At 58.6% G+C, this 112,208-nt stretch overlaps 1 protein-coding gene across 1 annotated transcript; it reads left to right on the top strand.

The window, feature by feature from the left end:
- Window positions 1–1,824: 1,824 nt before the first annotated feature.
- LOC134338966 (uncharacterized) lies at window positions 1,825–103,529 on the top strand. The gene is made up of 10 exons (XM_063035186.1): window positions 1,825–1,925; window positions 6,380–6,512; window positions 39,221–39,275; window positions 40,385–40,593; window positions 40,772–40,847; window positions 42,661–42,778; window positions 43,875–44,007; window positions 45,133–45,267; window positions 101,704–101,809; window positions 102,996–103,529. Exons 1-9 carry the CDS (start codon window positions 1,825–1,827, stop codon window positions 101,794–101,796), a joined length of 1,053 nt encoding a protein of 350 aa, XP_062891256.1. The 3' UTR covers window positions 101,797–101,809; window positions 102,996–103,529.
- Window positions 103,530–112,208: the final 8,679 nt, after the last annotated feature.

Genomic DNA, 112,208 nt, shown 5'->3' with positions numbered 1-112,208 from the left:
GAACTGTTTGTCATGGGCAACCCTACCAAGGCCCAAAGCATAAAGCCCTGACCCCAGCTGGCATAGCTCTCCGGGTCAAGCAGGCACACGCGCCCCCAAACCCACTGACCAGGCTGCGGTCCTCTTGAAAGTTGCGTTTTGTGTGTTTGACCTTTTCCTTGAATGGGTTCCACGATGTTTCTCTGTTTCGTGGCTGTCGGTGGGAAGACGAATTCTCAGGCTTGGACACTGCAGGCATAGTTTGTTGATAAACGTAATTTGAAATTTAAAGCTAATCTAATCAAGACCGATCATTTGTCGAGGCAGGGCAAAGGGAAAGGTAATAACAGAAAGCAGAATAAAGTATTACAGTTACAGAGAGAGTGCAGTGCAGGCAGGGAATGAGGTGCAAGGGCCACAATGAGGTAGATTTGATGCCTGGTTTATTATGACCACATATACCGAGGTACTGTATTGTGCAAAAGGCAAAGGTGCCCTAGATTTTTAAATGTTTTCTTTTGTGTAGCTAATATTTCAATAATTTTCTTCTTGGGCCCTTAGCTCCCTGTGAGGAATAGGCCATTGATAACCTCCCATCTCCCTCGTCCAAAGTCGTGATTGGAGTTCATCAACGCTTCTGCGATCCATCGTATCCACTGTACGGGGAATTGGCCATAAACAGCTTCTCCTGTTCGCTGGCCGTACCCTTCCACCTCTCACGACGGGGACGGAGGGCTGGACTTTGAGAGGCAATATTGATAAATATTGAAAATATACGGCTTGATTAAGCTCTCCTTGTTCGTTTAAATAAATACATGAATTTTATGTGTCCTTACCCGTGATATGCGGGTAAGTACGAAGTTAGAGTCCCATTTCGGACTCCTGTGTCTCGCTTCCAATTAGTTTCATGTCTTGAAGTTGCGAAACGTAACAGGTATCCACAGGGCCCTGATCTCAACATCAGCGAGGCTGACTGGAGAGACAGACGCAAGCGAGACGCCCAAAGTCTACAGAGGAACTGTGACAGTCTTCTTATAAAACTGCATGTCAGTGCACATCAGGGAATTGAAGCAGTTTTAAAGGCTGGTCACACCAAATATTGAATTGATTTAGTTTTTTACCGTTCACTGCTCTTTACAGTAATATTTGTTTTGATATATGGAAACTTTTCAATTCTTTATTTTTGAAAGCACCTTCACTCCGCAGAACTTTTTAATGTCTAAGACTTTTGCACAGTACTGTACAGTAAAAATATTGTTTTTCATGCCAACCATACAGATTATTTCATCATAAGTGTATTTAAGTTTTAATTTGTAAATTTATTATCAGAGTCTCCATATACAAGCCTGAGGTTCATTTTCTTGCGGGCATTCACAGTAGAACAAAGAAATGCAATAGAATCAGTGAAAAACTACACGCAGAGCAGCACACACAAAATGCTGGAGGAACTCAGCAGGTCAGGCAGCATCTACGGAAATGAATGAACAGTCAAGGTTTCCGTCAGAGACCCTCCTTGGGGACCGGGAAGGAAGGGGGAAGATGCCGGAATAAAAAGGTGGGGGGCGGTGAAGGGGGAAGGAGGATCGCTGGAAGGTGATGGGTGAAGCCAGGTGGGTGGGAAAGGTAAAGGGCTGGAGAGGAAGGAATCTGATAGGAGAGGAGAGTGGGCCATCAGGAGAAAGGGAAGGAGGAGGGGCACCAGGGCGAGGACAGGTTAGAGGCCAGAGTGGGAAATAGAGGAAGAGGGGAGGGGGAGGGAACTTTTTTTACCGGATGGAGAAGTCAATCCAAGGTGTCACTCCCCCACCCTGGGGGTGGCTTCAGCTTGACACAACATGGATCGACATGTCGGAATGGGAATTAAAAAGTTTGGGCTCCGGGAAGTTTCCGTTTTTGGTGGATGGAGCGGAGGTTCTCGACGAAGCGGTTTCCCCGATATACGCCGGGTCTGACCGGTGTAGAGGAGGCTGCGTCGGGAGCACCGGACACCATAGACGACCCCAGCAGATTCACAGCTGAAGAGTTGCCTCACCTGGAGGGACCGTTTGGGACCCCCATTGGAGGTGAGGGAGGAGGTGAATGGGCAGGTGTAGCACTTTGGCCACTTACTGGGATAAGTGCCGGGAGGGACGAATGGACAAGGGAATTGCGGAGGAAATGATCCCTGGGGAAAGCGGAGAGGGGTGGGGAGGTTGAGATATGTTCAGTGGTGGGATCCTTTGGAGATGGAGGAATTACAAACACACACACACACACAAACACACACACACACACACACACACACACACACACACACACACACACACACAAATAACCAATTTGCAGAAGAGGTAAAACTGTGCAGGTTACAAAAATAAAGAACCGCTACGCTACCACGACAGGCTCCGAGGCAGTGTAGCAGTCAGCGCGACGCTATTACAGCTTGGGGCATCAGAGTTCAGAGTTGAATCCCAGCGTCCCCTGTAAGGAGTTTGTACGTTCTCCCCTGATCACGTGGGCTTCCTCCCAACGCTCCTGTTTCCTCCCACAATCCAAAGATGTACCGGTTAGGAGGTTAATTGGTCTTTGTAAATTGTCCCGTGAGAAGACTAGGGTACATTGGAGGGGTTGGTGGGTGACACGGCTCCAGGGCTGGATCTCAATTAATAAATAAACAAATGCAACGGATAAGTAAATAATCGTTCATTCATCATTTTGTGCCATGTCATGTGACGTGGGCATTCATGGTGACTCTGAGCGTTCTTGGCAAACTTTTCTACAGAAGTGGTTTGCCATTGCCTTCTTCTGGGCAGTGTCTTTACAGGACGGGTGACCCCAGCCATTATCAATACTCTTCAGAGATCGTCTACCTGGTGTCAGTGGTCGCATAACCAGGACTTGTGATATACACCGGTTGCTCATACGAACATTCACCACCTGCTCCCGCGGCTTCACGTGACCCTGATCGAGGGGCTAAGCAGGTGCTACACCTTGCCCAGGGTTGACCTGCAGGCTAGCGGAGGGAAGGAGCACCTCACACCTCCTTGGTAAAGTCGCACCTCCACCCTGTCACCCACATCAAACAAATAAAAAATAAATAAATAATACGGAGGACATGAGTCCTTCGGGGTGAGTCCATTGGGTGTGGGATCAGTTTGGTGCTGTTTAGCTAGTATGCTCGCCAAGTGGGACAGGGGGAAACAATAACAGAATGAAGAATGACGTGTTACTGTTACAGTAGGCAGACGATAAGGCACGCAGGCCACAGCCACGTAGATTATGAGGTCAAGAGCCTATCTTATCAGCCAACAGTCTTATCACAGCGGGGTAGAAGTTGTTCTTGAGTCCTTTCTTTTGTAGTCTTTTGATATCTTCTTCCTCATGGGAGGAGGGTCAGTCCTCATCGGAGAATCGGAGGTGGTCCATCCTGGGTAAAGCCCTCCCCACCATTGAGCACATCAACACAGAGGATTGTCACAGGAAAGCAGCCTCCATCATCAGGGACCCCCACCACCCAGGACATGCTCTCGTCTCACTCCTGCCATCAGGAAGGAATAGGAGCAGGAGTAGACCCTCTGGCCTATCGATTCAGGACTCAGGAGAAGCTACAGGAGCCCCAGGACTCACACCACCAGGTTCATTTTTTTTTTAATTAAGTGCAATGGTGAACAATAGCCAGATCAGAAATGCTGATCAAGTCAACTAGTTCCCAAAGAGCACTCTGATAGGCCAGTCAGATGGTTCACTGCTGCTCAGTGATAGAACACAAAAAAAATCATATGTACAATTAAGAAACATTAAAAAATAGTAGAAACACTGGAGTCATGATGATCATGATGAAGTATGCTGGAGACAGACATTTATATACATGCAAAACTGGAAGAAGCTGCAGAAGATCGTGAACACGCCACAGCACATCACACAAACCAATCTTCCGTCCGTGGACTCACTTTACCCCGCACGCTGTCAGAGCAGTGCTGCCAAGATAATCAAGGACACGACCCACCCAGCCAACACACTTTTCGTCCCTCTTCCCTCCGGGAGAAGGCTCAGGAGCTTGAAGACTCATACGGTCAGATTTGGGAACAGCTTCTTTCCAATTGTGATAAGACTGCTGAACAGATCCTGACCCGGATCTGGGCCGTACCCTCCAAATATCCGGACCTGCCTCTCGGTTTTTTTGCACTACCTTACTTTTCATTTTTCTATTTCCTATCTATGATTTATAATTTAACTGTTTAATATTTACTATCGATTTGTAATCTAGGGAGCTGAAAGCGCAGAATCAAATATCGCTGTGATGATTGTACGTTCTAATATCAACTGTTTGGCGACAATAAAGTTCAGCTCGTTGCTTCACAACGTTCACTCAGCTCTGCGCCAAACCGAGGCTGTGGTTTCGCGTCTCTGGATGGACGTGTCTAAAATAGGGGGAGGATTGGAGGAGGCGAGGACGAGGTTGTCCTGTTGGCATGGCAGGGAGGGGAATGTTGTGTGTTTAATATTTCAGTAGTGTTGGCACGTGGCCAAGAGGTTAAGGCATTCATCTAGTGATTTGAAGGTCGCTAGTTGGAGCTTTGGCTGAGGCAGCATGTTGTGTCCTTGAGCAAGGCACTTAACCACACATTGCTCTGCGACGACACCAGTGCCAATCTGTATGGGTCCTAATGCCCTTCCCTTGGACAACATCGGTGGCGTGGGGAGGGGAGACTTGCAGCATGGGCAACTGCTGTAACCTTGCCCAGGCCTGCGCCCTGGAAATCTTCCAAGGCGCAAATCTATGGTCTCATGAGACTAATGGATGCCTATATATAATACTTGAATAATATTTTAAATATGTTGATGATTAAATAATTAATTACAGGCTATATGTAAAAGTATGTAAATGGCAAACGTCATCATGCCACCACAGCATGCGTGTATGCACCTCGCTTACAGTAACAATAAATGTAGACGAGTTAACTCCCGGCCCCCCTTGTCTCCTTTGAATTACCTTTTATGTTTTGGAGTTACTAATCACAACAGGGAGATGGGGCAATGAGGAGGACACCCCTCAGAGGAATGGGGAAGGAGAAGATGGAGAAGGATAGCAGAGGGTGTGAGAGTAGGAGGGCAATCCATTGAGGGAAGGGAAGGTGGGTAGGAGGAGGAGGAGGGACATCTTGGTGAGGGATGTGGAGGGGGAGGGTGTGAAGAGGTAGGGGACGTCGACTGTGTTCATCATTGATACAAACAGCGCATCTCACTGCATGTTTCAATGTTTTGATGTATATGTGACAAATACATAAAGCTGACCTGTAATCTTATATTTACAAAGCATCTCTTGATCATCCCAGAACAGGGGTGTTGGCCACTCTCCAGGGTATTGTGTTTAATTTTGGTCACCCTGCTACAGGAAAGATGCCAGTAAGCTGGAAAGAGTAGAGGTGAGATTTATGAGGATGTTGCCAGAACTCGAATGGCTGAGTTACAGGGAGAGGTTGAACAGGTTGGGATTTTTTTGATTGGCGTATAGGAGATCGAGAGCTTTTTCTATAGAGGTATATAAAATCATGAGGGGCATAGATAGGGTGAAGGCACACAGTCCTTTCCCAAGGGGAATCAAGAACCAGAAGGCCACTGTGAGGGGGAAGAGATTTAATAGGAACCTTAGTAGCAACTTTTTCACCCATTAAGGGTCAGTCTTTTGGAATGAGCTACCAGAGGAAGTGGTGGAGGCGGGGTACACTAAAACATTTAAAAGGAACTTGGACGGGTGCATGGGAAGGTTTTGAGGGATATGGGCCAAATGTGGGCAAATGAGTCCAGCTTAGAATCTCGGATGACATGGATCACTTGGGCCAAAGGGCCTGTTTCCAAGCTGTATAAATCTAATAATTACTTAATCTTAATAAATCTAATGATGTGGAGGGGAAGAGGGGAGGGGGGAGGATGTGAACAGGAGGACGTCCCATTGAGGGATGATGTGAAGATGAGTGTGAAGATGTCCTGTAGATAGAGAGCAGGGAGGATTTGCGAAGGGTGAGGATATCCAGCAAAGAGAGGGGGAGTTTGTATGGAGTGAAAGGAGGGTGTGAGGAAGATATGTCCAATTGAGGAGGGGAGGACATCCGTTGAGGAAGAGGGCAACACACATCAAAGTTGCTGGTGAACGCAGCAGGACAGTCGATGTTTCAGGCCGAGACCCTTTCTCGGCCTGAAACATCAACTGTACCGCCTCCTAGAGATGCTGCCTGGCCTGCTGCGTTCACCAGCAACCTTAATGTGTGTTGCTTGAATTTCCAGCATCTGCAGAATTCCTCGTGTTTGCGAGGAAGAGGACCACTGCTTTGGTCACTGCCCCCACTGGGCCTCTGAACCTGAGGGCGGCGCTCGGGCTGCAGTTCACCCTCCGGGCCTGAGGGTGGCGCTCGGGCTGCAGTTCACCCTCCGAATCGGCGGTGGCGCCGCGGGCTGCAGTTCACCCTCCGGGTCTGATGGTGGCGCCGCGGCGCCAGGGAGCGGGACAGCTGCGGCGCTCTTACCCCAAGAGCCGAGGCTCCTGCTTCAGGCAGGTGTGTGATGGGGTTTGGATCTTGCCGTGCAGGGGAGGGGGAGGGGGAGGGGGAGGGGGAGGGGACGGGTGCGGTGGGGAAATATCGTCTAAATCCCTGATGGACGTGTCCTTTCTGACAGACACGTCCCTTTAAAGTTCATGACCTAAATAATTTTCCCCCTCCATCGGGTAGACTGTTTGTGAGAGGGGAGAGGAGAGAGGTGTGGGTTACCCACCCTTATCTCCACCCTTTCTCCCCCTCTCCCCTCCCCCCTCCCCCCTCTCCCCTCTCCCGCTCTCTTCCCCTCCCCCCTCTCCCCTCCCCCCCTCTCTTCCCCCCTCCCCCCTCTCCGCCTCTCCCCCCTCTCCCCCTCTCTTCCCCCCTCCCCCCTCTCCGCCTCTCCCCCCTCTCCCCCCTCTCCGCCTCTCTTCCCCCCTCTCCCCCTCTCCGCCTCTCCCCCCTCTCCCCTCTCTGCCTCTCTTCCCCCTCTCCCCTCTCCCCCTCTCTTCCCCCCTCCCCCCTCCCCCCTCCCCCCTCTCCCCCTCTCCGCCTCTCTTCCCCCTCTCCCCTCTCTTCCCCCCTCTCCGCCTCTCCCCCTCTCTCCCCCCTCTCCGCCTCTCCCCCTCTCTTCCCCCCTCTCCCCCTCTCTTCTCCCCTCCCCCCTCTCCCCCTCTCTTCCCCCCTCCCCCCTCTCCCCCTCTCTGCCTCTCTTCCCCCTCTCCCCTCTCCCCCTCTCTTCCCCCCTCCCCCCTCTCCCCCTCTCCGCCTCTCCGCCTCTCTTCCCCTCTCCGCCTCTCCCCCTCTCTCCCCCCTCTCCCCTCTCTGCCTCTCTTCCCCCCTCCCCCTCCCCCTCTCCCCTCTCCGCCTCTCCGCCTCTCCCCCTCTCCCCTCTCCCCTCTCTCCCCCCTCCCCTCTCTGCCTCTCTTCCCCCCTCCCCCTCCCCCTCTCCCCTCTCCGCCTCTCTTCCCCCCTCCCCCTCCCCCTCTCCCCTCTCCGTCTCTCTTCCCCCTCCCCCTCCCCCTCTCCCCTCTCCGCCTCTCTTACCCCCTCTCCCCCTCTCTTCTCCCCTCCCCCCTCTCCCCCTCTCTTCCCCCCTCCCCCCTCTCCCCCTCTCTGCCTCTCTTCCCCCTCTCCCCTCTCCCCCTCTCTTCCCCCCTCCCCCCTCTCCCCCTCTCCGCCTCTCCGCCTCTCTTCCCCTCTCCCCTCTCCGCCTCTCTTCCCCCCTCCCCCTCCCCCTCTCCCCTCTCCGCCTCTCTTCCCCCCTCCCCCTCCCCCTCTCCCCTCTCCGCCTCTCTTCCCCCCTCCCCCTCCCCCTCTCCCCTCTCCGCCTCTCTTCCCCCTCTCCGCTTCTCCGCCTCTCTTCCTCTCCCCCTCTCCGCCTCTCTCTCCCCCTCTCCCCCCTCTCTGCCTCTCCGCCTCTCTTCCTCTCCCCCTCTCCCCCCTCTCCGCCTCTCTCTCCCCCTCTCCCCCCTCTCCGCCTCTCTCTCCCCCTCTCTCCCCCTCTCTCCCCCCTCTCTTCCCCCTCTCCCCCTCTCTCCCCCTCTCCGCCTCTCTCCCCCCCTCTGCCTCTCTCCCCCTCTCCGCCTCTCTCTCCCCCTCTCTTCCCCCTCTCCCCCCTCTCCGCCCCTCTCCCCGCTCTCTGCCTCTCTCTCCCCCTCTCTTCTCCCTCCACCCTCTCCCCTCTCCCGCTCTCTTTCCCTCCCCCCTCTCCCCCTCTCTTCCCCCTCCCCCCTCTCCCCCTCTCTTCCCCCTGCCCCCTCTCCCCTCTCCCCCTCTCTTCCCCCCTCCCCCCTCTCCCCTCTCCGCCTCTCTTCCCCCTCTTCTCTCTCCCCCTCTCTTCCCCCCTCCCCCCTCTCCCCCTCTCCGCCTCTCTTCCCCCTCCCCCCTCTCCCCCTCTCCGCCTCTCTTCCCCCTCTCCCCTCTCCCCCTCTCTTCCACCCCTCCCCCTCTCTTCCCCCCTCCCCCCTCTCCCCCTCTCCGCCTCTCTTCCCCCTCTCCCCTCTCCCCCTCTCTTCCCCCCTCCCCCCTCTCCCCCTCTCCGCCTCTCCGCCTCTCTTCCCCTCTCCGCCTCTCCCCCTCTCTTCCCCCTCTCCCCTCTCCGCCTCTCTTCCCCCCTCCCCCTCCCCCTCTCCCCTCTCCGCCTCTCTTCCCCTCTCCGCCTCTCTTCCTCTCCCCCTCTCCGCCTCTCTCTCCCCCTCTCCCCACTCTCCGCCTCTCTTCCCCCCTCCCCCCTCTCCCCCTCTCCGCCTCTCTTCCCCCTCTCTGCCTCTCTCCCCCCTCTCCGCCTCTCTCTCCCCCTCTCTTCCCCCTCTCCCCCCTCTCTGCCTCTCTCTCCCCCTCTCTTCTCCCTCCACCCTCTCCCCTCTCCCGCTCTCTTTCCCTCCCCCCTCTCCCCCTCTCTTCCCCCTCCCCCCTCTCCCCCTCTCCGCCTCTCTTCCCCCTCTCCCCTCTCCCCCTCTCTTCCACCCCTCCCCCTCTCTTCCCCCCTCCCCCCTCTCCCCCTCTCCGCCTCTCTTCCCCCTCTCCCCTCTCCCCCTCTCTTCCCCCCTCCCCCCCTCTCCCCCTCTCCGCCTCTCTTCCCCTCTCCGCCTCTCCCCCTCTCTTCCCCCTCTCTTCCCCCTCTCCCCTCTCCGCCTCTCTTCCCCCCTCCCCCTCCCCCTCTCCCCTCTCCGCCTCTCTTCCCCTCTCCGCCTCTCCGCCTCTCTTCCTCTCCCCCTCTCCCCCCTCTCCGCCTCTCTCTCCCCCTCTCCCCACTCTCCGCCTCTCTCTCCCCCTCTCCCCCCTCTCCGCCTCTCTCTCTCCCCCTCTCCCCCCTCTCCGCCTCTCTCTCCCCCTCTCCCCCTCTCTCCCCCTCTCCGCCTCTCTCCCCCCTCTCTGCCTCTCTCCCCCCTCTCCGCCTCTCTCTCCCCCTCTCTTCCCCCTCTCCCCCCTCTCCGCCCTCTCTGCCTCTCTCTCCCCCTCTCTTCTCCCTCCACCCTCTCCCCTCTCCCGCTCTCTTCCCCTCCCCCCTCTCCCCCTCTCTTCCCCCCTCCCCCCTCTCCCCCTCTCCCCCTCTCTTCCCCCTCCCCCTCTCCCCTCTCCCCCTCTCTGCCCCCTCCCCCTTCTCCCCTCTCCGCCTCTCTTCCCCCTCTTCTCTCTCCCCCTCTCTTCCCCCCTCCCCCCTCTCCCCCTCTCCGCCTCTCTTCCCCCTCTCCCCTCTCCCCCTCTCTTCCCCCCTCCCCCCTCTCCCCCTCTCCGCCTCTCCGCCTCTCTTCCCCTCTCCGCCTCTCCGCCTCTCTCTCCCCCTCTCCCCCCTCTCTGCCTCTCTTTCCCCCTCTCTCCCCCCTCTCCCCCTCTCTTCCCCCCTCCCCCTCTCCCCCTCTCCGTTCTCTCTTCCCCTCTCCCCCTCTCTCCCCCTCTCCGCCTCTCTCCGCCCTCTCCGCCTCTCTCTCCCCCTCTCTTCCCCCTCCCCCCTCTCCCCTCTCCCCCTCTCTTCCCCCCTCCCCCTCTCCGCCTCTCCGCCTCTCTCCCACCTCTCCGCCTCTCTCTCCCCCTCTCTTCCCTCTCTCCCCCCTCCGCCTCTCTCTCCCCCTCTCTTCCCCCTCTCCCCCCTCTCCGCCTCTCTCTCCCCCTCTCTTCCCCTCTCTCCCCCGTCTCCGCCTCTCTCTCCCCCTCTCTTCCCCCTCTCTTCCCCCTCTCCCCCTCTCCACCTCTCTCTCCCCATCTTCCCCCTCTCCCCCCTCTCCACCTCTCTCTCCCCATCTCTTCCCCCTCTCCCCCTCTCCACCTCTCTCTCCCCATCTCTTCCCCCTCTCCCCCCTCACCGCCCCTCTCCCCCCTCTCCGCCTCTCTCTCCCCCTCTCTTCCCCCTCTCCCCCTCCCCTCTCCCCCTCTCTTCCCCCTCCCCCTCTCCCCTCTCCCCCTCTCCCCTCTCCCCCTCTCTTCCCCTCCCCCCTCTCCCCCTCTCCACCTCTCTTCCCCCTTCTCCCTTCTCCCCCTCTCTTCCCCCCTCCCCCTCTCCACCTCTCTTCCCCCTCTCCCCTCTCCCCCTCTCTTCCCCCCTCCCCCCTCTCCCCCTCTCCGCCTCTCTTCCCCCTCTCCCCTCTCCCCCTCTCCCCTCTCCCCCTCTCTTCCCCCCTCCCCCTCTCTTCCCCCCTCCCCCCTCTCCCCCTCTCTGCCTCTCTTCCCCCTCTCCCCTCTCCCCCTCTCTTCCCCCCTCCCCCCTCTCCCCCTCTCCGCCTCTCCGCCTCTCTTCCCCTCTCCGCCTCTCCGCCTCTCTCTCCCCCTCTCCCCCCTCTCCCCCTCTCTGCCTCTCTTCCCCCTCTCCCCTCTCCCCCTCTCTTCCCCCTCCCCCTCTCCCCTCTCCCCCTCTCTTCCCCCCTCCCCCCTCTCCCCTCTCCGCCTCTCTTCCCCCTCTTCTCTCTCCCCCTCTCTTCCCCCCTCCCCCTCTCCCCCTCTCCGCCTCTCTTCCCCCTCTCCCCTCTCCCCCTCTCTTCCCCCCTCCCCCCTCTCCCCCTCTCCGCCTCTCCGCCTCTCTTCCCCTCTCCGCCTCTCCGCCTCTCTCTCCCCCTCTCCCCCCTCTCTGCCTCTCTTTCCCCCTCTCTCCCACCTCTCCCCCTCTCTTCCCCCCTCCCCCTCTCCCCCTCTCCGTTCTCTCTTCCCCTCTCCCCCTCTCTCCCCCTCTCCGCCTCTCTCCCCCCTCTCCGCCTCTCTCTCCCCCTCTCTTCCCCCTCCCCCCTCTCCCCTCTCCCCCTCTCTTCCCCCCTCCCCCCTCTCCCCTCTCCGCCTCTCTTCCCCCTCTTCTCTCTCCCCCTCTCTTCCCCCCTCCCCCCTCTCCCCCTCTCCCCCTCTCTTCCCCCCTCCCCCCTCTCCCCCTCTCCGCCTCTCTCTCCCCCTCTCCCCCTCTCCGCCTCTCCGCCTCTCTTCCCCCTCTCCCCTCTCCCCCTCTCTTCCCCCCTCCCCCTCTCTTCCCCCCTCCCCCCTCTCCCCCTCTCCGCCTCTCTTCCCCCTCTCCCCTCTCCCCCTCTCTTCCCCCCTCCCCCCTCTCCGCCTCTCTGCCTCTCTTCCCCTCTCCGCCTCTCCCCTTCTCTTCCCCCTCTCCCCTCTCCGCCTCTCTTCCCCCCTCCCCATCCCCCTCTCCCCTCTCCGCCTCTCTTCCCCTCTCCGCCTCTCCGCCTCTCTTCCTCTCCCCCTCTCCCCCCTCTCCGCCTCTCTCTCCCCCTCTCCCCACTCTCCGCCTCTCTCTCCCCCTCTCCCCCCTCTCCGCCTCTCTCTCCCCTCTCTGCCTCTCTCCCCCCTCTCCGCCTCTCTCTCCCCCTCTCTTCCCCCTCTCCCCCCTCTCCGCCCTCTCTGCCTCTCTCTCCCCCTCTCTTCTCCCTCCACCCTCTCCCCTCTCCCGCTCTCTTCCCCTCCCCCCTCTCCCCCTCTCTTCCCCCCTCCCCCCTCTCCCCCTCTCCCCCTCTCTTCCCCCTCCCCCTCTCCCCTCTCCCCCTCTCTTCCCCCCTCCCCCTCTCCCCTCTCCGCCTCTCTTCCCCCTCTTCTCTCTCCCCCTCTCTTCCCCCCTCCCCCCTCTCCCCCTCTCCGCCTCTCTTCCCCCTCTCCCCTCTCCCCCTCTCTTCCCCCCTCCCCCCTCTCCCCCTCTCCGCCTCTCCGCCTCTCTTCCCCTCTCCGCCTCTCCGCCTCTCTCTCCCCCTCTCCCCCTCTCTGCCTCTCTTTCCCCCTCTCCCCCCTCTCCCCCTCTCTTCCCCCCTCCCCCTCTCCGTTCTCTCTTCCCCTCTCCCCCTCTCTCCCCCTCTCCGCCTCTCTCCCCCCTCTCCGCCTCTCTCTCCCCCTCTCTCCCCTCTCCCCCCTCTCCGCCTCTCTCTCCCCCTCTCTTCCCCCTCTCCCCCTCTCCGCCTCTCTTCCCCCTCTCCCCCTCTCCGACTCTCTTCCCCTCTCCGCCTCTCCCCCTCTCTCCCCTCTCTCCCCCTCTCCCCCTCTCCCCTCTCTCCCCCTCTCCCCCTCTCCCCTCTCTTCCCCCTCTCCCCCTCTCTTCCCCCCTCCCCCTCTCCCCCTCTCTTACCCCCTCCCCCTCTCCCCCTCTCCCCCTCTCTCCCCCTCTCCGCCTCTCTCCCCTCTCCGCCTCTCTCTCCCCCTCTCCCCTCTCTCTCCCTCTCCGCTCCCCTCTCTCGCCCCTCTCTGCCTCTCTCTCCCCCTCTCTTCCGCCTCTCCCCCTCTCTTCCCCCTCTCCCCCTCTCCCCCTCTCCGCCTCTCCGCCTCTCTTCCCCTCTCCGCCTCTCTCTCCCCCTCTCCCCCCTCTCTGCCTCTCTTTCCCCCTCTCTCCCCCTCTCTCCCCCCTCTCCGCCTCTCCCCCCTCTTCGCCCTCTCCCCCTCTCTTCCCCCTCCCCCCTCTCCGCCTCTCCACCTCTCTCTCCCCCTCACCCCCTCTCTGCCTCTCTTTCCCCCTCTCTCCCCCTCTCCCCCTGTCTGCCTCTCTCTCCCCCTCTCCCCCTCTCCGCCTCTCCCCCCTCTCTCCGCCTCTCTCTCCCTCTCTCCCTCTCTCCGCCTCTCTCTCCCCCTCTCCCTTCCCTCTCTCCCCCCTCTCCGCCTCTCTCTCCCCCTCTCTTCCCCCTCTCCCCCTCTCCGCCTCTCTCTCCCCCTCTCTCCCCCCTCTCTCCCCCTCTCCCCCCTCTCTCTCCCCCCTCTCCCCCCCTCTCTCCCCCTCTCCCCCTCTCCACCTCTCTCTCCCCATCTCCCCCTCTCCCCCTCTCCACCTCTCTCTCCCCATCTCTTCCCCCTCTCCCCCTCTCCACCTCTCTCTCCCCATCTCTTCCCCCTCTCCCCCCTCTCCGCCTCTCTCTCCCCCTCTCTTCCCCCTCTCCCCTCCCCCTCTCTTCCCCTCTCTCCTCTCCCTCTCCCCCCTCTCCCCTCTCTTCCCCCTCTCTCCCTCTCCCCTCTCCCCCCTCTCCCCTCTCCCCCTCTCTTCCCCTCTCTCCCCCTCTCCCCTCTCTCCCCCTCTCTCCCCTCTCCCCTCTCCCCCCTCTCCCCCCTCTCCCCCTCCCCCTCCCCTCTCCCCCCTCTCTTCCCCTCTCTCCCCCCCCTCTCTCTCTTCCTCCCCTCTCCCCTCCTCCTCTCCCCTCTCCCCTCTCCTCCCCTCTCTCTCCCCCTCTCTCCCCTCTCCCCCTCTCCCCTCTCTCTCCCCTCTCCCCTCCCCCTCTCTTCCCCCTCTCTCCCCCTCTCTCCCCCTCTCCCCCCCTCCCCTCCCCCTCTCCTCCTCTTCCCCTCCCCCCTCTCCCCCTCTCCCCTCTCCGCCTCTCTCCCTCCCCCTCTCTCCCCCTCTCTCCCCTCTCTCCCCTCTCTCCCCTCTCCCTCTCTCCCCCCTCCTCCCCTCTCTCTCCCCTCTCTCCTCCTCTCCCCCTCTCCCCCTCTCCCCTCTCTCTTCCCCCCTCCCCTCTCTCCCTCTCCCCTCCTCCCCCTCTCCGCCTCTCCGCCTCTCTTCCCCCCTCTCCGCCTCTCTTCCCCTCCCCCTCTCTCTCTCCCCTCTCCCCCCTCCCCCTCCTCTCCGCCTCTCTTCCCCTCTCCCCTCTCCCCCTCTCCCCCCTTCCCCTCTCCTCCCCTCTCCGCCTCTCTTCCCCTCCCCCCTCTCCGCCTCTCCCCCTCTCCCCTCTCCCCTCTCTTCCCCTCTCCCCCTCTCCGCCTCTCTTCCCCTCTCCCCTCTCCCCCTCTCTCCCCCCTCTCCCCCTCTCCCCCTCTCCTCCGCCTCTCCTCTCCCCCTCTCCCCCTCCCCTCCCCTCTCCCCTCCCCCCTCCGCCTCTCTTCCCCTCTCCGCCTCTCTCCCCCCTCTCCGCCTCTCTCCCCCCTCTCCGCCTCTCTCTCCCCCTCTCCCCCTTCTCCCCCTCTCCGCCCCTCTCCCCCTCTCCCCCTCTCTCCCCCTCTCTTCCGCCTCTCCCCCTCTCTTCCCCCCTCCCCCCTCTTCCCCTCTCCGCCTCTCTCCCCCTCTCTCTCCCCTCTCCCCCTCTCTTCCCCCCTCTCCCTCTCTTCCCCCCTCCCCCTCTCCCCCTCTCTTCCCCCTCCCCCTCTCCCCCTCCCTCTCCCCCCTCTCCCCCTCTCCCCCTCTCCCCCCTCTCTCCCCCTCTCTCTCCCCCCTCTCCCCCTCTCCCCCTCTCCCCCCTCTCTCCCCCTCTCCCCTCTCCCCTCTCTCTCCCCTCTCTCCCCCCTCTCTCCTCTCTCTCCCCCCTCTCCCCCTCTCCCCCTCTCGCCTCTCTCTCCCCCTCTCCCCCTCTCCCCCTCTCTCCCACCTCTCCGCCTCTCTCTCCCCCTCTCTTCCCTCTCTCCCCCCTCCGCCTCTCTCTCCCCCTCTCTCTCCCCTCTCCCCCCTCTCCCCCCCTCTCCGCCTCTCTCTCCCCCTCTCCCCCCTCTCCGCCTCTCTCTCCCCCTCTCTTCCCCCTCTCTTCCCCCTCTCCCCCCTCTCCACCTCTCTCTCCCCATCTTCCCCCTCTCCCCCCTCTCCACCTCTCTCTCCCCATCTCTTCCCCCTCTCCCCCCTCTCCACCTCTCTCTCCCCATCTCTTCCCCCTCTCCCCCTCACCGCCCCTCTCCCCCCTCTCCACCTCTCTCCCCCCTCTCCACCTCTCTTCCCCCTCTCCCCTCTCCCCCCTCTCTTCCCCCCTCCCCCTCCCCTCTCCCCTCTCTTCCCCCTCCCCCCTCTCCCCCTCTCTCCCCTCTCTTCCCCCCTCTCCCCCTCTCTCTCCCCTCTCCGCCTCTCTTCCCCTCTCCCCCCCTCTCTTCCCCCTCTCCCCTCTCCCCTCTCTCCCCCCCTCTCTCCCTCTCTCTCGCCTCTCTCCCCTCTCCGCCTCTCCGCCTCTCTCTCCCTCTCCGCCTCTCCCCCCTCTCTCTCCTCCCCCTCTCCCCCCTCTCCGCCTCTCTCTCCCCCTCTCTTCCCCCTCTCTCCCCCTCTCTCCCCCTCTCTCCCCCTCTCTTCCCTCTCTCCCCCCTCTCCCCTCTCTCTCCCCCTCTCCCCCCCTCTCCCCCTCTCCGCCTCTCTCTCCCTCTCTCTCCCCTCTCTCCCCCCTCCCCCCTCTCCCCCTCTCTCCCCTCTCTTCCCTCTCTCTCCCCTCTCCCCCCTCTCTCCCCTCTCCCCCTCTCCCCCTCTCTTCCCCCCTCCCCCCCCTCTCCCCCTCTCCCCCTCTCTCCCCCTCTCTCTCCCCTCTCTCCCCTCTCTCCCCCTCTCCTCCCCCTCTCCCTCTCTCCCCCCTCCCCCTCTCCCCTCTCCCCCTCTCTCCCCCTCTCTTCCCCCTCCCCCCTCCTCTCCCCCTCTCTCCCCCTCTCCGCCTCTCCGCCTCTCTCCCCCCTCTCCCCTCTCCCCTCTCTCTCCCCCTCTCCCCCTCTCTCCCCTCTCTCCCCCTCTCCCCCCTCTCCCCCTCTCCCCCTCTCCCCCTCTTCCCCCTCTCCCCCTCTCCCCTCTTCCCCCTCTCTTCCCCCTCTCTCCCCTCTCCCCCTCTCCCCCTCCCCCTCTCTTCCCCCTCTCTCCCCTCTCTCCCCCTCTCTCCCCCTCTCCGCCTCTCTTCCCCCTCTCCCCTCTCTCCCCCTCTCTCTCCCCTCTCTCCCCCTCTCCCCCTCTCCGCCTCTCTTCCCCTCTCCGCCTCTCCCCCTCTCTTCCCCCATCTCTCCCCCCCTCTCCCCCTCTCCCCCTCTCCCCCCTCTCCCCCTCCCGCCTCTCTTCCCCCTCTCTCTCCCTCTCCCCTCTCCCCTCTCTCCCCCCCCTCTCCCCCTCTCCGCCTCTCTCCCCCTCTCCCTCTCCCCTCTCTCCCCTCTCTCTCCCCCTCTCTTCCCCTCTCCGCCTCTCTCTCCCCCTCTCCGCCTCTCTCCCCTCTCCGCCTCTCTCCCCCTCCCCCTCTCCCCTCTTCCCCCTCTCCCCCTCTCCTTCCCCTCTCTCTCCTCTCCCCTCTCCCCCCTCCCCTCTCTCCCCCCTCTCCGCCTCTCTTCCCCTCTCCCCTCTCTCTCCCCCTCTCCCCTCTCCCCCTCTCTCCCCCTCTCCCCTCTCTCCCCTCTCCCCCTCTCCCCCCTCTCCCCCTCTCTCTCCCCTCTCCCCCTCTCCCCCTCTCCCCCTCTCCCTCTCTCCCCTCTCCCCCTCCCCTCTCCCCCCCTCTCTCTCCCCTCTCCCCCTCTCTCCCCCCTCTCTCCCCTCTCCCCTCCTCTCCCCTCTCTCCCCCTTCCCTCTCCCCTCCCCTCTCTCCCCCTCTCCCCTCTCCCCCCCCCTCTCTCTCCCCCTCTCCCTCTCCCCTCCCCCCTCTCCCCCTCTCCCCCCCCCCTCTCCCCCTCCCCCTCTCTTCCCCCTCCCCCCCTCCCCTCTCCCCCTCCCCCTCCCCCCCCTCCCCCTCTCCCCTCTCTCTCCCTCTCTTCCCCCTCTCCCCCTCTCCCCTCTCCCCTCTCTCTCCCCCTCTCCCCCTCTCCCCCCTCCCCCCTCTCCCCCTCTCCCCCTCTCTCCCCTCTCCCCCTCTCTCTCCCCCTCTCTCCCCCCCTCCCCCTCTCTCTCCCCCCTCTCTTCCCCCTCTCCCCCTCCCCCTCTCCCCCTCTCCCCTCTCCCCCTCTTCCCTCCCCCTCTCCCCTCTCTTCTCCCCTCTCTTCCCCCTCCCCTCCCCCTCTCCCTCTCTCTCCCTTCTCCTCCCTCTCTTCCCCCTCCCGCCTCTCTCCCCCTCTCTCCCCCCTCTCCCCCCTCCGCCTCTCCCCTCTCTCTCCCCCTCCCCCCTCTCCCCTCTCCCCCTCTCTCCCTCTCCCCTCTCTTCCCCCCTCTCCGCCTCTCTCTTTCCCTCTCCCCCTCTCTCTGCCTCTCTTCCCTCCCCCTCTCTCCCCCTCTCTCCCCCTCTCTCCCCCTCTCCCCCTCTCTTCCCCCTCTCCCCCTCTCTTCCCCCTCCCCCCTCTCCCCTCTCCCCCTCTCTCCCCCCTTCCCCTCCCCCTCTCTTCCCCCCTCCCCCCTCTCCCCCTCTCCCCCCTCTCCGCCTCTCCACCTCTCTCTCCCCCTCACCCACTCTCTGCCTCTCTTTCCCCCTCTCTTCCCCTCTCCCCCTCTCTGCCTCTCTCTCCCCCTCTCCCCCCTCTCCGCCTCTCCGCCTCTCTCCCACCTCTCCGCCTCTCTCTCCCCCTCTCTTCCCTCTCTCCCCCCTCCGCCTCTCTCTCCCCCTCTCTTCCCCCTCTCCCCCCTCTCCGCCTCTCTCTCCCCCTCTCTTCCCTCTCTCCCCCCTCCGCCTCTCTCTCCCCCTCTCTTCCCCCTCTCCCCCCTCTCCGCCTCTCTCTCCCCCTCTCTTCCCCCTCTCCCCCCTCTCCGCCTCTCTCTCCCCCTCTCTTCCCCCTCTCTTCCCCCTCTCCCCCCTCTCCACCTCTCTCTCCCCCTCCCCATCTTCCCCCTCTCCCCCCTCTCCACCTCTCTCTCCCCATCTCTTCCCCATCTCCCCCCTCTCCACCTCTCTCTCCCCATCTCTTCCCCCTCTCCCCCCTCACCGCCCCTCTCCCCCCTCTCCGCCTCTCTCTCCCCCTCTCTTCCCCCTCTCCCCCTCCCCTCTCCCCCTCTCTTCCCCCTCCCCCCTCTCCCCTCTCCCCCTCTCCCCTCTCCCCCTCTCTTCCCCTCCCCCCTCTCCCCCTCTCCACCTCTCTTCCCCCTTCTCCCCTCTCCCCCTCTCTTCCCCCCTCCCCCTCTCCACCTCTCTTCCCCCTCTCCCCTCTCCCCCTCTCTTCCCCCTCCCCCCTCTCCCCCTCTCCGCCTCTCTTCCCCCTCTCCCCTCTCCCCCTCTCTTCCCCCCTCCCCCTCTCTTCCCCCCTCCCCCCTCTCCCCCTCTCTGCCTCTCTTCCCCCTCTCCCCTCTCCCCCTCTCTTCCCCCCTCCCCCCTCTCCCCCTCTCCGCCTCTCTTCCCCTCTCCGCCTCTCCGCCTCTCTTCCCCCCTCCCCCTCCCCCTCTCCCCTCTCCGCCTCTCTTCCCCTCTCCGCCTCTCCGCCTCTCTTCCTCTCCCCCTCTCCCCCCTCTCCGCCTCTCTCTCCCCCTCTCCCCCCTCTCCGCCTCTCTCTCCCCCTCTCCCCCTCTCTTCCCCCTCTCCCCCCTCTCCGCCCCTCTCCCCCTCTCTGCCTCTCTCTCCCTCTCTCTTCTCCCTCCACCCTCTCCCCTCTCCCGCTCTCTTCCCCTCCCCCCTCTCCCCCTCTCTTCGCCCCTCCCCCCTCTCCCCCTCTCCCCCCTCTCCCCCTCTCCCCCTCTCTTCCCCCTCCCCCCTCTCCCCTCTCCCCCTCTCTTCCCCCTCCCCCCTCTCCCCTCTCCGCCTCTCTTCCCCCTCTTCTCTCTCCCACTCTCTTCCCCCCTCCCCCCTCTCCCCCTCTCCGCCTCTCTTCCCCCTCCCCCCTCTCCCCCTCTCCGCCTCTCTTCCCCCTCTCCCCCTCTCTTCCCCCCTCCCCCTCTCTTCCCCCCTCCCCCCTCTCCCCCTCTCTGCCTCTCTTCCCCCTCTCCCCTCTCCCCCTCTCTTCCCCCCTCCCCCCTCTCCCCTCTTCGCCTCTCTTCCCCCTCTCCCCTCTCCCCCTCTCTTCCCCCCTCCCCCCTCTCCCGCTCTCCCCCTCTCTTCCCCCCTCTCCCCCTCTCCCCCTCTCCGCCTCTCCGCCTCTCTTCCCCTCTCCGCCTCTCCCCCTCTCTTCCCCCTCTCCCCTCTCCGCCTCTCTTCCCCCCTCCCCCTCCCCCTCTCCCCCTCTCCGCCTCTCCGCCTCTCTTCCCCTCTCCGCCTCTCCCCCTCTCTTCCCCCCTCCCCCTCTCTTCCCCCCTCCCCCCTCTCCCCCTCTCTGCCTCTCTTCCCCTTCTCCCCTCTCCGCCTCTCTTCCCCCTCTCCCCTCTCTTCCCCCCTCTCCCCCTCTCCGCCTCTCTTCCCCCTCTCCGCCTCTCCCCCTCTCTTCCCCCCTCTCCCCCTCTCTTCCCCCCTCCCCCCTCTCCCCCTCTCTTCCCCCCTCCCCCCTCTCCCCCTCTCTTCCCCCCTCCCCCCTCTCCCCCTCTCCGCCTCTCTTCCCCTCTCCGCCTCTCTCTCCCCCTCTCTCCCCCTCTCCGCCTCTCTCCCCCTCTCTCTCCGCCCCTCTCCCCCCCTCTGCCTCTCTCTCCCCCTCTCTTCCGCCTCTCCCCCTCTCTTCCCCCCTCCCCCCTCTTCCCCTCTCCGCCTCTCCCCCTCTTTTCCCCCCTCCCCCCTCTCCCCCTCTCCGCCTCTCCGCCTCTCTTCCCCTCTCCGCCTCTCTCTCCCCCTCTCCCCCCTCTCTGCCTCTCTTTCCCCCTCTCTCCCCCTCTCTCCCCCCTCTCCGCCTCTCCCCCTCTCTTCCCCCTCTCCCCCTCTCTTCCCCCCTCCCCCCTCTCCCCCTCTCTTCCCCCCTCCCCCTCTCTTCCCCCCTCCCCCCTCTCCCCCTCTCCCCCCTCTCCGCCTCTCCACCTCTCTCTCCCCCTCACCCCCTCTCTGCCTCTCTTTCCCCCTCTCTTCCCCTCTCCCCCTCTCTGCCTCTCTCTCCCCCTCTCCCCCCTCTCCGCCTCTCTCCCACCTCTCCGCCTCTCTCTCCCCCTCTCTTCCCTCTCTCCCCCCTCCGCCTCTCTCTCCCCCTCTCTTCCCCCTCTCCCCCCTCTCCGCCTCTCTCTCCCCTCTCTTCCCTCTCTCCCCCCTCCGCCTCTCTCTCCCCCTCTCTTCCCCCTCTCCCCCCTCTCCGCCTCTCTCTCCCCCTCTCTTCCCCCTCTCCCCCCTCTCCGCCTCTCTCTCCCCCTCTCTTCCCCCTCTCTTCCCCCTCTACCCCCTCTCCACCTCTCTCTCCCCATCTTCCCCCTCTCCCCCCTCTCCACCTCTCTCTCCCCATCTCTTCCCCCTCTCCCCCCTCTCCACCTCTCTCTCCCCATCTCTTCCCCCTCTCCCCCCTCACCGCCCCTCTCCCCCCTCTCCGCCTCTCTCTCCCCATCTCTTCCCCCTCTCCCCCTCCCCTCTCCCCCTCTCTTCCCCCCTCCCCCTCTCCACCTCTCTTCCCCCTCTCCCCTCTCCCCCTCTCTTCCCCCCTCCCCCTCTCTTCCCCCCTCCCCCTCTCTTCCCCCCTCCCCCCTCTCCCCCTCTCTGCCTCTCTTCCCCCTCTCCCCTCTCCCCCTCTCTTCCCCCCTCCCCCCTCTCCCCCTCTCCGCCTCTCCGCCTCTCTTCCCCTCTCCGCCTCTCCCCCTCTCCGCCTCTCCGCCTCTCTTCCTCTCCCCCTCTCCCCCCTCTCCGCCTCTCTCTCCCCTCTCTTCCCTCTCTCCCCCCTCCGCCTCTCTCTCCCCCTCTCTTCCCCCTCTCCCCCCTCTCCGCCTCTCTCTCCCCCTCTCTTCCCCCTCTCCCCCCTCTCCGCCTCTCTCTCCCCCTCTCTTCCCCCTCTCTTCCCCCTCTACCCCCTCTCCACCTCTCTCTCCCCATCTTCCCCCTCTCCCCCCTCTCCACCTCTCTCTCCCCATCTCTTCCCCCTCTCCCCCCTCTCCACCTCTCTCTCCCCATCTCTTCCCCCTCTCCCCCCTCACCGCCCCTCTCCCCCCTCTCCGCCTCTCTCTCCCCCTCTCCCCTCTCCCCCTCTCTTCCCCCCTCCCCCTCTCTTCCCCCCTCCCCCCTCTCCCCCTCTCTGCCTCTCTTCCCCCTCCCCCCTCTCCCCCTCTCTCCCCCTCTCCCCTCTCCCCCTCTCTTCCCCCTCCCCCCTCTCCCCCTCTCTTCCCCCTCTCCCCTCTCCCTCTCCCCCTCTCTCCCCCTCTCCCCCTCTCTCTCCCCCCTCCCCCCTCTCCCCCTCTCCCCCTCTCCCCCCTCTCCGCCTCTCTCTCCCCCTCTCTCCCCCTCTCTCCCCCTCTCCCCCTCTCTCCCCCTCTCCGCCTCTCTCCCCCCTCTCTGCCTCTCTCCCCCCTCTCCGCCTCTCTCTCCCCCTCTCTTCCCCCCTCCCCCCTCTCCCCCTCTCCGCCTCTCCGCCTCTCTTCCCCTCTCCGCCTCTCCCCCTCTCCCCTCTCCCCCTCTCCCCCCTCTCCGCCTCTCTCCCCTCCCCCTCTCCCCCCTCTCCCCTCTCCGCCTCTCTCCCCCCTCTCTGCCCCTCTCCCCCCTCTCTGCCTCTCTCTCCCCCTCTCTTCTCCCTCCACCCTCTCCCCTCTCCCGCTCTCTTCCCCTCCCCCCTCTCCCCCTCTCTTCCCCCCTCCCCCCTCTCCCCCTCTCCCCCCTCTCCCCCTCTCCCCCTCTCTTCCCCCTCCCCCCTCTCCACTCTCCCCCTCTCTTCCCCCCTCCCCCCTCTCCCCTCTCCGCCTCTCTTCCCCCTCTCCCCTCTCCCCCTCTCTTCCCCCCTCCCCCCTCTCCCCCTCTCCGCCTCTCCGCCTCTCTTCCCCTCTCCGCCTCTCCCCCTCTCTTCCCCTCTCCGCCTCTCCCCCCTCTCCGCCTCTCTTCCCCCTCTCCCCTCTCCGCCTCTCTTCCCCCCTCCCCCTCCCCCTCTCCCCTCTCCGCCTCTCTTCCCCTCTCCGCCTCTCCGCCTCTCTTCCTCTCCCCCTCTCCCCCCTCTCCCCCTCTCTCTCCCCCTCTCCCCCCTCTCCGCCTCTCTCTCCCCCTCTCCCCCCTCTCCGCCTCTCTCTCCCCCTCTCCCCCCTCTCCGCCTCTCTCTCCCCCTCTCCCCCCTCTCCGCCTCTCCCCCCCTCTCCCCCTCTCCGCCTCTCTCTCCCCCTCTCCCCCTCTCTCCCCCTCTCTCCCCCTCTCTCCCCCTCTCTCCCCCTCTCCGCCTCTCTCCCCCTCTCTGCCTCTCTCCCCCCTCTCCGCCTCTCTCTCCCCCTCTCTTCCCCCTCTCCCCCCTCTCCGCCCTCTCTGCCTCTCTCTCCCCCTCTCTTCTCCCTCCACCCTCTCCCCTCTCCCGCTCTCTTCCCCTCCCCCCTCTCCCCCTCTCTTCCCCCCTCCCCCCTCTCCCCCTCTCCCCCTCTCTTCCCCCTCCCCCCTCTCCCCTCTCCCCCTCTCTTCCCCCCTCCCCCCTCTCCCCTCTCCGCCTCTCTTCCCCCTCTTCTCTCTCCCCCTCTCCCCCTCTCCGCCTCTCCGCCTCTCTTCCCCTCTCCGCCTCTCCGCCTCTCTCTCCCCCTCTCCCCCCTCTCTGCCTCTCTTTCCCCCTCTCTCCCCCCTCCCCCTCTGTTCCCCCCTCCCCCTCTCCCCCTCTCCGTTCTCTCTTCCCCTCTCCCCCTCTCTCCCCCTCTCCGCCTCTCTCCCCCCTCTCCGCCTCTCTCTCCCCCTCTCTTCCCCCTCTCCCCCCTCTCCGCCCCTCTCCCCCCCTCTCCCTCTCTCTCCCCCTCTCTTCCGCCTCTCCCCCTCTCTTCCCCCCTCCCCCCTCTCCCCCTCTCCGCCTCTCCGCCTCTCTTCCCCTCTCCGCCTCTCCGCCTCTCCGCCTCTCTCTCCCCCTCTCCCCCCTCTCCCCCTCTCTCCCCCCTCTCCGCCTCTCCCCCTCTCTTCCCCCCTCTCCCCCTCTCTTCCCCCCTCCCCCTCTCCCCCTCTCTTCCCCCCTCCCCCCTCTCCCCCTCTCCACCTCTCTTCCCCTCTCCGCCTCTCTCTCCCCCTCTCCACCTCTCCCCCCTCTCCGCCTCTCCACCTCTCTCTCCCCCTCACCCCCTCTCTGCCTCTCTTTCCCCCTCTGTTCCCCCTCTCCCCCCTCTCCGCCTCTCCGCCTCTCTCCCACCTCTCCGCCTCTCTCTCCCCCTCTCTTCCCTCTCTCCCCCCTCCGCCTCTCTCTCCCCCTCTCTTCCCCCTCTCCCCCCTCTCCACCTCTCTCTCCCCCTCTCTTCCCCCTCTCTTCCCCCTCTCCCCCTCTCCACCTCTCTCTCCCCATCTTCCCCCTCTCCCCCCTCTCCACCTCTCTCTCCCCATCTCTTCCCCCTCTCCCCCCTCTCCACCTCTCTCTCCCCATCTCTTCCCCCTCCCCCCTCTCCGCCCCTCTCCCCCCTCTCTGCCTCTCTCTCCCCCTCTCTTCCCTCTCTCCCCCTCTCTTCCCCCTCCCCCCTCTCCCCTCTCCCCCTCTCTTCCCCCTCCCCCTCTCCCCCTCCCCAACTCTCTTCCCCCTTCTCCCCTCTCCCCCTCTCTTCCCCCTCTCCCCCCTCTCCACCTCTCTCTCCCCATCTCTTCCCCCTCCCCCCTCTCCGCCCCTCTCCCCCCTCTCTGCCTCTCTCTCCCCCTCTCCCCTCTCCCCCTCTCTTCCCCCTCCCCCCTCTCCCCTCTCCCCCTCTCTTCCCCCTCCCCCTCTCCCCCTCCCCAACTCTCTTCCCCCTTCTCCCCTCTCCCCCTCTCTTCCCCCTCCCCCCTCTCCCCCTCTCCACCTCTCTTCCCCCTCTCCCCTCTCCCCTCTCTTCCCCCCTCCCCCCTCTCCCCCTCTCCGCCTCTCTTCCCCCTCTCCCCTCTCCCCCTCTCTTCCCCCTCCCCCTCTCTTCCCCCCTCCCCCCTCTCCCCCTCTCTGCCTCTCTTCCCCCTCTCCCCTCTCCCCCTCTCTTCCCCCCTCCCCCTCTCCCCTCTCCGCCTCTCTTTCCCCCTCTCTTCCCCCTCTCCCCCTCTCCCCCTCTCTGCCTCTCTCTCCCCCTCTCTTCCCCCTCTCCTCCCTCTCCGCCTCTCCGCCTGTCTCCCACCTCTCCGCCTCTCTCTCCCCCTCTCTTACCTCTCTCCCCCCTCTTCCCTCTCTCCCCCCCTCCGCCTCTCTCTCCCCCTCTCTTTGACTTCTCCCCCCTCTCCGCCTCTCTCTCCCCCCTCTTCCCCCTCTCCCCCTCTCTTCCCCCTCTCCCCCCTCTCCACCTCTCTCTCCCCATCTCTTCCCCCTCTCCCCCCTCTCCACCTCTCTCTCCCCATCTCTTCCCCTTCTCCCCCCTCTCCGCCTCTCTCTCCCCCTCTCTTCGTCCTCTCCCCCCTCTCCACCTCTCTCTCCCCATCTCTTCCCCCTCTCCCCCCTCTCCACCTCTCTCTCCCCATCTCTTCCCTCTCTCCCCCCTCTCCACCTCTCTCTCCCCATCTCTTCCCCCTCTCCCCCCTCTCTGCCTCTCTCCCCCCTCTCCGCCTCTCTCTCCCCCTCTCTCCCCCCTCTCCGCCCCTCTCCCCCCTCTCCGCCTCTCTCTCTCCCTCTCTCCCCCCTCTCCGCCTTTCTCCCACTCTCTTCCCCTCCCCCTCCCCTCTCTTCCCCCTCTCTCCACCCTCTCTTCCCCCCTCCCCCCTCCCTTCTCTTCCCCCTCCCACTCTCCCCCTTTCTCCCCCTCTCTCAACCCTCTCTTCCCCCCTCCCTCTCTCCCCGCTCTCTCCACTCTCTCTTCCCCCCTCCCCCCTCTCTTCCCCTCTCCCACTCTCCCCCTTTCTCCCCCTCTCTCTCCACCCTCTCTTCCCAACTCCCACTCTCCCCCCTCTCCCCCGCTCTCTCCACTCTCACTCCCCCTTTCTCCCTGATCATTATTACTTCTCCTTATCCCCAATCACTCTCCTCTCCCTCTGTCACTCTCCTCTCTCTCTGTCACTTTCCCCCTCTCTCTCTCTGTCACTCTCCCCCCCTCTCTCTCTATGTCACTCTCCCCTCTCTCTGTCACTCCCCCCTCTTTCCCTCTGTCACTCTCCTCTCTCTCTGTCACTCTCCCCTCTCTCTGTCACCCCCCCCTCTCTTTGTCACTCTCCTCTCTGTCACTCCCCCCTCTCTCTCTGTCACTCCCCCCTCTCTCTGTCACTCTCCCCCTCTCTCTCTGTCACTCTCCCCTCTCTCTGTCACTCTCCCCCTCTCTCTCTGTCACTCCCCCCTCTCTCTGTCACTCTCCCCCCCTCTCTCTCTGTCACTCTCGCCTCTCTCTGTCACTCTCCCCCCTCTCTCTCTCACTCCCCCCTCTCTCTGTCACTCTCCCCTTCTCTCTCTCTATGTCACTCTCCCCTCTCTCTGTCACTCCCCCTCTCTTTGTCACTCTCCCCTCTCTCTCTATGTCACTCTCCCCTACTCTCTGTCAATCTCCCCTCTCTCTGTCACTCTCCCCCTCTCTCTCTCTGTCACTCTCCCCCTCGCTCTCTGTCACTCCCCCCTCTCTCTGTCACTCTCCTCTCTCTCTGTCACTCCCCCCTCTCTCTGTCACTCTCCTCTCTCTCTGACACTCTCTCCCTGTGTCACTCTCCCCCCTCTCTGTCACTCTCCCCCCTCTCTGTCACTCTCCCCCTCTCTCTCTCTGTCACTCTCCCCCTCGCTCTCTGTCACTCTCCCCCTCTCTCTCTCTGTCACTCTCCCCCTCGCTCTCTGTCACTCCCCCCCCTCTCTGTCACTCTCCTCTCTCTCTGTCACTCCCCCTCTCTCTGTCACTCTCCCCCTCGCTCTCTGTCACTCCCCCCTCTCTCTGTCACTCCCCCCTCTCTCTGTCACTCTCCCCTCTCTCTGTCACTCTCCCCCCTCTCTCTCTGTCACTCTCCCCCCTCGCTCTCTGTCACTCCCCCCTCTCTCTGTCACTCCCCCCTCTCTCTGTCACTCTCCTCTCTCTGTCACTCTCTCCTCTCTCTCTCTGTCACTCTCCCCCTCTCTCTCTCTGTCACTCCCCCCTCTCTCTGTCACTCTCCTCTCTCTGTCACTCTCCCCTCTCTCTGTCACTCTCCCCCCTCTCTCTCTGTCACTCTCCCCCTCTCTCTCTCTGTCACTCTCCCCTCTCTCTGACACTCTCTCCCTGTGTCACTCTCCCCCCTCTCTGTCACTCTCCCCCCTCTCTGTCACTCACCCCCTCTCTCTCTGTCACTCTCCCCCCTCTCTGTCACTCTCCCTCTCTCTCTGTCACTCTCCCCTCTCTCTATCACTCTCCCCTCTCTCTGTCACTCTCTCTCTCTGTCACTCCCCCCTCTGTCACTCTCCCCCCTCTGTCACTCACCCCCTCTCTCTCTGTCACTCTCCCTCTCTCTCTGTCACTCTCCCCTCTCTCTATCACTCTCCCCTCTCTCTGTCACTCTCTCTCTCTGTCACTCTCCCCCCCTCTCTCTGTCACCCTCCCCCTCTCTCTGTCACTCCCCCCTCTCTCTGTCACTCCCCCCTCTCTCTATCACTCTCCCCTCTCTCTATCACTCTCCCCTCTCTCTGTCACTCTCTCTCTCTGTCACTCCCCCCTCTCTCTGTCACTCCCCCCTCTCTCTGTCACTCCCCCCTCTGTCACTCTCATCTCTCTCTCTCTGTCACTCCCCCCTCTGTCACTCTCATCTCTCTCTCTCTGTCACTCCCCCTCCCTCTGTCACTCTCATATCTCTCTCTCTGTCACTCCCCCCTCCCTCTGTCACTCTCCCCTCTCTCTGTCACTCTCCCCCCTCTCTCTCTGTCACTCTCCCCCTCTCTCTCTCTGTCACTCCCCCCTCTCTCTGTCACTCTCCTCTCTCTGTCACTCTCCCCTCTCTCTGTCACTCTCCCCCCTCTCTCTCTGTCACTCTCCCCCTCTCTCTCTCTGTCACTCTCCCCTCTCTCTGACACTCTCTCCCTGTGTCACTCTCCCCCCTCTCTGTCACTCACCCCCTCTCTCTCTGTCACTCTCCCCCCCTCTGTCACTCTCCCTCTCTCTCTGTCACTCTCCCCTCTCTCTATCACTCTCCCCTCTCTCTGTCACTCTCTCTCTCTGTCACTCCCCCCTCTGTCACTCCCCCCTCTGTCACTCTCCCCCCTCTCTGTCACTCACCCCCTCTCTCTCTGTCACTCTCCCCCTCTCTCTGTCACTCTCCCCTCTCTCTGTCACTCCCCCCTCTCTCTGTCACTGTCCTCTCTCTCTGTCATTCTCCCCCTCTCTCTGTCATTCTCCCCTCTGACACTCTCTCCCTGTGTCACTCTCCCCTCTCTCTGTCACTCTCCCCCCTCTCTCTCTGTCACTCTCCCCCTCTCTCTCTCTGTCACTCTCCCCTCTCTCTGACACTCTCTCCCTGTGTCACTCTCCCCCCTCTCTGTCACTCTCCCCCTCTCTCTCTCTGTCACTCTCCCCCTCGCTCTCTGTCACTCCCCCCTCTCTCTGTCACTCTCCTCTCTCTCTGTCACTCCCCCTCTCTCTGTCACTCTCCCCCTCGCTCTCTGTCACTCCCCCCTCTCTCTGTCACTCCCCCCTCTCTCTGTCACTCTCCTCTCTCTGTCACTCTCCCCTCTCTCTGTCACTCTCCCCCTCTCTCTCTCTGTCACTCCCCCCTCTCTCTGTCACTCTCCTCTCTCTGTCACTCTCCCCTCTCTCTGTCACTCTCCCCCTCTCTCTCTGTCACTCTCCCCCTCTCTCTCTCTGTCACTCTCCCCTCTCTCTGACACTCTCTCCCTGTGTCACTCTCCCCCCTCTCTGTCACTCTCCCCCCTCTCTGTCACTCACCCCCTCTCTCTCTGTCACTCTCCCTCTCTCTCTGTCACTCTCCCTCTCTCTCTGTCACTCTCCCCTCTCTCTATCACTCTCCCCTCTCTCTGTCACTCTCTCTCTCTGTCACTCCCCCCTCTGTCACTCTCCCCCCTCTCTGTCACTCACCCCCTCTCTCTCTGTCACTCTCCCTCTCTCTCTGTCACTCTCCCCTCTCTCTATCACTCTCCCCTCTCTCTGTCACTCTCTCTCTCTGTCACTCTCCCCCCCTCTCTCTGTCACCCTCCCCCTCTCTCTGTCACTCCCCCCTCTCTCTGTCACTCCCCCCTCTCTCTGTCACTCCCCCCTCTCTCTGTCACTCCCCCCTCTGTCACTCTCATCTCTCTCTCTCTGTCACTCCCCCCTCTGTCACTCTCATCTCTCTCTCTCTGTCACTCCCCCCTCCCTCTGTCACTCTCATATCTCTCTCTCTGTCACTCCCCCCTCCCTCTGTCACTCTACCCTCTCTCTGTCACTCTCCCCCTCTCTCTCTCTGTCACTCCCCCCTCTCTCTGTCACTCTCCTCTCTCTGTCACTCTCCCCTCTCTCTGTCACTCTCCCCCCTCTCTCTCTGTCACTCTCCCCCTCTCTCTCTCTGTCACTCTCCCCTCTCTCTGACACTCTCTCCCTGTGTCACTCTCCCCCCTCTCTGTCACTCTCCCCCCTCTCTGTCACTCACCCCCTCTCTCTCTGTCACTCTCCCCCCTCTCTGTCACTCTCCCTCTCTCTCTGTCACTCTCCCCTCTCTCTATCACTCTCCCCTCTCTCTGTCACTCTCTCTCTCTGTCACTCCCCCCTCTGTCACTCTCCCCCCTCTCTGTCACTCACCCCCTCTCTCTCTGTCACTCTCCCTCTCTCTCTGTCACTCTCCCCTCTCTCTATCACTCTCCCCTCTCTCTGTCACTCTCTCTCTCTGTCACTCTCCCCCCTCTCTCTGTCACCCTCCCCCTCTCTCTGTCACTCCCCCCTCTCTCTGTCACTCCCCCCTCTCTCTATCACTCTCCCCTCTCTCTATCACTCTCCCCTCTCTCTGTCACTCTCTCTCTCTGTCACTCCCCCCTCTCTCTGTCACTCCCCCCTCTCTCTGTCAGTCCCCCCTCTGTCACTCTCATCTCTCTCTCTGTCACTCCCCCCTCTGTCACTCTCATCTCTCTCTCTCTGTCACTCCCCCCTCCCTCTGTCACTCTCATATCTCTCTCTCTGTCACTCCCCACTCCCTCTGTCACTCCCCCCTCTCTCTGTCACTCCCCCCTCTCTATCTGTCACTCCCCCTCTCTCTCTCTGTCACTCCCCCTGTCTCTGTCACTCCCCCCTCTCTCTGTCACTCTCCTCTCTCTCTGTCACTCCCCCTCTCTCTCTGTCACTCTCTCCCTCTCTCTCTGTCACTCTCTCCCTCTCTCTCTCTGTCACTCTCCCCCTCTCTCTGTGTCACTCTCCCCCCCTCTCTCTCTCTGTCACCCTCCCCCGCTCTCTGTCACTCTCCTCTCTCTCTGTCACTCTCCCCTCTCTCTGTCACTCCCCCCTCTCTCTGTCACTCCCCCCTCTCTCTGTCACTCTCCCCTCTCTCTGTCACTCCCACCTCTCTCTTTCACTCCCCTCTCTCTGTCACTCTCCTCTCTCTCTGTCACTCTCCCCCTCTCTCTGTCATTTTCCCCCTCTCTCTGTCATTCTCCCCTCTGTCACTCTCCCCCCTCTCTCTGTCACTCTCCCCTCTCTCTCTCACTCTCCCCTCACTCTGACACTCTCTCCCTGTGTCACTCTCCCCCCTCTCTGTCACTCCCACCTCTCTCTGTCACTCCCCCCTCTCTGTCACTCCCCTCCCTCTGTCACTCTCCCCCCCTCTCTCTCTGTCACTCTCCCCCTCTCTCTGTCATTCTCCCCTCTGTCACTCTCCCCTCTCTCTGTCACTCTCCCCTCTCTCTGTCACTTTCCCCCTCTCTCTCTCTGTCACTCTCCCCCCCTCTCTCTCTATGTCACTCTCCCCTCTCTCTGTCACTCCCCCCTCTTTCCCTCTGTCACTCTCCTCTCTCTCTGTCACTCTCCCCCTCTCTCTCTCTATGTCACTCTCCCCTCTCTCTGTCACCCCCCCCTCTCTTTGTCACTCTCCTCTCTGTCACTCCCCCCTCTCTCTCTGTCACTCCCCCCTCTCTCTGTCACTCCCCCCTCTCTCTGTCACTCTCCCCCCTCTCTCTCTGTCACTCTCCCCTCTCTCTGTCACTCTCCCCCTCTCTCTCTGTCACTCCCCCCTCTCTCTGTCACTCTCACCCCCTCTCTCTCTGTCACTCTCCCCTCTCTCTGTCACTCTCCCCCCCCTCTCTCACTCCACCCTCTCTCTGTCACTCTCCCCCCCTCTCTCTCTGTCACTCTCCCCTCTCTCTGTCACTCTCCCCCCCTCTCTCTCTCACTCCCCCCTCTCTCTGTCACTCTCCCCTTCTCTCTCTCTCTATGTCACTCTCCCCTACTCTCTGTCAATCTCCCCTCTCTCTGTCACTCTCCCCCTCTCTCTCTCTGTCACTCTCCCCCTCTCTCTCTGTCACTCCCCCCTCTCTCTGTCACTCTCCTCTCTCTCTGTCACTCCCCCTCTCTCTGTCACTCACCCCTCTCTCTGTCACTCCCCCCTCTCTCTGTCACTCCCCTCTCTCTGTCACTCCCCCCTCTCTCTGTCACTGTCCTCTCTCTCTGTCATTCTCCCCCTCTCTCTGTCATTCTCCCCTCTGTCACTCTCCCCTCTCTCTGTCACTCTCCCCTCTCTCTGACACTCTCTCCCTGTGTCACTCTCCCCCTCTCTGTCACTCCCACCTCTCTCTGTCACTCCCCCCTCTCTGTCACTCCCCCCTCTCTGTCACTCTCCTCTCTCTCTCTCACTCTCCCCCTCTCTCTCTCTCTCTCACTCACTCTCCTCTCTCTGTCACTCTCCCCCTCTCTCTGTCACTCTCCCCCTCTCTCTGTCACTCTCCCCTCTCTCTGACACTCTCTCCCTGTGTCACTCTCCCCGCTCTCTGTCACTCTCCCCCTCTCTGTCACTCACCCCCTCTCTCTCTGTCACTCTCCCCCCTCTCTGTCACTCTCCCTCTCTCTCTGTCACTCTCCCCTCTCTCTATCACTCTCCCCTCTCTCTGTCACTCTCTCTCTCTGTCACTCCCCCCTCAGTCACTCTCCCCCCCTCTCTCTGTCACTCCCCCCTCTCTCTGTCACTCCCCCCTCTCTCTATCACTCTCCCCTCTCTCTGTCACTCTCCCCTCTCTCTGTCACTCTCTCTCTCTCTGTCACTCCCCCCTCTGTCACTCTCCCCCTCTCTCTGTCACTCCCCCCTCTCTCTGTCACTCCCCCCTCTGTCACTCTCATCTCTCTCTCTCTCTGTCACTCCCCCCTCCCTCTGTCACTCTCATCTCTCTCTCTCTGTCACTCCCCCCTCCCTCTGTCACTCCCCCTCTCTCTGTCACTCCCCCTCTCTATCTGTCACTCCCCCTCTCTCTCTCTCTGTCACTCCCCCTGTCTCTGTCACTCCCACCTCTCTCTGTCACTCCCCCCTCTCTGTCACTCCCCCCCCGTCACTCTCCCCCCTCTCTCTCTGTCACTCTCCCCCTCTCTCTGTCATTCTCCCCTCTGTCACTCTCCCCTCTCTCTGTCACTCTCCCCTCTCTCTGACACTCTCTCCCTGTGTCACTCTCCCCCTCTCTGTCACTCCCACCTCTCTCTGTCACTCCCCCCTCTCTGTCACTCCCCCTCTCTCTGTCACTCCCCCCTCTCTCTGTCACTCTCCTCTCTCTGTCACTCTCCCCCTCTCTCTGTCATTCTCCCCTCTCTCTCTGTCACTCTCCCCCTCTCTCTGTCACTCTCCCCTCTCTCTGTCACTCTCCCCCCTCTCTCTCTGTCACTCTCCCCCTCTCTCTCTCTCTGTCACTCCCCCCTCTCTCTGTCACTCTCCCCTCTCTCTGACACTCTCTCCCTGTGTCACTCTCCCCGCTCTCTGTCACTCTCCCCCTCTGTCACTCACCCCCTCTCTGTCTGTCACTCTCCCCCCTCTCTGTCACTCTCCCTCTCTCTCTGTCACTCTCCCTCTCTCTCTGTCACTCTCCCCTCTCTCTATCACTCTCCCCTCTCTCTGTCACTCTCTCTCTCTGTCACTCCCCCCTCTCTCTATCACTCTCCCCTCTCTCTATCACTCTCCCCTCTCTCTGTCACTCCCCCCTCTGTCACTCTCCTTCCTCTCTCTGTCACTCCCCCCTCTCTCTGTCACTCCCCCCTCTGTCACTCTCATCTCTCTCTCTCTCTGTCACTCCCCCCTCCCTCTGTCACTCTCATCTCTCTCTCTCTGTCACTCCCCCTCTCTATCTGTCACTCTCCCTCTCTCTCTCTGTCACTCCCCCTGTCTCTGTCACACCCCCCTCTCTCTGTCACTCTCCTCTCTCTCTGTCACTCTCCTCTCTCTCTGTCACTCTCTCCCTCTCTCTCTGTCACTCTCCTCTCTCTCTCTGTCACTCTCCTCTCTCTCTGTCACTCTCCTCTCTCTCTGTCACTCTCCCCCTCTCTCTGTCACTCTCCTCTCTCTCTCTGTCACTCTCCCCTATCCCTGTCACTCCCCCTCTCTCTGTCACTCTCCCCCTCTCTCCTGTCACTCTCCTCTCTCTCTGTCACTCTCCTCTCTCTGTCACTCTCCCCCTCTCTCTGTCATTCTCCCCCTCTCTCTGTCATTCTCCCCTCTGTCACTCTCCCCCCTCTCTCTGTCACTCTCCCCTCACTCTGATACTCTCTCCCTGTGTCACTCTCCCCCCTCTCTGTCACTCCCACCTCTCTCTGTCACTCCCCCCTCTCTGTCACTCCCCCCCTCTGTCACTCTCCCCCCCTCTCTCTGTCACTCTCCCCCTCTCTCTGTCACTCCCCCCTCTCTCTGTCACTCTCCCCCCCTCTCTGTCACTCTCCCCTCTCTCTGTCACTTCCCCCTCTCTCTGTCACTCTCCTCTCTCTGTCACTCTCCCCCTCTCTCTGTCATTCTCCCCTCTCTCTCTGTCATTCTCCCCCTCTCTCTGTCACTCGCCCCTCTCTCTGTCACTCTCCCCTCTCTCTGACGCTCTCTCCCTGTGTCACTCTCCCCCCTCTCTGTCACTCTCCCCCGCTCTCTGTCATTCTCCCTCTCTCTCTGTCATTCTCCCCTCTGTCACTCTCCCCCCTCTCTCTGTCACTCTCCCCTCTCTCTGACACTCTCTCCCTGTGTCACTCTCCCCCCTCTCTGTCACTCCCACATCTCTCTGTCACTCCCCCCTCTCTGTCACTCCCCCCCCTCTGTCACTCTCCCCCCTCTCTCTCTGTCACTCTCCCCCCTCTCTCTCTGTTACTCTCCCCCTCTCTCTCTCTCTGTCACTCCCCCCTCTCTCTGTCACTCCCCCCTCTCTCTTTCACTCTCCCCCCTCTCTCTCACTCTCCCCCTCTCTCTCTCTCTGTCACTCTCCTCTCTCTGTCACTCCCCCCTCTCTTTGTCACTCTCCTCTCTCTCTCTCACTCTCCCCCTCTCTCTCTCTCTCTCACTCACTCTCCTCTCTCTGTCACTCTCCCCCTCTCTCTGTCACTCTCCCCCTCTCTCTGTCACTCTCCCCTCTCTCTGACACTCTCTCCCGGTGTCACTCTCCCCCCTCTCTGTCACTCTCCCCCTCTCTCTCTGTCACTCTCCCCCCTCTCTGTCACTCTCCCCTCTCTCTGTCACTCTCCCCTCTCTCTGTCACTCCCCCCTCTGTCACTCTCCCCCCTCTCTCTGTCACCCTCCCCCTCTCTCTGTCACTCCCCCCCTCTCTATCACTCTCCCCTCTCTCTATCACTCTCCCCTCTCTCTGTCACTCTCTCTCTCTCTCTGTCACTCCCCCCTCTGTCACTCTCCCTCTCTCTCTGTCACTCCCCCCTCTGTCACTCTCATCTCTCTCTCTCTGTCACTCCCCCCTCCCTCTGTCACTCCCCCCTCTCTCTCTGTCACTCCCCCTCTCTCTGTCACTCCCCCCTCTCTATCACTCCCCCCTCTCTATCTGTCACTCCCCCCTCTCTCTCTCTGTCACTCCCCCTGTCTCTGTCACTCCCCCCTCTCTCTGTCACTCTCCTCTCTCTCTGTCACTCCCCCTCTCTCTCTGTCACTCTCTCCCTCTCTCTCTCTGTCACTCTCCCCCTCTCTCTCTGTCACTCTCCCCCTCTCTCTGTCACTCTCCTCTCTCTCTGTCACTCTCCCCTATCCCTGTCACTCCCCCCTCTCTCTGTCACTCCCCCCCTCTCTGTCACTCTCCTCTCTCTCTGTCACTCTCCCCTATCCCTGTCACTCCCCCCTCTCTCTGTCACTCCCCCTGTCTCTGACACTCTCCTTCTCTCTCTGTCACTCTCCCCTATCCCTGTCACTCCCCCCTCTCTCTGTCACTCCCCCTGTCTCTGACACTCTCCTCTCTCTCTGTCACTCTCCCCTATCCCTGTCACTCCCCCCTCTCTCTGTCACTCCCCCTGTCTCTGACACTCTCCTCTCTCTCTGTCACTCTCCCCTATCCCTGTCACTCCTCCCTCTCTCTGTCACTCCCCCTGTCTCTCTGTCACTCTCCCCCTCTCTCTGTCACTCTCCTCTCTCTCTGTCACTCTCACCTAACCCTGTCAATCCCCCCTCTCTCTGTCACTCCCCCCTCTCTCTGTCACTCTCCTATCTCTCTGTCACTCTCCCCTATCCCTGTCACTCCCCCCTCTCTCTGTCACTCCACCCCTCTCTGTCACTCTCCTCTCTCTCTGTCACTCTCCCCTATCCCTGTCACTCCCCCCTCTCTCTGTCACTCCCCCTGTCTCTGACACTCTCCTCTCTCTCTGTCACTCTCCCCTATCCCTGTCACTCCCCCCTCTCTCTGTCACTCCCCCTGTCTCTGACACTCTCCTCTCTCTCTGTTACTCTCCCCTATCCCTGTCACTCTCCCCTATCCCTGTCACTCCCCCCTCTCTCTGTCACTCCCCCCCCCTCTGTCACTCTCCTCTCTCTCTGTCACTCTCCCCTATCCCTGTCACTCCCCCCTCTCTCTGTCACTCCCCCTGTCTCTGACACTCTCCTCTCTCTCTGTCACTCTCCCCTATCCCTGTCACTCCCCCCTCTCTCTGTCACTCCCCCTGTCTCTGACACTCTCCTTCTCTCTCTGTCACTCTCCCCTATCCCTGTCACTCCCCCCTCTCTCTGTCACTCCCCCTGTCTCTGACACTCTCCTCTCTCTCTGTCACTCTCCCCTATCCCTGTCACTCCCCCCTCTCTCTGTCACTCCCCCTGTCTCTGACACTCTCCTCTCTCTCTGTCACTCTCCCCTATCCCTGTCACTCCTCCCTCTCTCTGTCACTCCCCCTGTCTCTCTGTCACTCTCCCCCTCTCTCTGTCACTCTCCTCTCTCTCTGTCACTCTCCCCTATCCCTGTCACTCCCCCCTCTCTCTGGCACTCCCCCCTCTCTCTGTCACTCTCCTCTCTCTCTGTCACTCTCCCCTATCCCTGTCACTCCCCCCTCTCTCTGTCACTCCACCCCTCTCTGTCACTCTCCTCTCTCTCTGTCACTCTCCCCTATCCCTGTCACTCCCCCCTCTCTCTGTCACTCCCCCCGTCTCTGACACTCTCCTCTCTCTCTGTCACTCTCCCCTATCCCTGTCACTCCCCCCTCTCTCTGTCACTCCCCCTGTCTCTGACACTCTCCTCTCTCTCTGTCACTCTCCCCTATCCCTGTCACTCTCCCCTATCCCTGTCACTCCCCCCTCTCTCTGTCACTCCCCCCCCTCTCTGTCACTCTCCTCTCTCTCTGTCACTCTCCCCTATCCCTGTCACTCCCCCCTCTCTCTGTCACTCCCCCTGTCTCTGACACTCTCCTCTCTCTCTGTCACTCTCCCCTATCCCTGTCACTCCCCCCTCTCTCTGTCACTCTCACCTCTCTCTGTCACTCACCCCCTCTGTCTGTCACTCCCCCTGTCTCTGTCACTCTCATCTCTCTCTCTGTCACCCTCTCCTCTCTCTCTCTCTCTCACTCTTTCCCCTCCCCTTCTCTCCCTGTGCCACTCTCACCCCTCCGACTTATTCACAAGCCTCCCTCCTTTCTGCCCCCACCCCCCCCCCGTGCACCAGCCTTCCCGAGCGGAGAAGTCCGGGGCTCGGTCTGGCATGGCACACACTGTGCTTGTCCCCGGAATGGCTCTTACCTCGAGGCAGGGTCCCCGCCAGCAGCCCCCACCCCGTCTCGATAAACGGCAACTTGCTCTCTCTGCCTCGCGGCAGGAAGCCACAAATGGGCTGTGTCAAAAAGTGCAGCAGGCCGGGGGTGGGGGGGGTGGGGGTCAGGAGCCTGAACCCCTCCCGGGGAGGGAGGGTGGTGGGGGAAATGGAGAACGTTGGGTTGGGGTGGGGGGAGGCAGGAGATGGAGTGGGCTGACTGAAGAAGGAGGGAGAGAAGAAATGCTTGCACTACGCTCTCTCTCTCTCCCTCGCCATCTTTCCCCCTCTCTCTGTCTGTCTGTCTCGGCCTCCCTCGCCATCTTTCTTTCTCTTCTTCCTCCCTCACCGTCTTTCCCCCCTCCCTGTCTCTGGCCCCCTCGACATCACATTGTCTCTCTCCGGCGTGGCCTCCCCTACCTGCAGCTCAGTTTGAGGTGATCGGACGCAGTTCCTGTGAGAGTCGGCACCCCTCCCCCTCCCCCAGCTCAGCCCCCGCCTCCTCGCCATCCCTCCTCCTCCTGAAATAAACACCTCCATTTTGAGCCCGGGTTACATGCAGGTACATCTTTTCCACCGCGCCTGGTAGAAGCTCTCCCCCACCCTCCCACCCCCGCTAGAAGCCTCCCCTCCCTCCCCCCAACCCCCAACCCTCCTTAGAAGCTCCCCCTCCCCGCCTATGTAACCCTCCCTCGGTCAAATGCTCATCCTTTCCTTTCGAGGGGACCCGTGATCAATCTCAGTCACTGGGCTCCCTCCCTCTCCCACCACAGATTGCAGGAGGTGGGGGTTCTTGTTTCTGGTGATGGGTGAGAGGCACTCCCTCCTCGCAGCCCCTCCCTCAGCACAGCGCCCCATCCTCACCGACCCTCCTCCCTGCCCGTCCTGCAGAGTGACGCTCCCTCCTCGCTTCCTTCCTCACCAACCCTCTTAGGGCACAGCGCTCCCTCCTCACCTGCCCCGCATCCTCTCCACTCCTCCCTCCTCAACTCACCCTCCTTTCCACCTCGCCGGCCCTCCAAACTTCCTACCCTCACTCCTTATCCCAATCCCTTTACTCATCCTCCCTCGTCTCACTCTCCGCACCTCAACCTCCTGGACCCACTCTCCGCACCTCAACCTCCTCGTCTCACTCTCCGCCCCTCAACCTCCTCGTCTCGCTCTCCTCACCTCAACCTCCTCGTCCCGCTCTCCTCACCTCAACCTCCTCGTCCCGCTCTCCTCACCTCAACCCCCTCGTCCCGCTCTCTTCACCTCAACCCTCTCGTCCCGCTCTCCTCACCTCAACTCCCTCGTCCCGCTCTCCTCACCTCAACTCCCTCGTCCCGCTCTCCGCACTCATCCTTCCTCGTCCCGCTCTCCTCACCTCAACCTCCTCGTCCCACTCTCCTCACCTCAACCCCCTCGTCCCACTCTCCTCACCTCAACCCCCTCGTCCCACTCTCCTCACCTCAACCCCCTCGTCTCACTCTCCGCACTCATCCTTCCTCGTCCCACTCTCCGCACCTCAACCTCCTCGTCCCACTCTCCGCACCTCAACCTCCTCGTCCCACTCTCCGCACCTCAACCTCCTCGTCCCACTCTCCGCACCTCAACCTCCTCGTCCCACTCTCCGCACCTCAACCTCCTCGTCCCACTCTCCTCACCTCAACCCCCTCGTCCCACTCTCCTCACCTCAACCCCCTCGTCCCACTCTCCTCACCTCAACCCCCTCGTCTCACTCTCCGCACTCATCCTTCCTCGTCCCACTCTCCGCACCTCAACCTCCTCGTCCCACTCTCCGCACCTCAACCTCCTCGTCCCACTCTCCGCACCTCAACCTCCTCGTCCCACTCTCCGCACCTCAACCTCCTCGTCCCACTCTCCGCACCTCAACCTCCTCGTCTCGCTCTCCTCACCTCAACCTCCTCGTCCCACTCTCCGCACCTCAACCTCCTCGTCCCACTCTCCGCACCTCAACCTCCTCGTCCCACTCTCCGCACCTCAACCCTCTCGTCCCGCTCTCCTCACCTCAACCTCCTCGTCCCACTCTCCGCACCTCAACCCTCTCGTCCCGCTCTCCTCACCTCAACCTCCTCGTCCCGCTCTCCGCACTCATCCTTCCTCGTCCCACTCTCCTCACCTCAACCCCCTCGTCCCGCTCTCTTCACCTCAACCCTCTCGTCCCGCTCTCCTCACCTCAACTCCCTCGTCCCGCTCTCCTCACCTCAACTCCCTCGTCCCGCTCTCCTCACTTCAACCCCCTCGTCCCACTCTCCTACCTCAACCCCCTCTTCCCACTCTCCTCACCTCAACCCTCTTGTCCCGCTCTCCTCACCTCACCCCCCTCGTCCCACTCTCCTCACCTCAACCCCCTCGTCCCACTCTCCTCACCTCAACCCCCTTGTCCCACTCTCCTCACTCAACACCCTCGTCCCACTCTCCTCACCTCAACCCCCTCGTCTCGCTCTCCTCACCTCAACCCCCTCGTCTCGCTCTCCTCACCTCAACCTCCTCGTCCCACTCTCCGCACCTCAACCTCCTCGTCCCGCTCTCCGCACCTCAACCTCCTCGTCCCACTCTCCGCACCTCAACCTCCTCGTCCCACTCTCCGCACTCATCCTTCCTCGTCCCACTCTCCTCACCTCAACCCCCTCGTCCCGCTCTCTTCACCTCAACCCTCTCGTCCCGCTCTCCTCACCTCAACTCCCTCGTCCCGCTCTCCTCACTTCAACCCCCTCGTCCCACTCTCCTACCTCAACCCCCTCTTCCCACTCTCCTCACCTCAACCCCCTCTTCCCACTCTCCTCACCTCAACCCTCTTGTCCCGCTCTCCTCACCTCACCCCCTCGTCCCACTCTCCTCACCTCAACTTCCTCGTCCCACTCCTATCACCTCACTATCCTTGTCTCACTCCCATCACCTCACTCTCCTCGTCCCACTCCCGTCACCTCACTCGCCTCGCCCCACCTTCCTCGCTGCGGCAGACTGTGTCAGGGCGTGTGGGTGTGGCAGCTCGGGGTAAGTACGCGTCTGGGGGTGGGGAGAGCTGCCGTCTGTGGGACAAGGATTCAGAGACCAGACGTCTTTGGGGAGGGCAACGCGACGACGGCGGGGAGTGAATGGAGATGGGACATCTGCGGGGGAATGGGTGCTGGTGACGGGACATCAGGGTGGAGGTGGAGTGTCCAGCGACAGGACATCTGGGTAATGGATGGTCCAGCGATGGGAAGGGGGCTAATGTGTTCTCTCTCCCACAGTTGGAGGCCATGGACCCACAGTCAGAGGGACAGCTCGTCTCTGCCTCCTCACTGGGTAACATAACCCTCACCTCGCGGCAGCCACCCTCCCTGACCCCCTCCAACTCCCTCTCCCCTTCCCTCTCTCAACCTTCCCTGACCCCTGACAAACTTCCCACCTGCTCCCCAAATCACTAGCATCTCATGGTGACCCTCCCACGCCTCTCCCCCAACTCCCTTCCCCTCCTCCTCAGCAGACTCGATGGGCTGAGTTCCCTAATTCACTCCCATGCCCTACAGACTTGCTGCCTCCTGGAGCGGCAGCAGGGGGAAGGGGGTTGAGAACACGATGGAGAGAGAGGGTGTCGTAGCGGACAGATGGTGGGGAGAAGGAAGAAGGTGTGGAGGGAGATAGAGGGAGAGGGGGAGTGAGAGATATGTCGAATACCGGGTGAACGAGTAGTCTTTGGCGTACTGCAAGTCTGTGTCTTTATTTATGCTTTGCTGCACGTTTGAGTGCTTGGTAGAGGGTGCAGATGGTTTTTTGCTGCTGGGGAGGGGGTTGTTGATTTGCTGCCGCTTATCTGTGGGAGGGGGAGCTGGGGAGGGGCTTTGGGGTTCTAACATTTAACTCATTCATTCTTGGAGTCCTCCCCTGTTTTCGTGGATGTTTGCAAAGAAAAGGAACGTCAGGATGTGTATCGTATACATTTCTCCGACATTAAATTGAACCTATTGAGACAGGGAGAGGTGGGTGGCGGGGGGATTTGATAGGATTGGGGGAGGGAATGGATGTCGGAGAGAATGAGGCAAGGAGAGTGGAGAGGGTGGGAAGAGATGGGCTTAGAGGTTGTTTGGAGAGGGTGGAGTATTGGAGAGACGGTAGAGCTAAAATCAAAGATGAAGAAAGTGAGAATGTGCAGAAAGAATGAGGGAGGGTGACTGGGGGAGAGAGAGAGGAGAGTGGGGATGTTGAAGAAGGGGGAAGTAAGTGTGACAGAAGAGAGGGGAGGGGGCAGAGGGTGGGTGGACAGAGCGAGAGAGGGTTGAGGAGGTGTAGAGGGGCATGGGGAGAGGTGAGTCTGTCACGTAGTCCGGGGATGAGGGAGGGTGCTGAGGGTTGGGCTGGTTGGGGGGCTGCTGGTTTGTCTGCACACTGATCCCCGCTCTACCGCGTAACCACAGCGAGCAAGGGGGTGCCTGAGGGTGCGGCGCAGTCCGGCGAGGAGGTGCAGGAGGAGAAGCTGGAGGACAAGGCGGGCGCTGCCCCAGTCGGAGGATCGAGGAGAAAAGCCATGCGGTTCCAGAGCCTGGACTCCTCAGCCGACCGAAGCCACAGGCAAGAGGAGGCGCGCGACAGTGGCAGATCCTTGGAACCCCCAGATCAGGGCACGGTGAGTCCCCCCTCACCCCACCTCCATCCTGCCTCCCTTCTACCGCACCTTCCCTCCCCTCCTCAAACACCCCTCCTGAATTCCTTGAGGATTTCCACTCGTCCGCCCATATTCCCTCCGCTGCCCCCTCCGCCGGTCATGTTTGTGACCCCTTGCCCCTCCCCTCTCTCTGTTCCAGGTGAAGGGACGTTCTCGGTCCCAGTCCCGGTCCCCTGCCCGGTCAGTGGCTGAAGAGCCAGTTGCCTCCTACGATCGTGAGTAGGAGTCACGGGGTGGAGCCGGGCGGAGGGGTGGGGGTGGACAGCAGGGGAGCTGCTGAGACAGAGATGGGCAGAGAGAACGCTCGCCACTGGTCAGACCCCGCTTGGAATACTACGAGCAGTTTTACTTTAGCTAAGAAGGGATGTGCTGACATTGGAGAGGGTCCAGAAGATTGATTCTGGGAATGTAGGGGTTAATATATGAGGAGCGTTTGATGGCTCTGGCCTGTGCTCACTGGAGCTCAGAAGATCTCATTGAAACCTATCGAATGTTGAGAGGCCTAGATGGTATGGATGTGGAGAGGATGATTCCTATAGACCAGCGGGCACAGCCTCCGAATAGAAGGACGTCCATTTAGATCAGAGATGAGGAGGGATTTCTTTATTCAGAGGGTGGTGAATCTGTGGAATTTGTTGCTACAGACGGCTGTGGAGGCCAAGTCATTGGGTGTGTTTAAGGCAGAGGTTGATAGGCTTTTGTTTAGTCAGGGCATCAAAGGCTGCCGGGAGAAGGCAGGATATTGGGGTTGAGAGGGATAGTAAATCAGCCATGGTGGAACAAGAGGACATGAGTTGAGAGTTAAAGGGAAAAAGTTTAGGGGTAACATGAGGGGGAACTTCTTTACTCAGAGAGTGGTGGCTGTGTGGAACGAGCTTCCAGCAGAAGTGTTCGAGGCAGGTTCGATGTTGTCATTTAAAGTTAAATTGGATAGATATATGGACAGGAAAGGAATGGAGGGTTATGGGCTGAGTGCAGGTCGGTGGGACTAGGTGAGAGTGAGAGTTCAGTACGGACTAGAAGGGCAGAGATGGCCTGTTTCCGTGCTGTAATTGTTATATGGATATATGTAGTTATATGAATGGCATAGCAGCCTCGATGGGCTGAATGGAAGAACAGAGATTGACATGGGGAGGTTTGGGGTGGATGTAAATGGGAGGCGGGGAGGTGGGGGGAGATGTGGGAGCTGGGAAGGGAGATGCGGGAGGTGGGGGAGATGCGGGAGGTGGGGAGGAGATGCGGGAGGTGGGGGAGATGCGGGAGGTGGGGGGAGATGTTGGAAGTGGGGGGAGATACGGGAGGTGAGGGGAGATGCGGGAGGTGGAGGGAGATGCGGGAGGTTGGGGGGAGATGTTGGAAGTGTGGGGGAGATACGGGAGGTGGGGGGAGATGTTGGAGGTGGGGGAGATGCGGGAGGTGGGGGAGATGCGGGAGGTGGGGGGGAGATGCGGGATGTGGGGGGAGATGTGGGAGGACGTGCAGACTTGAGGGGGTGTCGCCAAGAGGAGGGAAATGAGGGGAGAGTAAATGGAGACTGGAAGTGGAGATTGAAAGGTTCTTGGTTAGTCAGAGCACCAAAAGTTAGCTGGAGAAGGCAGGAGAATGTGCCATTTTGGAATGGCGGTGTAGACTCAATGGGCTGAATGGCCCAGTTTTCCTTCCGTGTTCCTATAGTTCCTCCCATTTCCTAATGGAATCTCTGCCGAACTCCTGGGGGCTGGTTTAATCCCAGAAAATAGGAGCAGAATTAGGCCATTCGGCCCATTGAGTCTGCTCCACCATTCCATTATGGCTGATTTATCATCCCTTTAACCCCATTCTTCTGCCTTCTTCCGGCAAGCTTTGAAGTCCTTTCTAATCAACCTCCGCTTTAAATGCAGCCAATGACTCATTCAGCTGGGAATGCTTAGTGGATCTGGCTTCCCCGGTGCGAGTTTGACAGAAACACTCCCCCCTTCCCTACCACAAATACCCACTATGTGTCTCACCCTCTGTTCCCCCCGCCCCATGCTCTTCATACTCCCGCAGGTTTGGTCAGCACCTTACAACAGGAGAACGGTGAGCTGCGGGCCCTACAGATGGAGCTGTCCCGCGAGAAATCCAACCTGTCCCGATCGATGCAGGTGATGGAGTTGCAGCTGCAGAGGTGAGAGCGGGCATTACCGCCGCACGGGGAGGGCGCTGGAACCTTCTGGAAACCCGGCGCCAACTGTTAGGGACCAACATTCTTCAACGTGTCCCTCCTTCCATTGAAGGGGGATGTAGAGTTAAGCGGAGAGGATCAAGGTGGTGGGAAATAGTGCAGGGGCCAGAGGGGATCACAGAGACGGGAGGGACAGTGTCACAGAGATCGGGGCGAGGGTGGGGGGTCACGCAGACGGGGCCGGAGGAGGTTACAGAGATGGGGTGGGGTGTAAGAGATTGAGGGGGGGGTCACAGAGACAGGGAGGATCGTGGGGGAGGGAAGGTCACGGAGATAGGAGGGGTGTAGTGACTGAAAAGGGGTTACAGAGATGGGGAGGGTTGTAGGGACTGGAGGGGTTATAGAGACAGAGGGGTGCAGTGACTGGTGGGGTTACAGAAATGGGGATGGTGAGGGGAGGGGTTACAGAGACAGGGAGGGGTGTAGGGACTGGAGAGGGTTACAGAGATGGGGAGGGATGTAGAGGGTGGAAGTGTTTACAGAGACAGGGAAGGGAGTATGGGCTGGATGGGGTTACATGGGTGGGGAGGAGTGAGTAATCGTGGTGCGTTTCATGAACAGCGCACGCTGCAGCCACTGTACGCTGAGAGTGTGGGGTGTAGATGGAGTGCTGATGAAGATGCATCGAGCTACATCTGCCTGGGTCGAGCGTCTCAGGAGCTGTTGGAGTCAACACTCTCCCAGGGAAGTGGAGGGTGTCTAGTCACACTCCTGATTTGTTGATGGGAGGGGGGAAGATGATGTGGAGTACGTGGACTAACTCCGCCCAGGCAAGTGGGGAGTGTCCCGTCGCACTCCTGACTCGGAGATGGGGAAAAATAATGTGGCGGATGTGGAGTGCATGGACTGACTCGAACCAGGCAAGTGACATTCCTGACTCGTGCTTTGTGGACACGCAGAAAGGCCGTGGGGTGTCAGGAAGTGAGTCACAGTGGGTTTTCTGGCTCCTGGCCAGAGAGGGCTGTTAATAAGTGGGGAGAAGAGAGTGGCTTCACCAGAGACACCATCTCCTACCCTCTCCACCTTGCCCCCATACCAGCACCAGTGAAGAGAACGTCAAACTGAAAAGCCAGTTGGAGGCCCTGCAGAAGACCAGGGCGGAGCCCAGCCAGACGGAGACCGGGTACCTGGAGGAGTCGGTGGCAGGCAGAGTATTGATAGCAGAGCAGGAGGTGGGCAAATTCCCCCCCCCCCAACCTGAGTGGGATTACCGATCCAATCCAGGGGTTTGGGGGTTTATATATAGAATAACAGATCCCAGGGAGTGGGTTACAGGCTGGGATCTAATCCAGGGGTTCAGGGGGTTTATATATATAGAATAGCAGATCATCAGAAGTGGGTGGGATCTAGTCGAGACATTCAGGGGGTTTATACATAGAATAACAGATCCTTGGGAGTGGGTTACAGGCTGAGATCTAATCCAGGGTTTGGGGGGTTTATATATAGAATAACAGATCCCTGGCAGTGGGTTACAGGCTGGGATCTAATCCCGGGTTTATGGGGGTTTATATATAGAATAACAGATCCCTGGCAGTGGGTTACAGGCTGGGATCTAATCCAGGGTTTGGGGGGTTTATATATAGAATAACAGATCCCTGGCAGTGGATTATAAACAGGGATCTAATCCAGGGTTTGGGGGGTTAATATATAGAATAACTGATCCCAGGGAGTGGGATACAGGCTGGGATCTAATCCAGGGGTTCAGGGGGTTTATATATAGAATAACAGATCCCCGGGAGTGGGTTAGACTGGGATCTAATCCAAGGATTTGGGATTTTATATAGAGAATAACAGATCCCTGGGAGTGGGTTGGACTGGGATCTAATCCAAGGATTTGGGATTTTATATAGAGAACAAAAGATCCCTGGGAGTGGGCTACAGGCTGGGATCTGATCCAGGGGTTCAGGGGGTTTATATAGAGAATAACAGATCCCCGGGAGTGGGTTAGACTGGGATCTAATCCAGGGGTTCAGGGGGTTTATATATAGAATAACAGATCCCCGGGAGTGGGTTAGACTGGGATCTAATCCAAGGATTTGGGATTTTATATAGAGAATAACAGATCCCTGGGAGTGGGTTGGACTGGGATCTAATCCAAGGATTTGGGATTTTATATAGAGAACAAAAGATCCCTGGGAGTGGGCTACAGGCTGGGATCTGATCCAGGGGTTCAGGGGGTTTATATAGAGAATAACAGATCCCTGGGAGTGGGTTAGACTGGGATCTGATCCTGAAGCCTCGGAGTCTCTGATGCCCCTGACAGCTCCATCTCTCCCTCCCTCACCCTCTCTGTCCAGGCCCAGTGCGCCAAGGCACAGCTCGCTCTGCTGAGGGAGCGCTACGACCGGATCGAGAGGGACAATCGAATGATGGCCGACGAGATCCACCGCTTCCGTGAGCAGATCGGCCGGCTGCAGCAGAGCCCAATGCAGGTCAGTGACCTCTCACCCCACCCCGACCCCTCGCACCCTCCGGCTGCGCTGGGCAGCCAACCTGTGTGTGGGGGGGGCTGCCCAGGGAGAGAAGGAGGGTGGACAGTAATGGTCGGGGTGGGGGCAGCCACCTTCGGATTCTGCCACAGCTCTACTAACACTCCTACCTCTCCTCATGGCTCCATCTGTCTAAGTAGACAATGGATGTGCCCGTCCGAGGCGCAGATCTGGGCAATGAATATGGAGATCCTGGGCCGCCCAGACATCAAGATCCCCCTCTTGGCCTCACAGATGTGGTCCAAAGGAACGCGAAGCAGAACATTTGGCATCAGCTTTGCTGCAGGAGCGGCCGGGGGGCGGGGCGGGGGGGGGGGGGTTGCGCGTGATACGTGTAGGGTGTACTCCTTAGCCTTCTCTTCTCCCGAAGATTAGTTTATGAGAACACTCAGTCCTCATTTATTGTCATTTAGAAATGCATACATGCATTAAGAAATCATACAATGTTTCTCCAGAGTGATATCACAGAAAACAGGACAAACCAAAGACTAGCACTGACAGAACCACATAATTATAACATATAGTTACAGCAGTGCAAAGCAATACCATAATCTGATGAAGAACAAACAATGGGCATGGTAAATAAAGTCTCAAAGTCCCCAAGTCGATTGACTCCCGAGTCCCCGATAGCAGGCGGCAAAAGGGAGAAACTCCCTGCCATAAACCTCCAGGCACCGTCAACTTGCCGATGCTTTGGAAGCAGCCGACACTGAGTCTGTCTGTCCGTCCGAAAACTTTGAGCCTCTGACCAGCCCCTCCGATACAGCCTCCCAAGCGCCATCCTCTGCCGAGCGCCTTCGACCTCGCCCCAGCCGCTGAAACAAGCAAAGCCGAGGATTTCGGGGCCTTGTGCTCCAGAAATTCCAGTTACCACACAGTAGCAGTGGCAGCGAAGCGGGCATTTCAGAAGTTTTCCAGATGTTCCTCCATACTCTCACGTCCTTCTCCATCAAATCAGAATTGTGCACGGTCCCCTGCTTGACAGATTACAGATATTCACCGGAGAGGCCGCGCGCTCTGCTGTCGCATCGCCATCTTCTCCTCCTCCTGCACAAGGCAGTGGGATCCATAACTCTGGATAGGGGCCCTTACCGGGTACTACCTCTCCAGGGTGGCGCAAACCAGACACAATCTTCCTTCCGCATCCTCACCAGCATCCTGTGCAATCACACCACAGCACCCAACTTATATAATCAGCGCCCTGCCTTTAGAAGAATGAAAAGGGATCTCATAGAAAGCTATCAAATATTGAAAAGTCTAGATAGAGTGGGCTTGGAGAGGTTGTTTCCAGTAGTGGGGGGAGTCTGCGACCAGAGGATATAGCCTGCAAATACATAGAAACATAGAAAACCTACAAGACAATACAGGCCCTTCGGCCCACAATGTTGTGCCGAACATGTCCTTACCGTAGAAATTACTAGGCTTACCTATAGCCCTCTATTTTTCTAAGCTCCATGTACCTATCCAAAAGTCTCTTAAAAGACCCTATCGTATCCGTCTCCACCACCGTTGTCAGCAGCCCATTCCACACACTCGCCTCTGTACTTACTCCCCAGCACCTTAAACCTGTGTCCTCTTGTGGCAACCATTTCAGCCCTGGGGAAAAGCCTCTGACTATCCACACGATCAATGCCTCTCATCATCTTATACACCTCTATCAGGTCACCTCTCATCCTCCGTCACTCCAAGGAGAAAAGGCCGAGTTCACTCAACCTATTCTCATAAGGCATGCTCCCCAGTCCAGGCAACATCCTTGTAAATCTCCTCTGCACCCTTTCTATGGTTTCCACATCCTTCCTGTAGTAGGGCGAACAGAACTGAGCATAGCACTCCAAGTGGGGTCTGACCAGGGTCCTATATAGCTGCAACATTACCCCTCGGCTCCTAAACTCAATTCCATGATTGATGAAGGCCAATACACCGTATGTAATAGAGGGATGTCTCTTTGAAAGGCCTAGACAGAGTGGACTGGAATGTTGAGCATGGTGTGGCTGGTGTCCTGAGCTGCCGACATTTCAATGCAAGAAGTGTTGGAGGAAAGGCGGATGATAGTGCTGAAGATGAGGGAGGTGGTTTATAAACGGAGGCAACGAGGTAGTGAGGAGAGGCTGGTGATAGGGCAAAATTACAGTCAACAGGATGAGTTGCAACGTAAAAGGTGGACAAAATTGAAGAGGGTGAACACAGGACTGAAGGTGTTGTATTTGAATGTGTGCGCTATACGGAATAAGGTAGATGAACTTGTGGCACGGTTACAGATCGGCATGTATGACGTTGTGGGCATCACTGAATCGTGGCTGAAAGAAGATTGTAGCTGGGAGCTGAATGTCCAAGGATACACATTGTATCAAAAGGTCAGGCAGGAAGGCAGAGGGGACGGCGTTGCTCTGTTAGTAAGAAGTGAAAACAAATCATTAGAAAGAAGTGACATGGGTCAGAATGTGTTGAACCATTGTGGATAGAGCTGAGGAACTGTAAGGATAAAAATCAGAATCAGGTTTATTAGCATCGGCATGTGACATGAACAACAGGAATTCTGCAGATGCTGGAAATTCAAGCAACACACATCAAAGTTGCTGGTGAACGCAGCAGGCCAGGCAGCGTCTGTAGGAAGAGGTGCAGTCGACGTTTCAGGCCGAGACCCTTCGTCAGGACTAACTGAAGGAAGAGTGAGTAAGGGATTTGAAAGTTGGAGGGGGAGGGGGAGATCCAAAATGATAGGAGAAGACAGGAGGGGGAGGGATAGAGCCGAGAGCTGGACAGGTGATTGGCAAAAGGGGATACGAGGGGATCATGGGACAGGAGGTCTGGGAAGAAAGACAATGGGGGGGGGGACCCAGAGGATGGGCAAGAGGTATATTCAGAGGGACAGAGGGAGAAAAAGGAGAGTGAGAGAAAGAATGTGTGCATAAAAATAAGTAACAGATGGGGTACGAGGGGGAGGTGGGGCCTAGCGGAAGTTAGAGAAGTCGATGTTCATGCCATCAGGTTGGAGGCTACCCAGACGGAATATAAGGTGTTGTTCCTCCAACCTGAGTGTGGCTTCATCTTTACAGCAGAGGAGGCCGTGGATAGACATGTCAGAATGGGAATGGGATGTGGAATTAAAATGTGTGGCCACTGGGAGATCCTGCTTTCTCTGGCGGACAGAGCGTAGATGTTCAGCAAAGCGGTCTCCCAGTCTGCGTCGGGTCTCGCCAATATATAAAAGGCCATATCGGGAGCACCGGACGCAGTATATCACCCCAGTCGACTCACAGGTGAAGTATTGCCTCACCTGGAAGGACTGTTTGGGGCCCTGAATGGTGGTAAGGGAGGAAGTGTAAGGGCATGTGTAGCACTTGTTCCGTTTACACGGATAAGTGCCAGGAGGGAGATCAGTGGGGAGGGATGGGGGGGACGAATGGACAAGGGAGTTGTGTAGGGAGCGATCCCTGCGGAATGCGGGGGGGGGGAGGGAAAGATGTGCTTAGTGGTGGGATCCCGTTGGAGGTGGCGGAAGTAATATGTTGGACCCGGAGGCTGGTGGGGTGGTAGGTGAGGACCAGGGGAACCCTATTCCTAGTGGGGTGGTGGGAGGATGGAGTGAGAGCAGATGCACGTGAAATGGGGGAGATGCGTTTAAGAGCAGAGTTGTTTGATAGCGAGTCTGAGTCAAAGTGTGGTCGAAAAGTTGAAGAGCCGAAGAAATGACAGATGGGGAGCAGTGAGAGATGGTTTCACTGAACTCCCGTCGAAGAGAGGATCTAAACTTCTTCGGTTTAGGCATATCACCCGGAAGAGGCTTTGCAGTAGTGAATTTAAACGCAAACAACAAGAATTCTGCAGATGCTGGAAATTCAAGCAACACACATCAAAGTTGCTGGTGAACGCAGCAGGCCAGGCAGCATCTGTAGGAAGAGGTGCAGTCGACGTTTCAGGCCGAGACCCTTCGTCAGGACTAACTGAAGGAAGAGTGAGTAAGGGATTTGAAAGTTGGAGGGGGAGGGGGAGATCCAAAATGATAGGAGAAGACAGGAGGGGGAGGGATAGAGCCGAGAGCTGGACAGGTGATAGGCAAAAGGGGATACGAGAGGATCATGGGACAGGAGGTCTGGGAAGAAAGACAAGGGGGGGGGACCTCCCCTTTCTAGATCTTTCTGTCTCTGTCTCTGGAGATAGCTTATCCACTGATATCTACTATAAGCCTACTGACTCTCACAGCTATCTGGACTATTCCTCTTCTCATCCTGTCTCTTGCAAAAACGCCATCCCCTTCTCGCAATTCCTCTGTCTCCACCGCATCTGCTCTCAGGATGAGGCTTTTCATTCTAGGACGAGGGAGATGTCTTCCTTTTTTAAAGAAAGGGGCTTCCCTTCCTCCACTATCAACTCTGCTCTTAAACGCATCTCCCCTACTTCACGTACATCTGCTCTCACTCCATCCTCCCACCACCCCACTAGGAATAGGGTTCCCCTGGTCCTCACCTACCACCCCACCAGCCTCCGGGTCCAACATATTACTTCCGCCACCTCCAACGGGATCCCACCACTAAGCACATCTTTCCCTCCCCCCCTCTCTCTGCATTCCGCAGGGATCGCTCCCTACACAACTCCCTTGTCCATTCGTCCCCCCCATCCCTCCCAGCTGATCTCCCTCCTGGCACTTATCCGTGTAAACGGAACAAGTGCTACATATGCCCTTACACTTCCTCCCTTACCACCATTCAGGGCCCCAAACAGTCCTTCCAGGTGAGGCAACACTTCACCTGTGAGTCGACTGGGGTGATATACTGTGTCCGGTGCTCCCGATGTGGCCTTTTATATATTGGCGAGACCCGACGCAGACTGGGAGACTGCTTTGCTGAACATCTACGCTCTGTCCGCCAGAGAAAGCAGGATCTCCCAGTGGCCACACATTTTAATTCCACATCCCATTCCCATTCTGACATGTCTATCCACGGCCTCCTCTACTGTAAAGATGAAGCCACACTCAGGTTGGAGGAACAACACCTTATATTCCGTCTGGGTAGCCTCCAACCTGATGGCATGAACATCGACTTCTCTAACTTCCGCTAGGCCCCACCTCCCCCTCGTACCCCATCTGTTATCATTTTTATGCACACATTCTTTCTCTCACTCTCCTTTTTCTCCCTCTGTCCCTCTGAATATACCTCTTGCCCATCCTCTGGGTCCCCCCCCCTTGTCTTTCTTCCCGGACCTACTGTCCCATGATCCTCTCGTATCCCCTTTTGCCTATCACCTGTCCAGCTCTTGGCTCTATCCCTCCCCCTCCTGTCTTCTCCTATCATTTTGGATCTCCCCCTCCTCCTCTAACTTTCAAATCCCTTACTCACTCTTCCTTCAGTTAGTCCTGACGAAGGGTCTCGGCCTGAAACGTCGACTGTACCTCTTCCTAGAGATGCTGCCTGGCCTGCTGTGTTCACCAGCAACTTTGATGTGTGTTGCATGTGACATGAAATTTGTTAACTTGGCAGTAGCAGTTCAATGCAATATGTAATATAGAAGAGAGAAAAAAAAATCAGTAAATCAATAACGTATATTGAAAAGATTAAAAATGTGCAAAAAACCAGAAATATTGTATATTAAAAAAAGTGAGGTAGTGTCCAAGGGTTCAATGTCCATTTAGGAATCGGATGGAAGAGGAGAAGAAGCTGTTCCTGAATTGCTGAGTGTGTGCCTTCAGGCTTCTGTACCTCCTACCTGAGGGTAACAGTGAGAAAAGGGCATGCCCTGGGTGCTGGAGGTCCTTAATAATGGACGCTGCCTTTCTGAGACACCGCTCCCCGAAGATGTCCTGGGTACTTTGTAGGCTAGTGCCCAAGATGGAGCTGACTAGATTTACAACCTTCTGCAGCTTTTTTCGGTCCTGTGCAGTAGCCCCCCCCCCCACCCCATACCGGACAGTGATGCAGCCTGTCAGAATGCTCTCCACGGTACAACTGTAGACGGTTTTGAGTGTATTTCTTGACATGCCAAATCCCTTCAAACTCCTAATGAAGGTGGTCTTGCCTTCTTTATAACTACATTTGACACCCAGGAACTTGAAGCTGCTTACTCTCTCCATTTCTGAGCCCTCTGTGAGGATTGGTATGTGTTCCTCCATCTTACCCTTCCTGAAGTCCACAATCAGCTCTTTCGTCTTACTGATGTTGAGTGCCAGGTTGTTGCTGCAGAACACTCCACTAGTTGACATATCTCACTCCTGTACGCCCTCTCGTCACCACCTGAGATTCTACCAACAATGGTTGTATTGTCAGCAAATTTATAGATGGTATTTGAGCTCTGCCTAGCCACACAGTCGTGTGTATACAGAGAGTGGAGCAGTGGGCTAAGCACACACCCCTGAGGTGCACCAGTGTTGCTCATCAGTGAGGAGGAGATGTTATCAGCAATCTGTACAGATTGTGGTCTTCCGGTTAGGAAGTTGAGGATCCAATTGCAGAGGGAGGTACAGAGGCCCTGATGAGGGTTGTATACAGACCCCCCCAAATAGTAGTAATGACATTGTCTACAAATTACAACAGGAGATATAAAATGGATGCAAAAAGGGTAATGTTACAATAGTCATGGGGAATTTTAATATGCAGGCTGATTGGGAAATCAGGTTTGTGCTGGACCAGGAGGGGGAGTTTCGAGAGTGCCGATGAGATGGCTTTTTAGAGCACCTGGTGGTTGAGTCCACTGGGGAATCAGCCATTCTGGACTGGGTGTTGTTCAATGAAGCAGAAGGGATTAGAGAGCTTAAGGCAGAAGTATTCTTAGGTGTCAGTGATCGAATTCCCTCTGAATTTTGAGAAGGGGAAGCTAAAGTCAGATGTATCAGTATTACAGTGGAGTAAAGGGAATTACAGAGGCATGAGAGAGGAGAGAGAGAGAGAATGAAAATGAAGTATTCTAGAGGCAAGAAACACAATCGTGGCTAACAAGAGACGTCAAATTCAACTTAAAAATCAAAGAGAGGGCATATAATACGCCCTCTCTTAGCAATATAGCAAAAATTAGTGGGAAGTTAGAGGATTGGGAAGCTTTTAAAAATCAGCTGAAGGCAGCTAGAAAGATCATTAAGAAGGTAAAAATAGAATGTGAAAGTAAACTAGCCATGTCCCTTTAGAACGGAAATGAGGAATTTCTTGAGCTAGAGAATGGTGGATCTGTGGAATTCTTTGCCACGGATAGCTGTGAAAGCCAAGTCTTTATGTGTATTTAAGGCAGAGGTGATTGATTAGGGCATGAAGGGATATGGGGAGAAGGCAGGAGATTGGGGTGAGGGGAAAATTCTCCCTGTGACTGAATGGATTTCCTCCAGTGCTCCAGTTTCCTCCCTCAGTCCAAAGACATACCAGTTAGTAGGTATGCTGTATCTCAGGAAACAAATATATTAGTGCCAGCGGGGAGCAGAGCTGTGTTTCTATGGTAATGCACACAAAATGCTGGAGGAGCTCAGCAGGGCAGGCAGTATCTGTGGTGGGGAATCAGCAGTCGATGTTTCAGGCCGAGACGCTTCATCAGGTCTCGAAAGGAAGGGGGCAGAAGTCAGAATAAGAAGATGACGGGAGGGGAAGGCGGACAAGCTGGTGAGAGGGAGGGTGAAGTGAGAGGTGGAAGAGGTACAATACTGTGTAAAAAGCCTCAGGCACATTCATTGGAGCTCAGGCGCCGAGGAGTTTTGCACAGTACTGTACTTGTCGACGCGGAGCAGAAAGCGAGTTAGTAAATCTGGTAGGGAGCAAAGGATGTTGGGACTGGTGAGGGTGGCGTGCCGCGGGAGGGGGCAGTTGGCAGAGGAGTGCCAGGGTGGCGCGAGTGCAGACACACCTAGCCCTGAGACGTCAGGCAAGGTAATTTTAATCCAAACAATCGGTTTATTGATCATTACAGAACATCTCTGTGGTGCTTCCCACTCCCTCCCCTCTCCCTTCCCCTTTTCCCAACCATGATTCCCCTCTCCCTGCCCCCTTCCCACTCCCAGTCCACAACAGAGACCCGTATCAGAATCAGGTTTATTATCACTCACATGTCATGAAATTTTTTTTTGCAGCAGTACAGTGCAATTCATAAAATTACTACAGTACTGTGCAGAAGTGTTAGGCACCCGAGCTATATACATACACAGTATAGGTGCCTAAGACTTTTGCACAGAACTGTAAAGGGATGGAGAAGAATCTGATAGGAGAGGAGAGTGGACCAGGGGAGAGAGGGAAGGAGGAAGGGCACTGAGGAGAGGTGATGGGCAGGTGAGGAGAAGGGTACAGGTACAAGGAGAGGCAGAACGGGGAATGGAGAGGGTAGGAGGAAGGGGAGAGAAATTACCGTAAGCTTGAGAAGTCGATGTTGACACCATCAGGGTGGAGGCCTCCAGGACAGAAGATGAGGTGTTGCTCCTCCAACCAGACAATGACCTCATGGTGGAAGTAGGGGAGGTCACGGACAGACATGTCGGAATGGGACTGGGAAGTCGAATTGAAAATAGGTGGCTATCAGGAAATCCTTCCTTTGCAGCGGACGGGGCAAAAGTGTTCTGACGCAACTCACCTTCCGCCTCATCTGGTCTCGCCTATCACCTGCCTGCTTGTACTTTGTCCCCTTCTCCCCCCCCCACCCCAATTTCTTATTCTGGCTTCAACCCCCTTTGTTTCCAGTCATCATCTCGGCCTGAAACGCCGACCGTTTATTCCTCTCCATAGATGCTGCCAGACCTGCTGATTTCCTCCAGCGGTTTGTGTGTGTTACTCTACAGAATCTCTTGTGTTTAAGGCGAGAAAGTCGTAAGCCTTCTTTGGCATGCTGTCGACCTGCCTGCGACTTCTTGGCAGGACGATCATGAAGGTCACCAGTTCTGTGTTTTTGTGATGTCAGATGTTTTCAGTGATGGGAAGGCAGTGGGATTCCCAGCACCGGAAGCTAGCAGGGGCAGAAGGGGCCGATAGGCCAGGTGAGGGTCTGCTTGGAGCTTCGCAGGGGGAGCTCCAGGTCCTGGGATGTGTTGACTCCGATGGACGGACGGACGGACGGACGGACGGCCCCTGGACCTGCCACAGCGCTGCACACTCCAGTCAGCCTCACCGAAGAGCCGGTGCCCAAATATGGGATGAGCAGCAAGCAGAGGGTCAGGGGTCGGACAGACTGACACGTCCTCCACATCACACTGCGATCCACATCCGCGCAGAGTTAACCCCTTCCTGGGAACGGAGAGAGTGGAGGGTGTGGGGTGTGTCAGTGTGACAGTGAGGGCAGTGGGGTGTGCCAGTGTACAGTGAGGGGTGTGGGTTGTGTCAGTGTCACAGTGAGGGGTGTGGGGTGCGTCAGTGTCACAGTGAGAGGTGTGGGGTGTGTCAGTGTCACAGTGAGGGGTGTGGGGTATGTCAGTGTCACAGTGAGGGGTGTGGGGTGTGCCAGTGTACAGTGAGAGGTGTGGGGTGTGTCAGTGTCACAGTGAGGGGTGTGGGGTGCGTCAGTGTCACAGTGAGGGGAGTGGGGTGTGCCAGTGATACAGTGAGGGGTGTGGGGTGTGTCAGTGTCACAGTGAGGGTGTGGGGAGTTTCAGTGATACAGTGAGGGGTGTGGGGTGTGTCAGTGTCACAGTGAGGGGTGTGGGGTGCGTCAGTGTCACAGTGAGGGGTGTGGAGTGTGTCAGTGTCACAGTGAGGGGTGTGGGGTGTGTCGGTGTCCCAGTGAGGGGTGTGGGGTGTGTCAGTGTCACAGTGAGGGGTGTGGGATGTGTGTGTCACAGTGATGGGTGTCGGGTGTGTCAGTGTCACAGTGAGAGGTGTGGGGTGTGTTGTGTTACAGTGAGGGGTGTGTCGGTGTCACAGTGAGGGGTGAGAGGTGTGTCGGTGTCACACTGAGTGGTGTGGGGTATGTCAGTGTCACAGTGAGAGGTGTGGGGTGTGTTGTGTTACAGTGAGGGGTGTGTCGGTGTCACAGTGAGGGGTGAGAGGTGTGTCGGTGTCACACTGAGTGGTGTGGGGTATGTCAGTGTTACAGTGAGGGGTGTGGGGTGTGTCACAGTAACAGTGAGGGGTGTGGGATGTGTCAGTGTCAGAGTGAGGGGTGTGGGGTGTGTCAGTGTTACAGTGAGGGGTGTGGGGTGTGTCACAGTAACAGTGAGGGGTGTGGGATGTGTCAGTGTCAGAGTGAGGGGTGTGGGGTGTGTCGGGGTCACAGTGAGGGGTGTGGGGTTTGCCAGTGTCACAGTGAGGGGTGTGGGGTGTGTCAGTGTCATAGTCAGGGGTGTGGGGTGTATCAGTGATACAGTGAGGGGTGTGGGGTGTGTCAGTGTCACAGTGAGGGGTGTGGGGTGTGTCGGCGTCACAGTGAGAGGTGTGGGGTGTGTCAGTGTCACAGTGAGGGGCGTGGGGTGCGTCAGTGTTACAGTGAGGGGTGTGGGGTGTGTCAGTGATACAGTGAGGGGTGTGGGGTGTGTCACAGTAACAGTGAGGGGTGTGTCAGTGTCAGAGTGAGGGGTGTGGGGTGTGTCGGGGTCACAGTGAGGGGTGTGGGGTTTGCCAGTGTCACAGTGAGGGGTGTGGGGTGTGTCAGTGTCATAGTCAGGGGTGTGGGGTGTATCAGTGATACAGTGAGGGGTGTGGGGTGTGTCAGTGTCACAGTGAGGGGTGTGGGGTGTGTCGGCGTCACAGTGAGAGGTGTGGGGTGTGTCAGTGTCACAGTGAGGGGCGTGGGGTGCGTCAGTGTTACAGTGAGGGGTGTGGGGTGTGTCAGTGATACAGTGAGGGGTGTGGGGTGTGTCAGTGTCATAGTCAGGGGTGTGGGGTGTGTCATGTGTCACAGTGAGGGGTGTGAGGTGTGTCGGTGTCACAGTGAGGGGTGTGGGGTGTGTCAGTGTTACAGTGAGGGGTGTGGGGTGTGCCAGTGTACAGTGAGGGGTGTGGAGTGTGTCAGTGTCACAGTGAGGGGTGTGGAGTGTGTCGGTGTCACAGTGAGGGTTGTGGGGTGTGTCGGTGTCACAGTGAGGGGTGTGGGGTGTCGGTGTCACAGTGAGGGGTGTGGGGTGTCAGTGTTACAGTGAGAGGTGTGGGGTGTGTCAGTGTTACAGTTAGGGGTGTGGGGTGTGTCAGTGTCACAGTGGGGTGTGGGGTGTGTGTGTCACAGTGAGGGGTGTGGGGTGTGTCAGTGTCACAGTGAGGGGTGAGGGGTGTGTCGGTGTCACAGTGAGGGGTGTGAGGTGTGTCGGTGTTACAGTGAGGGGTGTGGGGTGTGCCAGTGTACAGTGAGGGGTGTGGAGTGTGTCAGTGTCACAGTGAGGGGTGTGGAGTGTGTCAGTGTCACAGTGAGGGTTGTGGGGTGTGTCGGTGTCACAGTGAGGGGTGTGGGGTGTCAGTGTTACAGTGAGAGGTGTGGGGTGTGTCAGTGTTACAGTTAGGGGTGTGGGGTGTGTCAGTGTCACAGTGAGGGGTGTGGGGTGTGTGTGTCACAGTGAGGGGTGTGGGGTGTGTCAGTGTCACAGTGAGGGGTGTGGGGTGTGTCAGTGTGACAAAGAGGGGTGTGGGGTATGTCGGTGTCACAGTGAGGGGTGCGGGGTGTGTCGGTGTTACAGTGAGGGGTGTGGGGTGTGTCGGTGTTACAGTGAGGGGTGAGGGGTGTGTCGGTGTCACAGTGAGGGGTGTGGGGTGTGTCAGTGTTACAGTGAGGGGTGTGTCAGTGTTATAGTGAGGGGTGTGGGGTGTGTCGGTGTCACAGTGAGGGGTGTGGGGTGTGTCAGTGTTACACTGAGGGGTGTGTCAGTGTCACAGTGAGTGGTGTGGAGTGTGTCAGTGTCACAGTGAGGGGTGTGGAGTGTGTCAGTGTCACAGTGAGGGTTGTGGGGTGTGTCGGTGTCACAGTGAGGGGTGTGGGGTGTGTCAGTGTTACAGTGAGGGGTGTGGGATGTCAGTGTTACAGTGAGGTGTGGTGTGTGTCAGTGTCACAGTGAGGGGTGTGGGGTGTGTCAGTGTTACAGTGAGGGGTGTGTCAATGTTACAGTGAGAGGTGTGGGGTGTGTCGGTGTCAGAGTGAGAGGTGTGGGGTGTGTCACAGTAACACTGAGGGGTGTGGGGTGTGTCGGGGTCACAGTGAGGGGAGTGGGGTTTGCCGGTGTCACAGTGAGGGGTGTGGGGTGTGTCAGTGTCACAGTGAGGGGTGAGGGGTGTGTCAGTGTCACAGTGAGGGGTGTGGGGTGTATCAGTGTCATAGTCAGGGGTGTGGGGTGTGTCAGTGTCACAGTGAGGGGTGTGGGGTGTGTCAGTGATACAGTGAGGGGTGAGGGGTGTGTCAGTGTCACAGTGAGGGGTGTGGGGTGTGTCAGTGATACAGTGAGTGGTGTGGAGTGTGTCAGTGTCACAGTGAGGGGTGTGGAGTGTGTCAGTGTCACAGTGAGGGTTGTGGGGTGTGTCAGTGTTACAGTGAGGGGTGTGGGGTGTCAGTGTTACAGTGAGGTGTGGGGTGTGTCAGTGTCACAGTGAGGGGTGTGGGGTGCGTCAGTGTTACAGTGAGGGTGTGTCAGTGTTACAGTGAGGGGTGTGGGGTGTGTCGGTGTCACAGTGAGGGGTGTGGGGTGTGTCAGTGTTACAGTGAGGGGTGGGGGGGGTGTCGGTGTCACAGTGAGGGGTGTGGGGTGTGTCAGTGTTACAGTGAGGGGTGTGGGATGTGTTAGTGTCACAGTGAGGGGTGTGGGGTGTGTGTCGGTGTCACAGTGAGGGGTGTGGGGTGTATCAGTGTCATAGGGGTGTGGGGTGTGTCAGTGATACAGTGAGGAGTGTGAGGTGTGTCGGTGTCACAGTGAGGGGTGTGGGGTGTGTCAGTGTTACAGTGAGGGTTGTGGGGTGTGTCAGTGTTACAGTGAGGGGTGACGGGTGTGTCGGTGACACAATGAGAGGTGTGTCGGTGTGTCAGTGATACAGTGAGAGGTGTGGGGTGTGTGTCGGTGTCACAGTGAGGGGTGTGGGGTGTATCAGTGTCATAGTCAGGGGTGTGGGGTGTGTCAGTGTTACAGTGAGGGGTGTGGGGTGTGTCGGTGTCACGGTGAGAGGTGTGGGGTGTGTCGGTGTCACAGTGAGAGGTGAGGGGTGTGTTGGTGTCACAGTGAGGGGTGTGGGAGATGTGTTGGTGTCACAGTGAGGGGTGTGTCGGTGTCACAGTGAAGGGTGTGGGGTGTGTCGGTATTACAGTGAGGGATGTGGGGTGTGTCAGTGTCACAGTGAGCAGTGAGGGGTGTGTCAGTGTCACAGTGAAGGGTGTGGGATGTGTCAGTGTTACAGTGAGGGGTGTGGGGGTGTGTCGGTGTCACAGTGAGTGGTGTGGGGTGCGTCCGTGTCACAGTGAGGGGTGAGGGGTGTGTCGGTGTCACAGTGAGGGGTGTGGGGTGTGTCAGTGTTATAGTGAGGGGTGAGGGGTGTGTCAGTGTTACAGTGAGGGTGTGGGGTGTGTCAGTGTCACAGTGAGGGGTGTGGGGTGTGTCAGTGTTACAGTGAGGGTGAGGGGTGTGTCAGTGTCACAGTGAGGGTTGTGAGGTCTGTCAGTGTTACAGTGAGGGGTGTGTCAGTGTTACAGTGAGGGTGTGGGGTGTGTCAGTGTCACAGTGAGGGGTGTGGGGTGTGTCGGTGTCACATTGAGGGGTGTGGAGTGTGTCAGTGTCACAGTGAGGGTTGTGAGGTCTGTCAGTGTTACAGTGAGGGGTGTGGGGTGTGTCAGTGTCACAGTGAGAGGTGTAGGGTGTGTCAGTGTTACAGTGAGGGGTGTGGGGTGTGTCAGTGTTACAGTGAGGGGTGTGGGGTGTGTCAGTGTCACAGTGAGGGGTGAGAGGTGTGTCAGTGTCACAGTGAGCGGTGAGAGGTGTGTCGGTGTCCCAGTGAGGGGTGTGGGGTGTGTCAGTGTCACAGTGAGGGGTGTGGGGTGTGTCGGTGTTACAGTGAGGGGTGTGGGGTGTGTCGGCGTCAGAGTGAGAGGTGTGGGGTGTGTCGGCGTCAGAGTGAGGGGTGTGGGGTGTGTCACAGTAACACTGATGTGTGTGGGGTGTGTCAGTGTCAGAGTGAGGGGTGTGGCGTGTGTCGGGGTCACAGTGAGGGGTGTGGGGTTTGCCGGTGTCACAGTGAGGGGTGTGGGGTGTGTCAGTGTCACAGTGAGGGGTGAGGGGTGTGTCAGTGTCACAGTGAGGGGTGTGGGGTGTATCAGTGTCATAGTCATGGGTGTGGGGTGTGTCAGTGATACAGTGAGGGGTGAGGGGTGTGTCAGTGTCACAGTGAGGGGTGTGGGATGTGTCAGTGATACAGTGAGTGGTGTGGAGTGTGTCAGTGTCACAGTGAAGGGTGTGGAGTGTGTCAGTGTCACAGTGAGGGTTGTGGGGTGTGTCGGTGTCACAGTGAGGGGTGTGGGGTGTGTCAGTGTTACAGTGAGGGGTGTGGGGTGTCAGTGTTACAGTGAGGTGTGGGGTGTGTCAGTGTCACAGTGAGGGGTGTGGGGTGTGTCAGTGTTACAGTGAGGGGTGTGTCAGTGTTACAGTGAGGGGTGTGGGGTGTGTCGGTGTCACAGTGAGGGGTGTGGGGTGTGTCAGTGTTACAGTGTGGGGTGTGTCAGTGTTACAGTGAGGGGTGTGGGGTGTGTCAGTGTCACAGTGAGGGGTGAGAGGTGTGTCAGTGTCACAGTGAGCGGTGAGAGGTGTGTCGGTGTCCCAGTGAGGGGTGTGGGGTGTGTCAGTGTCACAGTGAGGGGTGTGGGGTGTGTCGGTGTTACAGTGAGGGGTGTGGGGTGTGTCGGCGTCAGAGTGAGAGGTGTGGGGTGTGTCGGCGTCAGAGTGAGGGGTGTGGGGTGTGTCACAGTAACACTGAGGGGTGTGGGGTGTGTAAGTGTCAGAGTGAGGGGTGTGGGGTGTGTCGGGGTCACAGTGAGGGGTGTGGGGTTTGCCGGTGTCACAGTGAGGGGTGTGGGGTGTGTCAGTGTCACAGTGAGGGGTGAGGGGTGTGTCAGTGTCACAGTGAGGGGTGTGGGGTGTATCAGTGTCATAGTCATGGGTGTGGGGTGTGTCAGTGTCACAGTGAGGGGTGTGGGGTGTGTCAGTGATACAGTGAGGGGTGAGGGGTGTGTCAGTGTCACAGTGAGGGGTGTGGGATGTGTCAGTGATACAGTGAGTGGTGTGGAGTGTGTCAGTGTCACAGTGAAGGGTGTGGAGTGTGTCAGTGTCACAGTGAGGGTTGTGGGGTGTGTCGGTGTCACAGTGAGGGGTGTGGGGTGTGTCAGTGTTACAGTGAGGGGTGTGGGGTGTCAGTGTTACAGTGAGGTGTGGGGTGTGTCAGTGTCACAGTGAGGGGTGTGGGGTGTGTCAGTGTTACAGTGAGGGGTGTGTCAGTGTTACAGTGAGGGGTGTGGGGTGTGTCGGTGTCACAGTGAGGGGTGTGGGGTGTGTCAGTGTTACAGTGAGGGGTGTGTCAGTGTCACAGTGAGTGGTGTGGAGTGTGTCAGTGTCACAGTGAGGGGTGTGGGGTGTGTCAGTGATACAGTGAGTGGTGTGGAGTGTGTCAGTGTCACAGTGAGGGGTGTGGAGTGTGTCAGTGTCACAGTGAGGGTTGTGGGGTGTGTCAGTGTTACAGTGAGGGGTGTGGGGTGTCAGTGTTACAGTGAGGTGTGGGGTGTGTCAGTGTCACAGTGAGGGGTGTGGGGTGTGTCAGTGTTACAGTGAGGGTGTGTCAGTGTTACAGTGAGGGGTGTGGGGTGTGTCGGTGTCACAGTGAGGGGTGGGGGGGTGTCGGTGTCACAGTGTGGGGTGTTGGGTGTGTCAGTGTTACAGTGAGGGGTGTGGGATGTGTTAGTGTCACAGTGAGGGGTGTGGGGTGTGTGTCGGTGTCACAGTGAGGGGTGTGGGGTGTATCAGTGTCATAGTCAGGGGTGTGGGGTGTGTTAGTGATACAGTGAGGGGTGTGGGGTGTGTCAGTGTCACAGTGAGGGGTGTGGGGTGTGTCAGTGATACAGTGAGGGGTGAGGGGTGTGTCAGTGTTACAGTGAGGGGTGTGGGGTGTGCCAGTGTACAGTGAGGGGTGTGGAGTGTGTCAGTGTCACAGTGAGGGGTGTGGGGTGTGTCGGTGTCACAGTGAGGGGTGTGGGGTGTCAGTGTTACAGTGTGGGGTGTGGGGTGTGTCAGTGTCACAGTGAGAGGTGTAGGGTGTGTCAGTGTCACAGTGAGGGGTGTGGTGTGTGCCAGTGTACAGTGAGGGGTGTGGGGTGTGTCAGTGTCACAGTGATGGGTGTGGGGTGTGTCAGTGTCACAGTGAGGGTGTGGGGTGTCAGTGTTACAGTGAGGGGTGAGGGGTGTGTCAGTGTCACAGTGATGGGTGTGGGGTGTGTCAGTGTTACAGTGAGGGGTGAGGGGTGTGTCGGAGTCACAGTGAGGGGTGTGGGGTGTGTTGGTGTCACAGTGAGAGGTGTGGGGTGTGTCGGTGTCACAGTGAGGGGTGTGGGGTGTGTGACACTAACAGTGAGGGGTGTGGGGTGTGTCGGGGTCGCAGTGAGGTGTGTGGCTTTGCCGGTGTCACAGTGAGGGTTGTGGGGTGTGTCAGTGTTACAGTGAGGGGTGACGGGTGTGTCGGTGTCACAGTGAGAGGTGTGGGGTGTGTCAGTGTCACAGTGAGGCTTGTGGGGTGTGTCAGTGTTACAGTGAGGGGTGACGGGTGTGTCGGTGACACAGTGAGAGGTGAGGGGTGTGTCGGTGTCACAATGAGAGGTGTGCCGGTGTGTCAGTGATACAGTGAGAGGTGTGGGGTGTGTGTCGGTGTCACAGTGAGGGGTGTGGGGTGTATCAGTGTCATAGTCAGGGGTGTGGGGTGTGTCAGTGATACAGTGAGGTGTGAGGGGTGTGTCGGTGTCACGGTGAGAGGTGTGGGGTGTGTCGGTGTCACAGTGAGAGGTGAGGGGTGTGTTGGTGTCACAGTGAGGGGTGTGGGGGATGTGTCGGTGTTGGGGTGAGGGGTGTGTCGGTGTCACAGTGAGGGGTGTGGGGTGTGTCAGTGTTATAGTGAGGGGTGAGGGGTGTGTCAGTGTTACAGTGAGGGTGTGGGGTGTGTCAGTGTCACAGTGAGGGGTGTGGGGTGTGTCAGTGTTACAGTGAGGGGTGTGGTGTGTGTCAGTGTCACAGTGAGGTGTGTGGGGTGTGTCAGTGTTACAGTGAGGGTGAGGGGTGTGTCAGTGTCACAGTGAGGGTTGTGAGGTCTGTCAGTGTTACAGTGAGGGGTGTGTCAGTGTTACAGTGAGGGTGTGGGGTGTGTCAGTGTCACAGTGAGGTGTGTGGGGTGTGTCAGTGTTACAGTGAGGGTGAGGGGTGTGTCAGTGTCACAGTGAGGGTTGTGAGGTCTGTCAGTGTTACAGTGAGGGTGTGTGGGTGAGGGTGTGTCAGTGTCACAGTGAGGGGTGTGGGGTGTGTCGGTGTCACATTGAGGGGTGTGGAGTGTGTCAGTGTCACAGTGAGGGTTGTGAGGTCTGTCAGTGTTACAGTGAGGGGTGTGGGGTGTGTCAGTGTCACAGTGAGAGGTGTAGGGTGTGTCAGTGTTACAGTGAGGGGTGTGGGGTGTGTCAGTGTTACAGTGAGGGTGTGGGGTGTGCCAGTGTTACAGTGAGGGGTGTGGGGTGTGTCAGTGTCACAGTGAGGGGTGAGAGGTGTGTCAGTGTCACAGTGAGCGGTGAGAGGTGTGTCGGTGTCCCAGTGAGGGGTGTGGGGTGTGTCAGTGTTACAGTGAGGGGTGTGGGGTGTGCCAGTGTGACAGTGAGGGGTGTGGGGTGTGTGTGTTACAGTGAGTGGTGTGGGGTGTGTGTGTTACAGTGAGGGGTGTGGGGTGTGTCAGTGTTACAGTGAGGGGTGTGGGGTGTGCCAGTGTGACAGTGAGGGGTGTGGGGTGTGTGTGTCACAGTGAGGGGTGTGGGGTGTGTGTGTTACAGTGAGTGGTGTGGGGTGTGTCAGTGTCACAGTGAGGGGTGTGGGGTGTGTCAGTGTTACAGTGAGGGGTGTGGGGTGTGCCAGTGTGACAGTGAGGGGTGAGGGGTGTGTCGGTGTCACAGTGAGGGTGTGGGGTGTCAGTGTTACAGTGAGGGGTGAGGGGTGTGTCAGTGTCACAGTGAGGGGTGTGGGGTGTGTCAGTGTTACAGTGAGGGGTGTGGGGTGTCAGTGTTACAGTGAGGGGTGAGGGGTGTGTCGGGGTCACAGTGAGTGGTGTGGGGCGTGTGTGTTACAGTGAGTGGTGTGGGGTGTGTCAGTGTCACGGTGAGAGGTGTGGGGTGTGTCGGTGTCACAGTGAGAGGTGAGGGGTGTGTTGGTGTCACAGTGAGGGGTGTGGGGGATGTGTCGGTGTTGGGGTGAGGGGTGTGTCGGTGTCACAGTGAGTGGTGTGGGGTGCATCCGTGTCACAGTGAGGGGTGAGGGGTGTGTCGGTGTCACAGTGAGGGGTGTGGGGTGTGTCAGTGTTATAGTGAGGGGTGAGGGGTGTGTCTGTGTTACTGTGTGGGTGTGGGGTGTGTCAGTGTCACAGTGAGGGGTGTGGGGTGTGTCAGTGTTACAGTGAGGGGTGTGGTGTGTGTCAGTGTCACAGTGAGGTGTGTGGGGTGTGTCAGTGTTACAGTGAGGGTGAGGGGTGTGTCAGTGTCACAGTGAGGGTTGTGAGGTCTGTCAGTGTTACAGTGAGGGGTGTGTCAGTGTTACAGTGAGGGTGTGGGGTGTGTCTGTGTCACAGTGAGGTGTGTGGGGTGTGTCAGTGTTACAGTGAGGGTGAGGGGTGTGTCAGTGTCACAGTGAGGGTTGTGAGGTCTGTCAGTGTTACAGTGAGGGGTGTGTCAGTGTTACAGTGAGGGTGTGGGGTGTGTCAGTGTCACAGTGAGGGGTGTGGGGTGTGTCGGTGTCACATTGAGGGGTGTGGAGTGTGTCAGTGTCACAGTGAGGGTTGTGAGGTCTGTCAGTGTTACAGTGAGGGGTGTGGGGTGTGTCAGTGTCACAGTGAGAGGTGTAGGGTGTGTCAGTGTTACAGTGAGGGGTGTGGGGTGTGTCAGTGTTACAGTGAGGGTGTGGGGTGTGCCAGTGTTACAGTGAGGGGTGTGGGGTGTGTCAGTGTCACAGTGAGGGGTGAGAGGTGTGTCAGTGTCACAGTGAGCGGTGAGAGGTGTGTCGGTGTCCCAGTGAGGGGTGTGGGGTGTGTCAGTGTTACAGTGAGGGGTGTGGGGTGTGCCAGTGTGACAGTGAGGGGTGTGGGGTGTGTGTGTTACAGTGAGTGGTGTGGGGTGTGTGTGTTACAGTGAGGGGTGTGGGGTGTGTCAGTGTTACAGTGAGGGGTGTGGGGTGTGCCAGTGTGACAGTGAGGGGTGTGGGGTGTGTGTGTCACAGTGAGGGGTGTGGGGTGTGTGTGTTACAGTGAGTGGTGTGGGGTGTGTCAGTGTCACAGTGAGGGGTGTGGGGTGTGTCAGTGTTACAGTGAGGGGTGTGGGGTGTGCCAGTGTGACAGTGAGGGGTGAGGGGTGTGTCGGTGTCACAGTGAGGGTGTGGGGTGTCAGTGTTACAGTGAGGGGTGAGGGGTGTGTCAGTGTCACAGTGAGGGGTGTGGGGTGTGTCAGTGTTACAGTGAGGGGTGTGGGGTGTCAGTGTTACAGTGAGGGGTGAGGGGTGTGTCGGTGTCACAGTGAGGGTGTGGGGTGTCAGTGTTACAGTGAGGGGTGAGGGGTGTGTCAGTGTCACAGTGAGGGGTGTGGGGTGTGTCAGTGTTACAGTGAGGGGTGTGGGGTGTCAGTGTTACAGTGAGGGGTGAGGGGTGTGTCGGGGTCACAGTGAGTGGTGTGGGGCGTGTCGGTGTCACAGTGAGGGGTGTGGGGTGTGTCACACTAACAGTGAGGTTTGTGGGGTGTGTCAGTGTTACAGTGAGGGGTGACGGGTGTGTCAGTGTTACAGTGAGAGGTGTGGGGTGTGTGTCGGTGTCACAGTGAGGGGTGTGGGGTGTATCAGTGTCATAGTCAGGGGTGTGGGGTGTGTCAGTGATACAGTGAGGTGTGAGGGGTGTGTCGGTGTCACGGTGAGGGGTGTGGGGTGTGTCAGTGTCACAGTGAGGGATGTGGGGTGTGTCGGTGTCACGGTAAGGGGTGTGGGCTGTGTCGGTGTCACAGTGAGAGGTGTGGGAGATGTGTCGGTGTTGGGGTTAGGGGTGTGTCGGTGTCACAGTGAAGGGTGTGGGGTGTGTCGGTATTACAGTGAGGGGTGTGGGGTGTGTCGGTGTTATAGTGAGGGGTGAGGGGTGTGTCAGTGTTACAGTGAGGGTGAGGGGTGTGTCAGTGTTACAGTGAGGGTGAGGGGTGTGTCAGTGTCACAGTGAGGGTTGTGAGGTCTGTCAGTGTTACAGTGAGGGGTGTGTCAGTGTTACAGTGAGGGTGTGGGGTGTGTCAGTGTCACAGTGAGGGGTGTGGGATGTGTGTGTCATAGTGATGGGTGTGGGGTGTGTCAGGGTCACAGTGAGGGGTGTGGGGTTTGCCAGTGTCACAGTGAGGGGTGTGGGGTGTATCAGTGATACAGTGAGGGGTGTGGGGTGTGTCAGTGTCACAGTGAGGGGTGTGGGGTGTGTCGGCGTCACAGTGAGGGGTGTGGGGTGCGTCAGTGTCACAGTGAGGGGCGTGGGGTGCGTCAGTGTTACAGTGAGGGGTGTGGGGTGTATCAGTGTCACAGTCAGGGGTGTGGGGTGTGTCAGTGTCACAGTGAGGGGTGTGGGGTGTGTCATGTGTTACAGTGAGGGGTGTGGGGTGTGTCAGTGTCACAGTGATGGGTGTGGGGTGTGTCAGTGTCACAGTGAGGGGTGTGTCAGTGTTACAGTGAGGGGTGAGGGGTGTGTCGGTGTCACAGTGAGGGGTGTGGGGTGTGTCGGTGTCACAGTGAGGGGTGTGGGGTATGTCGGTGTCACAGTCAGGGGTGCGGGTTGTGTCGGTGTTACAGTGAGGGGTGTGGGGTGTGTCATGTGTTACAGTGAGGGGTGTGGGGTGTGTCAGTGTAACAGTGATGGGTGTGGGGTGTGTCACAGTAACAGTGAGGGGTGTGGGATGTGTCAGTGTCAGAGTGAGGGGTGTGGGGTGTGTTCGGGGTCACAGTGAGGGGTGTGGGGTTTGCCAGTGTCACAGTGAGGGGTGTGGGGTGTGTCAGTGTCATAGTCAGGGGTGTGGGGTGTATCAGTGATACAGTGAGGGGTGTGGGGTGTGTCAGTGTCACAGTGAGGGGTGTGGGGTGTGTCGGCGTCACAGTGAGGGGTGTGGGGTGCGTCAGTGTCACAGTGAGGGGCGTGGGGTGCGTCAGTGTTACAGTGAGGGGTGTGGGGTGTATCAGTGTCACAGTCAGGGGTGTGGGGTGTGTCAGTGTCACAGTGAGGGGTGTGGGGTGTGTCATGTGTTACAGTGAGGGGTGTGGGGTGTGTCAGTGTCATAGTGATGGGTGTGGGGTGTGTCAGTGTCACAGTGAGGGGTGTGTCAGTGTTACAGTGAGGGGTGTGGGGTGTGTCGGTGTCACAGTGAGGGGTGTGGGGTGTGTCGGTGTCACAGTGAGGGGTGTGGGGTGTGTCAGTGTGACAATGAGGTGTGTGGGGTATGTCGGTGTCACAGTGAGGGGTGCGGGGTGTGTCGGTGTTACAGTGAGGGGTGTGGGGTGTGTCGGTGTCACAGTGATGGGTGTGGGGTGTGTCAGTGTTACAGTGAGGGGTGAGGGGTGTGTCGGTGTCACAGTGAGGGGTGTGGGGTGTGTCAGTGTTACAGGGAGGGGTGTGGGGTGTGTTAGTGTCACAGTGAGGGGTGTGGGGTGTGTGTCGGTGTCACGGTGAGGGGTGTGGGGTGTATCAGTGTCACAGTGAGGGGTGTGGGGTGGGCCAGTGTACAGTGAGGGGTGTGGAGTGTGTCAGTGTCACAGTGAGGGGTGTGGTGTGTGTCAGTGTTACAGTGAGGGGTGTGGGGTGTGTCAGTGTCACAGTGAGGGGTGTGTCAGTGTTACAGTGAGGGGTGAGGGGTGTGTCGGTGTCACAGTGAGGGGTGTGGGGTGTGTCGGTGTTACAGTGAGGGGTGTGGGGTGTGTCGGCGTCAGAGTCAGAGGTGTGGGGTGTGTCACAGTAACACTGAGGGGTGTGGGGTGTGTCAGTGTCAGAGTGAGGGGTGTGGGGTGTGTCGGGGTCACAGTGAGGGGTGTGGGGTTTGCCGGTGTCACAGTGAGGGGTGTGGGGTGTGTCAGTGTCACAGTGAGGGGTGAGGGATGTGTCAGTGTCACAGTGAGGGGTGTGGGGTGTGTCAGTGTCACAGTGAGGGGTGTGGGGTGTGTGAGTGTCACAGTGATGGGTGTCAGGTGTGTCAGTGTCCACAGTGAGAGGTGTGGGGTGTGTCAGTGATACAGTGAGTGGTGTGGGGTGTGTCAGTGTTACAGTGAGGGGTGAGAGGTGTGTCGGTGTCACACTGAGTGGTGTGGGGTATGTCAGTGTTACAGTGAGGGGTGTGGGGTGTGTCGGTGTCACACTGAGTGGTGTGGGGTATGTCAGTGTCACAGTGAGGGGTGTGGGATGTGTCAGTGTCAGAGTGAGGGGTGTGGGGTGTGTCGGGGTCACAGTGAGGGGTGTGGGGTTTGCCAGTGTCCCAGTGAGGGGTGTGGGGTGTATCAGTGATACAGTGAGGGGTGTGGGGTGTGTCGGCGTCACAGTGAGGGGCGTGGGGTGCGTCAGTGTTACAGTGAGGGGTGTGGGGTGTATAAGTGTCACAGTCAGGGGTGTGGGGTGTGTCAGTGTCACAGTGAGGGGTGTGGGGTGTGTCAGTGTCACAGTGATGGGTGTGGGGTGTGTCAGTGTCACAGTGAGGGGTGTGTCAGTGTTACAGTGAGGGGTGTGGGGTGTGTCAGTGTCACAGTGTGGGGTGTTTCAGTGTCACAGTGAGGGTGTGGGGTGTGTCAGTGTCACAGTGAGGGGTGTGGGGTGTGTCGGTGTCACAGTGAGGGGTGTGAGGTGTGTCAATGTTACAGTGAGAGGTGTGGGGTGTGTCGGCGTCAGAGTGAGGGGTGTGGGGTGTGTCACACTAACAGTGAGGGGTGTGGGGTGTGTCACACTAACAGTGAGGGGTGTGGGGTGTGTCAGTGTCACAGTGAGGTTTGTGGGGTGTGTCAGTGTTACAGTGAGGGGTGACGGGTGTGTCGGTTTCACAGTGAGAGGTGAGGGGTGTGTCGGTGTCACAATGAGGGGTGTGTCGGTGTGTCAGTGATACAGTGAGAGGTGTGGGGTGTGTGTCGGTGTCACAGTGAGGGGTGTGGGGTGTATCAGTGTCATAGTCAGGGGTGTGGGGTGTGTCAGTGATACAGTGAGGTGTGAGGGGTGTGTCGGTGTCACAGTGAGGGGTGTGGAGTGTGTCGGTGTCACGGTGAGGGGTGTGGGGTGTGTCGGTGTCACAGTGAGAGGTGAGGGGTGTGTTGGTGTCACAGTGAGGGGTGTGGGAGATGTGTCGGTGTTGGGGTGAGGGGTGTGTCGGTGTCACAGTGATGGGTGTGGGGTGTGTCGGTATTACAGTGAGGGATGTGGGGTGTGTCAGTGTCACAGTGAGGAGTGTGGGGTGCGTCCGTGTCACAGTGAGGGGTGAGGGGTGTGTCGGTGTCACAGTGAGGGGTGTGGGGTGTGTCAGTGTTATAGTGAGGGGTGAGGGGTGTGTCAGTGTTACAGTGAGGGTGAGGGGTGTGTCAGTGTCACAGTGAGGGTTGTGAGGTCTGTCAGTGTTACAGTGAGGGGTGTGTCAGTGTTACAGTGAGGGTGTGGGGTGTGTCAGTGTCACAGTGAGGGGTGTGGGGTGTGTCGGCGTCACAGTGAGGGGTGTGGGGTGTGTCAGTGTCACAGTGAGGGGCGTGGGGTGCATCAGTGTTACAGTGAGGGGTGTGGGGTGTATCAGTGTCACAGTCAGGGGTGTGGGGTGTGTCAGTGATACAGTGAGGGGTGTGGGGTGTGTCAAAGTAACAGTGAGGGGTGTGTCAGTGTCACAGTGAGGGGTGTGGGGTGTGTCAGTGTCACAGTGATGGGTGTGGGGGGTGTCAGTGTCACAGTGAGGGGTGTGTCAGTGTTACAGTGAGGGGTGTGGGGTGTTTCAGTGTCACAGTGAGGGTGTGGGGTGTGTCAGTGTCACAGTGAGGGGTGTGGGGTGTGTCGGTGTCACAGTGAGGGGTGTGAGGTGTGTCAATGTTACAGTGAGAGGTGTGGGGTGTGTCAGTGTTATAGTGAGGGGTGAGGGGTGTGTCAGTGTTACAGTGAGGGTGTGGGGTGTGTCAGTGTCACAGTGAGGGGTGTGGGGTGTGTCAGTGTTACAGTGAGGGGTGTGGGGTGTGTCAGTGTCACAGTGAGGTGTGTGGGGTGTGTCAGTGTTACAGTGAGGGTGAGGGGTGTGTCAGTGTCACAGTGAGGGTTGTGAGGTCTGTCAGTGTTACAGTGAGGGGTGTGTCAGTGTTACAGTGAGGGTGTTGGGTGTGTCAGTGTCACAGTGAGGTGTGTGGGGTGTGTCTGTGTTACAGTGAGGGTGAGGGGTGTGTCAGTGTCACAGTGAGGGTTGTGAGGTCTGTCAGTGTTACAGTGAGGGGTGTGTCAGTGTTACAGTGAGGGTGTGGGGTGTGTCAGTGTCACAGTGAGGGGTGTGGGGTATGTCGGTGTCACATTGAGGGGTGTGGAGTGTGTCAGTGTCACAGTGAGGGTTGTGAGGTCTGTCAGTGTTACAGTGAGGGGTGTGTCAGTGTCACAGTGAGAGGTGTAGGGTGTGTCAGTGTTACAGTGAGGGGTGTGGGGTGTGTTAGTGTTACAGTGAGGGTGTGGGGTGTGCCAGTGTTACAGTGAGGGGTGTGGGGTGTGTCAGTGTTACAGTGAGGGGTGTGTCAGTGTCACAGTGAGCGGTGAGAGGTGTGTCGGTGTCCCAGTGAGGGGTGTGGGGTGTGTCAGTGTCACAGTGAGGGGTGTGGGGTGTGTGTGTTACAGTGAGTGGTGTGGGGTGTGTCAGTGTCACAGTGAGAGGTGTGGGGTGTGTCAGTGTTACAGTGAGGGGTGTGGGGTGTGCCAGTGTGACACTGAGGGGTGTTGTGTATGTCAGTGTCACAGTGAGGGGTGAGGGGTGTGTCGGTGTCACAGTGAGGGTGTGGGGTGTCAGTGTTACAGTGAGGGGTGAGGGGTGTGTCAGTGTCACAGTGAGGGGTGTGGGGTGTGTCAGTGTTACAGTGAGGGGTGTGGGGTGTCAGTGTTACAGTGAGGGGTGAGGGGTGTGTCGGGGTCACAGTGAGTGGTGTGGGGCGTGTCGGTGTCACAGTGAGGGGTGTGGGGTGTGTCACACTAACAGTGAGGGGTGTGGGGTGTGTCAGTGTCACAGTGAGGTTTGTGGGGTGTGTCAGTGTCACAGTGAGAGGTGTGGGGTGTGTCAGTGTTACAGTGAGGGGTGTGGGGTGTGCCAGTGTGACACTGAGGGGTGTTGTGTATGTCAGTGTCACAGTGAGGGGTGAGGGGTGTGTCGGTGTCACAGTGAGGGTGTGGGGTGTCAGTGTTACAGTGAGGGGTGAGGGGTGTGTCAGTGTCACAGTGAGGGGTGTGGGGTGTGTCAGTGTTACAGTGAGGGGTGTGGGGTGTCAGTGTTACAGTGAGGGGTGAGGGGTGTGTCGGGGTCACAGTGAGTGGTGTGGGGCGTGTCGGTGTCACAGTGAGGGGTGTGGGGTGTGTCACACTAACAGTGAGGGGTGTGGGGTGTGTCAGTGTCACAGTGAGGTTTGTGGGGTGTGTCAGTGTTACAGTGAGGGGTGACGGGTGTGTCAGTGTTACAGTGAGGGGTGTGGGGTGTGTCGGTGTCACAATGAGGGGTGTGTCGGTGTGTCAGTGATACAGTGAGAGGTGTGGGGTGTGTGTCGGTGTCACAGTGAGGGGTGTGGTGTGTATCAGTGTCATAGTCAGGGGTGTGGGGTGTGTCAGTGATACAGTGAGGTGTGAGGGGTGTGTCGGTGTCACGGTGAGGGGTGTGGGGTGAGTCAGTGTCACAGTGAGGGGTGTGGGGTGTGTCGGTGTCACGGTAAGGGGTGTGGGGTGTGTCAGTGTCATAGTCAGGGGTGTGGGGTGTATCAGTGATACAGTGAGGGGTGTGGGGTGTGTCAGTGTCACAGTGAGGGGTGTGGGGTGTGTCGGCGTCACAGTGAGGGGTGTGGGGTGCGTCAGTGTCACAGTGAGGGGCGTGGGGTGCGTCAGTGTTACAGTGAGGGGTGTGGGGTGTGTCAGTGTCACAGTCAGGGGTGTGGGGTGCGTCAGTGTTACAGTGAGGGGTGTGGGGTGTGTCAGTGTCACAGTGAGGGGTGTGGGGTGTGTCATGTGTTACAGTGAGGGGTGTGGGGTGTGTCAGTGTCATAGTGATGGGTGTGGGGTGTGTCAGTGTCACAGTGAGGGGTGTGTCAGTGTTACAGTGAGGGGTGAGGGGTGTGTCGGTGTCACAGTGAGGGGTGTGGGGTGTGTCGGTGTCACAGTGAGGGGTGTGGGGTGTGTCAGTGTGACATTGAGGGGTGTGGGGTATGTCGGTGTCACAGTGAGGGGTGCGGGGTGTGTCGGTGTTACAGTGAGGGGTGTGGGGTGTGTCGGTGTCACAGTGATGGGTGTGGGGTGTGTCAGTGTTACAGGGAGGGGTGTGGGGTGTGTCAGTGTCAAAGTGAGGGGTGAGGGGTGTGTCCGTGTCACAGTGAGGGGTGAGGGGTGTGTCGGTGTCACAGTGAGGGGTGTGGGGTGTGTCAGTGTTACAGGGAGGGGTGTGGGGTGTGTTAGTGTCACAGTGAGGGGTGTGGGGTGTGTGTCGGTGTCACGGTGAGGGGTGTGGGGTGTATCAGTGTCACAGTGAGGGGTGTGGGGTGGGCCAGTGTACAGTGAGGGGTGTGGAGTGTGTCAGTGTCACAGTGAGGGGTGTGGTGTGTGTCAGTGTTACAGTGAGGGGTGTGGGGTGTGTCAGTGTCACAGTGAGGGGTGTGTCAGTGTTACAGTGAGGGGTGAGGGGTGTGTCGGTGTCACAGTGATGGGTGTGGGGTGTGTCAGTGTCACAGTGAGGGGTGTGTCAGTGTTACAGTGAGGGGTGAGGGGTGTGTCGGTGTCACAGTGAGGGGTGTGGGGTGTGTCAGTGTGACAATGAGGGGTGTTGGGTATGTCGGTGTCACAGTGAGGGGTGCGGGGTGTGTCGGTGTTACAGTGAGGGGTGTGGGGTGTGTCATGTGTTACAGTGAGGGGTGTGGGGTGTGTCAGTGTCACAGTGATGGGTGTGGGGTGTGTCACAGTAACAGTGAGGGGTGTGGGATGTGTCAGTGTCAGAGTGAGGGGTGTGGGGTGTGTTCGGGGTCACAGTGAGGGGTGTGGGGTTTGCCAGTGTCACAGTGAGGGGTGTGGGGTGTGTCAGTGTCAGAGTGAGGGGTGTGGGGTGTGTCGGGGTCACAGTGAGGGGTGTGGGGTTTGCCAGTGTCACAGTGAGGGGTGTGGGGTGTGTCAGTGTCATAGTCAGGGGTGTGGGGTGTATCAGTGATACAGTGAGGGGTGTGGGGTGTGTCAGTGTCACAGTGAGGGGTGTGGGGTGTGTCGGCGTCACAGTGAGGGGTGTGGGGTATGTCGGTGTTACAGTGAGGGGCGTGGGGTGCGTCAGTGTTACAGTGAGGGGTGTGGGGTGTATCAGTGTCACAGTCAGGGGTGTGGGGTGCGTCAGTGTTACAGTGAGGGGTGTGGGGTGTGTCAGTGTCACAGTTAGGGGTGTGGGGTGTGTCATGTGTTACAGTGAGGGGTGTGGTGTGTGTCAGTGTCATAGTGATGGGTGTGGGGTGTGTCAGTGTTACAGTGAGGGGTGAGGGGTGTGTCGGTGTCACAGTGAGGGGTGTGGGGTGTGTCGGTGTCACAGTGAGGGGTGTGGGGTGTGTCAGTGTCACAGTGAGGGGTGTGGGGTGTGTCAGTGTGACAATGAGGGGTGTGGGGTATGTCGGTGTTACAGTGAGGGGTGTGGGGTGTGTCAGTGTTACTGAGGGGTGAGGGGTGTATCGGTGTGACAGTGAGGGGTGTGGGGTGTGTCAGTGTTACAGGGAGGGGTGTGGGGTGTGTTAGTGTCACAGTAAGGGGTGTGGTGTGTGTCGGTGTCACGGTGAGGGGTGTGGGGTGTATCAGTGTCACAGTGAGGGGTGTGGGGTGGGCCAGTGTACAATGAGAGGTGTGGGGTGTGTCAGTATCACAGTGAGGGGTGTGAGGTGTGTGAGTGTTACAGTGAGGGGTGTGGAGTGTGTCAGTGTCACAGTGAGGGGTGTCGTGTGTGTCAGTGTTACAGTGAGGGGTGTGGGGTGTGTCAGTGTCACAGTGAGGGGTGTGTCTGTGTTACAGTGAGGGGTGTGGGGTGTGTCGGTGTCACAGTGAGGGGTGTGGGGTGTGTCGGTGTTACAGTGAGGGGTGTGGGGTCTGTCGGCGTCAGAGTGAGAGGTGTGGGGTGTGTCACAGTAACACTGAGGGGTGTGGGGTGTGTCAGTGTCAGAGTGAGGGGTGTGGGGTGTGTCGGGGTCACAGTGAGGGGTGTGGGGTTTGCCGGTGTCACAGTGAGGGGTGTGGGGTGTGTCAGTGTCACAGTGAGGGGTGAGGGATGTGTCAGTGTCACAGTGAGGGGTGTGGGGTGTGTCAGTGTCACAGTGAGGGGTGTGGGGTATGTCAGTGTTACAGTGAGGGGTGAGAGGTGTGTCGGTGTCACACTGAGTGGTGTGGGGTATGTCAGTGTTACAGTGAGGGGTGTGGGGTGTGTCGGTGTCACACTGAGTGGTGTGAGGTATGTCAGTGTCACAGTGAGGGGTCTGGGATGTGTCAGAGTCAGAGTGAGGGGTGTGGGGTGTGTCGGGGTCACAGTGAGGGGTGTGGGGTTTGCCAGTGTCCCAGTGAGGGGTGTGGGGTGTGTCAGTGTCACAGTGAGGGGTGTGGGGTGTGTCGGCGTCACAGTGAGGGGCGTGGGGTGCGTCAGTGTTACAGTGAGGGGTGTGGGGTGTATAAGTGTCACAGTCAGGGGTGTGGGATGTTTCAGTGATACAGTGAGGGGTGTGGGGTGTGTCAGTGTCACAGTGATGGGTGTGGTGTGTGTCAGTGTCACAGTGAGGGGTGTGTCAGTGTCACAGTGAGGGGTGTGGGGTGTTTCAGTGTCACAGTGAGGGTGTGGGGTGTGTCAGTGTCACAGTGAGGGGTGTGGGGTGTGTCGGTGTCACAGTGAGGGGTGTGAGGTGTGTCAATGTTACAGTGAGAGGTGTGGGGTGTGTCGGCGTCAGAGTGAGGGGTGTGGGGTGTGTCACACTAACAGTGAGGGGTGTGGGGTGTGTCAGTGTCACAGTGAGGTTTGTGGGGTGTGTCAGTGTTACAGTGAGGGGTGACGGGTGTGTCGGTGTCACAGTGAGAGGTGAGGGGTGTGTCGGTGTGTCAGTGATACAGTGAGAGGTGTGGGGTGTGTGTCGGTGTCACAGTGAGGGGTGTGGGGTGTATCAGTGTCATAGTCAGGGGTGTGGGGTGTGTCAGTGATACAGTGAGGTGTGAGGGGTGTGTCGGTGTCACAGTGAGGGGTGTGGGGTGTGTCGGTGTCACGGTGAGGGGTGAGGGGTGTGTTAGTGTCACAGTGAGGGGTGTGGGGTGTGTCAGTGTCACAGTGAAGGGTGTGGGGTGTGTCGGTGTCACAGTGAGGGGTGTGGGGTGTGTCAGTGTTACAGTGAGGGATGTGGGGTGTGTCAGTGTCACAGTGAGGGGTGTGGGGTGTGTCGGCGTCACAGTGAGGGGTGTGGTGTGCGTCAGTGTCACAGTGAGGGGCGTGGGGTGCGTCAGTGTTACAGTGAGGGGTGTGGGGTGTATAAGTGTCACAGTCAGGGGTGTGGGGTGTGTCAGTGATACAGTGAGGGGTGTGGGGTGTGTCAGTGTCACAGTGATGGGTGTGGGGTGTGTCAGTGTCACAGTGAGGGGTGTGGGGTGTTTCAGTGTCACAGTGAGGGTGTGGGGTGTGTCAGTGTCACAGTGAGGGGTGTGGGGTGTGTCGGTGTCACAGTGAGGGGTGTGAGGTGTGTCAATGTTACAGTGAGAGGTGTGGGGTGTGTCGGCGTCAGAGTGAGGGGTGTGGGGTGTGTCACACTAACAGTGAGGGGTGTGGGGTGTGTCAGTGTCACAGTGAAGTTTGTGGGGTGTGTCAGTGTTACAGTGAGGGGTGACGGGTGTGTCGGTGTCACAGTGAGGGGTGAGGGGTGTGTCGGTGACACAGTGAGAGGTGAGGGGTGTGTCGGTGTCACAATGAGGGGTGTGTCAGTGTTACAGTGAGGGGTGTGGGGTGTGTGTCGGTGTCACAGTGAGGGGTGTGGGGTGTATCAGTGTCATAGTCAGGGGTGTGGGGTGTGTCAGTGATACAGTGAGGTGTGAGGGGTGTGTCGGTGTCACAGTGAGGGGTGTGGAGTGTGTCGGTGTCACGGTGAGGGGTGTGGGGTGTGTCGGTGTCACAGTGAGAGGTGAGGGGTGTGTTGGTGTCACAGTGAGGGGTGTGGGAGATGTGTCGGTGTTGGGGTGAGGGGTGTGTCGGTGTCACGGTGAGGGGTGTGGGGTGTGTCGGTGTCACAGTGAGAGGTGAGGGGTGTGTTGGTGTCACAGTGAGGGGTGTGGGAGATGTGTCGGTGTTGGGGTGAGGGGTGTGTCGGTGTCACGGTGAAGGGTGTGGGGTGTGTCGGTATTACAGTGAGGGATGTGGGGTGTGTCAGTGTCACAGTGAGGAGTGAGGGGTGTGTCGGTGTCACAGTGAGTGGTGTGGGGTGCGTCCGTGTCACAGTGAGGGGTGAGGGGTGTGTCGGTGTCACAGTGAGGGGTGTGGGGTGTGTCAGTGTTATAGTGAGGGGTGAGGGGTGTGTCAGTGTTACAGTGAGGGTGAGGGGTGTGTCAGTGTCACAGTGAGGGTTGTGAGGTCTGTCAGTGTTACAGTGAGGGGTGTGTCAGTGTTACAGTGAGGGTGTGGGGTGTGTCAGTGTCACAGTGAGGGGTGTGGGATGTGTGTGTCACAGTGATGGGTGTGGGGTGTGTCGGGGTCACAGTGAGGGGTGTGGGGTTTGCCAGTGTCACAGTGAGGGGTGTGGGGTGTATCAGTGATACAGTGAGGGGTGTGGGGTGTGTCAGTGTCACAGTGAGGGGTGTGGGGTGTGTCGGCGTCACAGTGAGGGGTGTGGGGTGCGTCAGTGTCACAGTGAGGGGTGTGGGGTGCGTCAGTGTTACAGTGAGGGGTGTGGGGTGTATCAGTGTCACAGTCAGGGGTGTGGGGTGCGTCAGTGTTACAGTGAGGGGTGTGGGGTGTGTCAGTGTCACAGTGAGGGGTGTGGGGTGTGTCATGTGTAACAGTGAGGGGTGTGGGGTGTGTCAGTGTCACAGTGATGGGTGTGTCAGTGTTACAGTGAGGGGTGTGGGGTGTGTCGGTGTCACAGTGAGGGGTGTGGGGTGTGTCGGTGTCACAGTGAGGGGTGTGGGGTGTGTCAGTGTGACAATGAGGGGTGTGGGGTATGTCGGTGTCACAGTCAGGGGTGCGGGGTGTGTCGGTGTTACAGTGAGGGGTGTGGGGTGTGTCATGTGTTACAGTGAGGGGTGTGGGGTGTGTCAGTGTCACAGTGATGGGTGTGGGGTGTGTCACAGTAACAGTGAGGGGTGTGGGATGTGTCAGTGTCAGAGTGAGGGGTGTGGGGTGTGTTCGGGGTCACAGTGAGGGGTGTGGGGTTTGCCAGTGTCACAGTGAGGGGTGTGGGGTGTGTCAGTGTCATAGTCAGGGGTGTGGGGTGTATCAGTGATACAGTGAGGGGTGTGGGGTGTGTCAGTGTCACAGTGAGGGGTGTGGGGTGTGTCGGCGTCACAGTGAGGGGTGTGGGGTGCGTCAGTGTCACAGTGAGGGGCGTGGGGTGCGTCAGTGTTACAGTGAGGGGTGTGGGGTGTATCAGTGTCACAGTCAGGGGTGTGGGGTGCGTCAGTGTTACAGTGAGGGGTGTGGGGTGTGTCAGTGTCACAGTGAGGGGTGTGGGGTGTGTCATGTGTTACAGTGAGGGGTGTGGGGTGTGTCAGTGTCATAGTGATGGGTGTGGGGTGTGTCAGTGTCACAGTGAGGGGTGTGTCAGTGTTACAGTGAGGGGTGAGGGGTGTGTCGGTGTCACAGTGAGGGGTGTGGGGTGTATCAGTGTCACAGTCAGGGGTGTGGGGTGCGTCAGTGTTACAGTGAGGGGTGTGGGGTGTGTCAGTGTCACAGTGAGGGGTGTGGGGTGTGTCATGTGTAACAGTGAGGGGTGTGGGGTGTGTCAGTGTCACAGTGATGGGTGTGTCAGTGTTACAGTGAGGGGTGAGGGGTGTGTCTGTGTCACAGTGAGGGGTGTGGGGTGTGTCGGTGTCACAGTGAGGGGTGTGGGGTGTGTCAGTGTGACAATGAGGGGTGTGGGGTATGTCGGTGTCACAGTCAGGGGTGCGGGGTGTGTCGGTGTTACAGTGAGGGGTGTGGGGTGTGTCATGTGTTACAGTGAGGGGTGTGGGGTGTGTCAGTGTCACAGTGATGGGTGTGGGGTGTGTCACAGTAACAGTGAGGGGTGTGGGATGTGTCAGTGTCAGAGTGAGGGGTGTGGGGTGTGTTCGGGGTCACAGTGAGGGGTGTGGGGTTTGCCAGTGTCACAGTGAGGGGTGTGGGGTGTGTCAGTGTCATAGTCAGGGGTGTGGGGTGTATCAGTGATACAGTGAGGGGTGTGGGGTGTGTCAGTGTCACAGTGAGGGGTGTGGGGTGTGTCGGCGTCACAGTGAGGGGTGTGGGGTGCGTCAGTGTCACAGTGAGGGGCGTGGGGTGCGTCAGTGTTACAGTGAGGGGTGTGGGGTGTATCAGTGTCACAGTCAGGGGTGTGGGGTGCGTCAGTGTTACAGTGAGGGGTGTGGGGTGTGTCAGTGTCACAGTGAGGGGTGTGGGGTGTGTCATGTGTTACAGTGAGGGGTGTGGGGTGTGTCAGTGTCATAGTGATGGGTGTGGGGTGTGTCAGTGTCACAGTGAGGGGTGTGTCAGTGTTACAGTGAGGGGTGAGGGGTGTGTCGGTGTCACAGTGAGGGGTGTGGGGTGTGTCGGTGTCACAGTGAGGGGTGTGGGGTGTGTCAGTGTCACAGTGAGGGGTGTGTCAGTGTCACAGTGAGGGGTGTGGGGTGTTTCAGTGTCACAGTGAGGGTGTGGGGTGTGTCAGTGTCACAGTGAGGGGTGTGGTGTGTGTCGGTGTCACAGTGAGGGGTGTGAGGTGTGTCAATGTTACAGTGAGAGGTGTGGGGTGTGTCGGCGTCAGAGTGAGGGGTGTGGGGTGTGTCACACTAACAGTGAGGGGTGTGGGGTGTGTCAGTGTCACAGTGAGGTTTGTGGGGTGTGTCAGTGTTACAGTGAGGGGTGACGGGTGTGTCGGTGTCACAGTGAGAGGTGAGGGGTGTGTCGGTGTGTCAGTGATACAGTGAGAGGTGTGGGGTGTGTGTCGGTGTCACAGTGAGGGGTGTGGCGTGTATCAGTGTCATAGTCAGGGGTGTGGGGTGTGTCAGTGATACAGTGAGGTGTGAGGGGTGTGTCGGTGTCACAGTGAGGGGTGTGGGGTGTGTCGGTGTCACGGTGAGGGGTGAGGGGTGTGTTAGTGTCACAGTGAGGGGTGTGGGGTGTGTCAGTGTCACAGTGATGGGTGTGGGGTGTGTCAGTGTCACAGTGAGGGGTGTGGGGTGTTTCAGTGTCACAGTGAGGGTGTGGGGTGTGTCAGTGTCACAGTGAGGGGTGTGGGGTGTGTCGGTGTCACAGTGAGGGGTGTGAGGTGTGTCAATGTTACAGTGAGAGGTGTGGGGTGTGTCGGCGTCAGAGTGAGGGGTGTGGGGTGTGTCACACTAACAGTGAGGGGTGTGGGGTGTGTCAGTGTCACAGTGAGGTTTGTGGGGTGTGTCAGTGTTACAGTGAGGGGTGACGGGTGTGTCGGTGTCACAGTGAGGGGTGAGGGGTGTGTCGGTGACACAGTGAGAGGTGAGGGGTGTGTCAGTGTCACAATGAGGGGTGTGTCAGTGTTACAGTGAGGGGTGTGGGGTGTGTGTCGGTGTCACAGTGAGGGGTGTGGGGTGTATCAGTGTCATAGTCAGGGGTGTGGGGTGTGTCAGTGATACAGTGAGGTGTGAGGGGTGTGTCGGTGTCACAGTGAGGGGTGTGGAGTGTGTCGGTGTCACGGTGAGGGGTGTGGGGTGTGTCGGTGTCACAGTGAGAGGTGAGGGGTGTGTTGGTGTCACAGTGAGGGGTGTGGGAGATGTGTCGGTGTTGGGGTGAGGGGTGTGTCGGTGTCACGGTGAGGGGTGTGGGGTGTGTCGGTGTCACAGTGAGAGGTGAGGGGTGTGTTGGTGTCACAGTGAGGGGTGTGGGAGATGTGTCGGTGTTGGGGTGAGGGGTGTGTCGGTGTCACGGTGAAGGGTGTGGGGTGTGTCGGTGTCACAGTGAGGAGTGAGGGGTGTGTCGGTGTCACAGTGAGTGGTGTGGGGTGCGTCCGTGTCACAGTGAGGGGTGAGGGGTGTGTCGGTGTCACAGTGAGGGGTGTGGGGTGTGTCAGTGTTATAGTGAGGGGTGAGAGGTGTGTCAGTGTTACAGTGAGGGTGAGGGGTGTGTCAGTGTCACAGTGAGGGTTGTGAGGTCTGTCAGTGTTACAGTGAGGGGTGTGTCAGTGTTACAGTGAGGGTGTGGGGTGTGTCAGTGTCACAGTGAGGGGTGTGGGATGTGTGTGTCACAGTGATGGGTGTGGGGTGTGTCGGGGTCACAGTGAGGGGTGTGGGGTTTGCCAGTGTCACAGTGAGGGGTGTGGGGTGTATCAGTGATACAGTGAGGGGTGTGGGGTGTGTCAGTGTCACAGTGAGGGGTGTGGGGTGTGTCGGCGTCACAGTGAGGGGTGTGGGGTGCGTCAGTGTCACAGTGAGGGGGGTGGGGTGCGTCAGTGTTACAGTGAGGGGTGTGGGGTGTATCAGTGTCACAGTCAGGGGTGTGGGGTGCGTCAGTGTTACAGTGAGGGGTGTGGGGTGTGTCAGTGTCACAGTGAGGGGTGTGGGGTGTGTCATGTGTAACAGTGAGGGGTGTGGGGTGTGTCAGTGTCACAGTGATGGGTGTGTCAGTGTTACAGTGAGGGGTGAGGGGTGTGTCGGTGTCACAGTGAGGGGTGTGGGGTGTGTCGGTGTCACAGTGAGGGGTGTGGGGTGTGTCAGTGTGACAATGAGGGGTGTGGGGTATGTCGGTGTCACAGTCAGGGGTGCGGGGTGTGTCGGTGTTACAGTGAGGGGTGTGGGGTGTGTCATGTGTTACAGTGAGGGGTGTGGGGTGTGTCAGTGTCACAGTGATGGGTGTGGGGTGTGTCACAGTAACAGTGAGGGGTGTGGGATGTGTCAGTGTCAGAGTGAGGGGTGTGGGGTGTGTACGGGGTCACAGTGAGGGGTGTGGGGTTTGCCAGTGTCACAGTGAGGGGTGTGGGGTGTGTCAGTGTCAAAGTCAGGGGTGTGGGGTGTGTCAGTGATACAGTGAGGGGTGTGGGGTGTGTCAGTGTCACAGTGAGGGGTGTGGGGTGTGTCGGCGTCACAGTGAGGGGTGTGGGGTGCGTCAGTGTCACAGTGAGGGGCGTGGGGTGCGTCAGTGTTACAGTGAGGGGTGTGGGGTGTATCAGTGTCACAGTCAGGGGTGTGGGGTGCGTCAGTGTTACAGTGAGGGGTGTGGGGTGTGTCAGTGTCACAGTGAGGGGTGTGGGTTGTGTCATGTGTTACAGTGAGGGGTGTGGGGTGTGTCAGTGTCATAGTGATGGGTGTGGGGTGTGTCTGTGTCACAGTGAGGGGTGTGTCAGTGTTACAGTGAGGGGTGAGGGGTGTGTCGGTGTCACAGTGAGGGGTGTGGGGTGTGTCGGTGTCACAGTGAGGGGTGTGGGGTGTGTCAGTGTGACAATGAGGGGTGTGGGGTATGTCGGTGTCACAGTGAGGGGTGCGGGGTGTGTCGGTGTTACAGTGAGGGGTGTGGGGTGTGTCGGTGTCACAGTGATGGGTGTGGGGTGTGTCAGTGTTACAGGGAGGGGTGTGGGGTGTGTCAGTGTCAAAGTGAGGGGTGAGGGGTGTGTCCGTGTCACAGTGAGGGGTGAGGGGTGTGTCGGTGTCACAGTGAGGGGTGTGGGGTGTGTCAGTGTTACAGGGAGGGGTGTGGGGTGTGTTAGTGTCACAGTGAGGGGTGTGGGGTGTGTGTCGGTGTCACGGTGAGGGGTGTGGGGTGTATCAGTGTCACAGTGAGGGGTGTGGGGTGGGCCAGTGTACAGTGAGGGGTGTGGAGTGTGTCAGTGTTACAGTGAGGGGTGTGGGGTGTGTCAGTGTCACAGTGAGGGGTGTGTCAGTGTTACAGTGAGGGGTGAGGGGTGTGTCGGTGTCACAGTGAGGGGTGTGGGGTGTGTCGGTGTTACAGTGAGGGGTGTGGGGTGTGTCGGCGTCAGAGTCAGAGGTGTGGGGTGTGTCACAGTAACACTGAGGGGTGTGGGGTGTGTCAGTGTCAGAGTGAGGGGTGTGGGGTGTGTCGGGGTCACAGTGAGGGGTGTGGGGTTTGCCGGTGTCACAGTGAGGGGTGTGGGGTGTGTCAGTGTCACAGTGAGGGGTGAGGGATGTGTCAGTGTCACAGTGAGGGGTGTGGGGTGTGTCAGTGTCACAGTGAGGGGTGTGGGGTGTGTGAGTGTCACAGTGAGGGGTGTGGGATGTGTGTGTCACAGTGATGGGTGTCAGGTGTGTCAGTGTCCACAGTGAGTGGTGTGGGGTATGTCAGTCTTACAGTGAGGGGTGAGAGGTGTGTCGGTGTCACACTGAGTGGTGTGGGGTATGTCAGTGTTACAGTGAGGGGTGTGGGGTGTGTCGGTGTCACACTGAGTGGTGTGGGGTATGTCAGTGTCACAGTGAGGGGTGTGGGATGTGTCAGTGTCAGAGTGAGGGGTGTGGGGTTTGCCAGTGTCCCAGTGAGGGGTGTGGGGTGTGTCAGTGTCACAGTGAGGGGTGTGGGGTGTGTCAGTGTCACAGTGAGGGGTGTGTCAGTGTTACAGTGAGGGGTGTGGGGTGTTTCAGTGTCACAGTGAGGGTGTGGGGTGTGTCAGTGTCACAGTGAGGGGTGTGGGGTGTGTCGGTGTCACAGTGAGGGGTGTGAGGTGTGTCAATGTTACAGTGAGAGGTGTGGGGTGTGTCGGCGTCAGAGTGAGGGGTGTGGGGTGTGTCACACTAACAGTGAGGGGTGTGGGGTGTGTCAGTGTCACAGTGAGGTTTGTGGGGTGTGTCAGTGTTACAGTGAGGGGTGACGGGTGTGTCGGTGTCACAGTGAGAGGTGTGGGGTGTGTGTCGGTGTCACAGTGAGGGGTGTGGGGTGTATCAGTGTCATAGTCAGTGGTGTGGGGTGTGTCAGTGTTACAGTGAGGTGGGAGGGGTGTGTCGGTGTCACAGTGAGGGGTGTGGAGTGTGTCGGTGTCACGGTGAGGGGTGTGGGGTGTGTCGGTGTCACAGTGAGAGGTGAGGGGTGCGTCGGTGTTACAGTGAGGGGTGTGGGGTGTGTCAGTGTCACAGTGAGGAGTGAGGGGTGTGTCAGTGTCACAGTGAAGGGTGTGGGGTGTGTCGGTGTCACAGTGAGGGGTGTGGGGTGTGTCAGTGTTATAGTGAGGGGTGAGGGGTGAGGGGTGTGTCAGTGTTACAGTGAGGGTGAGGGGTGTGTCAGTGTCACAGTGAGGGTTGTGAGGTCTGTCAGTGTTACAGTGAGGGGTGTGTCAGTGTTACAGTGAGGGTGTGGGGTGTGTCAGTGTCACAGTGAGGGGTGTGGGGTGTGTCGGCGTCACAGTGAGGGGTGTGGGGTGCGTCAGTGTCACAGTGAGGGGCGTGGGGTGCATCAGTGTTACAGTGAGGGGTGTGGGGTGTATCAGTGTCACAGTCAGGGGTGTGGCGTGTGTCAGTGATACAGTGAGGGGTGTGGGGTGTGTCAAAGTAACAGTGAGGGGTGTGTCAGTGTCACAGTGAGGGGTGTGGGGTGTGTCAGTGTCACAGTGATGGGTGTGGGGTGTGTCAGTGTTACAGTGAGGGGTGTGGGGTGTGTTACACTAACAGTGAGGGGTGTGGGGTGTGTCAGTGTCACAGTGAGGTTTGTGGGGTGTGTCAGTGTTACAGTGAGGGGTGACGGGTGTGTCGGTGTCACAGTGAGGGGTGACGGGTGTGTCGGTGTCACAATGAGGGGTGTGTCGGTGTGTCAGTGATACAGTGAGAGGTGTGGGGTGTGTGTCGGTGTCACAGTGAGGGGTGTGGGGTGTGTCAGTGTCACAGTGAGGGGTGTGGGGTGTGTCGGTGTCACAGTGAGAGGTGAGGGGTGTGTTGGTGTCACAGTGAGGGGTGTGTCGGTGTCACAGTGAAGGGTGTGGGGTGTGTCGGTGTCACAGTGAGAGGTGAGGGGTGTGTCGGTATTACAGTGAGGGATGTGGGGTGTGTCAGTGTCACAGTGAGGAGTGAGGGGTGTGTCAGTGTCACAGTGAAGGTTGTGGGATGTGTCAGTGTTACATTGAGGGGTGTGGGGGTGCGTCCGTGTCACAGTGAGGGGTGAGGGGTGTGTCGGTGTCACAGTGAGGGGTGTGGGGTGTGTCAGTGTTATAGTGAGGGGTGAGGGGTGTGTCAGTGTTACAGTGAGGGTGAGGGGTGTGTCAGTGTCACAGTGAGGGTTGTGAGGTCTGTCAGTGTTACAGTGAGGGGTGTGTCAGTGTTACAGTGAGTGTGTGGGGTGTGTCAGTGTCACAGTGAGGGGTGTGGGGTGTGTCGGCGTCACAGTGAGGGGTGTGGGGTGCGTCAGTGTCACAGTGAGGGGCGTGGGGTGCATCAGTGTTACAGTGAGGGGTGTGGGGTGTATCAGTGTCACAGTCAGGGGTGTGGGGTGTGTCAGTGATACAGTGAGGGGTGTGGGGTGTGTCAAAGTAACAGTGAGGGGTGTGTCAGTGTCACAGTGAGGGGTGTGGGGTGTGTCAGTGTCACAGTGATGGGTGTGGGGTGTGTCAGTGTCACAGTGAGGGGTGTGTCAGTGTTACAGTGAGGGGTGTGGGGTGTTTCAGTGTCACAGTGAGGGTGTGGGGTGTGTCAGTGTCACAGTGAGGGGTGTGGGGTGTGTCGGTGTCACAGTGAGGGGTGTGAGGTGTGTCAATGTTACAGTGAGAGGTGTGGGGTGTGTCAGTGTTATAGTGAGGGGTGAGGGGTGTGACAGTGTTACAGTGAGGGTGTGGGGTGTGTCAGTGTCACAGTGAGGGGTGTGGGGTGTGTCAGTGTTACAGTGAGGGGTGTTGGGTGTGTCAGTGTCACAGTGAGGTGTGTGGGGTGTGTCAGTGTTACAGTGAGGGTGAGGGGTGTGTCAGTGTCACAGTGAGGGTTGTGAGGTCTGTCAGTGTTACAGTGAGGGGTGTGTCAGTGTTACAGTGAGGGTGTGGGGTGTGTCAGTGTCACAGTGAGGTGTGTGGGGTGTGTCAGTGTTACAGTGAGGGTGAGGGGTGTGTCAGTGTCAAAGTGAGGGTTGTGAGGTCTGTCAGTGTTACAGTGAGGGGTGTGTCAGTGTTACAGTGAGGGTGTGGGGTGTGTCAGTGTCACAGTGAGGGGTGTGGGGTGTGTCGGTGTCACATTGAGGGGTGTGGAGTGTGTCAGTGTCACAGTGAGGGTTGTGAGGTCTGTCAGTGTTACAGTGAGGGGTGTGTCAGTGTCACAGTGAGAGGTGTAGGGTGTGTCAGTGTTACAGTAAGGGGTGTGGGGTGTGTCAGTGTTACAGTGAGGGTGTGGGGTGTGCCAGTGTTACAGTGAGGGGTGTGGGGTGTGTCAGTGTTACAGTGAGGGGTGTGTCAGTGTCACAGTGAGCGGTGAGAGGTGTGTCGGTGTCCCAGTGAGGGGTGTGGGGTGTGTCAGTGTCACAGTGAGGGGTGTGGGGTGTGTGTGTTACAGTGAGTGGTGTGGGGTGTGTCAGTGTCACAGTGAGAGGTGTGGGGTGTGTCAGTGTCACAGTGAGGGGTGTGAGGTGTGTCAGTGTTACAGTGAGGGGTGTGGGGTGTGCCAGTGTGACACTGAGGGGTGTTGTGTATGTCGGTGTCACAGTGAGGGGTGAGGGGTGTGTCGGTGTCACAGTGAGGGTGTGGGGTGTCAGTGTTACAGTGAGGGGTGAGGGGTGTGTCAGTGTCACAGTGAGGGGTGTGGGGTGTGTCAGTGTTACAGTGAGGGGTGTGGGGTGTCAGTGTTACAGTGAGGGGCGAGGGGTGTGTCGGGGTCACAGTGAGTGGTGTGGGGCGTGTCGGTGTCACAGTGAGGGGTGTGGGGTGTGTCACACTAACAGTGAGGGGTGTGGGGTGTGTCAGTGTCACAGTGAGGTTTGTGCGGTGTGTCAGTGTTACAGTGAGGGGTGACGGGTGTGTCAGTGTTACAGGGAGGGGTGTGTCGGTGTGTCAGTGATACAGTGAGAGGTGTGGGGTGTGTGTCGGTGTCACAGTGAGGGGTGTGGTGTGTATCAGTGTCATAGTCAGGGGTGTGGGGTGTGTCAGTGATACAGTGAGGTGTGAGGGGTGTGTCGGTGTCACGGTGAGGGGTGTGGGGTGTGTCAGTGTCACAGTGAGGGGTGTGGGGTGTGTCGGTGTCACGGTAAGGGGTGTGGGGTGTGTCGGTGTCACAGTGAGAGGTGTGGGGTGTGTGTCGGTGTCACAGTGAGGGGTGTGGGGTGTATCAGTGTCATAGTCAGGGGTGTGGGGTGTGTCAGTGTTACAGTGAGGGGTGTGGGGTGTGTCGGTGTCACGGTGAGGGGTGTGGGGTGTGTCGGTGTCACAGTGAGAGGTGAGGGATGTGTTGGTGTCACAGTGAGGGTGAGGGGTGTGTCAGTGTCACAGTGAGGGTTGTGAGGTCTGTCAGTGTTACAGTCAGGGTGTGGGGTGTGTCAGTGTCACAGTGAGGGGTGTGGGATGTGTGTGTCACAGTGATGGGTGTGGGGTGTGTCGGGGTCACAGGGGTGTGGGGTTTGCCAGTGTCACAGTGAGGGGTGTGGGGTGTATCAGTGATACAGTGAGGGGTGTGGGGTGTGTCGGCGTCACAGTGAGGGGTGTGGGGTGCGTCAGTGTCACAGTGAGGGGCGTGGGGTGCGTCAGTGTTACAGTGAGGGGTGTGGGGTGTATCAGTGTCACAGTCAGGGGTGTGGGGTGCGTCAGTGTTACAGTGAGGGGTGTGGGGTGTGTCAGTGTCACAGTGAGGGGTGTGGGGTGTGTCATGTGTTACAGTGAGGGGTGTGGGGTGTGTCAGTGTCACAGTGATGGGTGTGGGGTGTGTCAGTGTCACAGTGAGGGGTGTGTCAGTGTTACAGTGAGGGGTGAGGGGTGTGTCGGTATCACAGTGAGGGGTGTGGGGTGTGTCAGTGTGACAATGAGGGGTGTGGGGTATCTCGGTGTCACAGTGAGGGGTGCGGGGTGTGTCGGTGTTACAGTGAGGGGTGTGGGGTGTGTCATGTGTTACAGTGAGGGGTGTGGGGTGTGTCAGTGTCACAGTGATGGGTGTGGGGTGTGTCACAGTAACAGTGAGGGGTGTGGGATGTGTCAGTGTCAGAGTGAGGGGTGTGGGGTGTGTTCGGGGTCACAGTGAGGGGTGTGGGGTTTGCCAGTGTCACAGTGAGGGGTGTGGGGTGTGTCAGTGTCAGAGTGAGGGGTGTGGGGTGTGTCGGGGTCACAGTGAGGGGTGTGGGGTTTGCCAGTGTCACAGTGAGGGGTGTGGGGTGTGTCAGTGTCATAGTCAGGGGTGTGGGGTGTATCAGTGATACAGTGAGGGGTGTGGGGTGTGTCAGTGTCACAGTGAGGGGTGTGGGGTGTGTCGGCGTCACAGTGAGGGGTGTGGGGTGCGTCAGTGTCACAGTGAGGGGCGTGGGGTGCGTCAGTGTTACAGTGAGGGGTGTGGGGTGTATCAGTGTCACAGTCAGGGGTGTGGGGTGCGTCAGTGTTACAGTGAGGGGTGTGGGGTGTGTCAGTGTCACAGTTAGGGGTGTGGGGTGTGTCATGTGTTACAGTGAGGGGTGTGGGGTGTGTCAGTGTCATAGTGATGGGTGTGGGGTGTGTCAGTGTCACAGTGAGGGGTGTGTCAGTGTTACAGTGAGGGGTGAGGGGTGTGTCGGTGTCACAGTGAGGGGTGTGGGGTGTGTCAGTGTCACAGTGAGGGGTGTGGGGTGTGTCAGTGTGACAATGAGGGGTGTGGGGTATGTCGGTGTCACAGTGAGGGGTGCGGGGTGTGTCGGTGTTACAGTGAGGGGTGTGGGGTGTGTCGGTGTCACAGTGATGGGTGTGGGGTGTGTCAGTGTTACAGTGAGGGGTGAGGGGTGTGTCGGTGTCACAGTGAGGGGTGTGGGGTGTGTCAGTGTTACAGGGAGGGGTGTGGGGTGTGTTAGTGTCACAGTAAGGGGTGTGGGGTGTGTGTCGGTGTCACGGTGAGGGGTGTGGGGTGTATCAGTGTCACAGTGAGGGGTGTGGGGTGGGCCAGTGTACAGTGAGAGGTGTGGGGTGTGTCAGTATCACAGTGAGGGGTGTGAGGTGTGTGAGTGTTACAGTGAGGGGTGTGGAGTGTGTCAGTGTCACAGTGAGGGGTGTGTCAGTGTCACAGTGAGGGGTGTGTCAGTGTTACAGTGAGGGGTGAGGGGTGTGTCGGTGTCACAGTGAGGGGTGTGGGGTGTGTCGGTGTTACAGTGAGGGGTGTGGGGTGTGTCGGCGTCAGAGTGAGAGGTGTGGGGTGTGTCACAGTAACACTGAGGGGTGTGGGGTGTGTCGGTGTCACAGTGAGGGGTGTGGGGTGTGTCAGTGTCACAGTGAGGGGTGTGGGGTGTGTCGGCGTCACAGTGAGGGTTGTGAGGTCTGTCAGTGTTACAGTGAGGGGTGTGTCGGTGTCAGAGTGAGGGGTGTGGGGTGTGTCAGTGTCACAGTGAGGGGTGTGGGGTGTGTCGGCGTCACAGTCAGGGGTGTGGGGTGCGTCAGTGTTACAGTGAGGGGTGTGGGGTGTGTCAGTGTCACAGTGAGGGGTGTGGGGTGTGTCATGTGTTACAGTGAGGGGTGTGGGGTGTGTCAGTGTCACAGTGATGGGTGTGGGGTGTGTCAGTGTCACAGTGAGGGGTGTGTCAGTGTTACAGTGAGGGGTGAGGGGTGTGTCGGTGTCACAGTGAGGGGTGTGGGGTGTGTCAGTGTGACAATGAGGGGTGTGGGGTATGTCGGTGTCACAGTGAGGGGTGCGGGGTGTGTCGGTGTTACAGTGAGGGGTGTGGGGTGTGTCATGTGTTACAGTGAGGGGTGTGGGGTGTGTCAGTGTCACAGTGATGGGTGTGGGGTGTGTCACAGTAACAGTGAGGGGTGTGGGATGTGTCAGTGTCAGAGTGAGGGGTGTGGGGTGTGTTCGGGGTCACAGTGAGGGGTGTGGGGTTTGCCAGTGTCACAGTGAGGGGTGTGGGGTGTGTCAGTGTCAGAGTGAGGGGTGTGGGGTGTGTCGGGGTCACAGTGAGGGGTGTGGGGTTTGCCAGTGTCACAGTGAGGGGTGTGGGGTGTGTCAGTGTCATAGTCAGGGGTGTGGGGTGTATCAGTGATACAGTGAGGGGTGTGGGGTGTGTCAGTGTCACAGTGAGGGGTGTGGGGTGTGTCGGCGTCACAGTGAGGGGTGTGGGGTTTGCCGGTGTCACAGTGAGGGGTGTGCGGTGCGTCAGTGTCACAGTGAGGGGCGTGGGGTGCGTCAGTGTTACAGTGAGGGGTGTGGGGTGTATCAGTGTCACAGTCAGGGGTGTGGGGTGCGTCAGTGTTACAGTGAGGGGTGTGGGGTGTGTCAGTGTCACAGTTAGGGGTGTGGGGTGTGTCATGTGTTACAGTGAGTGGTGTGGGGTGTGTCAGTGTCATAGTGATGGGTGTGGGGTGTGTCAGTGTCACAGTGAGGGGTGTGTCAGTGTTACAGTGAGGGGTGAGGGGTGTGTCGGTGTCACAGTGAGGGGTGTGGGGTGTGTCAGTGTCACAGTGAGGGGTGTGGGGTGTGTCAGTGTGACAATGAGGGGTGTGGGGTATGTCGGTGTCACAGTGAGGGGTGCGGGGTGTGTCGGTGTTACAGTGAGGGGTGTGGGGTGTGTCGGTGTCACAGTGATGGGTGTGGGGTGTGTCAGTGTTACAGGGAGGGGTGTGGGGTGTGTTAGTGTCACAGTGAGGGGTGTGGGGTGTGTGTCGGTGTCACGGTGAGGGGTGTGGGGTGTATCAGTGTCACAGTGAGGGGTGTGGGGTGGGCCAGTGTACAGTGAGAGGTGTGGGGTGTGTCAGTATCACAGTGAGGGGTGTGAGGTGTGTCAGTGTTACAGTGAAGGGTGTGGAGTGTGTCAGTGTCACAGTGAGGGGTGTGGTGTGTGTCAGTGTTACAGTGAGGGGTGTGGGGTGTGTCAGTGTCACAGTGAGGGGTGTGTCAGTGTTACAGTGAGGGGTGAGGGGTGTGTCGGTGTCACAGTGAGGGGTGTGGGGTGTGTCGGTGTTACAGTGAGGGGTGTGGGGTGCGTCGGCGTCAGAGTGAGAGGTGTGGGGTGTGTCACAGTAACACTGAGGGGTGTGGGGTGTGTCAGTGTCAGAGTGAGGGGTGTGGGGTGTGTCGGGGTCACAGTGAGGGGTGTGGGGTTTGCCGGTGTCACAGTGAGGGGTGTGGGGTGTGTCAGTGTCACAGTGAGGGGTGAGGGATGTGTCAGTGTCACAGTGAGGGGTGTGGGGTGTGTCAGTGTCACAGTGAGGGGTGTGGGGTGTGTCAGTGTCACAGTGAGGGGTGTGGGATGTGTGTGTCACAGTGATGGGTGTCAGGTGTGTCAGTGTCACAGTGAGTGGTGTGGGGTATGTCAGTGTTACAGTGAGGGGTGAGAGGTGTGTCGGTGTCACACTGAGTGGTGTGGGGTATGTCAGTGTTACAGTGAGGGGTGTGGGGTGTGTCAGTGTTACAGTGAGTGGTGTGGGGTATGTCAGTGTTACAGTGAGGGGTGTGGGGTGTGTCGGTGTCACACTGAGTGGTGTGGGGTATGTCAGTGTCACAGTGAGGGGTGTGGGGTTTGCCAGTGTCACAGTGAGGGGTGTGGGGTGTATCAGTGATACAGTGAGGGGTGTGGGGTGTGTCGGCGTCACAGTGAGGGGTGTGGGGTGCGTCAGTGTCACAGTGAGGGGCGTGGGGTGCGTCAGTGTTACAGTGAGGGGTGTGGGGTGTATAAGTGTCACAGTCAGGGGTGTGGGGTGTGTCAGTGATACAGTGAGGGGTGTGGGGTGTGTCAGTGTCACAGTGATGGGTGTGGGGTGTGTCAGTGTCACAGTGAGGGGTGTGTCAGTGTTACAGTGAGGGGTGTGGGGTGTTTCAGTGTCACAGTGAGGGTGTGGGGTGTGTCAGTGTACAGTGAGGGGTGTGGGGTGTGTCGGTGTCACAGTGAGGGGTGTGAGGTGTGTCAATGTTACAGTGAGGGGTGTGGGGTGTGTCAGTGTCACAGTGAGGGGTGTGGGGTGTGTCATGTGTTACAGTGAGGGGTGTGGGGTGTGTCAGTGTCACAGTGATGGGTGTGGGGTGTGTCAGTGTCACAGTGAGGGGTGTGTCAGTGTTACAGTGAGGGGTGAGGGGTGTGTCGGTGTCACAGTGAGGGGTGTGGGGTGTGTCAGTGTGACAATGAGGGGTGTGGGGTATCTCGGTGTCACAGTGAGGGGTGCGGGGTGTGTCGGTGTTACAGTGAGGGGTGTGGGGTGTGTCATGTGTTACAGTGAGGGGTGTGGGGTGTGTCAGTGTCACAGTGATGGGTGTGGGGTGTGTCACAGTAACAGTGAGGGGTGTGGGATGTGTCAGTGTCAGAGTGAGGGGTGTGGGGTGTGTTCGGGGTTACAGTGAGGGGTGTGGGGTTTGCCAGTGTCACAGTGAGGGGTGTGGGGTGTGTCAGTGTCAGAGTGAGGGGTGTGGGGTGTGTCGGCGTCACAGTCAGGGGTGTGGGGTGTATCAGTGTCACAGTGAGGGGTGTGGTGTGTGTCAGTGTTACAGTGAGGGGTGTGGGGTGTGTCAGTGTCACAGTGAGGGGTGTGTCAGTGTTACAGTGAGGGGTGAGGGGTGTGTCGGTGTCACAGTGAGGGGTGAGGGGTGTGTCGGTGTCACAGTGAGGGGTGTGGGGTGTGTCAGTGTGACAATGAGGGGTGTGGGGTATGTCGGTGTCACAGTGAGGGGTGCGGGGTGTGTCGGTGTTACAGTGAGGGGTGTGGGGTGTGTCGGTGTCACAGTGAGGGGTGAGGGGTGTGTCAGTGTTACAGGGAGGGGTGTGGGGTGTGTTAGTGTCACAGTGAGGGGTGTGGGGTGTGTCAGTGTCACAGTGAGGGGTGAGGGGTGTATCAGTGTCACAGTGAGGGGTGTGGGGTGGGCCAGTGTACAGTGAGGGGTGTGGGGTGTGTCAGTATCACAGTGAGGGGTGTGAGGTGTGTCAGTGTTACAGTGAGGGGTGTGGAGTGTGTCAGTGTCACAGTGAGGGGTGTGGTGTGTGTCAGTGTCCCAGTGAGGGGTGTGGGGTGTGTCGGTGTCCCAGTGAGGGGTGTGGGGTGTATCAGTGTCATAGTCAGGGGTGTGGGGTGTGTCAGTGTCACAGTGAGGGGTGTGGGGTGTGTCAGTGTCACAGTGAGGGGTGTGGGGTGTGTCGGTGTCCCAGTGAGGGGTGTGGGATGTGTGTGTCACAGTGATGGGTGTCGGGTGTGTCAGTGTCACAGTGAGAGGTGTGGGGTGTGTTGTGTTACAGTGAGGGGTGTGTCGGTGTCACAGTGAGGGGTGAGAGGTGTGTCGGTGTCACACTGAGTGGTGTGGGGTATGTCAGTGTTACAGTGAGGGGTGTGGGGTGTGTCACAGTAACAGTGAGGGGTGTGTCAGTGTCACAGTGAGGGGTGTGGGGTATGTCAGTGTTACAGTGAGGGGTGTGGGATGTGTCACAGTAACAGTGCGGGGTGTGTCGGTGTTACAGTGAGGGGTGTGGGGTGTGTCACAGTAACAGTGCGGGGTGTGTCGGTGTTACAGTGAGGGGTGTGGGGTGTGTCGGTGTCACAGTGAGGGGTGAGGGGTGTGTCGGTGTTACAGTGAGGGGTGTGGGATGTGTTAGTGTCACAGTGAGGGCTGTGGGGTGTGTGTCGGTGTCACAGTGAGGGGTGTGGGGTGTATCAGTGTCATAGTCAGGGGTGTGGGGTGTGTCAGTGATACAGTGAGGGGTGTGAGGTGTGTCGGTGTCACAGTGAGGGGTGTGGGGTGTGCCAGTGTTACAGTGAGGGGTGTGGGGTGTGCCAGTGTACAGTGAGGGGTGTGGAGTGTGTCAGTGTCACAGTGAGGGGTGTGGAGTGTGTCAGTGTCACAGTGAGGGTTGTGGGGTGTGTCGGTGTCACAGTGAGGGGTGTGGGGTGTCAGTGTTACAGTGAGAGGTGTGGGGTGTGTCAGTGTCACAGTTAGGGGTGTGGGGTGTGTCAGTGTCACAGTGAGGGGTGTGGGTGTGTCGGTGTCACAGTGAGGGGTGTGGGGTGTGTGTGTCACAGTGAGGGGTGTGGGGTGTGTCAGTGTCACAGTGAGGGGTGTGGGGTGTGTCAGTGTGACAATGAGGGTTGCGGGGTATGTCGGTGTTACAGTGAGGGGTGCAGGGTATGTCGGTGTTACAGTGAGGGGTGTGGGGTGTGTCGGTGTTACAGTGAGGGGTGTGGGGTGTGTCAGTGTCACAGTGAGGGGTGAGGGGTGTGTCGGTGTCACAGTGAGGGGTGTGGGGTGTGTCAGTGTTACAGGGAGGGGTGTGGGGTGTGTCAGTGTTACAGTGAGGGTGTGGGGTGTGTCAGTGTCACAGTGAGGGGTGAGGGGTGTGTCGGTGTCACAGTGAGGGGTGTGGGGTGTGTCAGTGTTACAGGGAGGGGTGTGGGGTGTGTCAGTGTTACAGTGAGGGGTGTGGGGTGTGTCAGTGTCACAATGAGGGGTGTGGAGTGTGTCAGTGTCACAGTGAGGGGTGTGGGGTGTGTCGGTGTCCCAGTGAGGGGTGTGGAGTGTGTCAGTGTCACAGTGAGGGGTGTGGGGTGTGTCAGTGTCACAGTGAGTGGTGTGGGGTGTGTCAGTGTCACAGTGAGGGGTGAGGGGTGTGTCGGTGTCACAGTGAGGTTGTGGGGTGTCAGTGTCACAGTGAGGGGTGAGGGGTGTGTCAGTGTCACAGTGAGGGGTGTGGGGTGTGTCAGTGTTACAGTGAGGGGTGTGTCAGTGTTACAGTGAGGGGTGAGGGGTGTGTCGGGGTCACAGTGAGGGGTGTGGGGTGTGTCGGTGTCACAGTGAGGGGTGTGGGGTGTGTCACACTAACAGTGAGGGGTGTGGTGTGTGTCGGTGTCACAGTGAGAGGTGTGGGGTGTGTCAGTGTCACAGTGAGGGGTGTGGGGTGTGTCAGTGTCACAGTGAGGGGTGTGGGGTGTGTCAGTGTTACAGGGAGGGGTGTGGGGTGTGTCAGTGTTACAGTGAGGGGTGTGGGGTGTGTCAGTGTCACAATGAGGGGTGTGGAGTGTGTCGGTGTCCCAGTGAGGGGTGTGGAGTGTGTCAGTGTCACAGTGAGGGGTGTGGGGTGTGTCAGTGTCACAGTGAGAGGTGTGGGGTGTGTCGGTGTCCCAGTGAGGGGTGTGGAGTGTGTCAGTGTCACAGTGAGGGGTGTGGGGTGTGTCAGTGTCACAGTGAGAGGTGTGGGGTGTGTCAGTGTCACAGTGAGGGGTGAGGGGTGTGTCGGTGTCACAGTGAGGTTGTGGGGTGTCAGTGTCACAGTGAGGGGTGAGGGGTGTGTCAGTGTCACAGTGAGGGGTGTGGGGTGTGTCAGTGTTACAGTGAGGGGTGTGTCAGTGTTACAGTGAGGGGTGAGGGGTGTGTCGGGGTCACAGTGAGGGGTGAGGGGTGTGTCGGGGTCACAGTGAGGGGTGTGGGGTGTGTCGGTGTCACAGTGAGGGGTGTGGGGTGTGTCACACTAACAGTGAGGGGTGTGGTGTGTGTCGGTGTCACAGTGAGAGGTGTGGGGTGTGTCAGTGTCACAGTGAGGGGTGTGGGGTGTGTCAGTGTCGCAGTGAGGGGTGTGGGGTGTGTCAGTGTCACAGTGAGGGGTGACGGGTGTGTCGGTGTCACAGTGAGAGGTGAGGGGTGTGTCGGTGTGTCAGTGTTACAGTGAGGGGTGTGGGGTGTGTCAGTGTCACAGTGAGAGGTGTGGGGTGTGTGTCGGTGTCACAGTGAGGGGTGTGGGGTGTATCAGTGTCATAGTCAGGGGTGTGGGGTGTGTCAGTGATACAGTGAGGGGTGTGGGGGTGTGTCGGTGTCACGGTGAGGGGTGAGGGGTGTGTTGGTGTCACAGTGAGGGGTGTGGGGGATGTGTCGGTGTTGGGGTGAGGGGTGTGTTAGTGTCACAGTGAGAGGTGAGGGGTGTGTTGGTGTCACAGTGAGGGGTGTGGGAGATGTGTCGGTGTTGGGGTGAGGGGTGTGTCGGTGTCACAGTGAAGGGTGTGGGGTGTGTCAGTGTTACAGTGAGGGATGTGGGGTGTGTCAGTGTCACAGTGAGTGGTGTGGGGTGTGTCAGTGTTACAGTGAGGGGTGTGGGGGTGTGTCGGTGTCACAGTGAGTGGTGTGGGGTGTGTCAGTGTTACAGTGAAGGGTGTGGGATGTGTCAGTGTTACAGTGAGGGGTGTGGGGGTGTGTCGGTGTCACAGTGAGTGGTGTGGGGTGCGTCCGTGTCACAGTGAGGGGTGAGGGGTGTGTCGGTGTCACAGTGAGGGGTGTGGGGTGTGTCAGTGTTATAGTGAGGGGTGAGGGGTGTGTCAGTGTTACAGTGAGGGTGAGGGGTGTGTCAGTGTCACAGTGAGGGTTGTGAGGTCTGTCAGTGTTACAGTGAGGGGTGTGTCAGTGTTACAGTGAGGGTGTGGGGTGTGTCAGTGTCACAGTGAGGGGTGTGGGGTGTGTCGGTGTCACATTGAGGGGTGTGGAGTGTGTCAGTGTCACAGTGAGGGTTGTGAGGTCTGTCAGTGTTACAGTGAGGGGTGTGGGGTCTGTCAGTGTTACAGTGAGGGGTGTGGGGTGTGTCAGTGTCACAGTGAGGGTGTGGGGTGTGTCGGTGTCGCAGTGAGGGGTGTGGGGTGTGTCAGTGTCACAGTGAGGGTGTGGGAGATGTGTCGGTGTTGGGGTGAGGGGTGTGTCGGTGTCACAGTGAAGGGTGTGGGGTGCGTCCGTGTCACAGTGAGGAGTGAGGGGTGTGTCGGTATCACAGTGTGGGGTGTGTCAGTATCACAGTGAGGGCTGTGAGGTCTGTCAGTGTTACAGTGAGGGGTGTGGGGTTGTGTCAGTGTCACAGTGAGGGGTGTGGGGTGTGTCAGTGTCACAGTGAGGGGTGTGGGGTGTGTCAGTGTTATAGTGAGGGGTGAGGGGTGTGTCAGTGTTACAGTGAGGGTGTGGGGTGCAGTGTCACAGTGAGGGTTGTGAGGTCTGTCAGTGTTACAGTGAGGGGAGTGGGGTGTGTCAGTGTCACAGTGAGTGGTGAGGGGTGTGTCAGTGTTACAGTGAGGGTGTGGGGTGTCAGTGTCACAGTGAGGGGTGTGGGGTGTGTCAGTGTCACAGTGAGGGGTGTGGGGGTGTGTCGGTGTCACAGTGAGTGGTGTGGGGTGTGTCCGTGTCACAGTGAGGGGTGAGGGGTGTGTCGGTGTCACAGTGAGGGGTGTGGGGTGTGTCAGTGTTACAGTGAGGGGTGAGGGGTGTGTCGGTGTCACAGTGAGGGGTGTGGGGTGTGTCGGTGTCACAGTGAGGGGTGTGGTGTGTGTCAGTGTCACAGTGACGGGTGTGGGGTGTGTCAGTGTCACAGTGAGGGTTGGGAGGTCTGTCAGTGTCACAGTGAGGGGTGTGGGGTGTGTCGGTGTCACAGTGAGGGGTGAGGGGTGTGGGGTGTCACAGTGAGGGGTGTGGGGTGTGTCGGTGCCACAGTGAGGGGTGTGGGGGGGTGTCGGTGTCACGGTGAGTGGTGTGGGGTGTGTCGGTGTCACAGTGAGGGGTGCGGGATGTGTCGGTGTCACAGTGAGGGGTGAGGGGTGTGTCAGTGTCACATTGAGGGGTGTGGGGTGTGTCAGTGTCACAGTGAGGGGTGAGGGGTGTGGGGTGTCACAGTGAGGGGTGTGGTGTGTGTCGGTGTCACAGTGAGTGGTGTGGGGTGTGTCAGTGTCACAGTGAGGGGTGTGGGGTGTGTCAGTGTCACAGTGAAAGCAGTTCCTGATGAATTTCTCCCACCCTGTGGACATCCACCGGATTATCTGATAGACTCTGTGTCCTCGAATCGTATAGTGCATAGCCCCACCAGTCCTTCTCTGTCACTGATATGTGTCGCTTACCCAGAGTTTCCCTCAGCTTGTGCTGGAACTGAGAGTTCATCTCCTCTTCTCCTGATCTGTCCCAAACAGCCTCTGAACACCACCCTCCTTGTCAGCACAGCCCCTCTGCTGTCCCTCCCTGTCTGGCTCCTACATCCCTCTCCCTGTCCACCCCCATCACCCGACACCCCTCCTAGTCTCTGTGACCCCCTCCATCCCCTCCATCCTTCTGCTTTTCCGTGACCCTCTTCCTCCCCTACATCCCTCCCTGACCCTGTGACTCCCTCCTTTCCCATCCGTGATGAGCTCTGTCTACATCCCTCCCTGTCCCTGTGACCTCCTCCCTCCCAGTGTCTGTGATACCCTCCCACCCATACACCCCTCCCCATCTCCATGACCCTTCTAACCCCTACACCCATTTCCATCTCTATGACCCTTCCGTCCCCTACACCCCTCCCCATCTTCGTGACCCCTCTAACCCCTACACCCATTCCCATGTCTGTGACCCTTCTGTCCCCTACACCCCTCCCCATCTCCGTGACCCCTGCCTCCCCTATACCCCTCCCCATCTCATTGTCTCCTTCCTTCCCCTACACCCCTCCTGGTCTCTTTGATCCCCTGCGCTCTTCCCCATCCCTTTAACCCCGTCCTGACCCTAAACTCCGCCGCTATAATCCTCAGTGATGTCTGGGTGGGGGTCAGGGAGCGAGTGTGTGCCGGCCTGCTGAAAGCCCTTCTGATTTCCGACTGTGTATCGGACTGTGTGTGTGGGGTTGCTGAGATACCATCACCGTGAGTCAGACCTCAACACTCTCACCACCAGTATCGTCAACACCCCACCGCATCCTCCCATCCTCCCTCCCTCTCTGACTCTGTATCTCTCACTTTCTCCATCTCTCCTTTCGTCCTTCATGTCTGCCTCTCTCTGTCTGCCTGTTCCTTTATACGTCTCTCTCTCACACATAGTCTGTCCCCCTCCCCGTCTCTCCATCTCCCTGCCTTTTCCTCTACCCGTCTCTCCCCCTCCCTCCCTCCCTCCTTCCAGCCTCTGCTTGACCCCACTCTGACCTTTGTCTCGTGTCCATTCTCTCTCTCTCACTCCCCTTTCCGGGGCTATTCTCCCCCGTTCTCCTCTCTCACAATATTGCCCCCTCTCTACCTCTCGCTCCTCCCCGTCTCTCACTCTCTCATTCACTCGTGCCTGTGTTCTCCGTCCACCTCCCTCCATCTTCTCTCTCATCTCCCCATCCCTCCCCCTTCCACATTTCTCTCTCACACCGACTGCATTCCTTTACTTGACTCAATCCTTGTCTCTCTCCTCTGACTTTCCCCTTGACTCTCTCCCACACTCTTTCCCTCGCTCATCCTTTCTCTGGCCTCTCTCTCCCCAGACCATCTTTCTTGCTCCTGTCTCTATTTCACTCTCCCACTGTCTCTATTTCTCTGTCTCTCTCACACACATGGTCTCTCTCTTTGTCTCCCTCTCTTTTTCTCTCCCACTCTCTCTGTCTGTCTTTCCTCCCTCTCCCACAGTCACTCTATTCTGCACTCTGTCCTCTCTCTCCATTTCTGTCTTTCTCTCTCTCTCCCTTCTCCACTCTCTCTTGCTATTCCTCTCATTTCTCTCTCTCCTCTCCCTCCATCTGTTGCTCTTTCCCTCCCTCGCTCTCCCTACAAGGTGATTTATGCTGGTCCCTTTGCAATGATTCACCTGCAGACCCTTGCAAGGATGTGTGCCTGTGGGGCAGACGGTTCCTGCACTCGCCCCTCCGACTCACCCTGCCTGCCTCGGACCTCCTCTCCCTCCCCCACCCCAATGGATGAGAAGGACCCCTCCCTATTTCCGCTCACTGCTGGCCCTCCCCACGGCCGTGGGCCCTGCAGCAGGTGGGGGCAATGTTCCTCAGTAGCCAGGTACGGTGACTGGAGAGCGAGGCAGAGAGAACAGCGGCTGGTGAGTGGGAGAGAGGGTAGGAGGTGACAGAGAGGGGAGAGGGGGAGGGGGAGGGAGAGATGAAAGGGGAGGGGAGGAGGAGAGGGAGGAAGAACGGGGAAAGAAAAAGAGGAGAAAAGGAGTGGAAGAAGGGAGAGTCGGAAGAAATGGGAGAAGAGAGGGTGGAGACGGAGAAGGGAGGGGGGAGAGTGGAGAGAGGGAGACAGATACACACACGGTAGAGAGGCACTGGAGAGTGGGGAGAGAGAAAGAACGTGAAATAGAAAATGAAAGAATTGCAGGGAGAGAGGGAGAGACAGAGAGAGATATTGTGAGAGCCAAACAGAGTTGGGGGGAGAGGAGGGAGAAGGAAGAGAGGGGAAAGCAAGTCGCAGGGAAATAAGCAGGTGAGGAAGAGAAGAGAGAATGGAGGGAGAGGAGAGAAGCTTAGGAGAGATTTGAGAAAGTGAAATTTCCTGGAACAGGATCGTGCGACTTGCGGTTCTGTTTGGCCTCTGTTGATAATTTGGTGCAGACGAGGGGGTCTGAGGACAGAACATCCACTACTGGAAATTGTCACAGGTTATAAGGAGGACATAAATAATCTTCCAGAAATAGTAGGGGACAGAGGATCCAGTGAGATGGAGGAACTGAGCGAAATACATGTTAGGAGAGAAGTGGTGTTAGGTAAATTGAAGGGATTGAAGGCAGATAAATCCCCAGGGCCAGATGGTCTGCATCCTAGAGTGCTTAAGGAAGTAGCCCAAGAAATAGTGGATGCATTAGTGATAATTTTTCAAAACTCGTTAGATTCTGGACTAGTTCCTGAGGATTGGAGGGTGGCTAATGTAACCCCACTTTTTAAAAAAGGAGGGAGAGAGAAACCGGGGAATTATAGACCGGTTAGCCTAACGTCGGTGGTGGGGAAACTGCTGGAGTCAGTTATCAAAGATGTGATAACAGCACATTTGGAAAGCGGTGAAATGATCGGACAAAGTCAGCATGGATTTGTGAAAGGAAAATCATGTCTGACGAATCTCATAGAATTTTTTGAGGATGTAACTAGTAGAGCGGATAGGGGAGAACCAGTGGATGTGGTATATTCGGATTTTCAAAAGGCTTTTGACAAGGTCCCACACAGGAGATTATTGTGCAAACTTAAAGCACACGGTATTGGGGGTAAGGTATTGGTGTGGGTGGAGAATTGGTTAGCAGACAGGAAGCAAAGAGTGGGAATAAACGGGACCGTTTCAGAATGGCAGGCGGTGACTGGTGGCTCAGTGCTGGGACCCCAGTTGTTTACAATATATATTAATGACTTGGATGAGGGAATTAAATGCAGCATCTCCAAGTTTGCGGATGACACGAAGCTGGGTGGCAGTGTTAGCTGTGAGGAGGATGCTAAGAGGATGCAGGGTGACTTGGATAGGTTGGGTGAGTGGGCAAATTCATGGCAGATGCAATTTTATGTGGATAAATGTGAAGTTATCCACTTTGGTGGCAAAAATAGGAAAACAGATTATTACCTGAATGGTGGCCGATTAGGAAAAGGGGAGGTGCAACGGGACCTGGGTGTCATTATACACCAGTCATTGAAAGTGGGCATGCAGATACAGCAGGCGGTGAAAAAGGCGAATGGTATGCTGGCATTTATAGCGAGAGGATTCGAGTACAGGAGCAGGGAGGTACTACTGCAGTTGTACAAGGCCTTGGTGAGACCACACCTGGAGTATTGTGTGCAGTTTTGGTCCCCTAATCTGAGGAAAGACATCCTTGCCATAGAGGGAGTACAAAGACGGTTCACCAGATTGATTCCTGGGATGGCAGGACTTTCATATGAAGAAAGACTGGATGAACTGGGCTTGTACTCATTGGAATTTAGAAGATTGAGGGGGCATCTGATTGAAACGTATAAAATCCTAAAGGGATTGGACAGGCGAGATGCAGGAAGATTGTTCCCGATGTTGGGGAAGTCCAGAACAAGGGGCCACAGTTTGAGGATAGAGGGGAAGCCTTTTAGGACCGAGATGAGGAAAAACTTCTTCACACAGAGAGTGGTGAATCTGTGGAATTCTCTGCCACAGGAAACAGTTGAGGCCAGTTCATTGGCTATATTTAAGAGGGAGTTAGATATGGCCCTTGTGGCTACGGGGATCAGGGGGTATGGAGGGAAGGCTGGGGCGGGGTTCTGAGTTGGAGGATCAGCCATGATCATAATAAATGGCGGTGCAGGCTCGAAGGGCCGAATGGCCTACTCCTGCACCTATTTTCTATGTTTCTATGCTTCTATGTTAGAAAAGCGGTTCCCTCTGTGGCCCGTGTCTGCATTTCTCGGGCAGAGTCCAAACAAATGAAGCATAACTGTTAACATATTCCCCTTTCCCAGGGACCCTATCTGAAGGGAAACACAACTTCCTTGAGAGCACAGAGCTAAAACCAGACACTCCAGGGAGGGAGAACACATGTCAGACACAGAGTGAATCTCCCTCCACACCGTCCCATCATACACTCTCGGGGACAGACACAGAGTGAAACTCCCTCCACACCATCCCATCACACACTCCCGGGGTCAGACACAGAGTGAAGCTCCCTCTACACCGTCCCATCACACACTCCCAGGGCCAGACACAGAGTGAAGCTCCCTCCACACCGTCCAATCACACACTCCCTCTTCAATGCTGGTAGTAAAGAAAACGAGGCATGTCCAGGGTGACGTTCGCTTTTTGAAGATGTCCTCGATGCTGGGAAGGCTGGTGCCCATGATGTCAACCCTGACCCCGTGCAGTGTCCCCTCCACACCAGAGGGTGATGCAACCAGTCAGAATGTTCTCCATCATACATATGTCTGTCTGAAATCCTCCTACTCCAGCAAGCTGCCCTGCTCCAAGCATGACCCTCCCTGAGAGCTTGATAGAAGCTGGAGGAGAGCAGATGATGGAATGAGTCTGGGGAGTGATGGTGGGCAGGAAAGCAGAGGGGCTGATGGATCTCGGTGCTGGGTGTCTCGCGAGGGGTGGAAGCAGTGTTCTGTCAGTGATGGATGTCAAACTGTCTGTTTTTGCAGCGCTCGACCTCCCGGTCCCGATATGTCACTGTAGGTCTCAGCTTCCTGCTGGGTCTCGCGTATTTCTGGTTCTACTTGGATGGCACGCTGTGACATCCCAAACCAGGTGAATCAGCACAAAACTCCCTCCACACCATCCCGACACAAACCCGGGGTCAGACACAGAGTGAAACTCCCTCCACACTGTCCCATCACACACTCCCGAGGTCAGACACAGAGTGAAACTCCCTCCACATCGTCCCATCACACACTCCCGGGTTCAGACACAGAGTGAATCTCCCTCCACACCGTCCCGACACACTCCCGGGGTCAGACACAGAGTGAAACTCCCTCCACACCATCCTGACACACTCCCGGGGTCAGACACAGAGTGAAATTCCCTCCACACCACCCCGACACACTCCCGGGGTCAGACACAGAGTGAAACTCCCTCCACACCGTCCCATCACACACTCCCAGGGTCAGACACAGAGTGAAGCTCCCTCAACAATGTCCCATCACACACTCCCGGGGTCAGACACAGAGTGAAGCTCCCTCCACACAGTCCCATCACACACTCCCGGAGTCAGACACAGAGTGAAGCTCCCTCCACACCATCCCATCACACACTCCCAGAGTCAGACACAGAGTGAAGCTCCCTCCACACCGTCCCATCACACACTCCCGGGGTCAGACACAGAGTGAAACTCCCTCCACACCGTCCCGACACACACTCCCGGGGTCAGACACAGAGTGAAACTCCCTCCACACCATCCCGACACACTCCCGGGGTCAGACACAGAGTGAAGCTCTCTCCACACCATCCTGACACACTCCCGGGGTCAGACACAAAGTGAAACTCCCTCCACACCATCCCGACACACTCCCGGGGTCAGACACAGAGTGAAACTCCCTCCAGACCGTCCCATCACACACTCCCGGGGTCAGACACAGAGTGAAGCTCCCTCATACCGTCCCATCGCACACCGCCGGGGATTGACACAGAGTGAAGCTCCCTCCACACCGTCCCAACACACACTCCCGGGGTCAGACACAGAGTGAAGCTCCCTCATACCGTCCCATCACACACTCCCGGGGTCAGACACAGAGTGAAGCTCCCTCCACACCGTCCCATCACACACTCCCGGGGTCAGACACAGGGTGAAGCTCCCTCCACACTGTCCCATCACACACTCCCGGGGTCAGACACAGGGTGAAGCTCCCTCCACACCATCACTTGACACATTTCTTGTATCTACTCACTCTAACCTCACTTCTTGTCTCTCTTCTTCTCTCCCACGCCCCCCCCTTAGGTGTCACTCAATCGAGGCGAGAGGACTGTCTGACCTTGCCTGCGACTCAGGTCGGCGTCCCTGTCACCACTGGGCTCCTTTCACCGCTCGCCACTCCCTCAGCATCCTGGGTCCTCGCTGCCGGAGCCTGGCACCAGCCCCACTCACCTACAGCCACCAAGCTCCTCGGTCTGGTTTGGGGGCTGGGGCTGGGTCCTGGGTCCGTCCCCCTCCCACTGTGCCTGGGGTGGGGTGTGCGGGGGACCACACTGTCAAGAAGGGAGTGTGTCTGGTCCCCAGTGCATAGCAGGAGGCACAGTGGCTCCCAGCGCCAAGGCACAGACCAGTATTGCCTGCGTTTTGGCTCGGGCGGAAATGAGGCCTCTTCACAGCGTTTGTCCGCGCCTCCATCGTTCCCGATCTGGGGGTAGGTGCGGGATTGGGAATTGATCCGTGGGCTCGAAATGTCCTCCTCCCAAACCCTTTCCCACCTCCCACCCTCCCTCTACCACTCCAATGTGGTTCCTCCTCTCCCGGGACGGGAATAAAGGGATTGCTTTTACCAGGCCGGTCTCTGACCCTTTTCTCAAAAGCGGAGCGGAGGGGAAACGGGGGCGAGGGGGAGTCAGGTGATGGGGGAAAGGGGAGGAGGGAGATGGGAGATCGCAGGGGACAGAGGTGTGTGGAGAGAGAGAGAAGGGTGGTGCGAGAGGAGGGAAAGAGGTAGAAGATGGCTGGAAGGAGAGGAGGGGTAAGGGGTAGAGGGAGGGGAGTGGGAAGGAGGGGAGGGAGATGAGGGGGAAGCGGGCTGGAGAGGGAGGTGGGGGTGGAGTTAGAGGAGGGGAAGAGGGTGAACAGGAGGAAGAAGGGAAAATGAAGAGGGAGAGGGGAGAGAGGAGGGGGAACAGTGCAGGAGGCGGAGTGAGAGGAGAAAGAAGGGGGGGCGAAATGAGGCTGGGAATGAGCTAGGCAGGTGACAAGGAGGAAGGGAGGGAGAGATAGGTGATGGAGTGATAGGTGGGTTAAACGAGAAGGAGGCAGATAGGGGAAGGAAGAGGAGGCAATGGAGGGGAGCTGAGGAGGAGGAGGAAGCGAATGGGAAGGAAAGAAGGGAAGGATTGGCCCAGAAGGGAAGGTGTGGTGGGAGAGAGGGAGTGCTCCCTCTTCACCGCCCATCCCTTACACCTGTCCCACTGCCCGTGCCCCGTGGCTCCCTCGCTGCCACAAGCAAGGCAGACGGTCCGGCACTCGGCTCAGTGGGGAAGTGGAACGGCAGGCGAACTCTGCCACCATGCTTTTCCACAGCTCCGGAAGTACGGGTTCCATCTCGACCGCTGCTGCTCTGGGTTTTGGGGCGGTGGGCACGTTCTCGATGAGTCCAGCTGAGCTGCCACCCCAAGGGCTCCGGTCCCCTTGGAAATCCCAACCACGCACGGGGATTGCTGGGATAATCAGACGCTGAAACTTACCCCTGCCTGGCTGAATGTGGAGAGGGGGGAGCGGTTGATGGGGCAGGGATTGTACAGCGGGCAGGCAATGTTCAAAGTTTCTAGAAGTTCAAAGGCTCAGTCATCAACGTATGCATACGATACGGAATACTAAGATTCGTCTTGTTCAGATGGCCACAGAAATAAGAAACCCAGTTTAACTCAAAGCAGAAAGAAACCATAAATGCTCAACACACTCCCTAGCGGCAACAAAAAAACTCACGAGGAAGCGCTGAATGGGTAAAAAATGGACATTGCTCAGAGACTGACTTGAACTCCACTCCACGGTCCAATCGACCATCACAGAACTTAGATAACATCTTGCAGCATCATGGAGGATTCGATGGACTGAACGATCAGCGCCGGTGGAGAGAACAACCGGAACAGGCAAACATGGAAACGATCCAGTTCAAAGTGGCTGTACTCTACACACCCCTCACTGTAACACTGACACACACTCCGACTGTAACAACAACACACCCCACACAGCACACTGTGACACGACACACCCCTCCCCCTCACTGTAACAGACTCACCCCACACCCCTCACTGTGAGACGACACACCCCTCACCCCTCACTGTAACAGACTCACCCCACACCCCTCACTGTGACACGACACACCCCTCACCCCTCACTGTAACAGACTCACCCCACACCCCTCACTGTGACACGACACACCCCTCACCCCTCACTGTGACACTGATACACCCCACACCCCTCACTGTGACAATGACACACCCCACACCCCTCATTGTAACACCGACTCACCCCACACCCCTCACTGTGACACTGATACACCCCACACCCCTCACTGTAACACTGACTCACCCCACACCCCTCACTGTGACAATGACACACCCCACACCCCTCACTGTAACACCGACTCACCCCACACCCCTCACTATAACACTGACACACCCCACACCCCTCACTGTAACAATGACACACCTCTCACTGTAACACCGACTCACCCCTCACCCCTCACTGTGACACTGACACACACCCCGCTTGTAACAACACACCCCACACAGCACACGGTGACACGACACACCCCTCACCCCTCACTGTACCACTGACACACCTCACAGCCCTCACTGTAACACTGACACACACCCCGACTGTAACACTGACACACCCCACACAGCACACTGTGACACGACACACCCCTCACCCCTCACTGTAACACTGACACACCCCACACCCCTCACTGTAATACTGACACACACCCCGACTGTAACACTGACACACCCCACACAGCACACTGTGACACGACACACCCCTCACCCCTCACTGTAACACTGACACACCCCACACCCCTCACTGTAATACTGACACACAGCCCGACTGTAACAACAACACACCCCACACAGCACACTGTGACACGGCACACCCCTCCCCCTCACTGTAACACTGACTCACCCCACACCCCTCACTGTGACATGACACACCCCTCACCCCTCACTGTGACACTGATACACCCCACACCCCTCACTGTGACAATGACACACCCCACACCCCTCACTGTAACACCAACTCACCCCACACCCCTCACTATAACACTGACACACCCCACACCCCTCACTGTAACAATGACACACCCCTCACCCCTCACTGTAACACCGACTCCCCCCTCACCCCTCACTGTGACACTGACACACACCCCGACTGTAACAACACACCCCACACAGCACACTGTGACACGACACACCCCTCACCCCTCACTGTACCACCGACTCACACCCCGACTGTAACAACACACACCCCACACAGCACACTGTGACACGACACACCCCTCCCCCTCACTGTAACAGACTCACCCCACACCCCTCACGGTGAGACGACACACCCCTCACCCCTCACTGTAACAGACTCACCCCACACCCCTCACTGTGACACGACACACCCCTCACCCCTCACTGTAACAGACTCACCCCACACCCCTCACTGTGACACGACACACCCCTCACCCCTCACTGTACCACTGACACACCCCACACCCCTCACTGTAACACTGACACACACCCCGACTGTAACAACAACACACCCCACACAGCACACTGTGACACGACACACCCCTCCCCCTCACTGTAACAGACTCACCCCACACCCCTCACTGTGAGACGACACACCCCTCACCCCTCACTGTAACAGACTCACCCCACACCCCTCACTGTGACACGACACACCCCTCACCCCTCACTGTAACAGACTCACCCCACACCCCTCACTGTGACACGACACACCCCTCACCCCTCACTGTGACACTGATACACCCCACACCCCTCACTGTGACACTGATACACCCCACACCCCTCACTGTAACACTGACTCACCCCACACCCCTCACTGTGACATGACACACCCCTCACCCCTCACTGTGACACTGATACACCCCACACCCCTCACTGTGACAATGACACACCCCACACCCCTCATTGTAACACCGACTCACCCCACACCCCTCTCTGTGACACTGATACACCCCACACCCCTCACTGTAACACTGACTCACCCCACACCCCTCACTGTGACAATGACACACCCCACACCCCTCACTGTAACACCGACTCACCCCACACCCCTCACTATAACACTGACACACCCCACACCCCTCACTGTAACAATGACACACCCCTCACTGTAACACCGACTCACCCCTCACCCCTCACTGTGACACTGACACACACCCCGCTTGTAACAACAACACACCCCACACAGCACACTGTGACACGACACACCCCTCACCCCTCACTGTACCACTGACACACCTCACAGCCCTCACTGTAACACTGACACACACCCCGACTGTAACACTGACACACCCCACACAGCACACTGTGACACGACACACCCCTCACCCCTCACTGTAACACTGACACACCCCACACCCCTCACTGTAATACTGACACACAGCCCGACTGTAACAACAACACACCCCAAACAGCACACTGTGACACAGCACACCCCTCCCCCTCACTGTAACACTGACTCACCCCACACCCCTCACTGTGACATGACACACCCCTCACCCCTCACTGTGACACTGATACACCCCACACCCCTCACTGTGACAATGACACACCCCACACCCCTCACTGTAACACCAACTCACCCCACACCCCTCACTATAACACTGACACACCCCACACCCCTCACTGTAACAATGACACACCCCTCACCCCTCACTGTAACACCGACTCACCCCTCACCCCTCACTGTGACACTGACACACACCCCGACTGTAACAACACACCCCACACAGCACACTGTGACACGACACACCCCTCACCCCTCACTGTACCACTGACACACCCCACACCCCTCACTGTAACACTGACACACACCCCGACTGTAACAACACACACCCCACACAGCACACTGTGACACGACACACCCCTCACCCCTCACTGTACCACTGACACACCCCACACCCCTCACTGTAACACTGATACACACCCCAACTGTAACACTGACACACCCCACACCCCTCACTGTGACACGACACACCCCTCACCCCTCGCTGTGACACTGATACACCCCACACCCCTCACTGTGACAATGACACACCCCACACCCCTCACTGTGACAATGACACACCCCACACCCCTCACTGTAACACCAACTCACCCCACACCCCTCACTATAACACTGACACACCCCACACCCCTCACTGTAACAATGACACACCCCTCACCCCTCACTGTAACACCGACTCACCCCTCACCCCTCACTGTGACACTGACACACACCCCGACTGTAACAACACACCCCACACAGCACACTGTGACACGACACACTCCTCACCCCTCACTGTACCACCGACTCACCCCTCACCCCTCACTGTGACACTGACACACACGCCGACTGTAACAACACACACCCCACACAGCACACTGTGACACGACACACCCCTCACCCCTCACTGTACCACTGACACACCCCACACCCCTCACTGTAACACTGACACACACCCCAACTGTAACACTGACACACCCCACACAGCACACTGTAACACTGACACACCCCTCACCCCTCACTGTGACACTGACACACCCCACACCCCTCACTGTAACACTGACACACACCCCGACTGTAACACTGACACACCCCACACAGCACACTGTAACACTGACACACCCCTCACCCCTCACTGTGACACTGACACACCCCACACCCCTCACTGTAACACTGACACACACCCCGACTGTAACACTGACACACACCACGACTGTAACAACAACACACCCCTCACCTCTCACCGTAACACTGACACACCCCACACCCCTCACCGTAACACTGACACACGCCACACAGCACACTGTAACACTGACACACCCCACACCCCTCACTGTAACACTGACACACACCCCGACTGTAACAACACACCCCACACAGCACACTGTGACACAACACACCCCTCACCTCTCACCATAACACTGACACACACCCCGACTGTAACAACACACCCCACACAGCACACTGTGACACGACACACCCCTCACCCCTCACCGTACCACTGACACACCCCTCCCCCTCACTGTAACACTAACTCACCCCACACCCCTCACTCTAACACTGACACACCCCACACCCCTCACTGTAACAATGACACACCCCACACCCCTCACTGTGACACGACACACCCCTCACCCCTCACTGTGACACTGATACACACCACACCCCTCACTGTGACATGACACACCCCACACCCCTCACTGTAACACCGACTCACCTCACACCCCTCACTATAACACTGACACACCCCACACCCCTCACTGTAACACTGAAACACCCCACATCCCTCACCGTAACACTGACACACCCCACACCCCTCACTGTAACACTGACACACCCCACACCCCTCACTGTAACACTGACACACACCCCGACTGTAACAACACACCCCACACAGCACACTGTGACATGACACACCCCTCACAGTACTACTGACACACCCCTCCCCCTCACTGTAACACTGACACACCCCACACCCCTCACTGTAACACTGACACACCCCACACAGCACACTGTGACACGACACACCCGTCACCCCTCACTGTAACACTGACACACCCCACACCCCTCACTGTAACACTGACACACACCCCACCCCTCACTGTAACACTGACACACCCCACACCCCTCACTGTGACACTGACACACCCCACACCCCTCACTGTAACAATGACACACCCCTCACCCCTCACTGTAACACTGACACACCCCTCACCCCTCACTGTACCACTGACACACCCCACACCCCTCACTGTAACACTGACACACCCCACACCCCTCACTGTGACACTGACACACCCCACACCCCTCACTGTAACACTGACACACCCCACACCCCTCACTGTAACACTGACACACCCCACACCCCTCACTGTAACACTGACACACCCCACACCCCTCACTGTGACACTGACACACCCCACACCCCTCACTGTGACACTGACACACCCCACACCCCTCACTGTAACACTGACACACCCCACACCCCTCACTGTGACACTGACACACCCCACACCCCTCACTGTAACACTGACACACCCCACACCCCTCACTGTAACACTGACACACCCCACACCCCTCACTGTAACACTGACACACCCCACACCCCTCACTGTAACACTGACACACCCCTTACCCCTCACTGTAACACTGACACACCCCACACCCCTCACTGTGACACTGACACACCCCACACCCCTCACTGTAACACTGACACACCCCACACCCCTCACTGTAACACTGACACACCCCACACCCCTCACTGTAACACTGACACACCCCACACCCCTCACTGTAACAATGACACACCCCACACCCCTCACTGTGACACGACACACCCCTCACCCCTCACTGTGACACTGATACACCCCACACCCCTCACTGTGACAATGACACACCCCACACCCCTCACTGTAACACCGACTCACCTCACACCCCTCACTGTAACACTGACACACCCCACACCCCTCACTGTAACACTGACACACCCCTCACCCCTCACTGTAACACTGACACACCCCTCACCCCTCACTGTGACACTGACACACCCCACACCCCTCACTGTAACACTGACACACCCCTCACCCCTCACTGTAACAACACACCCCACACAGCACACTGTGACACGACACACCCCTCACCCCTCACCGTACCACTGACACACTCCTCACCGTAACACTGACACACACCCCGACTGTAACAACAACACACCCCACACAGCACACTGTGACACGACACACCCCTCACCCCTCACCGTACCACTGACACACCCCTCACCCCTCACTGTGACACTGACACACCCCTCACCCCTCACTGTAACACTGACACACACCCCGACTGTAACAACACACCCCACACAGCACACTGTGACACGACACACCCCTCACCCCTCACTGTAACACTGACACACACCCCGACTGTAACAACAACACACCCCAGACAGCACACTGTGACACGACACACCCCTCACCCCTCACCGTAACAGTGACACACCACTCCCCCCTCACTGTAACACTGATATACCCCACACCCCTCACTGTAACACTGACACACACCCCGACTGTAACAACACACTCCACACAGCACACTGTGACACGACACACTCCTCACCCCTCACTGTACCACTGACACACCCCACACCCCTCACTGTAACACTGACACACACCCCGACTGTAACACTGACACACCCCACACAGCACACTGTGACACGACACACCCCTCACCACTCACTGTGACACTGACACAGCCCACACCCCTCAATGTAACACTGACACACACCCCGACTGTAACAACACACCCCACACAGCACACTGTGACACGACACACCCCTCACCCCTCACTGTAACACTGACACACACCCCGACTGTAACAACAACACACCCCACACAGCACACTGTGACACGACACACCCCTCACCCCTCACCGTAACACTGACACACCACTCCCCCCTCACTGTAACACTGATACACCCCACACCCCTCACTGTAACACTGACACACACAACGACTGTAACAACAACACACCCCACACAGCACACTGTGACACGACACACCCCTCACTGTAACACTGACACACACCCCGACTGTAATATCAACACACCCCACACCCTAACTGTAACATTGCTACACCCCGACTGTAACGACACACCCCACACAGCACACTGTGACACGACACACACCCCGACTGTAACAACAACACACCCCACACAGCACACTGTGACACGACACACCCCTCACTGTAACACTGACACACCCCACACCCCTCACTGTAACACCGACTCACCCCTCACCCCTCACTGTGACACTGACACACACCCCGACTGTAACAACACACACCCCACACAGCACACTGTGACACGACACACCCCTCACCCCTCACTGTACCACTGACACACCCCACACCCCTCACTGTAACACTGACACACCCCACACCCGACTGTAACACTGACACACCCCACACAGCACACTGTGACACGACACACCCCACACCCCTCACTGTGACACTGAGACACCCCACACTCCTCACTGTAACACTGACACACCCCACACCCCTCACTGTGACAATGACACACCCCACACCCCTCACTGTAACACTGACACACCCCACACCCCTCACTGTAACACTGACACACCCCACACCCCTCACTGTAACACTGACACACCCCACACCCCTCACTGTAACACTGACACACCCCACACCCCTCACTGTAACACTGACACACACCCCGACTGT

Source organism: Mobula hypostoma, chromosome 28 (assembly GCF_963921235.1).
Source record: "Mobula hypostoma chromosome 28, sMobHyp1.1, whole genome shotgun sequence".
In the NCBI taxonomy this organism is placed as follows: Eukaryota; Metazoa; Chordata; class Chondrichthyes; order Myliobatiformes; family Myliobatidae; genus Mobula; species Mobula hypostoma.
This window is presented reverse-complemented; position numbering and strand designations above follow the sequence as displayed.

Bases quoted from the DNA above. Each gene is read 5' to 3' on its own strand.
- LOC134338966 (XM_063035186.1), top strand. From the start codon at position 1,825: ATGTCGGAATGGGAATTAAAAAGTTTGGGCTCCGGGAAGTTTCCGTTT. The intron at 6,513-39,220 runs GTGTGTGATGGG...TCTCTCCCACAG, and splicing joins GAGGCTCCTGCTTCAGGCAG to TTGGAGGCCATGGACCCACA. The intron at 40,848-42,660 runs GTGAGTAGGAGT...ATACTCCCGCAG, and splicing joins GCCAGTTGCCTCCTACGATC to GTTTGGTCAGCACCTTACAA.